The sequence below is a fragment of the Monodelphis domestica genome, chromosome 5 (assembly GCF_027887165.1).
Source record: "Monodelphis domestica isolate mMonDom1 chromosome 5, mMonDom1.pri, whole genome shotgun sequence".
NCBI lineage: Eukaryota > Metazoa > Chordata > Mammalia > Didelphimorphia > Didelphidae > Monodelphis > Monodelphis domestica.
In genome coordinates this window covers 228466927-228608557 of record NC_077231.1, presented here as the reverse complement: position 1 = coordinate 228608557, position 141631 = coordinate 228466927, and the positions used below count along the sequence as shown (strand labels likewise).

Below are 141631 nucleotides of genomic sequence, written 5' to 3'. Positions count from 1 at the left end.
CCCCATGGCTCTCCAGGATGGCAAACATGATTAAAAAGAGTTCAAAGCCCTTTGCAGACTTCGAATGCCACATCCAGTGGCTTCTTCTCTCCATAAAGTCCCGGAGGATGCTGGCTTGTCTTCCAATCCCCAGAAGTTCCCATGTTGAAGAGAGGTCACCCAACAAAACCAGCATTCCTTTTGTCCTGTTCTCTCTGACACACAGTGTGGTTAGTGCAACTTCATGGGCAATTTCATGTTCTTTGGAAGGGGCTCAGCATCTGTTCCATCTGGCCTCCTCAATTATCCTGGGCCCTTGGGCATTTCACAGAGGCCCGGAAACCAGGGCTATATTTTTAACAAAAATCATCAAATATGCATACAAACAATAGGATACCATCTTGTCTCAAATCCTGACCTTTAACAGGGCAAAAACAAAGTTTTTAAACTGACAAAGAAAGAAGGTAAACGCTTTAGCTCTTGGCAGCTTGGTAGGCCAGCAGATTGAATGTCAGGCTTGCAGTCAGGATGACCAGCATTTGTTCATCTCTTGTCTCAGCTAATTACTAACTGGGATCCTGGGCAAATCACCCAACCTTTCTCAGCCTTAGCCTGTTTCCTCAGCTATAAAATGAGGGAGTCGGCCTCCATGGCCCCTAAGACCTAAGGTTCCAACTTTAAAGTGATGATCCTTCCAGACCTGTAGAAAGTTCCTCCCTTTATTCTAAGGTTTAGCTGGTTTTTTTTTTGGTTTTTTTTTTTAAGAATTGTAAGGAGGAAAAATGACTTGTTCCAAGTTCCACTGTTAATAAAGACAGACTTCAACACCAGAACTTCTGATGTCCCCCAACAGCTCTTTCTTTTGTACCACACAACCCTGGCTATTTTGCTGCTGTGGCTCAAATGATGATCTGGACTTGATTCCAGGGCAGGAAACTATCATAGAGAAGCTGGGATGATGTTCAGTATTGCCCCATTAGACTCTAAGCTCCTTGAGGGCAGGAATTGTCTTTCTCTCTGCTTCTATTTGTCTTCCCAGTATTCAGCACGGTGCTATCAGTGCCTTAGAGCTAGGCAGTCTCACCCCCAAGTTTGGTAGGGATAGAGGCAGGAGGAGGGAATTCAGAGAGATGTGCTCCTGAGATCCCATAGTGTTTTACACAGTCAGCACAGTAGTCATTCGTGTTGTCCTATGCCTGAGGTACCTGATGAGTTAAACGAGACATTTACGGGCGAACAAGAGCTCTATTTATAACACTGTGGCTCTGGGGAATGTGTTCCCACCACCAACCAATTAAAAAACAAATTTGGGGAATACGACCTGTTCCTGAGCTCAGGAACTGCCTGTATTTGAAAATCTAGAAGACATAAATCAGGGGTTGATGAAGCAAAGGAATTCACCAAAGAATTCGCTCAAACAGCAAGCTTGTCTGGGACATTTCAAATTGGATTGCATTTGTAGAAATTCCACTTGCGTACAATTGGTTCCAAGCAGAGCTGTGGTCTAAAGGCAGGTTGCCCTGTCCTTCTGTACTCGATGTGCTATAATAATTCCTTTACAGTCCTGACCTTCATGTCATCTTTTGAGTTACCAGGTCAAAAAACAAACAACCCCCCCCAAAAAACCCTCTCTAAATTAAACACCATCAAGTCCAGTTCCCCCATTTTATAGATAAGGAAACTCAGATATGAGTTATGTGACTTGCCCAGGCTAATACAGTTTAGTAAGTATCTGTAGTAGAATTTGAATTCAAGTCTTCCTGATTTCAAATCTTATACTCTCTAATATGCCCAGCTAGTGGCGTGTCTTCTCGTTACTGGTCTGCTGCTGTGTTTCTTCCCTATTACTTGAGCTGAAGTCAGGAAACCTGGGTTCAAATACAGCCTATGAGACTGACTAGCTGTTTGACCTTGGAAAAGTCACTTAACCTGTGTTTGCCTTGGCTTTATCATCTGTAAAATTAGGAACTTGGCCTTTAAAATCCATTTCAGCTCTAAATCTCTGGTCCTAAGAACTTTCTGCCAAGAGGCAAAAGGTATGTGCATGTATATATATGTGTGTGTGTATATTTCTTTTTTTTTTTTTAACTCTTACCTTCTGTCTTGGAATCAGTACTGTGTATTGGTACCAAGGCAGAAGAGTGGTAAGGGCTAAACAGTGGGGGTTAAGTGACTTGCCCAGGGTCACACAGCTAGGAAGTGTCTGAGGCCAAATTTGAAGCTACTCAGCTGCCCCCTGTGTGTGTATTTCTTAAGAAACAAATCATACCTAACAGAAATGCACAATTTCTTATACGGTCTTTTTTTTCTTGTATTTCTTTGTATATTGGAATATACTTCCTCAAATCATCATGGCATAGCTCGGGGCACACAATGAAGAGAGCACTTCACCAGGAGTCATCAGACCTGGCTCTTCAGTTTGCTTTGTGTCCTTGAGGACACTGATATCCTCTCTAGGTCTGAAATGAAAGGGCTGAATTAGATGATCTCTAAAGTTCCTTCTAATTCTGACATTCCAGATTCTATCACAAAGCCATAACTAGAGTGGAGCAATTGGGGCTTTTTTCAGGGGTGCCAGATTTGGAAGGACACTACCAACTCTTCCTTTCTTGCTTGGGTGAGCTCTGCCCTGGACTTTGTGACTTCTCCAAAAACAACTGTGGGGTCTCTTCTCCACACAAGGTGGTACCTGCCTTCCAAGAGAAGATGTCTTTTGTGCTTCTTGTCTCAGCTATGGCTTCGTTCTAGTCTATGCTGAATCCCAGCCACGGGAGTAGGCTACCCCTTTTATATCTTGCAGAAAGCCAGTTCTGACTCTATGCCTTTTCAAGATGTTTCCCCCTGTTCTCTGTCCTTTGCTTCCATCCTGCTGTCCCATATTTGGCATTCAGCCCAAGAGAGAATGTTAGGGGGTGCTGTTGAATTCGGTGGGTGGAGAGAGGAGAAGAGAGTCTGATTGCTTCTTCATTTCGCTACTGTCTTTTCCTGGCATAATCCTGCTTCCTCTTTCTCTGGGGTGGAAAACCTCATTCTATTTCCCCTGCCTGTGGCTGCTGGGAACATTGCCCTAAAAGAACCTGCCCTTTTCTTTTCTTTTCTTTTCTTTTCTTTTCTTTTCTTTTCTTTTCTTTTCTTTTCTTTTCTGAGGCAGACTCATCTCTGCAGCCCAGAAGGCTCTGTTTGAAAATGAAGTCAGAGGTGTGACCCAGATAATAGACCCAAGGGCTCCCTCAGGGCTTTTCCTGATGCTGGCTAGTTCTGTGCGCCATAGATATTTCTTAATAGAAGCTTAGATGCCTGACTCTCCCAGGCCTATTTCCCTGAGTGCTCTTTAGTGGAGAGCAATCTGTGTTTCTAAACTGATGGAGTTTCTTAAACGAGGACAGCTGAGACAACCTGCCTTTCAAACAGTCTCCAGTTGACTGACCCACCTCCAAAGCAGGGAAAGTAGCCCGGGCCAAGTGGGAAAGGTCAGAGTCCCGATAAGGGGCTGCAAAAGCAGCAGGCTTGGCGATCATGCTCCCTGACGGCTTTCCAGGATCTCAGAGTTCCCCATAGGCTTGACGGAATCAAATCAGAAACCGGTATCCGTCTAGGAAAGACGCCGGAAGATCCAGTCAGGCCACTTCACTCGCGACTTCTCTAGAATGCCCTGGAGCGAGAATGGGGCTGCCTGCCTTCAGGGACTGGCCAGTGGTCGGTCACCGGATACAAAGTTCAAAGCCCAGCTTCCAAGAGAGCTGAGCACCAGTAGGAGACCGTCTGGATGCTTAAATGAGAAGTCACCTTTGCCGGGACACTCTCCACCACCACCCCCCGCCCCGCCCCCCAAATCAATCAAATAAAAAGCAGCACCGTCCTAGCTGGGAGTATTCAATGCTGAACTGAAGTCCGGAGTTCTGGTTCTTGCTCTGATGCTGAAGGAATGATTTGGAGCGAGTCAGCGCTTCTCTGGGGCTCGGCTTCATCATCTTCAGGAGAACAGCTCCCTGCCCTACCTCGCAAGGCAGCGTGAGTGTGAGGATGAGATGAAATAATGAATGGGAAAGCACGACCTCTTACTTCCAAGCTGTAGCCTAGTCCACCTTGAGACCGAAAGGTGTCAGCAACGTTTTTCAAGTGGGCATTTCTTCTTTCATTGGAAACCGATGAAGAATGATATGAACCCGCCCAGGAGAGCAAGTTAGAGGGTAACTACAGCAGTGTAAAATACCAACAACTTTGAGAGTCATGATAATAGGATCAACACAATAACTACCCCTGATTTCAGGGGACCAAAGATAAAATATGTTATCCATTACAGAGAGGTGATGGATTGGAAGTACAGAAGGACACATATTTATATACAGCCATTAAGGAATTTATTTTGCTTGACTATGCTTATTTGTTTCAAGAAATTTGTTTTTCTTTCCTTCTGCAATGGGGAATAGGAGTGAAAAAAGATAGCCGTTTTGTTTGTTTGAAATAGAGAGGCCTATGTATGGGGCAGGGCAGGGTACTGCCATATGAAATGTTGCAATGTTGTGTGTGTTTTCAGATGAGATCACCATATTCTTTTTTACTTAACTGTTTTGCTTTTTAAGTTTGAGACCTCTCACAAAGTGGGAGTAATCTTCAAATGTTTGTAATGTAAAAACAATACATCAATAAAACGTTTTTTAAATCACCTATTTTAAAAAATGTCATGTTTTATTTTCCCCTATTATGTGTAAAAACAATTTTAAACTTTTTTTTTTAAATTTTGAAGCCCAAATTCTCTATTTCCCTTCTCCTTCCTCCTCACTGAGATGGTAAGCAAGCTGATATAGATTTTACTTGTGAAATCTTGTAAAACATTTTCCCATATGAATCCTTTTGTTAAAGAAAACTTGAACAAAAAATAAAGAAGGAAAGTGAAATGTATTATACTTTGGTGTAGATTCAGACTCCATTGGTTCTTTTTCCAGAAGCGCTCACATTTTTCATTGAGTCCTTTGGGATTGTCTTAAATCATTGTATTGTTGAGAGTGTTGTTTATGGTTGTTCATCATACAATATTGCTATTACTGTGTGGAATGTTCTTCTAGTTCTTCTTACTTCATTCTGCATCAGTTCTTGTAAGTCGTTCCAGCTTTTTCCAAAGTCCTCTGCTCAAGTCATTTCTTATAGCACAATACTATTCCATTATAATCATATTCCACAATTTGTTCAGACATTCCCCAATTGATGGACATTTCCTCAACTTCTAATTCTTTGCCACCATAAAAAAAGAGCTGTTATAAATATTTTTGTACACATAGGTCTTTTTCCTGTTTTTTAACCTCTTTGGAATATAGACCTAGTAATGGTATTGCTGAGTCAAAGAGTATGTATGATTTTATAGCCCTTTGGGAATAGATTTCAAATTGCTCTCCAGAATGATTGAAATGTGTCACAACTCCTCCAACAATGCATTAGTGTCTCAGTTTTCCAGAATCCCCTCCAATTTTTGTCATTTTCTTTTTCTGTCATAATAGTCAATCTGGTAGGTGTGGGGTGTACCTCAAAGTTGTTTAATTTGCATTTCTCAAATCAATAGTAATCTGTAGCATTTTTTATGACCATAGATAGCTTTAATTATTTTGTCTGAGAACTTCCTGTTCATATCCTTTGATCATTTATCAATTGAGGAATGACATATTCTGATACATCTGATTCATTTTTCTATGTATTTGAGAAATTAGGCCTTTATTAGAGAGACTTGCAAAATTTTTCAACATTATGATTATTGTATATTACCCTCTATCTTATTTCTCCAATTATCCTATTCTCTCCCCTTTCATCCTTTCTATCCTTAAAAATATTTTGCTTCTGACCATTGCATCTCCTAATTTGTCCTCCCTTCTGCCATTCTCCCCTTTCCTTGTACCTCTCTCTTCCTACACAGGAAACTGTGAGGTAAGATAGATTTCTATACCCAACTGAGTGTGTATATTCATCTTTCCTACTATTGTCACTACTACTAATATTACTACTACCACTACTATTACTATTAGTGCTATCACCATTGCTGTTGCTATTACTATTACTATTGCTACTACTATTATTTTTTTAAAAATTAAATCCTTACCTTCCATCTTGAAATCATACCAAGTATTGGTTCCAGGGCATAAAAATGGTAAGGACTAGGCAGTTGAGGTTGAGTGACTTGCCCAGAGTCATTCAGTTAAGAAGTACCTGAGGCCACATTTGAACCCAGAACTTCCTGTCTCTAAGTCTGACTCTCAAACCACTGTAAAGATTAAAATTTAGGGGAGACTGAGGCAGGTAGAAATTAGTTTCTCTCTACAAGGAGTATTATATTTTTAGAGGTTTATTGAAGATTAAGGATTAAAGAAAAGACAGGATAAGAAGCACGTGCCTAGGCCAGAGTGGCCTAGACAAGATAATCTCACATCATGGAAGAGACGCCTCTGCTCCAAAACGGAAGTCCAAAAAGAGAGCACAAAAGCCTTTGCCATCAGCTTAAATCCTTCCTCGATCTCGGCCCACCTCAGAATTGCGTGAGATTACAAAGCATTTTGGGGAAGTGGAGCAAGGGCTTGTGGGGATTGAAGTCCAGAGTTCGAGTCTATTTTTTACACCACCCAGCTGCCCTTCACCACCACCACCACCACCACTACTACTACTTACTACCACCTCTACTCCTCTTTCTCCTTCTAATAGTAATAATAACAATAACATTTATAGAGCACTTTCCAAATATTACTTCATTTCAGCCTCATCAGAATCCTATGAGGTTGGTGCCATTATCGTCCCCATTTTACAGATGTGGAAACCAAGGTACCCTGTGACTCACATGAGATTACACACCTCAAAAGAATGGTTATATCTGAACTTAGACTCCCAGCCTCATGCTCTAGACATTTGATGTCCATAGTAAGGGAGCAAATTTAGAGGCACAGCTAAAGGTCATGATGTCCAAGAAAGACTCTCACCCTCACTTGGTGTGGTCATGGAATCCCTATAACTTCCACCTAGGTTGTGGATACCCATTCAACATCAGGACACACATGGGTTCTGCTGCCCACTTTATGAACTTTTGTTTCAAGGTGATAGACTCGGATACCAATGAGATGTAAGATATTCATGTTGCTAAATATTTTGAACATGCCTGGGGTTCAGATCCCCAGCTAGATTACCAGCCTCTTGAGGTCAAAGGCTATATCTTCTCTGTTCCTAACACTCCTGCCCCCTCATCCTCATATAATGCAGTGTACTTTGTATATTAGGGGATCAGTGACATCTTGGTAGCTGTGTGATGTTTGTAAAGTCATCTAATTGTTTTGTGCCTTGGTTTCCTCATGTGGAGAACAGCAGCAATAATACCTGTGGAAACAACCTCACAGGTTGGTTGTGAGACTCAAATGAAATCATGTAAATGTAAAGCATTTTGTCCACCTTTAGATGGTCTATTGCTGTTAGCATCATTGGTACTGAAGAACTGGTACCTTTCCAATAATAATCCTCTGTTTGGCTTGGAAAGGCTTTCCCAGCCCAACACCTTCCCACCTTACCCATCAGTCTTCTGTCACCTAACCCCGCTTCCATCCAGAGACACTGGTCTCCTTGGTGTGACTGGCCGAAGACATTATCTCCTGATTCCAAAAGCACATTTTCACTGACTGTACCCCATACCTAGAACTTGCTCTTCCTCTTCAACTCTGCCTTCTGATTTCCTTCAAATCTCAGCTCAAATCCTACCTTCTTCAAAAAGTCTTTCCTGCCCCCCCAGCCACTCCTCACCTCCCTATCTAGTACCTCACCTTACCAGATGACCTCTGATCTTCTTTGTATAGACCTCTTGTATATATCAAATGGTTTCTTTGTTTTCTCCAAGATTCCTTGAGCTCTTTGTATCCCCAGGAATGAGAATCATGTCCTTCATGCCTGCCTCTTGACTTGACTTGAATAGTAACAATTATGATAGATCCCCTTCCTTTCAGGGAGCTCCAATCTTTCCCAACCACATGACATCTTCAAAAGAGAGCACGGAAATAGATGAATGTGAACTATTGAATGGTTTTAAGTGAGTCGGAGAACTTCTGTTTCTTTGGTTGAACCCAATCATGAAGACCAGAGATTCCCTTAGTCAGTTTGTCATTATTGCTAAGATCAGATATTCTTTTGATGAGATCCAGCCTTGTCTGCCAATGTCTCATCCCTTTCCACTCATATTCAACAGTACTCGTATGGGGAGTTTGCCGAGGGCTGGCACAGGACCCACCTCTTCAATTGCCCCTCTGAAGATTAGAGGAAAACAGCAGAGTATAAAAAGGACATCCAAATTCCAGGCAATCTACCATTCTCTGGGAATAGCTGACTCTTCATGACCCCATTTCCTGGCAAAGATAAGGAGCATACTGTCATGTCCTACTTCAGCTCACTTTATAGATGAGGAAACTGAGGCTAGTAGGATTAAGTGACTTGACCAGGGTCACACAGCTAGTAAGTGTCTGAGGCCAGATTTGAACTGGGTGAAATGGATCTTCCTGATCCTGAACCCCATGTTCTGTCTACTATAACACTTGGCTATTTCCTTCTCCCTTAATACCCCACAATTAGTTCCTGGGAATAGATCCCTTAATGGTCTGTATGCTCTAGTTATTATTGGGATCCTGGCTCTGAACAGCCCTTTCCTATCCTGCCCAATTAGTGCAACCTGGCCATGGACTGACCAAGACCAATACCAGACATTGGGTAACTGCTTCTGGTCCACTCAATAACCATATGGTCAAGAAGAACCTTTTTGATTGGCAATAGATCTACAACAGAAGAGCATTCAAGAAGCAGGAAATAAACCCAAACCTGTACCCCTTGATCTAGGTTTTTGCTTGCCTGGCATGTTCAAGGGAAAAATACTGGAGGAAGTAATAGTGGGGAAGAGATGCCTCCAGCCTTTATCTCCCCAACAGAGGCACTATGATGTGGCCCATGAGTCCATGGACCAGCCATTCCTTCTGTTACTGTTGTGTCTGTTCCTCTTGCTTTTTAGTGAAGAGATTTGGAGCTGTCTTTGACCTTGTAAGCTTCAAAGCATTACAAGAACAAACCTCCAGAAAGTCCAGGAACAGAGTCCAGACTGGGTTTTGTGGACAGCCAGTCCGGCATTGAGACCCTAAAGACAGACTTTCAGGACCCAGGTATGCTCCATTCAGATGTTAACTTGGGACCAATGTTATGTAGGAACAGCAGGAAGCCTGAGTCCATTTTCCTCAAGGAGAGAAATAAGGGGGAAAGAGTGGCTCACATGTTACGGAGGAGAGAAAGAGTTCAACTCCATTCAACATAAAAATTATATATTCAATGAAAATACCCTTTGGTGAAAGCTAATCAATGTTAATGAAACTGGAAGTTTTACAACAGTGAGGGGACCACACTGGAATGGGGGTTTGTCATGACATCCAACCCCTTGGGAGTACCCTTGGAACCTTGAGAGGGAAGATTTAGTCAACTAAATGGTATTACAAAAGTCCTCTAAGAAAACTGGTTTTGAGAGACATCACTTTCAGCTGGAGGAATCAGGGAAAGCTTCAAGGAGGAAATGGCACTTAATCTGGGCCTTTAAGGAAGAGAAAGATTCAAACAAATATTAAAATATATTGAATAACAGAGAAGTGGAGAGATCATATTCCAACCTTGGGAGATGGCCTGCATGAATGCACGGAGGTGAGAGTTTGCAAGATGAGATAAAAAAAAAGGTGGTAATCTGGTTTGACTGAGATGCAGGCTGTATAGAGCAGTGATGGTGAAACTTTTAGAGGCTAAGTGCCCAAACTGCAACCCTCACACCAAATGGGAGCCCCCTGCCTTACCCCAGACAAGGAAGGGAGGAAATGCTCCCATTGGGCTGTTGGGCAGAGGGATGGGTAATGTGATAAATGTCCTCAGATGCATGTGGAGAGGGGAAGGGAAAAGCCCCCTCTGGCACACTCTGGCACACATGCCATAAGTTTGCCAGCACAGGTATATTTTGAAGTAAGGCTGGAGAAGTGGTTTGGGGTCAGTTGTAGAGTATCTTAAATGTCAGATTAAGAAGTTTGTCTTATAAGTGATTAGAAGCTACCAAAGTAAAATGAGGGGGATGCCCTTTCATTGGGGAAATGGCAAAACAAATTATAGTATCTGTTGGTGATGGAATACTATTGTGCTCAAAGGAAAAATGAACTGGAGGGATTCCATGTGAACTGGAAAGACCTCCAGGAATTGATGCAGAGCAAAAGGAGCAGAGCCAGGAGAACACTGTACACAAACACTGATACACTATGGTACAATCAAATGTAATGGACTTCTCCACTAGCAGCAATGCAATGATCCAGGACAATTTTGAGGGACTTATGAGAAAGAAAACTAAACTGAACTATGGGAGTAGAAACACAGAAGAAAAAAACAGCTCGATCACAAGGGTCAATGGGGATATGATTGGGGATGTAGACTCTAAACGATCACTCTAGTGCAAATATTAATAATATGAAAATAGGTCTTGATCAATGACACATGTAAAACCCAGTGGAATTGGTGGGGGGAAGGGTGAAGAGGGGAGGAGAAGAACATAAATCATGTAACCATGGGAAAATTCTCTTAATCAATTAAATAAGATTTTAAAAAGAAGCTACCAAATTTTTTTCTAATAGAAAAGTGTCAGGCAGGGGCAGCAAGGCTTGAATTTCTGCAATGCTTCCCATAATGCCTGGTTTCTTATTCAGTTGTGTGCTGTATTCTAGGGCTGACAGGAGTGTGTAGAAACCTGCCTGAACCAGCTCCCCTCGGAGTCAACAGTTACACTTTCACTGTGAACAATTATCCTTCAAAATTGACAAATGGAACAAATCAGGGCTTGATTTATTGTTCTGTCAATTGTCTAAACTTAAGAAAGTGATATAGGAAATGATTGTAGACGTGTGCCATGTTTTTCATTTACCATCACATTTCTGGTCATAGGACAAAGTACACAGGGCACAACTTCCAGGAAGAAATCTTCTCAGCATAGAGTTTCGCCTGGGAAATCTCTGCTTGCTTTGATGGGAGACACTGGTAATAGATGCAGGTCTTTCCTAGGCTGCCCTTCAATCCACTCCCACTCACTCCATCCCTCGACCAACTCTCTTATGAAGAGAAAAGGATGAGATTTGCTGGAAAGAAGGTGAGTCAAGTATCCAAGAGATTTGGGTTCTAGTCTTAGCCCTACCATTAACTACATGACTTTGGAAAAGTCACCACCCCTCTGAAGCTTAGTTTCCTCCTCTGTAAAATAGGACAAATACTTGCCTGTCCTACCTATCTCACAAAGATATTATGAAGGTTAGATGAGACCATGAGTGGAAAGATATTTTGAAATAGTATTAAAATGCTCTGTAAATAGAATCAGAAGGGTAGTGTTGGTGAAAACTTGGACATCATCTAATTTAGCCCCCCTCTTGAAGAAGAGGACAATAAGAGCCAGAAAAGAGAAGCAGCTTACCCAAGATTCTACAAGTAATTCTACAAGAAGAGCAGGACTTACAACCCAGGTCTCCTGTTCAGTGTGCTCCTTTTCTATCACACAGTCTCTCTATGCCTCAGTTTCTCCATCTGCTCTGTTGAGAGAACACTTCTCTTACTTATGTTATTGGAGTTTTGTGAGGCTAAAATGACAGAATAAATGTGAAATTGCTTTGGAAATGATTTTTTTTCAGTTGCTCTAATGAGTTAAAGGACCACCATCACAAGGAAGGGGATAAGAACTGAGAAAAGTGTATTGTGGGTGAGGGTCCTTCAGGTAATATCTTACACATTTAAATGTCATCCCTCGAGTGCACAAAATCTTTTTTTTTTTCTTCTCAAACACTTTTTTTTTGCCTTTCTTCAGTTCACTAGATCTAAAGGATTGGTAGAGGGGTTGAGGGTCTAGTTATTGATGATGACCACTAGGGGCCAGGCTTTGCATCTGTCAGATTACCAGCAAAGTGAGCTTGAACATGGAGAAAGTGTTGGAACCAGGTGCATCGAACAGGTAACTGCTTAAATTCCTAGGATTAGGATGGGCCACAGAAATCATCTTTCATCTTATAGATAAGGAAACTGAGGCATGGCCAAGTTAACTGACACCATATATAGGTAGTAAATTCCAAGGGGGAATTTGAATCCAGACCTTCTGGTTCCAGAGCCAATATTCTAGTGAGGCAAGCTTTGGAAGTCTCATGAGTATATCCCCATCACCCTTCATCACCCTTTTTTCACGTTCTCCCTGACTCCAAGACCACCTTGTCTCCTTTCTATCTTGGGGAGGTTTCATAAAGGTTGGATCTGAAAAGACCAGCAGAATCTGCATAGAAACCTGTGATTTTGTTGAATGTTTTTTTTTTTAATTGATTAATTTAGAGCATTTTTCTAGGATTACAAAAATCATGTTCTTTCCCTCCCTCCCCCAACCACCTCCCATATCTGACACACAATTCCACTGGGTTTTACATGTGTCTTTGGTCAAGAACTATTTCTACATTATTAATATTTGCACTAGGGTGATTGCTTAGAGTCTATATCCCCAATCATACCCTCCTTGATCCTTGTAATCAAGCAGTTGTTTTTCTTCTGTGTTTCTACTCCCACAGTTCTTCCTCTGGATGTGGATAGTGTTCTTTCTCATAAGTCCCTCAGAATTGTCCTGGATCTTTGCATTGCTGCTAGTAGAGAAGTTCATTACATTTGATTGTACCACAGTGTATCAGTCTCTGTGTACAATGTTCTCCTGGTTCTTCTCCTTTCACTCTGCGTCAATTCCTGGAGGTCCTTCCAGTTCACATGGAATTCCTCCAGTTCATTATTCCTTTGAGCACAATAGTATTCCATCCCCAACAGGTACCACAATTTGTTCAGCCACTCCCCAATCAAAGGGCATCCCCTCATTTTCCAATTTTTTTGCTATCACAAATAAGGCAGCTATGAATATTCTTGTACATGACTTTGTTGAATGTTTTGAGCACCCATTACCCAGGGCTCTCCCCAGGATACAGCAAATCCCAGGGTTTTGGTTTCCATGTCTCCAGCTATTGATGGTTGGGTGGTGATTTAGGGAAGCAGCTGGTGGAAGAGGAAAAGAAAGCTCCACCAGCTGGTGCTGAAAAAGACCCAAGATGATTAGCCCATAAATATCTCTCCTTCCCTCTGCTGTTATCAAGGCAATAAAGGTGAAACATTCCTTCTTTCAAAGCATGACTTTCCTTCCCTTTCAGAGAGTCTTTCCTTAACCTAATGTCATATGTTCTGGATGGAGCAGACAATATTATATACCCCAGGACACTCCCTCTCTCTCCTGATTCTGAGATTCTTCCCTTCTTCCTTCCCTCTCATTCAAAGAGAATGATCCCATTCAGTATTAAATCTCCTCCTGAGGACATTAAAAACTTACAAATTGCTCTTGTTCCCTTAGGTGTCACTGAGAAAAGCTTTATGGTAAATTAATTCACACTATGATGTTAGAGATGTAACATATGGTTCCTACAAGGAGTATTTGTATTTTTGAAAGACCAAGATATGCTTAGTACGAAAAGATAGCTAATGGTAGAATCTCTAGAGAGGAAGGAAGATAGGATGGTAAGGGTGCCATTTTTAAGCAATGGTGCTATCCTGGGACCAATATAGATAAACCTGGCTTTGGTCTGAGTTCTTGGCATTTCTGAGATTTCTTTGCTAAGTGGCTTGGGTATTTCACTTCTCCAATATCACCCACAATGCCAAGCCAGGAGACCAAAGTAGAAACTAAGAAAATAGCTTATATTTTGGTAACTGCCTGACTGAAATATTTGCTACAGTTGTGATTACATGCTTGGCCAGAAGGCAGTGCTCCCAGAACAGGGCTCTCCTTGAACTTTTCTGCCTCCTTCTCCCCACCCAAGATCCTAGGCCTGGGCAGCTCCACACAACCTAAAGAATGGCTGAATATAGAACCCCTGAGACCTTTTCCAGAAACTTCTGATAGACTAAATTGTTCAAGCATGTGGTCTCTTGTGATTCCCAAGGAAGAGACATTAGGGATCTTCTATTATGGCATTTTGGGAATGTTCTTTAAACAAAAACTCTGCACTAAAGCATTTGAAAATAATTTTAATGCCCACTGATGGAGCCAAAACATAAGGTTGATTTTTAAAAATTCTTATGAAGACATATCCTTACTGACCCATGGTCCATTGCTAAAAATGTGGGTTCATATGCTAATGAAGGCTTGAAGCTTCTTAACAATATCTATGGCTCTTGGGAATATCAGAATTTGTCCATTGATGTGGATGACCATTACTATTCTCTGTCATTCTTTCACTTGGGCTGTCCAGTCAATTTGGAATCCATCTGATTGTGCTATGATCTTGTCCACATCTTGACTTCCATTCCTCAAGATGTCCATCATCTTTATTGATGAAGATGAATGTGAGAGACAGGGCAAAATTGGTGAAAAGAAGAGTTCTAGTCTTCACCAGTCTCCCTTAATGACTCTTTGGGGCCAGTCTCCTTTCATGATTCTTCAGGGCAAGTTCTCTTTGGAGTTCTTTAAGCTTCAAGTTGTTCTGAGCACTTTTGGCTTCCAGCTTTCAGGCAGAAGATGGAAGAGGCCGATCTCTCTTCAGATTGCTGAAGGAAAGACACCAAAGGAGCTGGAATTCTCTATCACATCCCCATTCCAACCTTGCTAGTCTAGAAACTTTGGGGAGTTTCCCCTAGGGTGAGATCAGGGACACTCTTGGTTGAGCTTTTATCTCATTCCCAATAGGAAAGTTCCTTTACTCTTTACTGTTAGGTATATATTTTCCTATGTATACCCTTCTTTGATTTGTTTTGTTATGATTTGGATAAATTAATTTCTTTGTTATTTTCTATGAATGTCCATTGTGGAGTTGATATGAATTTTATTTTATTGAATTCAGCCCAATTTTCTAGTCTATTCAGATCTTTTTGAATCTTGACTCTACCATATCATATATTAGATATTCCTCCTATCTTTGAGTCATCTGCAAATTTTATAAGTATTTCATTCATGTGTTTATCCAAGTCATTGATAAAAATGTTAAACAATACCAAAGAAGTATAGATCTCTGGGACATGCCACTGGGGACTTCCTGTCATGTTGTCATTGAATCATTATTAGTATCCATCATAACTACCACTACTATTCTCTGTCATTCTTTCACTTGGGCTGTCCAGTCAATTTGGAATCCATCTGATTGTGCTATGATCTTGCCCACATCTTGTCTTCCATTCCACAAGAATAGATATTTTATCAAATACTTGGCTAAAATCAAGGTAAACTATATCTGAGATATTCTTTTGATCTATCAGTTGAATAAACTTATTAAAAATTGGGGGAGGGGAAATGAGGTTATTCTGGCATTGCATGTCCCTTTTTTTTAGTTTATTTTTTGAATGAATTAATTTAGAATATTTTTCCATGATTACATGAATCATGTTCTTTCCCTCCCCTCCTCCCACCCCCTCCCATAGCCAATGAGCAATTCCACTGGGTTTTACATGTGTCATTGATCAAGACCTATTTCCATATTATTGATAATTGCACTAGGGTGATCATTTAGAGTCTACATCCCCAATCATATCCCCATCAACTCATGTGATCAAGCAGCTGTTTTTCTTCTGTATTTCTATTCCCACAGTTCTTTCTCTGAATGTGGATAGTGTTCTTCCTCATATGTCCCTCAGAATTGTCCTGGATCATTACATTGCTACTAGTCTAGTAGGGAAGTCCATTACATTTAACTGTACCACAGTGTTATCAGTCTCTGTGTACAATGTTCTTCTGGTTCTGCTCCTTTCACTCTGCATCAATTTCTGGAGGTTGTTCCATTTTACATGGAATTCCTCCATTTCTTTATTCCTTTTAGCACAATAGTATTCCATCACCAATATATACCACAATTTGTTCAGCCATTCCCCAATTGATGGGCATCCCCTCATTTTCCAAGTTTTTTGCCACCACAAAGAGTATGGCTATAAATATTTTGGTACAAGTCTTTTTCCTCATTATCTCTTTGGGGTATACACCCAGTATGGCTGAATTAAAGAGCAGACATTCTTTTAAAGCCCTTTGGGCATAGTTCCAAATTGCTTTCCAGAATGGTTGGATCATTGCATATTCTTAATGAAACCATGCTGATTCTTAGTAAATCACTCTTTTTTCTCAATATCCAATGACCATTTCTAATGATTCACTAAAATTTCCCTGGGAAAACTATCAAGTTCAGTGGTCAGTAGTTTGCTGATCAATTCTCTTCCTTTTAGAAAATTAGAAAAACATTTGACTTTCTCCAGTCTTGTGCCTCTGTTCTCTACGATCTTCCAAATCTCACTGATAGTAGTTCATTAATCTCATCTTCCAGTTGTACCAGTACCCAAGAAGAAGGGTCATTTGGGCCAGGTGACTTCAATTTATCCAGGACAGCTGGGTACTCTCTTTACTACCTCTTTGTTTATCTCAGGTATCAACTTCCAGTTAGCAATTTTTTGTTTTGTCATTTCCAGTGCAAAGGTCATTCTCCTTGGCAAGAAAAATGGAAGCAAAATTGGAAGGGAGCAGCTCTGCCTTCTTTCTGTTGTCTGTTATTATCTTGTCTGTCCCAAGCAGTAGCACTATCCCTTCTTTGATCTTCCTCTTTTTTTCTCACTGTAGTTTAAAAAAAAATACCCAAAGATTTTCCTAAAATCTAGACTAGGCCTGGTTTTCCTTTATTTCTATCATAAACTTTTTGGAGAATGGTTTTTCACCTCAAAGCTCCCATCATTTCCTTTTCAGTACCAGTTCTTCCCTATTAATAAGAATCAAATCCAGAACTAGACTTCTCCTTTTTGGTTCTTCCAATTTTTTTAAAACCCTCACCTTCCGTCTGGGAATCAATAATGTGTATTGGTTCCAAGGCAGAAGACTGGTCAGGGCTAGGCAATGGGGGTTAAGTGACTTGCCCAGGGTCATACAGCTGGGAAGTATCTGAGGCCAGATTTGAACCTAAGACCTCCCACCTCTAGACCTGGCTCTCAATCTACTGAGCTACCCAGCGGCCCCTGGTTCCTCCAGTTTTTTAAAAATCCAGTCATCATTAAGGCAAGCCAAGAAGTAATTAACTGCTCTGTTTTTGGCAAAGAGAATTCATCTCTTTATTACTATATCATAGCCCTGTGCCAGGCTTCTGATCTTTTTCCTGATCTAATCTATTTTTTTTGCTTAGAAAGGACAAATGATGAAAAAATTGCTTTTATTACTTTCTTCATTAATCTTCACCCAAATGCTTCCAGTCTATACATCAAGGATTTCTTCATATGAATATACCATCTTAATATCTAGTACTAGACCACTGACTCCATATTCCTTTTACCTATCTTGCCTCTTTTGAATATGGTCCACTCATTCAGAGCCATATTGAGGTTGTTTCCTCATGCCTTGGTGATACCGATGAGTCAACTTTGCTTCCTTGCATTAGGAACTCTGCTTGTTGTCTAAATTTGGGGTGTTGGAGAATAAAATTTGAGGCCAGAAATTTTACCATCCATCCATTCTTTCTTTCTTGTATTTTCTCTTTCATATCTTCAAAGAAATTCACTACAACACAAAAGAAAATAGAAGTAACTTTCACCACCCACTTGAATGAAATAGAAGAAAAAAACCTATATCCCAGAATATGACATATTGAGTTAGCTTATCAGTATATGAAAACCTTAGACAGTTGCTACAAAGGGTCATTGGGACTGAGAAGCAAAAGGAGATTGGGTCTGATTTCCTTTGAAAAATTTCACGATGCTTCCAATGATCCCAATTTTTCATTTTCACAAACCCAACAATATTCTACTGGTCTGTATGTCATCAGAGAACACAATAGCCTAGAATAAAAATGTAGCATGTCTGCTCAAGACCCACTTGCATTGCCATGTCTACTCTAATGGAAGCCTTAAAGGCCAGGACTGTATCTTTCTAACTCTTTGTAGCTCAGAAGCTCCTGGCAGTGTGCTTCCTGCCTCGATTATCAGTCAGCTAGTCTTTTAGGGGAGGTATATACTAAGGGTATAGTAAAAACATTTGCTACAATTCCCAAGTGTATGGCACATTTTCCTACCACAAATAGAGTCCAAGGAAAAGCTGACTTTAACTTGGTACGTGTGGCAAAGGGTTCGTAGTGGCTAAATATTCTTTTCTTCCTTTCATGGGGAACTCATGAAATTCTCCTCAGTCATGGTGTAATCTATCTTTGGCCTTTCTTGTAGCATCTTAAGCCTGTCTTTCCTCATTGTATCTAGTTTATTCTTGGACCTTTATGCTAAAAATGCCACCAAACACTACTATTCTGGTCTTGCCAGCAAGCTTACAGAAAATCCAAATCTCTAACCTTTCAAAGTTCTTAAAGTCCTCCTCTGGTCAAATGAGGAGGAGGAGAATGGGGACAGAACTAGAGCTCTTCTCCCTCCAAATGATTCTGTCTCACAGGCTTAGATAGAAAGTTTCTTCCCTAAACTGTCAGATGTTTGAATCCCCAGGATCTAAACTGGTCATCTGTTTTATAGGTGGCCAGTGTTTCCTCACATACACTGCCTATGAAAGATCATTCCAGGTCATCCAGTGACTTTTAAGGGCATCTAAAGGACTTTTCACATTCATTTAAAAACCCACAATTGATTGATTGATTCAATTGAGAAGAGAACTCTACTGCTAAGTCAAGGCACTTACTTTGGGTGGGATGAGGTAAAAGGTTGATTGACTTAATCAAACTCCTCTGCCATTACAATTAAAAATTTTAAGCTCAAGGGACAATGAAAAGACACGTGTTGGAAGTGGTGTAAGTAATATGGTAAAAGTAAGCTCTAACAAGTTGCTAGTGATGATCTATGTGAAGATACAGCATATAATATTGCAAAAAAAGCCAAGGTACTAAGATCAGGGTTAGTAAATCCGAATTGGATCATTCCAGGCTCTTACTACTTTTTGGATATCTCTACCTAGATGTCCTGCCAGCACTTTAGACTCCACCTGACACTGATTGAATTCATCTTTACCCCCAAGCTTAACCTTCCCCCAGCTTCTCTCTTTTTGTTGATAGCTTGAAGTTATCCAAGATTAGGTCTAGAGAAAGGAGACTATTTCCCCCAAACTATCTCCATTTGTTTGTTCCTTATTTCCTTCAAGGTCCAACTTTTTTTTTTTAGGGTTTTCAAATTGATTTATTAAAATTACTTCCATATGTTAAACTATATTGTACTTTGGTTAAGTCCAGAAAAAGATAAAAACAACGATGAAATGTCTGGAAACCATACAACATAATTATTTGTGGTACCATCATCCTCTTAGCCAATCACATTCTTGGGTATTATCTTTGATTCTTCTGTCTCATCATCCACATTCAGTAAGTTGCCTGATCCTGCTGAGTCTCCCTCCTTTCCAGTTAGCTTCTCATTACCTCTTCCCAAGGTCATCATGATAATCTTCTCTTTTTTCAGTATTTTATTTTTCTCAATTACATGAAAAAGTGATATTTTACCCTTCATTTTTAAAAAGTTTTAGCCAAGTTCCCCCTCTTCTCCCTCCCAAGCAATCTAATATAGATTTTACATGTGTAATAATGTAAAACATCTTTTGTGAAAGACAACTCAAATAAACAAAAGAAAAGTGAAGTTCTGGTACCTACTATCTATATGGCTTTAGTCAAATGTTAACCAATCCAAGCCTCAGTTTCTACATATATAAAATGAGACAGTTGGACTAAATGATCACTAAAATCCCTTCCAACTCTAAATCTATGGCCCTGTGAACCTTCCTTTCTTTCCCCCTACACTTCTAGATAACAGTAACTTTTTCTTCCTCAGATTTCTCATAGAAATTTGTCTGGATCTCTACTTTACACTTATCTCACCATCCCTTGTATCATAGTTATTTCTGTATGTGTCTTCCCACCTTTCCCCTATTATAAACTGCTCGAGAGCAGGGTAGATATTAGTATCTCTATATCCCCACTGGTACACAATATCTTGCTTACTCTTATAAACAGTTTGTTCTTATAAAATGGTCACTAAAAAGATTTAAATTAGCATGAAGAGGGATGACAAAAAGAGAAAAGTCAATAAATAAAGCTGACACAACAAAGGAATTACAGAGATGGCAGGATTATTCATTCATTTATTTATTTAGTCCCATTGAGGCAAAGCTACTTCTCCAGGGGCCTGAAGTGGCAGAACTAGATTAATAACCAGATATTTTTACCCTGGTCCATTGCTTTTTCCACTACTACTCTTTCATGGATCTCATCCATAAGGATACTTATTCCCAGCAAAGGTTCAGAGCACAATTTGCCCACAACTTTTCATCTTGTTTGACTCTTGTTTTTGCCTTCTGAAAGAAATGGATTGTCTCACTTCTAATGCTGGTAAACTGTCAACAACCCATCTCTGGCTGTCTCAGACTGATAGATCAAAAATGGCGGCCTCAGACCTGGGTCTCTCCAGTAACGCAATCGGACTGCTGTATTTGTTTATCAAAAGGTTTAATAGGATAGAATAACCAAGGATTTGGTATGAGAAGGAGGGCCAAGGGAAATCCCTAGCTTTAATACCTCTCTACTCCATCCTCCAAGCTAAGGGACTCGTAGGAGTCTGCCTTCCATAACTTGCTACTCTCTGCATCCTCATCTCTCTGTCTGAAACCCACTCCCCAAACAGGCTTTGGAAAAGGCTTTACCATTCAGGTTTGCTGGAGGAAAAGGGCTGACTGGATGTCAGAGTCAACCAAGGCCCACAGCCTCAGGCTGCAGGGTTTCCTTGAACACACAGGTACAAGTATCTCTTTCTGGTTGGCTTTTCACACAAGTCACAAAAAGTATCTTCACTTATATAGAACAGGAACAAAATAGACAGGAACAGGGCCTCAACTGTCAGGTCCAAACCTCTCCTCTCAGGGAAGACAGTTCACTTGAATAGGAAGTTCACCTTCCAAATTCCAAAGCAAAAGAAACTCAGCTCCCTGCTCCAGGCTCGAAGTCCTATCTTTATTTTGTCCTGAGATTCCTTTTGGAACCCTTTCTCTTAACTTCCATCCTTGAGTTATCTAATTTTCAACCCCTCTCTTTTGCAACCTTACCTTCTTATTCCTCTCTTCTTATTCTTCCTATAAATTCTTCATATAGAGTCCACCCAATAAGATTGGGGACATTGTAGATTCTTTGATATTGCAAGGATATGCATGGACCACTGAGATATTAATTTGTCATCCTTCTGTTTCACTGTGTGAACACATGCCATATTTATCTTTGATGACACCTTGTTTAATGCTTCTCTTGCCCAGTGTTCCATGGCACACGCTACCCACCTCTCGATGAAGAGGGGATGTACTCAAAATAAAGAATGAGACATGTTTTGAGGCATAGCTAGTAGGGGCATTTGGTGGGGGAGGAGTGTTGACTACAAATATTTGTTCCAACAATTTTTTCACTGGCATGAAGAGGAAGGGAGAAAAGGGATGGTGAAAGGGTTGTTCCCACCACCACCACCACCAAAAAGTGTTGAGTCAACAAGAACTTTTTAAGTACTTACTATATTCCAAGCACTGTACTAAGCACGAGGAATGGAAACATTGACCTCAAGGAACTTATTCTGTAATAGGAGAAAATAATATGTAAAAGGAAGCTGAAAAGGGTGGGGTGGGACAGAGGAGGGACCCACCTGGGAGTTTCTGAGAGTCAGGAATAAAGCCTAGAGAAGAATAAAGGAGTGAATATAACTCCCTTAAAATGGAGGACCTAACCAATCAGAGGAAGGGGATTCAGGGGCAAAAGGATCTTTCAGATTGACAAGATCACAGGAAAGAAGGATCTTCTACCATCAGAAGGCTCCTGGGTAATGATAGAAGAAGTCTAGAAATCCAGGACAGAGTCCAAAAAGAAATGAAAGAGAAAAAGGAAAAAAGAAAATAAAGAAAAGAGAGTCATTGAAGCATTTATTTCATGCACAGGGAGGCCAGAAGGAAACATAGATAAGCAAGATCCTTTTGAAAATTGTGTTCACTTTGTTATATGTTTAAAAGACAAAACAAGCTACATATAATAGGAAGTTGTGTTTTCATATTTATCCCTCTGTTTAATGTACTGTTTTGTATATGGAAATGCTCATGTTAGTTGTTTGTTAAGTTCGGAGTTTCTAAAACAATGAAATGGAAAAAAAGAAATAAAGACAAGAAGTCCTGACTCCAAACACACATACCCCACCTTGCTGTGAATTTTCAAATTCTGAATGCTGAGCCCTTCTCCTTTTGTTGCTTATTCTTGGGTCAATCAACCTCTCTGGACTATGGCTTCTTTCAAGCATCTGTTCCTAGAGGAGACTTTGATAAAACCCTTCACTGAGTTGAATCCATTTCCCTATCCCCCAAATGGGGGAAATGTTGCCTCTTGCTCCTCTTCTTCCTCTTCCTCCTCCTCCTCCTTTTCTTCCCTCTAGAGGGCATCCACCCATTGCTCTCAGCCAGCTGTCTCAATTCTTCAAATCACCTTCCCTCTATTAACCAGGAACAGTTTCAGGGATCATTATTCCAAGAGATTATTAAATGAAAAAGTCTAGAAAACAACTCAAGAAAACAACACTTTCAAGAGAATGTTGAGTACCTAAATGGCCTATGTAGGGATGGGAGGAATCGGGGAGGGACTGGACCCTCCTGGAATCATTCTACCGTACCAGCTGCCTACGTAAGGCCACACCTGGGTCAGGAAGATGAGAACTTTGAATTGGGAAGGAGGAGAAAGAAAGGCAGTTTAAAAAATACTTGAGAGGAACCCAAGCCTGCCTTCTGTTTTAATAAGGAGAACTTTGATTCTGAATCCAAAAGAAAAGACTATTTATTCGTGCCAAGCCTCGGTCCTTGACTGGTCATTTTTGATGTTCACAAAAAACCAAACCAAAACAAACGACAAACAAAAAACACGTTCGATTCTGTTTTGAAATCTTCCTACTTGGCCAGCTCTTGTCCCCATAGCCAGACAAAATCTGCCAGGCTGCCTCTGCATAACCTGACAAAAATATGTTGTCTTTGGGAGGGGAGAACTCTTTCTATGATTGGCAACATTGCTTAGATTCAAGAGCTTCCCCTCCAAAAGAGGAATGATAATAATAGCTTCCTCCTCTAAAATCCTCTTCAGAAACCTCTTGGTGGCCTGGAGATCACCCTGGGTTCAAGGCACTGCTGACTCAGGCTGCTCTATTGGTCCAGGCTCAGGATCGGGACAAAATGGAACACTTAAAGTAGGATATATAAATGTAATGTGGGATGACCAGTGAGAGCCCAGTCTTTATGCTGACTGTTTTGTAGTATACTTTAAGCTACAGTCTTTTTTTCCCCCACTTTTTTTCATTATTTACTCTAAGATTCTTAACCTTTTGTTCCTCCAGAAGAATTTTGCTATTATTTTTAGTTCTTTAAAGTAAGTCTTTAGTAGTTTGATTGGCATGGCACTATTGAAATAAGTCAACTTGGGCAATATTGTCTTTTTAAAAAAATTATATTGACATGATCTGATCCTGAACAATTACTGTCTCTCCAAATAATTAAATTTATCTTCACTTCTGTGAAAAGTGTTTTGGAGTTGTATTTCTAGAATTCCTGCATGGCTCTTAGTAAGTAGACTCCCAGCTGTTTTATAGGTTTCTATAGTAATTTTGAATGGAATTTCTCTTTCTGCCTCTCCTTCTTTATTTTGGTAGTGATATCTGAATCATGGAACTCTAGAACCGGAAGGAACCTCAGGAGGCCATCAGTTTCAACTCTTTCATTTTACAGACGAGGAAATTGAGAACTAGGGAATTTAAGCAACTTGTGCAGGGTCACACAGGTAGTAAATGTTTTGAGGGTTTCTTTTATATCCTTCTGCTTTCCTGAAATTAGTTATTGTTTCAACTATTTTTAGCTTACCTTTTAGAGTTCTCTAAGTAAACTATCATTTCATTTGCAAAAATAATTTTATTTTTTCTTACCTATGTTTATTCCATCATTTTTTCTTGCCTTATTACTATGGGGGGTATTTCTAAAACTAAATCAAATAATAGTAGTGTGAGCATCTTTGCTTTCCCCTGATCTTACTGGAAAAACCTCTAACTCCATTACAGATGAGGCTACCTCTTGATTTTAGCTATAATTAGATATTATTTACCATATTAAAGAAAGGTCTACTCATTCTCAGCTTTTTAATATTGGGTTTTTTAAAACACTTAATGAGTGTTGTATTTTATTTTTAAAAATGTTTCTGCATCTCAAAAATGCTTTTGTTATTAATATAGTCCATTAAATTTATAGATTTCCTGATATTGAAAATTCTCTGAATTTCTCATATTAATCCAGTCTTGGCCATACTATATTATGTTTTAAATATGTTATTATAACATTTTTTTCCTAAAGTTATTTAGCTTTTAACTGTTTTTTAATAGTTTTCCGGTATTCCATTAGTTCAGTGAGGCTTTCTACTTCTAATTTATTTATTCTCTATCCAACTATTTCTTAAAAAAACAAACAAACCCTCACCTTTTATCTTACAATCAGTACTGTGTATTGGTTCCAAGGCAGAAGAGTGGTAAGAGCTAGGCAATGGGGGGTGGGATGGGGTGGTAAGTGGTTTGCCCAAGGTCACACAGCTAGGAAGTGTCTGAGGCTAGATTTGGACCCACGATCTTTTGTTTCTAGGCTTGGCTCTCAATCTACTGAGCCACCTAGCTACACCCTTTTCTCAACTATTTCTCAGTCCAGAGTTCTTATTTCAATTCTATTTTTAAAATCCGTTCCTTCCTTCCTTCCTTCCTTCCTTCCTTCCTTCCTTCCTTCCTTCCTTCCTTCCTCCTTCCTTCCTTCCTTCCTTCCTTCCTTCCTCCTTCCTTCCTTCCTTCCTTCCTTCCTTCCTTCCTTCCTCTCTCTTTTTCTTTCTTTCTTTTTTTCTTCCTTCCTTCCTTCCTTCCTTCCTTCCTTCCTTCCTTCCTTCCTTCCTCTCTCTTTTTCTTTCTTTCTTTTTTTCTTCCTTCCTTTTCCTTCTATCCTTCCATTAGGTGACTCTTCCTACCTTTCCCAGGCTGGAAGTGCCTCAGCAACTCAAGGGCTCAGTTTCACTATTGGTTTATATATAAGGTTTGAACTACTCCCTTCTGCCCCTTCTACTCCCTTGCCCTTTCTGATGTAGTCTAGTGGCCCCCTATTCATTCCAGACCTAGTGCAGACACCAGATCAGCTTCAGTCTGGTTGCAGCCCCCAACCTCCAGACTCAAGTGGCCCACTAGCCTTGGTATTCCCAATAGCAGGAATAACAAGCCTGTGCCATCTTTTAATCTTGATTCTTTTCTTCTAGCTATTCATCTAGTCCTTATGACCAAGTCATTTTTTTCCCTCTGGGGATTTGCTAATACTTATGGAGTCACTCTTTTTATTAAGGACTACCTCTTGGGTTTCTTTTAATCTGTAATAATTCTTCCTTGTTATTGGAGTTTTCCTTAATTTACAAATTTCTTCTCTGACATGACATTCCTTTCAGTATTCACAGGCTTTAAATCCATTTACCATGACTCATGGGGCTTTCATGGTGTGAACTGTCTCCCAGTTTCCACTGAATTCTGGCTATCTTTTTGTTCAATTCTTAACTGAGTATAAGAATTTACTTTGTTTTTTTTTCTTTTGCTAGATTATGTGTAGGACATCTGGGTTCCTCTACAACCTTCCCATTACCACCTAAACCATATATTTGAGATGAGTAGGAAGTGATTCAGAGTTAGTGGAGTTGAGGCATCAACAGGAAGTGGTCTGATCAGCCCCAGTCTTGTACAACTCCAACACCTCCTGAGGAGTGGAGGAAGAGAGCCAGGGAGAGAGGGACAGAGACAATGTAATATTTAACAGAAGCAACATTCAACAGCTTGGAAAGTGTACTCAATGAGGGTGCAGTGTTGATTCAGTAGACACAGTTCCATTTCTCTCACCCAGGAACTTTTCATGGGAGACAGAGAGAGACACAGACACAGACAGACAGACAGAGACAGAGATAGACACAGAGACAGAGACAGAGAGATTTTAGTTCATCCTAGAAGTATAGAGCATAGACTTGGAATCCAGCTTTTCTGTTTAGCATTCTGTTGCCATTATGGAACTCTGACTGTTGTTTTTGCTTATGGAAAGGGAGGTAGTGAACTCTACAGTGATCCCTAGAGAACAGAAGCCTGCCATTGCCATTCCACCCAGTTGTCCCTAACATAGATCTTCAGTTCAAATTTCTGATGCCCAAGAGACACCACATCCTCTCTGTCCCTCTGAGTTTTTGTCTGTGGAATTTCTCCTTTGCTGCTAGAGATCATCATTTCTGTTTTCCATTTCTTAATCCCCAGCAGTCAGCCAAGGCTATTACCTTGCATAGTCAGGGAGGGTAGAAGGGCAAGAAGTGCTGCTCATAAAGGCAAATGTTAGGACTGTACTTCTCCTCTTGATGTTAATTTTAACCAGGGGTCATATATTCATCAGCCACTTAATGAGAACCTACTATGTACAAGCAGTTTTCCATTCACTTAGTTTTTCCCTCTGTATTTTCCTCTTTTGAGGAATCATGGGTCTTATTAAGGAGACTGTAATGCTCAGGGGATTTCTGAAAACAGGGTGCTATGCCATTGGCAAGTCAGTCCATTGAGTTAATGCATCAGTTCATATTTATGGGACTGGCACTGATAATAGGAAATTGTAAGGGAAAAAGTGGATTAATTATAAAAAGTTTAGGCTAGATTATTCAAAATTAGAGTCACCAGAAATTTAATTAATTCCAAAGAGATTTGTTTACAATTTACTTACAAAATATAGACAGGGTAAAGTTAGAAAATCAGAGAGAGGATAAGGTAAGATATCTAGCCGAAGCACTAAGTATTTTGCTTTGACCTCTGGCTCAACCCAGGGAGGGGAGTTTAGTCCTTAACCAGAGAGGCCTGGGCCCTTGTAGCTGAGGGCCTAGGGATGCAGGGAACCTCTCTCAAGAGGATAGATCTCTCCTGAGGCTAGTCGCTTCAGAAAATCCAGGAAAGGAGTCAGCCTATTTCACTCACCACATGTCACTCCAAAGGGGAGAGATTCAAGGACAGTCTCACCACATATAGGGTCTCAGTTCCAGTCAGCAGATTCTTCACCAGCTTCCAATGCGAACTTAGAACTCCAGAAGAAGTCAGAAGTTCTCACTAAAGATCTCAGACAAAGATCTCAGGCGAATCTCTCATGAATTTCAGACCATTCTCCTGAAGATCTCTCTACAGGAAGTTGTAATTCCCTTTTAAAGACACTTTCTTTTGCATCACTTCCTGTGCCTTCCTCTAATTTTTACATCTACCAATTACTTTTGAAGCTTTAATTAGGTCTGCCCAGGAGGCAGTCAGTTTGATTCTGATTTGTCACCCACTATTGCACATGTGGTTCACAGACTTTCCCCTATTCAATGATTAAGTGGGATGTTTACACTTTTGGTGATTAAATCTAAAAATGGACAGGGGAGTTAATTTAATCTTCACAATCAGGGGAGAGTCAATTAATTTCATTTTCTCAATCAGGGGAGAGTTAAATTTAATCTTTACAAAATGAAATGGGTTCAAAACTGAATAGGAGAAAGGTGGCACACTGGATTGAATGTAGGAGGTGGGGCAGTGTTTTTAATGCTCCTAAGCTTCTCCCTAGCACTGAATAAAACAAGAACAACATCTGTTAAACAACAATATTCCTAGTGATGTTGGAGAGTTAGTTGCAAATCTTGGAATGCCAAAATCTTCAAAGACTCAAAGTTGTCAATAGCACAAATGCCAAATGAAGGGTAGGCATGACTGCAACATATTTCTAATTCTGGTCTATGTGTAAGAATAGGCAGAGTGCAAGGCAAAAAATTCTGATTGGAAAAGGAGATGGGCTGGTGAGACAATGAGAATGAGGGACAGCAAAGAGATAGCTGGTATGCTGGACTGGTACATATACAATGTTTAAAAAAACAATTTGAGAGACTTCTAGCATGCTAGGTAGGACATCTATGGAAGTCTTTGGAAGAGCATGAAAAGAAAGAGAAGGCACAAAAAGATTCCAATCTACACCTAGAAAGGAAATAGAGACATGGATGGATGACACCACATGTACTTTGAAGCCTTGAAGTATACTCTGAGCAAAGCACTGGGAAAGATACAAAGATAACTAAAACTCCATTCTCATTCTCACTGGTTTACAGACAATAATAACTAGATATCCATGTGATGGAGGGAATAGAAACCATTCTTTCTTTTATTTAACAGATATTCGTTAAGGCACCCACTATATTGGAGGAATTATGTTGGGGCCTGGGAATACAAAGATCTATGGCATAAACTTTGCTCTCAAGGCTTTTACAATTAAATATGAGAACAAGATCTGTAGAAATAACTGCTACCAAAAGGAGTGGAAAGGGGAAAAGAAGTTTGATATAATGGAAAGAACTGGATTTGAAATCAGAAGTCAGGTTTAAAACCTCCCTCTCTTATTTATAATCTGAGGGACCTCCAGCAAATCACTCAATGTCTTTTAGCTTTAGGTTCCTCTTCTGTAGAATGGAGGGATTGAAGTAATGATTTCTGAGGTCTCTTCTGGGCTTAGATCTAAGATTCTAAGCACCAAAGAGAGGCTAGACAATGTAACAGTCCTCTACACTAATACACATCATTGTTACTTCCTCTGGCAAGAACCCTTTCCCTTTCCTTTGCCCTGAAAGCAAGCTTCCCTCTGTTCAGCCTGGATGTAGGCTCTCAGAATTGACTCTTAGAGATGGTAGGGAAGGACCTTGGAAGTCATTTAATCCAACATCTTTATTTGAGAAATGATGGGTAGATTGGGAGGCAGGACCTGAAAAGGTCATACAGCTGTTCCTAGGGCAGAGACAGTATGAGAAGCCAGATCTTCTGACTTCTAGTTCAGTGGTTTCTCTGCTACTGCAAGGGCATTGCTGAAAGCCGGGTCAGTAGGGTAGCTCTGGGCCCTCAACAGTGAAAGACGTGCCCAGATGGCAGGAAAGCACTCATCGTCACTAATAGGTCGCGGTCCAGGCCAAGCAAATCTTTTGTCCTATTATCGATGTTCAATCAAACCCTGGCATCAGCAGGGCCCCAGCAGGGGCAGGCTGCCGACAAAGCACTAGCTCTAAAGCCCTGAGGGCTAGGTCATTGTCCGTAAGCTCCAAGCCCTGAGATGGCGCCTCCAGCCCCTCTATATATTGGGGCATCCAACTGCCCCCACGTCACAAGTCACGGTGGGTCCAGGGGCACATCTGGGACTCTATACATCTGTAGGTGGAACATGTCGCAGTATTCCGGGAAAGTGAGTACAGCCTGGGGAAAGCAGGCTCTGGGTGAGAGCCAAGGGTGGGAGGTCAGAAAAGCTAACCTAACTGGGTAGAGAGAGCATGGGGTTGAAGTCCATTGAGCAGAGAATAAGGATGAAGATTTGGTTACAAGCAGCTAATTGGTTCTTCTGTTGTCTGCTCTTGATGCAAATGGATGTGGGGGGAATGGAAGTGGGGGAAAAGTTGTGTGAAAATCAAATTCTTATAAATTATACTGTACTCTAAATGCTCTAGGGAAGTTTTCTTTTAAAAAAATGCTATAGTGAAGAATCCTTCCCTAAGGTGAACCACTCCCCCCCACTCAGTACATAATAGTTTCATAGACTCCTGGCAGACAGAGCACCTGATGTAGATCCCTCATATCAGTCTGTGACCTTACACAAGTCACTTCACATCCTTGAGCCTCACCTTCCTCATCTGTAAGATGAGGGGGATAGCCTAGATGACCCCGTGATATACAGTGATGTACAGCTTTGGTTCTAGGATACTATCTGTTTGGCTCATTCAGCTTGAACAGGTTTGCTTAAAAAGGGCTGCAGTGGAGAGAACAGATGGGTCTAGAATCAGGAGACCTGTAAGGCTTCCTGCTTGGGAAGTCATATCGTCCTCTGGGGGCTTCAGCATGTAAGTCACCATTTAATAAATGCTTGCCCACTTGACTTTTCTTGCACCTATCCCCAGGGCTTAGCACAGTGCCTGGTGCATAGCAGATTCTTAACAAATATTAGTTGATTGGCTTCATAATTTGTACTAGGAAGGGTTGAACTAGGACTAAGGTCCCTTTAACTTTTAGAAACATGGCCTGTGCTCATTTCTCTACCTTGTCTTTTTCTTCTTCTAACTTATACTTTTCTACTCCCCACCCCCCACCCCCATCCCACCCTTTCCTTTCCAAATCACTGATCACTATGCAGGCAACCTCAGGACACATACATTTTTAAAAGTATTTTTCTTATTTCCAATGAAATGTAGAAATCGTTTTTAACATTTGTTTTCTGACATTTTGCAATCCAAATTCTTTTTCTCTCCCTCCTTTCTTCCCTCCCCAGGCAGCAAGTAATCTGATATAGGTTATACAACACATTTTTTTTTTAATCAGTGCTGGAAAGGATCTCAGGGTTCATAGATTCAAAGATTTTAGAAAACTCAAAATTCATCTAGTCCAACTCTGGATCCCAATAGGAATTCGTCACCCCCACCCCCCCCACACACACACACAAACAATGTCCCCAAATATAGTTATATAGTCTTCTTGTAGAGGCCTCTAGTGAGAGGGAACTGCTTGCTTTCAAAAGCAGTCTACTCCACTTCTGGATAATTCTAATTGTCAGGAATTTTTTCTTTATATGAACTGATAGAGTAGTATATTCAGGCTTGAAAGGGTTTTCATCCCTTTAAAAAAAATTAAAATGGGGGCAGCTAGGTAGCTCAGTGGATTGAAAGCCAGGCCTAGAGGCAGGAGATTGAAGGCTCAAATCTGAACACAGATACTTCCTACCTGTGTGAGCCTGGGCAAGTCACTTAATCCCCATTACCTAGCTCTTACTACTCTTCTGTCTTGAAACCAATAGACAGTATTAATTCTAAGATGGAAGAGAAAGGTTTTAAATTAATAAATAAATACAAATTAAAACCCACAGAAGTATAGAATCCATGAAAATGACGGACCCGTTAAAGAAAAATAGTTTGGGGCTCACGAAAGAAGCCCCTTCTAAGTTGATACTTTTCATTACCATACAGTGGGGGAGCAGACCCATTTTAAATGTGTTCTTCCATGCATTAGCAATTATTTTCTTGTCAAATATCCATGTATTTTCATTAACTGCAAATTTACATTATGACTGACTCTATGACTTCAAGATAGACTACCATGCATCTATTGGAGAAGACAGGGCAGAATCTCAGAATGATAATAATCACCTCTCTTTCTACATAATGCTTTGCCATTTACAAAGCACATTCCTTACAACCCAGTAGAATGTAAATTCCTTGAGGGTAGGCACTATATCAGTTTTGACTCAATTCAACAAATATATATTAAGTGCCTACTATGGATAAGACACTGTGCTAGGGTTCGGCATATAAAGATTTTTAAAAATGAAGAAGAACAAGAACAAGAACAAGAAGAACAAGAACAAGAACAAGAACAAGAACAAGAACAAGAACAAGAACAAGAACAAGAACAAGAAAGAAGTCACTTCTCTCAAGGATCTTAACATTCTCTTGGGAGCATACATGTACAAAGATAAGTGAACATAAAGCAATACACAATAATTAGTACATAAGTATATGCTTAATAAGTCAAGTCACACCAATGGGTATTTATTAGGTACTTACTATGCACCAGGCACTGCACTCAGCACTGGAGATTGAAAAGAAAGGCAAAAACACCCCATGCCCTTAAAGAGTTCATATTCTTTTTTTTTTTTAAAACCCTTACCTTCCATCTTGGAATCAATAATGTGTATTGGTTCCAAGGCAGAAAAGTGGTAAGGTCTAGGCAATGGGGGTTAAGTGACTTGCCCAGGGTCACACAGCTGGGAAGTGTGTGAGGTCATATTTGAACCTAGGACCTCTCATCTCTAGGCCTGGCTCTCAATCTATTGAGCTAGTCAGCTGCCCCCAAGAGTTCATATTCTAATGAAGGAGAATATAGACAAACAATTATATGCATACTAGATATATTTTCAACTTTAAAATTGTTTTCAACTCCATGTAGAAACAATTTTCTAGAAATAATTATCTGACATTTAATGATTCATTTTAAAAAATTCATCTTGTTCATTTCTTAAGGCAAAATATATTCCATTACAACCAGTTATACCATAACTTATTCAGTTATGGAACTGATGAGGAATTCCCTCAGTTTCCAGTTCTCTGACACTACAAAAAGAGCAGCAAATTTTTTTTTGTATAAGTAGGTCCTTTTCCCTTATCTCTGATCTCTTTGGTATATAGACCCAGTAGATTTATTTTTTGCTGGGTCATATTTTGCTGAGTCAAAAGGTATATGCATAGTTTTATGGCCTTTTGAGCATGGTTCCATATTGTTCTCCAGAGCTCCATCAACAGTGTATTAGTGTCCCAGTTTTCCCACATCCCCTCCAACATTTCCCATCTTCCTTTTTGATCATATTAGCCAATCTGAAAGGTATGAGATGCATACCGGATATATAAAAAGAGGTAATCCCAGAAAGAAGACCCTAGTGGTGGTGGGAGAGGGATAAAAGGGAGAATTAGAGAGGGCTTCCTGTAGAAGGTGGGAATTTAGCTGAAATTTGAAGGAAACCAGGGAAATTAGGAGGCAGAGAATTTCAGGCATAGACAACAGCCAGTAGAAATTCAGTTGTGAAATGGAATGCCTTCTTTAAGGAAAACAAAGGAGGCCAGTGGCAATGGATGGAACTGTAGGGTAGAGCAAAGCTTACGCAGCCCAGGAGGCTAGAAAGGAGGTTGTTTCCAAAGAGTTTTTGAAATCAAAAAGAGGATTTTATTTCTAATCCTGGAAGTAGAAGGTGACAGAGTCATACTTGGACTTGGTGTAGATTGTTTTAGCAGTTGAATGGATGATAGACTAGAATTGGGAAGCAAGTCAGAAGAACCAACCAGTGGGTTATTGCAATAGACCAGGAGTGAGGTGATGAGGTGACAGTGTCAGAGGAGAGAGGAGCATCTATACAAGAGATTTTGTTAAGACAGAGAGAAAAGTGCTTGTCAATCAATCTTCCTAAAGCACAGATCTGATCATCTTCTTTCCCTATTCAATAAACTCCAGTGGCTCCCTATAACTTCCAAGATCAAATATAGCATCCTTCGTTTGGCATTCAAAGCCCTTTTAGGAGCATTGGTCCTTTCTGACTTCTCCAGTCTTCTTACATTTTACTCACCTCTTTCCACTATGCTCCATGTACTCAAATCCACTGACACTAACACTATCTTCCAATTCTGTGCATAAACCACTGGCCTTAGAGCTCTTCTCATACCCATTCCTACCTCTAGACTGAGAAAGGAAGGGGACTTGTCTGAAGACCCTCAATAAGTAGCACAGTTGCACCTCAAACCTGACTCCAGCCCTGTTTAACAATGGTATCCTGGCATGGCCAATAAGGATGGTATGGCCACACATACTATAGATACACACAGACATCCCTCCCATCTCCTCTCCCATAATTATCCTTATTTCTTTTCCCACCATAGTTATCATCATTCCTTCTTCCCAGGTCCTTTTGTTCATGATTGGAAAAAAAGCTTTTTTTGTTGTTGTTAATACCCCTACCCTTCCATCTTAGAATCAATGCTGTGTATCAGATCTAAAGCAGAAGAGTGGTAAGGTCTAGGGGGGTTAGATGACTTATGAAAGTGGTTAAGTGACTTATCCAGGGACACACAGTTAGGAAGTATCTGAGTCACTTTTTGAACCCAGGATCTCCTATCTCCAGGCTTGACTCTCAGTCCACTGAGACACCCCACTACTCCCAAGTAGCAAGATTCTTGGTGCATTACAACATACAGGCTTCCATTCCCAGGATATACCTATGTAGACTGTGTTTAGAACCCAGTAATTTCAAGATATGTCTTGGAAATGTGGCAGCTTGGTGACATAGTGGATAAAGTGCCAAGCCTGGAGTTAGGAAGATCTGAGTTCAAATATAGCCTCTAACACTAGCTGTGTAACCCTGGGCAAGTCACTAACCCTGTTTGCCTCAGTTTTCTTATCTGCAAAATGAACCAGAGAAGGAAATGGCAAACAATTTCTAGTATCTTTGCCAAGAAAATCCCAAATGGGGTTATGAGGAGTCAGAATGAAGTAACTGAACAACTTGGAAATGTGCCTTTGAGAGGTTTTTAAGTTAGGGGACAGAAGGCAGTGCTTAGAAAAGTGCCTGGCACAGAGTAGTCACTTAATACATGATTGATTATTAATCATGGGGGTGGGGACTTTTTATAAACTATCCCAAAGTCAAAAGAACATTTTTTTCCAAAAAGTTTTATGCCTTTTGGATTTTTAAAAAGAAACATGTATGTGTACGTGTATGTATATGTGTGAGTACATGCACATGTACACATATGTATATATGCACGGCCATCTAGGTGGCTCAGAAAATAGATTGCTAAGCCTGGAGTCAGGAAAATCTAAGTTCAAATTTGACCTTATATACTTATTAGCTGTGTGATCCCAATGACCTGAACTCTGTGGATCTCAGTTTCCTCAGCTGTAAAATGGGAATATTATTAGCACCTACCACCCAGGATTATTGTGAGGATATAATGAAATAATACTCATAAAACACAAAGCACAAGCCATGCTTGGCACATAGTAGGTGCTTATTAAATGTTCCCTTCTCCTCATTTTCTTTATCAATCTCTAGATATATAGAAGATACTGTGCTCCATCCTCCTAGTTGTTAGTGCCTTCCTCAATTACTTTGTATGTAATTTGTATACATTCATCTGTGAGCTGCCTGTTTATTTTTAAGGGAATGTAAATTCCTTGAAGGCAAGGAAGTTTTGTAGCACTGTTGCCTGGCACATAGTAGTCATTCACAGATTCTTATTGAATTGCATATGCCCCAATTTCTTACACTATTCCTCAACTGATGGCCATCCATTTGGCTTCTTTTTTTTTCTTGTACCACAAGAAATACTGCTATAAATATTTTGTTAGGTATGAGACTTCTGTCTTTGACTTTCTTGGGACATAAAGTAGTTTATCTGTGCCAAATATATGAACAGTTGAGTGGCTTTTCTCATATAATTTTAAATTGTTGGCATCAGAATACAGCAGAAAACTCATTCAGAGGATCAATGAGGATCTGGTTTCAAGTGCAAACTTTATTATTTACTATGTGATCTCTTGCAAGACGCTTCCTCTCTCTTGACCTCAGTTTCTTTATCTGTAAAATAATGGAGTTGGACTAGTCGATCTCTGAGGTCCCTTCTAGTTCTAAATCTATGCTTCTATGTTTTTTTAAACAATTGCAATAATACAATTATCTGAGACAATTCTGGAGACAAAGGACGCTATCCACCTCTAAAGAAAGAACTGTTGGAATCAGACACAGATCAAAGAATACTATCTCCCACATTCGGTTATTTATGATTCTATTTGGGGGATTTGATTTTATATAACTATTCTCTTACAACAACAATCAAGATGGAAGTATGCTTTGCATGATAATGCATGTATAAACCAGATCAAATTGTTTACCATCTCCAAGAAGGGGGAGGGAGAGAGATCATTTGGATCTTATAAATTTAGAAAATGTATGTTGAAAATTGTTATTACATGTAATCAGGAAAATAAAACATCTTTGAATAAAAAATAATAAATAAATGATTGTGATAATTCATAGTTCCACCAACAATGTATTCATTTGCCTGGCTTCCTGAAATTCCTCCAACATTGACTATTTCTATCTTTTATCATTCCTTCCTCCCCCCACCCCCCAATTTTCTAGGTATAAAGTAAAATCTTAAAGTTATTTTAATTTGTACTTCTATTATCATTAATTATTTGTATCAATCTTGCATTTATTTCTTGATATTTTATAGTCTTCTTTAAGAACATTTTGTTCATATTCTTTCATAAGTGATCTATGTGGAGAAAATTCTTTGCTTCCTCTCCCTAATCTGGCCCATTTCCCATCAAATCCTCAGATTATTTTCTATGAGGGCAAGTACTTCACTGGTCGGAAGCTGGAGGTCTGTGGGGACTGTGACAACTTCCAGGACCGAGGCTTCATGAACAGGGTCAATTCTATCCGAGTTGAGAGTGGTGCCTGGATTTGCTTTGACCACCCAGACTTCCGAGGACAGCAGTTCATCTTGGAACGTGGCGAATATCCTGACTTCTATCGTTGGAACGGCCACAACGACCACATGGGTTCCTGTCGACCAGTGGGAATGGTGAGTGCCCATCCTGGCTTTTGGACTAGGGCTCCCTAAACCAAAGGGTGTCAGAGCAGTACTCCCAGCGTGATTTCCTAGTCCTGTGGTGGAAAATGATAGCTAGCCTTGGTAGGGTCTCCTCATCACTGAAGTGAACCACCAGAGTGCATGCTGTCCAGCTGTGAGTCGTATATATCCTTGGAGTGGAAGCAAGAGGATTTGCCCAGATGAGTAACCTTGAACTTGCATTGCCTGACAAATATCTGGGGGTCGGGGACCATGCAAGCCCCTCCGTGGGTTGGATCCTATCTTGACGTGACATTGCTGCAAAGCCAGCTGAACTTTGGCAATTCAAATGGTTAAAAATGATTTCCCAGCATCTCAGCAAGGCCATGGCTGTTGGAGAAAGGAATTAAAATTGTTGGCACCAAAGTCTGCATAATGCTATTTATATGAAAAATATACTAGGTATTTTGTGAATGCTGTTTTCATAAAAAAATATCCTTGAGGCCAACTTGCATCACAGATTCATGTGCAGCCGAAGTCCAGAGCTTCCCAAAGGAATTTACTCACACTAACGCTGAAGGACCCGGAGGGCCAGGATGTTGGAACAATGTTCTCTCTTTTTCCTCTGGAAATGCACATTATTTTTACAAGGCTATGTATTTCCTGCTCCAAGTGAATGGTGATGCAAATCCCAGGAGTGGCTTCAGCAAAAATAGATGTTTCTTTATTGTCTATTTTATATTTCTGGCTTTGGGTTTGAAGAAAAGCTTTCTATTCCTTTTTAAAAATTTAAGCAATCCGAGCCCATTAGAGTGGGTAGCATGTAGCCTTCCTGGCAAGGTGGGAAGGGACATATGCTGGTTACAGCGATGATAATAATTCACATTTGACTTCATCCTGGTCTTTGCAAAACCCTTTCTTCACAAAAGCCCAGTGCGATCATGGTGACGATGCTGGGGATGAACTGGTGTGTCAAGGAAGTTCATTCCCGTCCGCTCCTGAGTAGTTTGACCTGCCCATCAAACATTCCTGACATAACACAGTTGTGCCAGGAGGAAGAGACTTGCACGTGGTCAGGTTCCTTAGAGGAATGATTGTCTACCCTTTTTAATAAACTTTGTAAAATGTATCTCTGGGTAGAAATATTATTCCAATTCTTACACTGGACAGAGAACATTTTTATATTCAAAGGAAAACAGGAAAAGATGATAGAAGTTAAACTCTTACATAGTACATTTCATTGTGACTTTGCCATTTAGACAGTAAGGATCTGAGTTGGGATTCAGACCTTGGTTTCTTGGACTCTACTGTACACTCTGCTACCCCTTGTATAATTGGGGTGGGGGTATGTGCATATGAGTACACATAATATAAACAGGTCTCTTCACTGGGAGTGGAGACCTGAGTTCTAGTCCTCTTTCAGGTACTGATTCAGTGTATGATAATGATGATGATGATGATGATGTTAGCTAACATTTATAAAGCACTTACTATGTGCCAGGCACTGTGCTAAGCAATTTATAATTATTATCTCCTTTGTTCCTCACAACAACCGTAGGAAGTAGGTGCTATCATTATTCATCCCCATTTTACAGAGAAGGAAGCTGAGATAAACAGAGGCTAAGTATGTAATCTTGGGTAAGTCACAGACTCTCTCTTGCCTTCAGTTTCTCTTCTCTGGAAGCACCAATGGGTACTATAAGGAATAAAGGAGATATTACATATGAAAACATTTTTTTTTAAAATATATTTTATTTGGTCATTTCCAAGCATTATTCGTTAAAGACATAGATCATTTTCTTTTCCTCCCCCCCACCCCCCATAGCCGACGCGTAAGTCCACTGGGCATTAGAATGAAAACATTTTGAAAGAGCAAAAAGACAGAACAAGGTAGTGATCATATCAGCGTAATGACTTCTTTTTTTATTTTTCATTTTTCATTTAATTCATTAATTTATAATTTTTTTCCCATGGTTACATGATTCATATTCTTTTCTTCCCTTCTTTTTTCCCACCTCCCAGAGCTGAAGAGTGATTCCACTGGGTTGTACATGTATCATTGTTCAAAATCTATTTCCATATTATGAATATTTGCAATAGAGTGATTATTTAGAGTCTACATCCCCAATCATATCCCCATCCAATCCTGCGCAATGACTTCTTAGTGGAAAGAGACTTCGATGGATGGACAACAGGTTCATATTCCCATCCCAGCTGTGTCACAGACAAGGTCTCTGTGTGACCCTGGACAAGTCGTCTCTCCTCTCTAGTCCTTATTTTCCCCATCTATTAAATGAAGAGGTTGAGTGAGACCTTCTCTAGGTCCCTTATAGCTCTAACCTTCCACACACTTATTGCTTAGGTTCTTGGTTAGGGAGGGAGACACAAAAATCAAACAAACGGACAAATGAAAACTCAGCTATTTCTTTCTTGTCCTCTTTTCTCCCACAAATCCTTCTGATCTCGGAGCAGCATGGGGAACACTATCGCCTGGAAATCTTTGAAGGCTGCAACTTCACAGGCCAGTGCCTGGAGTTTACGGAGGATTGCCCCTTCCTCCAGAGCCAGGGCTGGGCCAAGAACTGCGTCAATGCCATCAAGGTGTACGGAGATGGAGCGTGAGTAAACTAGAGGCTGAAAGGGAGATGGGAAGCCTGGTTATTGCTTTAGCAACAACTGCTGTGTTTGGGGGCAGATGCCGATCTTGATGGTAAGGGTTCCTCAGCTGAATAACGGGGCTGTTCTGCCCACAGAAGGAGTAGATATAGCTCGAAGGGTACTCCTGGCATGATTTTCCCTTGTTTGGATCGCTTGGGCCACTCTGCACAAAAATAGCCACCCAGACAGCCTTCCTGGTACAGTGCTTAAAATTCCACTATTAGAAAGTCCTGGGGCAGCTAGGTGGCTCAGTGGAGAGAGAGACACGCTCAGACAAGGGGTTTAAATTTGGCCTGAGACGTTTCTTAGCAATATGATCCTGGGCAAGTCATTTCACTCCAATTGCCTAGCCTTTACCGTCCTTCTGCCTTGGAAGTGGTATAGTATCAACTCTAAGACATAAGGTAAGGACTTAAAAACAAACAAACAAATAAAGTAATTCCTTCGGTTGAGACTTACCCTGTTAAAATGCACATCCTCTGGAGAGAAGAACACATTAAGCTAATAACAGTCTTCCATACCTCCCTAGGAGATGGTCTTTCCAAAGGGGTAGCTAATAGGGCGAGTCTTGATGAGGAGGAGAAAAGATGAGTCTAGAGCACAGGAGACTGTATAAAAAGGGCAATGTTGCAGAAGGATTTTGAACTGGAGAGGGGTCCAATGCCAGGCTAACACAGCAGGTCACTCACTGAAAGGGAAAATGGGAGGGCACTAGAGTACACTCCTACTTTATCCTTGGCCTCAAGGCTGACTGGAGAAGGCAGAAGATTCTTTGCAATTCTTTGGGGGTCTGAAATTTAAAGTGATGCCCCTGTTTCTGGAGGCTTCAGGACTTAGCAGGAATGGCTCTCACAGTTATGCATGAAGAATATTATCTTTGCAGAGCAGAAGTTCTTAAATGGAGGTCCATAGACCACGAGGAGTCCAGAGATGAATTTGGGAGGGAGAGTTCTATGAACTTGGAAGGGAAAAAATAACCTCTTAATTTTCACTAACCTCTCACGGAAATTTAGCATTCCTGTCAACTGTGAGTGTGGGTGACCGGCATTACTCTGCGAAGGCTTCACCAGGCAGCTCAAGGGTTTCATGAGATTAAAAAGAAAGCCAAGAACTCCTGTTTTAGGAGGAAGACCATATTCTGGATGCCGTATGCATCAGGTTGGGCGCGGAGGGGCACTGAGGGAGGCATCTCACCTCCTGGAAGCTCTCAATTCTTCCTTGTCCCAACTGACCAGGGTGGAACACATCAGAGGAATGTGGGCCCAGACATCTCTGTACGGTGGCTCAGTAGGGTGCCAATTTCTCTTGGGCCTCCTATATGGCAAAAGCTAATGGCAAGGGAGCCCTCTCCATACCCAGAGTTACAAAAAGAGAAAGTCCTGGTTATGGGGGTGGAGGGAGGAAGGGCCAGATACTATTGAGTGTGCTGAGTGCTCCATTGTTCCCTGGGGGATAAATAGATTATCTGACATGGCCTGGATGGACACATAGACAGATTAGGTAGATGAATGGACAGGCAAGAAAGATAGATAGACAGACAGACACAGAGACAGACAGACAGACAGACAGACAGAGTTATTAGAAATAGATGACAGAGTTTTTACTAAGTGCTTGCTCTGTGCCTAGCACTGTGCCAAATAATAAATACAAATACAAGCATTCAGGATCATCCCTCTCCTCAAGGAGCTGACTTTGTAACAGGGAAATACAACATGTAAATGGGAGGTAGAAAATGAGGAAAGTAATGAACACAGCACACAGAGAAGGCCAAGAGGTAGTAGAGCTCCCTGGTCCCTGGCAATTTAAAGAATAAGATAAACTAAGAATTTGGATAGGGAGAGGAGAAAGAGGGAAGAAAGAGAGCATTCTAGGCTTAATTCTAGACTGGGCACTGGCCTCAGTCAACATCTTGGAGACTTTGAGGGAACTAGGGTATTTTCTTCTGTACTTTAGCCTGAGCTCCAGCACCATTCCCAAATATGTAGCCACCCTGCTTAGAAAATATATACTCAACCAACCTGTGTGCCACAATGCCTAAAATTCCACCATTAGAAAACTATTCCTTTGGTTTAGATATTTCCTATAAAAATGCACATGCCCTTAAAATCAAAACATAAACTGATATCAATCATCAACCCCTTAGTGTAATTTGGCCTTTCTAATCCCATAAACGGAGCAACTGCAACTTGTAATACCTATGGAAGACCTGAGTCAGTTGCAGTCACATATTAAATAAGAAATGATGACATTCAGCAGGGACAAATGCAAAGTGTTACACTTGGGCTTAAAAAGCCAACAACTCTGAAAGTACAGGCTGTGGTTGCTACAAGGAGCTAGATAGCAGTTTCAAAGGAAAAATTGGGAATTTTAGGGACAATTCAGTGAGTCAGCAGCGTGATGTAACTACTCAAAAGCTAACATGATGTGAATGGAATGAAAGTATTCAGAACAAGGGATGGAATCATCCCTCTGCACTCAGCATGGGTCAGAGCACAAAGGGAGTATCTTGTCCAGGTCTTTATAGAAGAGGAATGGCCGAGGGAATCAGGGACATTTGGTTGGGTGAACAGAAGTTTTAGGAGGCTGGGACATGATAATTGCTTTGAGGAGGGATTAGACTTGTTCTGTGTAGCTCCAGAAGGTAGTACGAAGACCAATGGATGGCTGACGTAGAGAGGCAGATCTAGAGATAATATAAAGATGAACTTGCTATCAGTTAGGAGCCACTTGAAAATGGAACAAATCATATTGTTAGATAATGAGTTCCCCATCCCTGGAAATATTCAAGTAGAAGCCAGACATTCCTCTGTTAGGATGGAATGTGATCGCTGGACTAAGTGAGCTCTTAGATCCCTTCCATAAATAGATCTAATGATTCTAAGTCCCAAAATTACCATTTAATCAAGACAAGGCAAGGACGCCTCCACCCTATGCCCCCTCTCCCCTTTCGCATCCTTGCATCAAAGTTTGGAACAGTGTGCCCAGCAGGATACTCCCTCTTGCTGCACCCAAGTCAATTTAGATATCCCCAGGGTTTGACCCCATAAGAAGAGGCAGTTGGGAGGGAATCTGTTTTCTTAACATAAGATTTAGGGTCTAACCTTGTGCCAGCATCTTACCCCACCCTTACCAAAGAAACTGGACCCATTGTTCAAGTTAGCAGACTTGAGGGGCTCGAACGGCAGCAACAAGGAGGGGGGAGGGAGGATAGGGGCAAAGAAAAAGATTCTCCATTTGCTCGACTAGCCTTTGCACTTGGCCTTGGGTCAAACTGACTTCTTGCTGTGTGCCTTGTGCCGTGTCCCTGAATTCAGAGGGACTTGGAGGAATGCACCGTTCTGCCCCTCTCTTTGCCTTCCTTCCTCCCCCCCCCCCCACTCTAGCTCTGGCTTTGCTTTCCTCCATGTCCCTCAGCCTCGGTTTCTGGATCTCTGGATTCCTTTCTTTTTCTCTTTGGGTCCTTGTCTTTCTGAAGCTCTGCCTCTCTCCTCTCTTTCTTCTGCCTAGATTCAGCAGAATCTAGCTCTTCAGGTCTGGAATTGTTTCATGCTAGGGATAGTAATCAGCTGAGGGGTGTCTTTTAAAGGCCATCTCTACCACCTGGCCCCATACAGAAAGCAACCTGAGATTCCCCCATTGACTGGCCCGAGGAGCCACCAAGAAGTGGTTTAGAAATTCATGAATAGAAACGTATTCCAATAAAGAAAGCTCTCAAAAGCTGGCAGGGAAGGAGAGAGGGTCAATCTGGACAGAGATGTCTCCCGGGGCAAGTTCTGGGGGGAGGGGAGTTGCAGGGGGCTCTTGGATGCCAGGGATTTTTTCCCCTCTGGATCAACAGCAATGAATTCCTGGAATGACATCCCAGAAGGCTGGACTCCTGGGAGAGCGCAATAGGGGAAGTGCTTTGCTCTGGCAAACACTCTCCTAACCATTCTTTCCCGAAACGATCCCCGGGGATCGAGCCCTGGAAGAGTCTGTGCTGGTGGGTAACGGGGGGGGGGGGGGGGGGGGGGGGGGGAGGGAGGAGAGGAGAGATACCAAAATCAGAACTAGAAAATGGTCAGAACAGGACATGCCCAGAAGAGCTTCGCCTTCTCTGATGAAGCTGGTCCAATAGCTACTGGTTGGTGACCTGAGAGGGAAGTGAAGGAGCGGGCTAGGAGTGGGGGCTGCCCACCCTCTTCCCCGACACTGCCCCGCTTTAGGGGGGCTGAGTTTCCTTCCCCCCAAACCTTCTTTATCTTTTTCCAGTACCCCCTCTCCATCTGCCTTACTGCCTTCTCTTCTCTCACCCTTCCCCCAACGTCCCTCTCAAAATCGTAGCATTGTTCGTAGCTTTAGGGAGGGGGTGGGGATGGAATTTGGTGCCTTCAGGTTCCAGCCCTATTCTCATTGCACTTCATTTGGGTTCTATGGAAACCTGGAGTACCATGCTGTGTCTCTGGGCCCAGCTTCGGACATTCCCACACACTTAAGCCCCATTGGTTCATGGTGGAGGGGGAAGGGGATAAAACTGAGTCCTTTGGGGGTCACCCAAAGCCTGTGGTCGTGGGTGGACTTAGGACTTATGGAAATGAGATGATTGCTCTGGCTTTGGGCCTGGGAATGCAGCCAACTCAGCTTGAGCTTTCCCCACACTGGAGCCCTCTGGCTATTCCTTACTCTATTCCCTCTCTCTGTCTCTCTCTCTGTCTCTCTCTCTCTGTCTCTCCTCTTCCTCCCTCCCTCTCTCCTTCCACTACCTTCCCTCCTTCCTTCCTTTCTTCTCCCCCTCCCTCTCTCTCTGCCTGTCCCCTTCCTCCCTCTCTCTCTAACTTTCTTTCCTCCCCTTCCTCCTTTCCCTTCTTTCTTCTCCCTACTCTACTCTTCTTTCTTCCCCTTTTTCTTCCCTCCTCATATCTCTTCTCCTTACAGATGTCTAAGTTGAGGAAGACAATAATACCCAAGAGTGAAGGTAAGATGATGAGGGAAAATCTTCCATTATAGTTTTCTGTAGGACTGGCAGTTTCTTCAGGGCCAATATTCTTGTCTTCTTGTCTCTGGTGGTTTGGAGGATAAATTCTGTGAGACTGGAGGACTATTGTACAGAAGGAGTCAATATCAGGAAAGTTAAGGCAACCTAGATTAGGTTACCATTTTTCAATGATCATTCCAAATTCATCTCTCTAACCCTGGGTAGCCTAGCATAGAAAGGAAAGGAACCTGGGCTAAGAATGAGAAGACTGGGATTTTAGTCCAGGGTTAGACCATTTATTAGCTGTATGACCTTGGGCAAGTCATTTTCTGTTTCCTTAAGTGAAAATTAGAAGGTTGGGCTAGATAATCTCTAAGGTTATTTCCGACTCTAAGAGTCCATTTCCCATGGAGAATAAAAGATGGTACCTACTGTTTCACCAAGCTCCTAAGATATTTGGGAAGGGCCAGTGGGTGTGTGTAAGAGAGTGAGACATAGGAAGGTTGCAAAAACTTGAGAATTATACAGTGTGGTGACTGGGAAGAACTTTAGAAATCATCTATTCCTAATTTATCCGTTATAGGCACATTTTACAGGAAAGAACGCTGAAGTACAGAGAAAGTAAGTGGCATGTCCCAGGAAGTGGATGTTAGGGACAGAATTGGCTCTAGAGAAATTCGTGAAGTAAGCAAGATCAGTGTTCATTGCACCAACCCATCCTCTTCTGGTACCACACCAAGATCCCTAATACCATCATTGTCACTCTGGTGGCTGCTCGGGGCTTCCCTCACTCAGTTGCCCTGGTCTAGTGACCCATACAGTGCATTTTGCACCAGACCTTCTCTTTTCTCTCCTCCATCAAAGCTTATTGTGCCCCCTCAACTCAAGGCACTCATGTCTACACTGGGCTATAATGCCTTAGTCACAGAAAATGATTCTTTGCTCTTGTTAGCTAATGCTCCTCCAGAAAACCAAGGAAAGGTGGTGAGAATTTGGAACAGCTCAGTAGAATAATATCAGAATCACCCCACAGGTTTGATCCCACCCCCCAATGTGTAGGGTTGGATCTAAGTAAGTCTGTATGGAGAGAACATGATAAAAGTGAGAAGAATGTGAGCCTGGGGCCCTGTCAGGCATCCAGTTAAATGTTAAAAGTCACTACCAAGAACCTATTGGCTTGGAGCAGGTAGGTGGTTCGGTGGATAGAGTGCCAGACCTGGAGATGGGAGGTCCTAGGCTCAAATCTGATCTCAGACATTTTCTAGATGTGTGACCTTGGGCAAATTGCTTAGCCCTAATTGCCTGGTCCTTCCTCCTGCTCTTCTGCTTTGAAACTAATACTAAGTATCAATTCTAAGACAGAAAATAAGGTTTGTTGTTGTTGTTGTTGTTTTTGTTTTTAAAAGAACCCATTGGCCTCCCCAATATTCTAGCTATATCCATGTGGGGAACTACTTAGCCTCCCAGAAGCCTAATTCTCTTAAGACTTGCCTACTAAGGTGGAGGACTTCTCACACCTAACAAAATCCTGGATTTTTCATAGATTATTACTCCACACCTACTATGCCATTTCTAGTTCTTAGATGTTTTGCTAGAGACTAGAGAAGCGATGGCAAACCTTTTAGAGACTAAGGGCCCAAACTGCAACCCTCATGCTGCATGTGAGCTCCACTCCTTACCCCAGACAGAGGAAAGAGGAAGCATTCCCAACGGGCTGCTGGGCAGAGGGGCAGGCAATGGGAGAAATGTCCTCAAGCACATATGGAGAGAGGGAGAGGAGCAGCTCCCTTTGGCATGCTCCAGCAGGCGTGCCATAGGTTTGCCAATACAAGACTAGAAGAGAAGGCATAGTACCTGTCTTTGCAATTTTATAACTAATTGGAGAAAAGATTTCTACACTGACAAAATAATTTAAAAATGAAAAGTGGATAATTAGATGCCTAAATATGAGGTATAGGTCTAACTGGCATCGAAATTCAGGAAGGAAGCAAATTAAAGGAAGGCTAGAGAAATCAAAGATGAGTAAATGAAAATCCCCTGAGTAGGGAGTAACAGACTCTTTTTTGAGTCTTGAATGGCTTGGGGGACAAGAGGGACAGTGTGCCCAAATTGGCAACCTTTTGGTTTGCTCAGTAGTGATCCCAGAAGGAATAAGAACTGAGGCATCCTGATACAGTGAAAAGAACAATGGATTTGGAATCAGAGGTACTCAGGTTCAAATCTCACCTCTGTCATTTATCACCAGTGACTTTGAGCAAGTAATTTAACTTCCCTAGGTTCCAGGTACTTCATTTGTCAAATAAGAGGGTGGACTTAATGACCCCAATATCTTTTTCAGCTTGAAATCTAGGATCTTAATATGGCATCTTTCCCAATCCTGGCCTGGGTCCTCTTAGTCTATGACTTTTCAGTTGGTACTGCACAGAGTCACAAAAGGGGAACCAAGTAGGACAAAAGAATGTAGAGGAATGATTCTCAGGCTAAACAACCCTATTGCCTGTACCCTTCTGTGCCCTGATCCTTCTACCCCAGTGTACTCTACTAGAGCTTTTTCCCCATTAAGGGTGACACTCTGCCTTGAGGCTGTTTCTCAACCTTCCCTCTTTCTCAAAATTTTCAGCTTCTATAACCCATACCTGTTTCCTTTGTCCTAGGTGGGTGCTCTATGAGGAACCAAATTACCGGGGTCACATGTATGTGGTGGAGAGGGGAGATTACCGGAGCTTCAACGACTGGCAGGCCCACAGTGCCAATGTTCAATCCCTTCGAAAAGTTGTCAACTTCTTCTAACTTGGCCCAAAGCTTCTGCTACCATCTTGGATGGATGGATCTCCAAGGGAACACTGAAGAAGTATTCTGGCCTCCCCAAGCCAATACTCTCAGGCAACAATGGGGAATAAAGGCTAAAGAGTTGACTGGGGTTTCTGAGTTTTTTTCTCTTCTGGGAAATGGAATCCTTCTGTGGGGTAGGGAAGGTATAACCTTGCTCATAGATAGGCTCTATTGTCTCATCTTTGACAACTGCAGACTCCTTTCTTCTCATCTTCCCACCAGTTCTCCTCCCTTGGGAGTGGTCAGTTTGAGGCATCTTCTATAAAAATCCAGTCTCTTCTATAATATTTAGTTCTGGCCTGTGTCCTTTGTGCTGCTGAGAATCACCCTTGGAGAAGAAAAGGCTTAATCCTTAGTTCCCAGTCCTGCTAGGAGATGCAGAATCAGCAATCAATGAATAAGTATTTATTTAGTGCCTACTGAGTGCTGGGCAATGGGGATATAAAGACAATGAAAGAACCACTCTTTACTCTCAAGAGACATTCTAATGGGGAGACAAGAACACATATAAATATAAAAAGAATAAACAGAGAAATAAAAAAGCCATTAAGTCCAAGATATATGCAAGCTTAAGAAGGAAGGCACTAGAAATCAAAGGGATCTACTCCACAGAGAAGGTAGCCCTGAAGGAAAGAGGATTTCCCTTAAAGATCATCTAACTCTAGACAGAAGTAGAACATACAAAGATTATTGAATTTAGAATCAAAAGACCTGAGTTCAAATCCCTGCTCTTACTAGTTACTATTTTGCAGGCAAGTCATTAAATCTTTCTGGGACTCAGTATTCACATCTATAAAATAAAGGGGTTAAACCAGGTAAAGAATTCTTAATTTGGGGTGTGTCAGGGGCCCCTTTGGCAGTTTCATGCTATATAATTTACATTATATTTTTAAATACATGTATAACACTGATTACTCCAGTATGTCACATTTAACCCCTCTTCTCAGGTTCTCTGATATCTATAAAGGGAATTTAGGGGTGTCTACACCGTTGGCTCAAGCCCCAACCAATTGTGTTCTTCCCATTCAGGGGACCCTTGCACTGCCGTTCCATCTGACCACTTAATAGTTAGATTCACTTTTGTAAAGGAATATTTCCTTCAAGAATATAGCAAGAACAAACACAAGCCATCTCTCCCTCCCTCGCCCCAACACCTGGGGCAGGTCTCTGGGAAAGAGATGGAGAGTATGTTCACAGTGTAGCTCCGTCCCTACCAAGTGCCAAGTCCTGTTCTGGTTTGCCCCTGCAGTGGATGAACTATGTCTTCACCCTCTGGATGCTGCCAGAAAGAGAGGGACAGAGACATCGTCCCAGCCTGGTAGTTTTAAAGACACAATCTGTTCAGGCTGTCCAGCCAATGGAAAGAGGCTCTTCCTACTGACATGGGAGGAGGATGCAGAATGTCTATTCCCAGAAGCAGGTCTCTGGCTTTTTCCCCATGGAGGCCTCCATTGTAAGTGATTTGAGCAAGCCCATTACACATGACTAAAATGCATGGGATTAAAAAGGAAACAACCTATTAAAAGACAGATATATTGGGGCAGCCAAGTGGCTCTGTGGATAGAGCCAGACCTGAAGGTGGAAGGTCCTGGTTTCTAATTTGACCTCAGATACTTCCTAGCTGTGTGACCCAGGGTAAGTCCCTTAACCCCAATTGCCTAGCCTTTATTTTTCCTTTGCCTTGGAACTGATATTTAATATCAATTCTAAGGCAGAAGGTACATGTTTATTTTTTTACAACATATTAAAGAAATAGTTATCACAATTTAAAAAAAAAACAAGTTCACCAACCTTCAGGGTAAGAACCCCTAGACTAGATGATCTCTAAGGTTCCTTCTGTCCTAGATCCATGAATCACCTCATTTTACAGAGGAGGACACTGAGGTCTAGAGAATCAACTGGCCCAACATCACAAAACTGGTTAGTGTCCGGGCCAGGGCAAGAGTAGATGTCCCGACTCCCTGTATACTGCAGAGTTTTCCCAATAGATCATAGAATTTTCCCTATACCTCTGGGTGATTATTGAGCTGAGAACCGGGAATCTTCACTGCAAGTGTGTCCTGGGGATGAGATGAGGAGGGGCTGTGGTGATGAAGCTGAGACGGAGGAAAGGGGACTGGGCGGCGCTTTAAAAAAATGTAAGCTAAGATTTAAAGCAGGAGAAGCTTCCAGGATGTGTCAAAGCCCTGAGTCAGCAGGGCCAGATGTGCCTCTCCAGCTCAGCCAAAGGCCTGACTAAGGGTTTTCTGTAGGCTGGGTTTTTATCAGCTTGGTTTATCTTCATTTCAGTGTTTATGAAGGAGGCCCCTCCGAAAGGCTGGAAGAAAGCCCCAGCTCATTGTTCAGAGTAAAGCTTTAGGGGGGGAATGAATCAAGTATGAAAGATCAAGCAAATGCTGGGCAGAGAGAAAGAATGACAGAGAGTTGGGGGTGCGAGTTTACTGGCAATGAAGGGCGATGTGAGGGGCATCAAGGTGGTGGGAGGACAGAGGAAGATGCTGGCAGGGAACAATGCAGAGAACGTTAGCATGGCCCCTGCACAAGGATGACACAGACGTTCATGAAGAATTCCATGTTGCCCCCCAAAAAAAGAGCTGGAGGACTGGAAAAGGTCTCCTAGAGGAAGTACAATCTGACTTGAGTCTTGAAGGAAATTAAAGACACTAAGAGGTGGAGATGAGGGGCCAGAACAATCCAAGAATAGGGGACCATCGGGTACAAATACAAAGAGAACAGGGGAGTCAAGTATCAGAGGAATCTGTATCAAAGAACATGTGCAGTTTGGACACTCGGTCTCTAAAAGGTTCACCATCACTGGACTAGCCGATCTCTAAGGTTTCTTCCAGTTCTAACATTCCATGATTCCAAGATCCCTCTTTCTGCTTGGGTGGGGAAGAAGAGAGATTCTGTATCAGAGGAATCAGTATCAAAGAACATGTGGAAGGGAGTAAAATATAAGAAGACCAAAAAGGTAGGAAGAGGCCAAGGTGTAAAGTTTTAAATGACAAAAAGAGGACTTCCTATGTGATTCTGAAGATGAATGGAAGAAAGTCACTGGAGCTCACAGAGCTGAAGGAGGGTGGCATAATCTGGTCAGAGCTACACTATAGAAATATAACCTGGGCAGCTGAATGGAGAATAGATTGGACCTGAGGGAGACTAGAGATAGAAAGACCAGTTAGAAGACCAGATTAGGTTGGATGAGAGGGAATGAACTAAACATTGGTACTCTTTGAATGAAAAGAATTAGATTCCAGTGTCTTGGGATCTCTCTACAGTCCACTGCCTACCAGCCAATCTGTTACCTCAACCAACTATTGTTTTATTATTGTTGTTGTTGTTTTTGGTCCAGACTTGTGATTTCTTTAGTGTGGGGAGTTGTTCCATCAATGTAGCTACAGTCTTAAAGAGCTGCCTCAGTCTCTGAGAAGGAGAAATGATTTGCCTGGGGTATATTTCAGAACCTGGACTTGATCAAACCTAGGTCTTTTGGATACCAGATGGGCTCTTCTATCTGCTAAGCCATAAAGATGCTTGTTTTTATTGTTTTCTTTCATGTACTATATATGGGATAAAACAACCATATAGTAGGCAATGGAGTCCTGACCTTGAATTCAGGTTCCATCTCTGATATATACTGGCCAGGTGACCCTGAAAATAATTTAACCTCTAGGCAATTCTCTAAGACTCTAAGTTACTAAAAACAAATATTACTCCTCATTGGTAGGGGTAGTTTTCTTGCTAGGAGGTCTTTATTTATACCAATGAAATATCATTTCTCATCCAAAAAACACTGTCCTTGGTATGGACATCTGGTCAGCAAATAACAGACATAAACCTTGTTTGGGGCATCCCTGTCCAATGTGTGGAAGAGCCCCTGAAAAGACATTTCATTCCTTGAGGCTAAAGAAGACTTCAAGAGGCCAAAGTTGTGCCCTGGTGCCTTTTTTTTTTTAAAACCCTTACCTGCCATCTTGGAATCAATACTGTGTATTGGTTCCAAGGCAAAAGAGTGGTAAGGGCTATGCATTGGGGGTTAAGTGACTTGCCCAGGGTCATACAGCTGGGAAGTGTCTGAGGCCAGATTTGAACCTAGGACCTCCCATCTCTAGGCCTGGCTCTCAATCCACTGAGCTACCCAGCTTCCCCCTCCCCCCAGTGCCCATTTTTTAAAAAAAGTATATTTTAATGGGGATGGGACCTTTCTGTCCTAATAAGATTTAAAGTGAAGATACTCCTAGGAAAAGTAACACACAGACAGTAAGTGGTTAAGTTGTTATTCCTTGCCTCAGGCTATCCAGGAAGACCATTGCGTCAATGCTAAGATGAGGGTATCCAATATCCTTCAGAATGAGATTTCATAGGGCCAACATAAACTGACCAGAACTGTATGGACAAAGATAGATTGAGCTCTTTTGGTCACTGCAATAGTGAAGGAATTGCTGAATAGCTAAAGATACATTGTGTTCCTCCAGAAGAAAAGGGTTTAGTAATTAAGGGAGGATTATTTCATGGGATGAGAAGTCAGTTAAGTAGAAAAGAGGTTTAACATTAGTTATAGAGGAAGAATCTTGAGTTTTTGCAGAAAAGATGAACTTACAGATTAGCAATGGGTTATTTCTTACCCTCTTAAACAGAAGACTCACAGGCTAGTGTTCCATGTTCTTCATCGTTTCTTTATGAGGTGGTTGGACCAGCTCTGTGTTGGCAAACCTATGGCATATGTGCAAGAGCTTACCAGAGGGAGCTGCTCCCCTCCCCCTCTCCACGCTTGCCAGAGGACATTTCCCCCAACACATTTCCCCCTCTGCCCAGCAGTTCAATGGGAACTCTTCCTCCTTCCCCTGTCTGGGAGTGAGTGAGGGTTGGAGTTTAGGCACTCAGTCTCTAAAAGGTTCACCATCACTGAACTAGCTAATCTCTAAGGTCTCTTCCAGTTCTAACAATCCATGATTCCATGGTCCCTCTTTCTCCTTGGGTGGGGAAGAAGAGAAATTCTGTATGCACTAGAGCTGAGCCCTTCTCCTATTAAATAAGAATCTACAGCCTTTGAACATTGGTAGAACCTTCCAGAGCCTACATGCTTTTGCTTGCCCAGCTGGTGACTCAGGCAAGGTTACCTCCACAACCCAATGAGCATAAGAGGATGACTTGATTGAAGCTTGGCCTAGTTTTTAATAGGATGAGACAAGCAGGTCAGATTTTATTTGGAAAATAGCAAGTGTTTTCAAAGACTCTCAACTGATCCTTGTCATAAAATCATCTTTAAAAATGTATTATTGACTTTTTCCTGCTGTATTGAGGCATTTCTGTAAATATTTACTTTCTTCTCCTCTTTTGATTGATTGAACTCCCTTATTAAAAGAAAAAACTGCTCAAAAACACCTGATCCAGCAACTCCATCCAAATGAGGTTTCTTTATTAAAGAAGCAGACTTTTCTCCATCTGTTGCTACATCTTGTCTGCAAGAGTGAAGATGAAAATGGGACACCCTTGATTCTTAGGCTCCCCCCCAAATCCTAACAGGTTTCCCCAAATGTGCAGGGTCATAATCATTTCAGGTAAGTTTATTTTCTGACCCAAGCTTTAAAAAAAACCAACTCAACAACTCCTATCACCTGATGAACCACCAGTGTCTGACCCTCTTCATAGCATTAACTCAGTTCATAAATAGTGATGATCTCTAGAACTTTATTCACTCAAGTTATAATATCAGAACTGTAACTAGCCCAGGGTAGTTGGGGCTTTCCTTCAGGATGCTTAAGGGGTGTAAACTCAAAATTTCTCAGACATTATGAATGTTAGGGGTTTCCCCCATTGGGGAATCTTCTACTTAAAAAAATTCCCTAGCAGATAGTGAGAATTCTACTTGAATGTGAGGGCTCCTTGCCTTGGGAATATCCCTACTCCACCCTACTTAGGACTGCTTTAGGACAGAGAGCTCCTTGAGAACAATGAAAGTGCTTTGATCCATGCTTATGGAAGGGACAGGAAGTTCTTTGAGTCATGACTGTTTTAGAATTGATACAATGGGATACTAAGTACCTATAAAGGTGGGGCAACTTGTAAACTACTTAAACCTAAAAGGGTGATAACTTATTCAGAGGTTTTTTCTTAATGAAATTTGTCGACATAGCAGCATTTTTTCCTGACTTACTAAAGAGATTAAAACTACTCAGCTGTGAATTCAAAATGGGCGGTCCTTTAGAAACATCTCCAGTGATTGGTAGATGTAAGGACTTAGGGGAGGTGACAGAGGAGATTTTGCCCTTAAAAATAAGAGCTCAGAGAAGAGCAAGAGATCTCGATTTCTGACTCTCATTCTGAAGGAGAGCTCCTTGAGGAGCTTCTCTGAGAGGCTCCGTCCCTCAGGGGTAGGAGCTCTGGAGGCTCTTGAGAGAGGCCCTTTGAAACAATCTCTGGCTGGAAGACTTTTTGAGGAAGGATGCTGGCCTGGTATTACTAGAATCCTTGTTTAGTCAGACCTTGTGGTGAGTGTTAAAAAACTGACTGATTTCTAGACTCAGGTCTAGGCCATATTGGCTTGAGGCCCTTCATACTTATTCCTTTCTTACTCTCTCTCTCTTTCTTTGATTACTCATTGTATTGTTAATTAAAATCTCTATAAAACCAATTGACTTGGGTATTTGAATAATTGGGAATATTTCCCTGGCGACCACCTTATATTAGATTTTAAAACCCAAGACACTGTAGTGAAACATATTTCTGCGGTCAAATTTACTCACCCTCTCTTATATCTATCACAATTTATATCTTCCACTATTTTAATCACTACAGTTTAAGAACTCAACCATTTTAAATCTCACAGGGGGAAATTATTTCACATGTCTGTGCCTTGTCTTCAGTTCTCCATTAGCCTTCATGCAGGATGATTGTTCATGGTGGGAGGATTCTTCTAAGCCTCTAACCAAAGAGTGCCATCTTGGTCTTGGTCCTGGTCCTTCTCTCTCAGGACCTTTTTCTCTACTACAAAGAGGCCCCAGTCTTTGTACACTTGGGAACAGTCTATCCCCAATCTTAGCATGACTCTAACCCTAGATGGACTCTCCTCCATGCCACCATGCTCATGATATGCTTTCCTCCCACCCCCACAGCTAAATTCATCCCAGGATACAATCATTCCTAGTTATAGCTCTCTGTAGTGGAGATGTTTTAAATTTCTAAAGCATTTTCAGCTTTCCAATCAGTTAACTGAAATCACTTTCACATCTATTGAAAACCTTAGCCTAGGAGGCAAGAGATCCATTGGATTCTAGTTCCAGGATGCCCATAAAGTAGTGGTATGACCCGAGTTAAGTCACTTTGTCTTTTAGGAACCCAGTTTCCTCTTATATACTTGGATGGGTTAGTCCTAAAATTCTTTCCAACTTTTAATAGTATGAGATTCTATGATCTTAGTTGACCCTAAGCATAGCCCTCTGCAGTAGATATGGCAAATGTCACTTTGTCTATATTATAAATGAGGAAACTGAGTCACAGAAAAATAAAGTGACTTGTCAAGATCCCCCAGAATGTGGTTATCAGAGATGGGCCTGGAACCTAGGCCTCTTGAGTCCAGGACTTTTCTAAGCCTGTGATCTCATGGTTTCGTCCAAACTTTTCATCAGTGCTTAGGTGCCAAGGAATTGAGATGACTTATTAAACATTAATATTTCATGAATATATATTAGGTTCCTCCCTGACCTCCTTCTCTCCCCTGTCCCCAGCTCCTGTAATCTGTCTGCAAATCAGCATTTGTCTGGAAGGAAGAAAAATAAGATTCCCGGCAGAGCGTGGAAAGTGTTTTGCAGACTGGGTTATAATTTATCTGTAGTCAGTCCAGGGGGTCGGTGTACTGGGGCCAGGGCAGTGAACGCCTTCGGACATGAGTGGCCATACCCACAGATGTTTCAAATAGCTCTGCTGAGGGCTCTGTGGTTTGGGAAATTGGGAATTTTGCAAACTTCGTTTCATTGGCATTCTCAGTACATCTATCTCCCCATCCTTAGAGGCCCCCCTCCCCATTACACACACACACACACACACACACACCACTGTCACTCCTTCCTCTGTCTTCTCCCTCCAACTGCCTTGAAAAAGGCTTTTTTGAGGGTTGGGGTTCAGGAGCAAACTGACCACGGGAAAAGCATTCCCTTTGTTATCTCTTTCAATTATTCCTCCCTTCTGACAATAAATACCATGATCAGAAACAGAGAAGGCCAGAGCAAAGTGTACAATCCAAGGGACCATAAGGAGGAGTTCACACTAATTTCCCTTCTTAGGATGCCAACTACCTTTCCCATTCAGTCAACAATCATTTATTAAACATTTTCTGTGTTGTGTATGAGACATTGGTGAACATACACACATATGCATACTTATGTGTGTATAAGTATATGTGTGTGGAGAAAGGGAGAGAGGGGAGAGAGAGGGAAGGAAAGGGAGAGAGAGACAAAGAAAGAGAGAGAGAGAGAAGAAAAGGGAGAGAGAGGAAGAGAGAGAGAGAGGGAGGGAGGGGAAGGGAGGAGGGGGAGAAAAAGAGAGGTAGAGAGAAAGGAGGAGAGAGAGAGAAGAAAAGGGAGAGAGAGGAAAAAAGAAGGAGGGAAAGAGAGGAAGGGAGAAGGAGGGGGAGAAAAAGAGAGGGAAAGAGAAAGGAGGAGGAGACGGTGGAGGAGGAGGAGAGAGAGAGAGGAGACAGAAAGAAAGAGAGAGAAGAAAAGGGATAGAGAGGGAAGGAGAGAAGGGAAGGGAGAAGGAGGGGGAGAAAAAGAGAGGTAGAGAGAAAGGAGGAGGAGGAAAGAGAGAGAGAGAGAGAGAGAGAGAGAGAGAGAGAGAGAGAGAGAGAGAGAGAGAAAGAGAGAGAGAGAGAGAAGAATAGCCCATACTAAATGGCTTGAGAAAATTTCAAAAGAAGCTTTCACTTTCACTGAGTGGGGGGAAGGAGACTTTAGGAAGGCTTCTTGAAAGAAGTGGTGCCTGAGCATCTCCAGAAAGGTAAGGACGTATAGTACTAGAAAAAATGATAACAAAACTCATCTGGAAGAACAAAAGGTCAAGAATATCAAGGGAACTAATGGAAAAAATGTGAAGAAAGGTGACCTGGCAATACCAAATCCTAAACTGTACTCTAAAGCAGTGATCATCCAAACAATCTGCTACTGGCTAAGAGACAGAAGATCAATGGAAGAGACTAGGGGTAAATGGCCTTAGCAATCTGGTGTTTGATAAACCCCGAAATTCCAGCTTTGGGGACAAGAACTCACTATTTGGCAAAAACTGTTGGGAAAATTGGGAAAGAGTATGGGAGAGATTAGGTTTAGATCAACATCTCATACCCTACACCAAGATAAGGTCAAAATGAGTATATGGTTTAAATATAAAGAGTGATATCTAAATACATTAGGGCAACATAGAATGACAGATCTATGGAAAAGGGAAGCATTTATGATCAAGCAAGAGATAGAAAATATTCCAAGATATACAATAAATAATTTGGATTATTTTAAAGTTTTTGTACAAACAAAACCAATGCAACCAACGTTAAAAGGGAAGCAACAAAGTACACACAAAAAAATACTTATAACAAATTTCTCTTTCCCCTGCACCACAGATGCCTCTTTTTCTTTTTTAATCAATAAACAAAAGTCATAAAATAATTAGATTGGCTGGTCTCAAACCCTGTAAGGAATGGTGCTGAGTTCATGTACAATCCCTATTCTTGTAGCACTGTGTTGGAGTTGGCTGTAAAGCCCATGCTTAAAGGAGTGACTGCACCATTTTGGGGGGCATCTGGAAAGTTTCTAGAATGAGTGAAAACAGATGTTGCCAGGTCAAACTCCATGATCCTCTCTCCTAATGGCAAAGAAAAACATCTCCAACCAAGTTGTCTTAGTCAGATATGGCCAGAAGCCTTTGATGGGGGAAGGGGTGTGCATTTGTGTGACTGCACAACACTTACTGAGATGCTGGGGAGGGAAGAGAGTTCTGTGACTTTCTAAGCACTAATGGCCATCAATTTGTTTTCACCGTCTCTGGTCAGGGTCAGGTATAGAATCAGTGGTCCAATCTCTCTAGTCCTTTGTCTAGAGGATGGGTTTTAGAATGTTCCATGAGGCAATATTGAGAGGGCTAGCACCTACCTAGCTACCTAGCTGTCCTAACACATTACTTTTATGACTTTGGACACTTTTCTCTGGGTCTGAATTTCCTATTTGCAGAAAGAGGTTAAACAAGATGATATCCAAGAGCCTTTCTGGGTAGCTAGGTGGTGCACAGGGTAGAATGTCAGGTCTGGAGTCAAGAAGACCTGAGTTCAAATCTAGCCTCAGGCACTTACTAGCCGTGTGACCCTGGACAAGTCACTTAACCCTATTTGCCTCAGTTTCCTCATCTGTCAAATGAACTGGAGAAGGAAATGGCAAGCTATTCAGTATCATCATCATGACCAAATGGGGTCATGAAGAATTGGACACAACTAAACAACAAGAAGACCCTTTCCAGTGCCTAATTTTATGAGCCTATGAAAATACACGTACTCCTGGGAGAGGGAGGGCAGGGACTCATGGTCACCCTGAGAGTTATGAATTAATTTTTTAATAGAGCAGTAAGAGTGCCTGGAGTAAGCAGCATGAAATGGGGCACAGGACAAGTAGAATAAAAGATGCCCTTCGTTGCTATTGGGGAGGCCACTTCCCAAGGGGTAGCGGAATATTGGGCAGCTTCCCATTTTAACTAATTAATCTTGTTAACTAGGCACTGAGCCAGCTAGGTGATAACCTGGATAAAACACTCGGGAAAATCTGAGTTCAAATCCAACCTCAGACACTAGCTGCATGACCCTGCATAAGTCACTGTACCTCTGTTTCCTCAATTTCCACATCTATAAAATGGGGATGATAATAGCACCTACCTCTCAGGGTTGTTGTGAGGATCGAAGGAGCTAAAAATTGTCATGTGCTTAGCACGATGCCAGAAACATTGTAAGTGCTATAAAATAAGGGTAGCTATTATTTTTGTTATCTAGGCACTGAGTTCAGTTCATTTGATGCTGCAGAAACTCAAGTGTAGGTTACACAATGGGACAAAGCTCTCGTCACCCAGGGCTAGTTATGGCTCAGCTTTCCCCAGAGGGGAGCAAAGCCTTTCTCTAAGCAAGTTTTTTTGGGGGGGAAAAGGCAAGTTCACTGACCCATGATGTCCCCAAGGCCAAGAGTCAAGTTAGAGTCTGGAAGGGGAGGAAAAGGGGCAGAAAGAGGAGGCAGGGGCTGTTGGGATCCAAATCTGCTTAACTTCACAGTTTTGCAGAAGCCTAGCCCTCCACATGAACTCCAGTGGAGGAATCCTCCTTTGATGTGTGGTGGGGCATTGTTTCCCCTTTGGGTTTGGAACTTCCCAGTCCTGGGGCAGGAACAGAAGCATCCCAGCTAGAAGCAGTGGCACTGAATACATCTTCAAGGAAGAGTGGTTTGGGGGCTATTTTGGGAGGCAGGGGGATAGGATGTCACTGGCTGTGGAGGAGGTGCCAGGTCAGGATAATGGGAGCAAAGTTTTAGACCCATTTTGAAAGTTGCTTAAGAAACTGGACTCCTTTTGCCCAATTAATTCCTCGACATTTCTCTGGGGCTGCCGGGAAAAGCCTGTGGGGAGGTGAAGAGGAAATTCCAGGTGATGGGATGATCTCCAGCTGGATTCCATCCTCTGCTGACATGGCCACAGTGAGACACCAACTCCAAGAGAGATCAGGACCATTTGGGACCGATGGATGCCAATCAGGGGCTGCCAGCCCTTTGGCCATTCCCCATCCCTCAACCCTAGACCGGGTTGTAAGTGTGTCATGACTTTTGACCTCTAAGCTGAGCTCCCAAGCCAGAACCCCTTGGCGTCTCTGTGGCTTGGAAGGGAAATAGTTTCCAAGGGGAAGAGGAGGCCAGCGTTCCAAGACGGTTGCCAAGAGTGGCCAGTTCAAAGGGGATTTTCTTGGCATGAGGCTGTGGTTTCCGGCTTCTGAACCCAGCTTGCTGTTGATCCTGAGTGTGATTAGAGAGGACGGTGCCCACTGGGACCCCAAGCGAGAAGCTGATGATACAGAGGAGAAGAGGAAGAGGAGAATGCATCAAGAGCTTTTCATCTTCCCGTCCTCATGGCTTGTGGTGAGTATTCCATCCCCCAGTTAACCCCCTAGGAAGATGTCTGTTCCTTCCTCCCTCTTCTGGATGGCTACAGTACTTAGAGCTGGACTGTATAAGCTGAATTTTATTATATGCTTCACCTCTCTATTATGATAGGGATGATAGAAAGAATTAAAAATGCTAAAATTCACCCTCCAGAGGCAGTGTGGCATGGTGGGTGGAGAACTGCTTTTTGACCCAGTATGGTTGGAATTCCAGTTCCACCTGTGACACAGTGACTATGTGACTTGTGGCCTGTCATGTAACTTCTCAATGTTCTAGAGAATCTATTATAGAGTCTAAGTTGCAGAGAGGATGCTGACCTGCATTGGTAAAATTGGTGAATTTGCTCACTGGGGAGTTCCCAATGCCAGTGAAATCATAGGTCCACTCCTGTTCCTATTCTTACCCTTAAAAATAATATGGAGCCAGGGCAGCTGGGTGGCTTGGTGGATTGAGAGGCAGACTGAGAGACAAGGTAATCCTGGGTTCAAATCTAGCCTCAGATTCTTCCTAGCTGCATGACCCTGGTCAAATCACTTAATCCCTATTGTGTAGCTCTTACTGCTCTTCTGCCTTGGAACCAATATACAGTATTGATTCTAAGATGGAAGGTAAGAGATTAAATATTAATAATAATAGGGGGCAGCTGGGTTGCTCAGTGGAGTAAGAGCCAGGTCCAGAGAAAGAAGGTCCTGGGTTCAAATCTGGCCTCAGACACTACCTGACTATGTGATCCTAGGCAAGTCACTTAACCTCCATTGCCTAGCCTTTACTGTTCTTCTGCCTTGGAACCAATTTATTTTAAGATGGAAGGTAAGGGTATAAAAAAAAATAATAGCATAGAGTCTTCATGGAACCTTAGAAATGTTAGTTGGAAAGGACCTTAAAGACCATCTAGTCCCTAATTTTGCAAACAAGGATACTGAGGCTCAGAGAACAGAAGTTCTGTTCAAAGTCACACAGCCAATGAGCAGCAGAGGCAGGACTAGAATATGGGTGTCCTGACCCCCATGCCTGGTATGTTTCCAACTACACCATCACCTTTCTTAGGAAGGCATTGTAAATCTTGAAATTTCTCAGACTTGTGAATGTTAAAAATTTCCACATTGAGGAATCCTCCATTGGAACAAATTCCCTACTGGGAAACATTCCCCATTTTGATGTGAGAACTCGCCAGGATCAGAAATGGGAGGACCTCTACTCCACCCGTACTTAAGACTGCTTTAGGGGAGAAAACTCCTTGCTAAGCAATGAAAGTACTTGGACCCATGCTTATAATAAGGCAAGGAGTTCTTTGAGCCATGCCTGTTTTTTAGAATTGATACAATGAGATGCTAGGTACCTAAAAGGGTCAGGCAAGTTTTCTCTTAATGAGATTAGTTGACTCAGCTGTGTTTTCACTGGTTCAGACTTACTGAGGAGATTAGTCGACTTAGCAGGAATTCAGATGGGCAGTCCTTTGGAAACCATCTACAGTGATTGGTAGATGTAAGGACTTAGGGGAGGTGACATAGGAGAAAAACCCCTATATAAGAAAAAGCAGAATCTCTTGAGAAAAAAATCCTTTTGGAGGATCTTGGATGAGGATCGCTTGGGAAGAATCTCTTGAGAGAGGCTCTGGAGAAGGGAAGCTCTTGGAGGACAATCTCTAAGGAGGTCTTGCTGGAGCTCCTCTGAGGGGACTCTGTCCCTCTGGAGGCTCTGGAGAGAGGCCCTTTGGAACAGTCTCTGGCAGGAAGGCTCTTTAAGGAGGACTCTGGCTGGAACTCTCTCTGGTGAAATCAGCTGAGATGGAGCTGGCCTGGTGTCACTAGAATCCTTGCTTAGACATACCTTGTGGTGAGTATTAAAAGTCTGACTGACTGATCTCTCTCTCTTAAGACTCAGGTCTAGGCCATGTTGGCTTAAGGCCCTTCATACTTATTTCCTTTTTCTCTCTTTCTCTCTTTTCTTTAATTCCACATTTGTATTAATTAAAATCTCTATAAAACCCAGTTGACTTGGGTATTTGAATAATTGGGAATATTTCCCTGGCGACCACCTTATATTTGATTTAAAAACCAAGACACTGTAGTGAAACATATTTTCTGCAGTCAAATTTACTCACCCTCTCTTATATCTATCACAATTTATATTTTCCACCATTTTAACTCACTACAGTTTACAACATCACTCTTTTAACTGTTACAGTTTAAGGCCTTCAACCATTTTAAATCTAACAGCATCATATAATTGTTTTGGTTACCATTAAAAATATGTTTCACATAACATAGCATGTAACTTAACAATAATATAATACAGATGAGTTGTTTTGAATGTATACTGTTATAATAAATATGCTTATCCAAGAGAAACAAATCTTCACATTAGTAATTTCCCCCAATCCTTTTCCCCCGCCCTCTCCCAGAAAGCAGGTAATAAGACATGAGTTGTACATATATTATCATGTAGCACATATTTCCCTAGAATTTTTAAACTTTGGGGGTTTTACTTTGGGCTCTTTAATAACTTAAGCTGTAGAAATGATTAAAAATGGATTGGAATAATTGATAGAAGAGCAAAGATTTTGTTTTTTTTTTTTCTTAGCCAATACATATGACAGGAGCAGGGGAAGTTGGTCAAGGCAATCCTTACTCAGTTTGGGAGTTCAAGCATCACCATGTTCTTGGTGCTCTCCTTTAGCAACGCAGAGAACTCTTGACAGTGAGCTGCTTGGGACTCAGAAGAACAAATTCTTGTTGGAAAACTGTCCCCGGTCCATGGTCTCCAAAACCAAACAGAGATTTCTTTGGTTTCCTTTTGTGGCCTTCACAAAACAGTCAAGAATTCAGCACATCAATCTAGATTCTGGGAGAAAGAAAACTCTCTTCAGAGCCTGAAATAGCTACGGTGGGTCAGAAACACACAAGAGCTCTCTATATGCCAGCTCCCAGTGTCTGAGGTCTGGAGACTAGATTTCCTTGTTTCTGAGAGTTAATTTTGCCAGCCTAAGTGATGGCAGCAGTCAAGGCACTGACAGAGTTCCTGTAGAAGCACACAGCTTACATATCTTCATACTCAACTTTGGAGGAGAGATCCTAAAAATGGACTTTCCTTGTTAAAGAGATGGTAGCAGCAGGGGCAGCCAGGTAGCACAGTGGATAGAACACCAGGACTGGAGTTGGGAGGACCTGGGTTCAAATTTGACCTCAGATACTTTTTCACTGTGTGATTCAGGGCAAGTCACTTAGCCCCAGTTGCCTAGACTTTGTCTTCCTTCCATCTTAAAACTGATACTAAGGGTTTGAGAGAAAGGAAGGTTTGAAGAGACAGAGACAGAAACAGAGAGACAGAGACAGAGACAAAGAGAGACAGAGAAAGAGGGAGAGGGAGAAGAGAGAGAGAGAGAGAGAGAGAGAGAGAGAGAGAGAGAGAGAGAGAGAGAGAGAGAGAGAGAGAGAGAGAGAGAGAAGCACAGCCTAGGCACTGAGAGATCTTGGAAGCATGTTATATCAGAAATGGACAAGTGAATGCATGCTTAGTCTGAGATGGAGTTTCCATTTAGGGGTTTACCTTATAGAGAATCCAAGGTCTGAGAATTTGGAAAGTGGATCTTGCAGAGAGAGCAGAGGCTTTCTTCATGCAGCCTGCCTCTTGGAGAAAGAAGAATGTTATCAACATAGTTCCTGAGCAGTAACCCATTTGAAGAGCAAAGCCAATGCATTCTTCCAATGTACAGTTTTGAGAGGAAGAGGATTATTTGTTCAGCAGCCTCTAAAGCATTGTTTACTTCTGAGAGAGAGTCTAAACCAGTGGATGGCAATAGGAGTCTGGGGGGGACTGGTTTGGATGCTGTGGGAAAAGGAAACTCAGAGGGATGTGACAGGGTTGCCCTGAAAGCAATCCCAACTTTCATTCTATTCTGGGGGGAGCTGGCGATGCCCTTTCATTACCCTGTTTTTGTATTCTTTTATGAATGCTGCTAGTCCTTTCCATTTTTTCTGTGGGAAAAATAAAGACAGCCCATAGCTAATTTACATTTGCCCCTTTGGGTTCCTGTAAAAGAACTAGAGACCCTTATACACATATTTGAGGAAACTTAGATATGAGCTATTCCATGAGTAAATTAAGAAATTTTCTTGGAATAACTCCAGGTAGGGACAAGCCAAGAAGAGAAAAATGACCCTCTTGGGGTTAGCCTTCAGGATTGAACTTGTTTTGTGTGAACCCAAAGGTTTCATGGGGGAATCCTAAGGCATGTTGGGGTCTCATCTAAGATGTGAGGCATTGACTTCCAATTAACTCCAATCCCTTTTTACCTAATCCCTTTTTTAAAAACTTAGCTTCTGGAAACAACAAATTGGGAAAAAATCTTCATAGAAACCTCTGACAAAGGTTTAATTACTCAAATTTATAAAGAGCTAAATCAATTGTACAAAAAATCAAGCCATTCTCCAATTGATAAATGGGCAAGAGACATGAACAGGCAGTTCTCAGATAAAGAAATCAAAACTATTAATAAGCACATGAAAACGTGTTCTAAATCTCTTATAATCAGAGAGATACAAATCAACGCAACTCTGAGGTATCACCTCACACCTAGCAGATTGGCTAACATGACAGCTATGGAAAGTAACGAATGCTGGAGGGGATGTGACAAAGTCGGGACATTAATGCATTGCTGGTGGAGTTGTGAATTGATCCAACCATTCTGGAGGGCAATTTGGAACTATGCCCAAAGGGCGACAAAAGAATATCTACCCTTTGATCCAGCCATAGCTCTGCTGGGTTTGTACCCCAAAGAGATAATGGACAAAAAGACTTGTACAAAAATATTCATAGCTGCGCTCTTTGTGATGGCCAAAAATTGGAAAACGAGGGGATGCCCATCAATTGGGGAATGGCTGAACAAATTGTGGTATCTGTTGGTGATGGAATACTATTGTGCTAAAAGGAATAATAAAGTGGAGGAGTTCCATGGAGACTGGAACAACCTCCAGGAAGTGATGCAGAGCGACAGGAGCAGAACCAGGAGAACATTGTACACAGAGACTAATACACTGTGGTGTAATCGAACGTAATGGACTTCTCCATTAGTGGCAATGCAATGTCCCTGAACAATCTGCAGGGATCTAGGAGAAAAAACACTATTCATAACCAGAGGACAAACTGTGTGAGTAGAAACACTGAGGAAAAGCAATTGCCTGACTACAGCGGTTGAGGGGACATGACAGAGGAGAGACTCTAAACGAAACTCTAATGCAAATATTAACAACATGGAAATGGGTTCGAATCAAGAACACATGTGACACCCAGTGGAATCATGCATCGGCTATGGGGCGTGGGAGCGAGAAAAAGAAAATGATCTTTGTCTTTAATGAATAATGCTTGGAAATGACAAATAAAATATTATTTAAAAAAAATAAAATAAAATAAAAAAACTTACCTTCTGTCTTGGAATCAATATTATATATTAGTTTCAAGGCAGAAGAGAAGTAAGGGCTAAGCAATAGGAGTTAAGTGGCTTACCAAGGTCACACAAATAGGAAGTATCGGAGGCCAGGTTTGAACCCAGGACCTCCTGTCTCTAGGTCTAGCTCTATATCCAGTAAGCAACTTAATTGTCCCTCTTTTTCTTTTATAAAAAATTTGGTATTGTCAGTTGTTCGTTTTGCTTTTTTCTTCTTTTCATTTTTTTTTGAGTTGGGACAGACCCTTATACACAAGGAGTTTACCTGTTATCAGAACCAAAAGAAACCTCAGTGATCACTTACTCCCTTTCATTTTATAGATCAGGAAACTAAGGTCCTAAGTGGGAATAGCTTGCCCAAAGTCAGACATCCTAAAATGGAAATAAGTATGTTAACCTAGCTACATTTTGTCTTAAGCCTCCATGTTGTGATTAATTAGTTGTTATGTGAGGGTTTTTTTTGGTAATAATATTTGTGAATAGCCTGGAAATGATATGTGTATTCTAAAAATCTGACAAATAACCACTAATAACATGTATGTTTCTTTTTTTAACTCTTACTTGCCATCTTAGAATCAATACTATGTATTCATTCAAAGACACAAGAGAAGTAAGAGCTAGGCATTGGAGGTTAAGTGACTTGCCCAGGGTCACACTGCTAGGAAGTGTCTGAGATCAGATTTGAACCCAGGACCTCCCCTCTCTTGGCCTGACTCTCAATCCACTACCTTGCTGCCTCCAACATATATATTTCCCAAATCTGGTAAATAATTCCTTGGCCAGAAACAAAAACCCACCAGAAATCCCAGCCATCACTCAGAGATTAGAGCATCTCATGTTCTTTCAAAAGCAATGTGATCACGGGAATGCCACCTCAGAGAGTGATCCACAGCCCTAGCTGGACAGTGGTATCAGACTGGCATACCAGGACCTTTAGGAAGCTAGTTGGCTGTTTCTTCCTGGAGGGCTTGATGTTTATATTATTCAATAGATAATTATGATTGTTGATGAATAAAGAATGGCTGCATGCACTGATGAGTGTGCACCTAATTTAGTGTTTCTTTACACTCACTGATATATGCAATGACAAATCAGTTTGGCATCCATGCAACATTTCACACCCTGTAAATGGTGAAACCAGGACTCAAATCTAAATCTAAATCTCTGCCTTTAAGTTCAGAGTTCTTCTCTCGACAATGTAAGTTAAGAAGCAAGGTGGTAAGGGTAAGAACATGGGAGCAAAAGTAAGAAAAACTGGGTACCTGGGTCCCCATGTCTTTTTTCTGTAAAATGAAGGCATTAGACTAGAATCCTGAGCTTCAAGGCTTAACTCATAGATCCCTGGTTGGCTTGGAAAAGGGTTCTACCCAATTTAACAAACATTGTTAAGTGCCTATGAGCAGAGGATGCTTAATCCTTTCTCTTTCTCCATCCTTCCCTGTTCTTCCCACAGTGAAGACTGTTCACTTTTCTAGAGTTCAATGAAGGAAGGGCATACAATACTAGCATACATTGTTATAAGGCTTTGGGCTGTGTCTAACAGCACCTTGAAAACCCTCCTCAAATTCAGAGAAACATGAGCAGACTTATATGAACGGATACAGAGTGAAGAAAGCAGATCCATGGGAAGTGTTCCACACAATCACTATAACAATGTAACCGAAAAGGTAAATAAAATTAAATTGAATATTATGGAACATAACCAAGATTTGATCTAGAGAATAGTTGAGCAAAATGAAACTCTCTTCCTTGATAACATAGGCATGAGATTATGGGCATGGAATATTAGACACATTGTCAAATGCAGATGATTTGTCGATTTTTACTGAACTGCCTTTTTGAAAATTTAAAAACACCTTCCTTTTTAATCATTGTTATAAGGGAGTGCTCAATATAAAATATTCAGAAATGAATGATGTAAAATTTCCCTGCTGTTGTCTGAAATGGAACCATTAGAGTATTATTTGTAGATTCAATCCAGGATGCATGAATCTATAATTGAATGCCTATTGGGTTCAGATAGCTCGAGATATGAATCCCCAAACAAAAACAATTCCTTCCCTCGAGGACCTTGTTTCCCAGGAAGAGGATGCAATATACACACAAATAACTTACAAGACAAGCAAGTTCAAAGTCTTGAAGTTTCAGGATTTGAGCAATCTCAGATGATTCAGGAGTGTCTGTACTTGAAGCAGTTTCAAGCCTCTCTCTGTCTCTGACTCTGTCTCTGGTTCTCTGCTCTCTGTGTCTGTGTCTCTCTGTCTCTGTCTGTCTGTCTGTCTGTCTGTGTGTCTCTGACTCTGTCTCTGTCTCTGTCTCTATCTCTGTGTGTCTCTCTCTCTTTCTTTCCCTCTCTCTCTCTCTGTCTCTGTCTGTCTCTGTCTCTCTGTCTCTGTGTCTCTCTCTGTCTCTGTGTCTCTGTGTCTCTCTCTGTGTCTCTGTGTCTCTCTCTCTGTCTCTCTCTGTCTCTGTCTCTCTCTGTCTCTCTCTGTCTCTCTCTGTCTCTCTGTCTCTCTGTCTCTGTCTCTCTCTGTCTCTCTCTGTCTCTCTGTCTCTGTCTTTGTCTCTGTCTCTGTCTCTCTCTCTCTCTCTCTCTCTCCTGAGTTCCAAAGCTTTCTTGAGATAGCTCCAGGTGACACAGAAGGTCCAAAAGGAAGATGGGGATTAGAAGAAAGAAAAAAAAGAAAGAGGGTAAAAGAACCATTTTAATCTCTGAAATTTGGTGAAATATACTGAAGGAAGCTGTCTGTAGGCAAGGAAGAAAAGTAGTTTACCCTCATTCAGACCAAGTAAAAGTGGAGCATGGGAGGTGGCACAGAGAGGTTCTACTGTCACTGGTATTATTTATACTTTGGTCTGAATTTAAGTTGAGGTCTTCTCTTTCTCAGGTACAAATGAATTTTAATCCCTTTTTCTGGTTGTAGAATAAAAGATTTTGTTCCCTATTCAGGCATCAAGGGTCAGGAGAAGAGAAAGCCTAGGAGAGAGAGTAGAGAAACCTTGCAGACCCTGAGACAAAAGCACAAAAGTGACCAATCACTGCCATGGGTCATCCTGCCCCTCTACCTAAGGGACTTATACTTGAAACCCTCCTTGGCTGAGTTGGCATGAGAGAGTCCTCCAAGTCAGCTTTCTGGGGGTGCTCACACCCTGTTCTCTACATAGAACACTGTCTGGAATGTTTGCCAGCTATTGTGGGAATTCATTTCTATTTCTTTTGTTCTCTGAAAGCCCATCCCTTCCCATCTTGTAACATTTCCCAGATCTAGACAAACCACAAGTTGACCTATTCCTGGGATGAGAGGCTGTGGGCAGGGCCAGGTCCCTGAAGGAATAAGACAATGGAAGTACCATGTGGAAGTCAGCAAACTAAGGGCAATGAAGCCTCTTAAATCAGGAAAGAGAGTTTGAGGGAGAGAGAGAATATACAGAAGGAGGTCAGCATCAATTTATATGGTACATTAAGGTTTATAAAACACAAAGGCAACAACTCTAATAGTGCAAATATTATTATTCCCATTCCTCAGATGATGATAATAGAGACTCAGCCAACTTTCTCATTATTACACAGTTAGTTATAACATTACAATAACTTGAACTCAGGCCTCCAGTTTAAACACCAGACTCTTTCCCCCACACCAGCACACTCCATTATGAGTAGTAGCAAATGCTGCAGAGAGATCAGAAAGGAAAAAGACTTGAAATGACCATTTAATTTGGCTATTAGGATTGCACATGAGTTTCACTGGAATGGAAACTGGCAAGAAAACTAAGGAGAAAATAAGTCGTAAGACAGTATACATCCTTAGTGGCTTTCAGGTGAGAGAAAAGCCTTATGGGTATTCCAAAGGAGAGGAGATGGATAGATGTTCCAACTGAGGAATGTTCTCAAATAGTAAGAGGTTGTGTCCTTAAACTCCAGGTTAACTTTTAATTTCTAGAAAATTTCTTGAAGGTACTATTAAAGGGCTTGTTTGTAAACATTTTGGGAGTGAGGAGAGGGGCAGCTAGGTGACTCTGTGGATAGAGAGCCATGCCTGAAGATGGGAGGTCCTGGATTCAGATTTGACCTCAGATACTTCCTAGGCAATGTGACTCTGGGCAAGTCACTTAACACCCCCCTCAACTCTACAATTGCCTAACTCTGATTAATATTCTGCTTTGGGAATACTTGGTATCCATTCTAAGACAGAAGGTAAGAGTTTTGTAAAAAAAAGAATGAGGAAAGATTTAATTAATAGAATCATGCCGGACTAAGGCATTTCCCACCTTTTTTTTTTTTAACCCTTATCATCTGTCTTAGAATCAATACTATGTATTGGTTCCAAGGCAGATGAGTGGTAAGGGATAGGCAATGGGGGTTAAGTGACTTTGCCCACGGTCACACATCTGGGAAGTGTTTGAGACCAAATTTGAACCCAGGACCTCCAGTCTCTAGACTCTCAAACCACTGAGCTACCTAACTGCTCACTAATGTCATTTCCTTTTGCTGACAGTGTTACTAAATTGAGAGGTCAGAGAAAACTTCTTTGCATGTATCAGTTGTAGATACAGATACATAGATTCATAGACAGAACTATGAATATATATCCATATATACCTCAAAGAGGTAGTGTACCTTGATTTAAGCATGACATTTGGCAAGGTATCTCATACTTTTTTGAGTCCTTTTTTCAGTCATGTGTGACTCTTCATGGCCCCATTTGGGGTTTTCTTGGAAGAGATACTGGAGTGGTTTTGCTATTTCATTCTCTAGCTCATTTTACAGATGAAGAAACTGAGACCAACATGGTTAAGCAACTTGTCCAGGCTCACACAGCTAGTATCTGAGGCCACATTTGCTCTGATGCCTTCCTGACTCCATTTCTAAGTAAAAAATACAATTGAACCCAGGTAGTGTTAATATGTGGTTTTCCAAGTCAATATGCTGTCTGTAGGGCTCCTTAAGGAATGGTTTAGTGACCCCATTTCTATTTGAGTTTGACACCCCTGCACCCTACCACGCTGCCTCTATCTACTGCATCACTTAGCTGCCTACGTGTCTGTATCTCTTCTGTCCGTCCTGTTCTCTCTACTCACACTCTAACTTTGAAAGCAGTGAGAACTATGATCAAACCAACGGCAATTCCATTCATAATTCCTGAGCACTGATGAGGAAACATACTATTCATTAAAGAGAAATGATGTCTTTAGGTGCCGAGGTTTATATGTATGTGTATATATACACATATGTGTGTGTGCATACAGGTGTGTGTAAAATTACGATTGGATTGTAATCATTTTTATGTGAAGCCTTTCTTGAACTTTGGGGTTTGAGGGTCAGCTAGCTTCCAAATAATTTACTCCCAAGCCTCAAGACATCTCTTTGAGCTGACTTTTATTACAGATGGGGTGGAGACCCACTCCTTATTTATCTGTAAACAGATATCTCCTGTCTCCTAGGTAATGAAGTCAGCAGGCTACAGACACCATTTGGGGCTTCCAGGACCCAGCGACCTGTAAAGGAGGAAGGGGATATGTTGACTTCCTCTAAGACCCATCTCTTCCTCTGGCAAAGTAATGAAGGAGAAGCTGTGGGTCTCTAAGTCCACTTCCTTCATGGCTATTTGCCAATCAGGATGTCTTGGAAGGGGAGGGAACTGGATGATGAGGTCATAAGGGATATATAAGATGGGCATCAGAGTTCAGTCTTTTTCTTTTACTCTCTCTCTCTTTGGTTGTGCTTGCTTTTCTGCCTCAGTTGATCTTGTTGCCCATTTGATTTATGGTAGGAGTTCACTGGCTACTTTAGATTTTCTTGGGTGATCAGTTAATAAATAATTCTAAAATTAAGAAATATTGCCTCCCAAGAATTTCAGTAGTTATATACACACACACAATTTATATAGTCACTGAGGATGGCTATATATATATATATTGCCTTATTATACATATTTGTTAAACTCGTTTTATAGATGAGTAAATTGAGGGAAGAAAAGGAGGAAAAGAATGAGAAAGGAAGGGAAGGAAAAAATAAAATATTTATTAAATATCTATTATGTGCCAAGCACTGTGTTAAACATGTAATAAATATTATCTCTGAGGTAGAAGTAGGCTTAGAACCCTCTCTAAGACCCTTTCTTTGACACCATAAGCAGACCACTTTTAGAAGTGGAAGGGATTCTAAACATCCTCTAGTTTCTAGTCCAATCTTATTTTACAAGTGGGGAAACTAACATAAAGAGAGAAGTGATTTGCTTCTGGTCATGAAGCTAACATAGACATGAACACAGGACTAAGAAAACTTTCTGACTCCCCCTTTTTTTTCTATCATGCCATTGTTTTTTATCCTTCCTTTCCCCTCAAGTCCTTGTCAATTGATACAAACATTTGCTCCTCTGAAGTATCCTTAAATTCCTGTTCTAGTGTTAATTCAATTCAGTTCAACATTTATTAATCACTAGAACTAAAATATAGTATAAAGATGAAACAAAAGAAACTTCTATCTGTCTTGGAGTTTACAATTTAGTGAAGTTAGGGTAGGAATAAGACAAATATGCAGCTGACTATATAAGTGAAAAGAAGGCCAAACAGTGTTTGGTATGAGAATGTGCGTTTATATATTTATATAATACATATTTAATATATATAACATACATATATGTATATACATATACATATATATACATATATATATATATAGAGAGAGAGAGAGAGAGAGAGAGAGAGAGAGAGAGAGACACTTATATCTGGAGGAATCAGGAAAGAATTTATGGAGACTGTGGCACCTGACCTATCCTTGAAGGAAGGGAGAAGGATTCACCAGGGATACCATTTAAGGCATAATAGGGGGAGGTTAGGGGGGGAAGGGAGAGACATAGTATGGGAAAGGATAGAATGAAATCAGGGAAAGTGAATGAAATCCAGGAAGGTGAATGAAATCTGGGAGGACTTCAAAAGGCTGCAAATATAGACTGGGGCAAGATTATGGATTTTAGACCAAGGAGTTTGCATTTTAACAATAAACTACAGAGGACCTTGAAAACCCCATTTTAAAAAATTAGGTTAGTAATACACAATCAGATTTGTGCATTTGGAAGTTTTCTTTAGCAAATGTGTGAAGGATGGATTGGAAAGAGGAAAAGCTAAAAGCAAAGAGAGACTATCAGATTAGAGGGCCTTGGTCTAGACAAGAAGTAAATAAGGTCCTCTATTAGAGTGATGGCAGTATGGATGGCAAAAATGGAAAGGGGGATTATATATTATTATATAAAAGATATGGTGGAGGGTTAATCTTATCTCATCAACAATATTGTAAACTCCCACAAGATCGAGATCATGCCCTTTGTTTGCCCATTGCACTTAGCAAGGGATAGGCACATTTTTTTTTAACCTTTACCTTCTGTCTTAGAATCAATACTGTTCATTGGTACCAAGGCAGAAGAAAGGTAAGGACTGGCCATTGGGGCTAAATGACTTGCCCAGGGTCACACAGCTGGGAAGTACCTGAGATCACATTTGAACCCAGGTCCTCTTGTCTCTAGGTCTGGATCTCTGTCCATTAGCCACCTAGATGCCCCACAGGTGCCTTTTAATAAAGACTTGTTGAGTAATTCCTCTTCCCTTTTAAGTTCCTTATGTGCCAGGTAAACTTCAGTAACCAATAGGACCTTGACGTAAGAGGTCTGGGCATCTTCTTTAGGGGAGAGAGGTTAGCTTAGTCATTTGATGGAATCATCAAAGGCTCTTCTCTACTTTATAGACTTTGGAGAAAGACTAAAAAGGATTTGGGGAAATCTTGCTACCTTTAGGACCTAGAGGGATCCTAAAGCGAATGGGTCAATTCCTCCCCACCTATCCCCTCCCCCTTCCTTCATCCTCCCCTGCCTGCGGGATTGATGGACTGAGGCTCTGAGCTCCCGTACCGCTCCTCTAATGAGAAACTGGGGAAAGAAGCTCTGGGAGAGGGTTCAAGTGCCCGGATTTGGGGATTCCTGCAGAGACCTCAGCGGGCAGATCAAATTGAGCTTAAAGACTTGGGGGATGGGGGTAGTAAAGGGAGAGGGGAAAGAGGGGAGGAGGAGGAGCAGCCGCGGGGGGTGGGGTGTGGGGTGGGGGAAGGTCTAACAAAGGACCTGGGTGCCAGGAGCTCCTTCTTGATTGCTGCTTTCTAGACAAGCCTGTATGCCGACCAGTCTTAGGCACTGCTCTGCTGGTCCTGTGGCTAAAGTAAGCGCCCCAAATCCTCCCTGGAAAGGAGAAACTTAACAGTCAATCTGGGCTAGGGGTGGGAAGGCCAGTGGAGATCATCAGGTCCTGGGGTTCCCAACGTGTGGTTTAGGAACCCCGGGAGGGGGGGGGTCCGAGAGCCTTTCAAAGGGTCAGCGAAGTCAAAGTTTTTCATAACAATACTAAAACGTTTTCTTTTAGAATGCAGCAAACATAAAACTATATAACCCATAAAAACTATGGGGGGTGGGGAGGGCGCCTCAACATTTTTAGAGTAGACCCTAAAGTTGTCTTAGAGACGAGATTCAGAAATATGCTTGCAGTGACATCCCCAAGGTCACAGCGACGAGTGGTTCCCTCCCTCCATCGCAATCTCCCCCCCCGCCCCCCGCAAGTGGAGAGTTCAAATTGTATGAATCCCCAAACTGTCTCGGGGCACCTCACCATTCGGGACTTAAGTCTCATTTTAGGGAAGGTAAAGAGGGGATCAGTTTCTCTCTGGAAGCAAGTCTAAGTCTAAGGACAAGCTTTTTCTCTGCTGTTCCCCACCTTCCCAGTAAGAGCCCCGGGTCTGGTTAGGGTAAACGTAGGTGTACAGATATATGTGCGAACATGGGTGTCTGTTGCTCGATCTCAGGCTGACCGGCCCCCTCCACCGGCTCCCCTGGGGAGGAGGGGGTGTGGTTAGGTTTGAGTCAGTTTAGAAGCCTAAGGAGGGGTGGCTTTCTCCCCCTCCCCCGGGACGGGAGAACTGACCACCCCCTTCCGCCTTCCTCTCCCCTCCCCTCCGGGCCTTTGGGGAAGGTGAGGGGGTTGGGGCTCTGCGTGGAGTCCGGGCTGGAGTGGCCTGGAGAGGGTCGGGGCGGTTGGGGAAAGTTTCCACGTGGAGCCTTCCTTAGGCGAGGGGCGGGGAGAGAAGGCTAGAGCGTAGAAAGGAGCGGTGGCGGAGGGGGTGATTGGGGGTAGGGGCAAAGGTGAGTTAAGGCCAGCGCCGGGCGAAGAGGAAGGCGTGGGGGGGCGGGGAGGAATTAGGTCCCCAGTGGAGGCTGAGAACAGCGAGAGGGAGGAAGCTGGAAGTAGGGGTTAGGGGTGGAGAAGCAGTCCCGAAAGTGGGAGGGGACAGGTTGAGGGGTGGTCTCCTAGGAGGAGCCAGTCTGCACTTTATTGTTCTAAGTCATCCACTAAGAGGGACTGAGTTGAGCGTGGAGTAGGGGTTTAGGGGCGTGTAAGAGAAAAGCCCCCCATCCGTCGTGGGCTCTAGGCAGGTCTGTGAGTTGCTGCACCTTGGGATGTGGCTGGAGGCTTTCTCTTTGGTTTTGGTTGTAGGTGTACCTTGGGGCGGACTCTGGGGCTGGAAGACTTGGGGGGAGATGGGAAGTTGGATCAATCACCCCTCACAGTATTTTTTAGGGTCCTGGGGTGGAAACCCTCTAGGTGAAGGGTGAGACCACAAGGGTTTTGGTATTGTTAAAAGGGGGGACAGACTGTGGGTTCAGCTAAAATGGGGGAGGCGGGGCATCCCCAACGAGGTATAAGTCTTGTAGAGGGAATTCCTCCTGGGTAAGAAGGAGGGAGAAATCTCAGGAGCTGGGGTGGGAGGAGGGGATTTGGTTAATCTCCAGACAATGAATTCCAGTCCTAAACCTGGGCACTGGTGAGAGGGGCAGAGGAGGAGGAGGAGGAGGAGGAGGAGGAGGAGGAGGAGGAGGAGTTGAAATCTCACTTCTGTGGCTAGTTTTGATGGATGTATTCAATTATTTGGGTTGACTTTTTCTCTTGAGTTGTCTTTTGAGGGGATGAGAAGTGAGGGACTAGATGATGGGTATGTTCTTGTTAGGAACAGGGGGTGCTTCTTCAAGGTTAGGAATGCATTGTTCGTGCCCTCTTGTACCCATGAATACCTTTTGCAGGCTTTATACTGGGAGTGTAATTCCAAGGTGATGTCCGAAGGCAGTTGCTGGAGGAACCTGCTTTCCTTTGGCTGGGGAGCCCCTCCTTAGAGGGAGTTCCCTCGTGGGACTCCTTCCTTAGTGTGGCAGAATGGGGGGCAATGGCTCGGCCCTGAGGGTCTGCACAGATCACAGAGGAGGTATCAACTGGCTCAGTCTGAGCCCCGACGGCCGGCGGCTGCTGACAGGCAGCGAGGATGGTACTGCTCGCCTGTGGAGCACCGATGACAGCCAGTGTCATGGACACTTACAAGGTAGAGAGCACATTTCACCCTGTCTTCTTGCTCCTCCCCTGTCTAGGACCCTTCTGGCCTCCTAGAAAGTGCCACATGGCCACTTAACCTATCTTTCCCGTCCTCCTCTGGCCTCTTCCCTCCAGCCTCCAGGGCACCTTAGATTATGTCTTTTTGAGGACTGGGATAATAATGGGTTCTTCCAGCTTTTGAATCCTACAAGGAGTTTTAAAAATGGGGCCACAACTATATGAACACACACAGTAGTGGATGCAGCCATTTTGGACAGGAAGCCAAGATTCCATTTCTTCTGGGAGGTAAGGAAGGGTTCATGGAATGGATATGCTTGACCAAAGAAGGAGGCTAGGTAATTGGGAGGGAGGCCCATGTAGAACATTTGCCAGCAAACTGGAGTTTGATCATCACTGGACTAGGAGTCAGGAAACCCAAATTCTAGTCCTGGCCCTACTACTAACTAGCTATGTGACTCTGGGCAAGTCATTTCCAGCCTTGTTATCCCTGGTTTTTGTGATTTTAAGCCAAGCAAGTAAGATCAGGGTGTGCCCTTATTTGTTTTGTGGCTTTTCTATTTTGTGACTTTAAAAAACAAAACAAAACATTTTCCATGTGGGGAGCTCCAGGTTAGGAACTCTTTCTACCAATTCATATTTATTGAACCTGTTATTCAACTTACTATCTCCCTTCTGCCCCCTTTTGGAAACTTTCAGCTCCAAAGGTTATCTAGGAAATTTGGAGTTTTTTGGTTCTGTGCTATCTTACCATCTCAAATCCTACCCTCCTCCCCCACCAAATTTACAGATATTATGAAGAAGAATCATTAGATCATATATTTAGAGCTTGAAGAGACCCCAGGGGCCATTTAAGCCAACCCTGCCCTTTTACATATGAGAAAACTGAAGCCCCTGGATGATAAATGACTTGCCAAAGGATAATGTACTCTTTTTTATTGCATCCTGACATCTCTTTGTTTTGTTAAAGAGAAAAGATATTTTAATCAATGCACAGCCAAGGAGAAATTAACTTTGACTTATCTGATACTTGCTAATATTCATACTGAGATCGAGACTTTGCTACAGATGAAAAAAAAAAACAAAAAACAGCTGCTTGTCTGTGGCCAAAAGAGAACTGTGATTTACTGTAAGCTGTAGATACCAGAAGGTCCTGATTTGAGCAGAGCCCAGTCTCTTTCCTTAAAGTCGAAATGTTTTCCAGATTCAGCACCAGTTTTAAGACCCTGTTGTGATTCTGCACCCACTTTTGTATCTATATTCTCATAAAAGCAAATGGTAACATTTTATAGGTGATGTCCTTTGAGCTCAGCCCAATCTGGTATTTCCATACCACAAAGGGCCCCTTTGGAGACTCCAATGCACTGCTCCTCAAACTGAGCCCATTTTATCTCCCTCTTTTGCCCACAGCCATCCTTTGTCCTCTCTTTATCACCCTCTGCTTCCTGTTCACAACTGCTGCTACTTCTACTTGGTTCCCTCAGTTTTATTCTACTTAAACCTGATTCTCAGGAAGGCATCACTGCTCCTGAGCCCTTTAAAGCCCTAGATTTTAGTGATGATTCCTACAGAAAAGTTTCATGTTTAAGAGTGGAAAATGGCTACTCTTTCCTGCTCAAATTTTTCCTCTTAGTGGTTGGGGTTTCAAGGGGATCTTGTTCAGTTGTTTTTCAGTCATGTCTGACTTGATGATCCCATTTGGGGGTTTTTTGGCAGAGATACTGGAGTGGTTTACCATTTCTTTATCCAGCTCATTTTATAGGTGAGGAAACTGAGGCAAACAGGATTAAATGACTTACTAGCATCACAACTAGTAAGTGTCTGAGGCTGTATATGAACCCAGGAAGATAAGTTTTCTGACTCCAGGCCTGGCACTGTGTTCATTGAGCCTTCTAGCTTCCTCATTTCTAACATAAAGGGATGTTAAATGTTCAATGGGGGATAAATACTAAATTTTCATTAACTTGGGAGGGTGGGTGTGAATCAATGCATTCTTGCTGAGAATAAAAATTAATCTTTTTTCTTAAAAGAACATACCTCCTTGAAATAAGGACAAGGTGCTCTGCTACTTTTGCAGCTATTCACTATGGAGAGTCAGTAGTCAGAAAGAAGTTGCCTTCAGGTGTCACCATTGGTGGACAACCACCAATGATGGATACATCAGATCCCTACAGAATGGGGATTGGGGCTGCCCCATCAGCCTTCAGGGCACATAGTGAGCACTCATTAAATACCGATTAATTATCTGTGATTCTCAATATAGGATCAATAACATCTGATACCTTTTCTTTGGGTATTTAAATTAGTGAAATCCTTACCATTCTAGAATACAGAGGCTCCTTTTACACACTACGTATAGCGAAAAATAAAAAGTGTTGGAACCAGCTATGAGTCATTCAGATAACAGCCCCTGAAAATGTGATTCTCCAATGTTAGCAGCAGCTTCTAGTGGGAGAGGAGGGGACTCTCGGAGAATGGAGAAGGCAATAAAGAGGTGAGAGGATTGAGTGGGAAATTCTTGGCTTTATGGGTCTAGAATTCAAGAATGGGGACAGACTAGGAAGAGTTTCTATTGACCTTGGAACTCTTTGGGAGAACATGGTTATAAAAACAAAGTATACAGGTGGATTTTACCTTATTACAATCCTGTTACTGAGGTGTTACAGCACAGAAATCAGATATATATTTTTTGCAAGTTAAATATTCCAAATGTATCCAGGGAATTCTCAATGGAAAGAAGTTCATATTTGAGAATTCTTTTGCAAATTAAGCAATTAATCAAGAAGCCTTCAAGTACCTACTATGTGCCTAATACTATATTAAGCATGGGAGCTTTTTTTAAAAAGACAAAATAAAAGTATCTTCTCTCATTCTCTTGGGGGAAAATGTTAGCCATAAGTATAAAAATCAGAACCTCTGCTCTCCCAACCTTTGTTTTCAACCCATGTATGGGGACCAGGTTCAAACTTTGGGGAACTTTGGTTCTAATGAGAAGGGTTAGGAACCTTTTCTCACATTTTTTGGCTCTTTATACCCCCTCTCCAGTCCCCCACAAGAAATTACTTGAAGTTTATGTTTGGCTCATACCCTGCGTTTCTCAAAAGAGGGCAGTAGAAAGGTCGTCTTTGTACAATGTGAATGAGATATGGGACAGTAATGTATGTCCTCTGTTAAAAAAGAAATATTAAATACAAAGATTCATAAGCACACATTGACAGACTCAGAATAGGATACAGTAATATAGAACTACTGTTATAATTTCCCAGGAGGTTGATATTTAAAACAAGACACATTGTAGTCTGCAGCCCCCCTTAATAAGCATTTTACACTTCACCTTGACCCTGTACTATCCAAATAATTCCTTCCAGATCTATGTCTTTTGGCAAGGCAGGTGAGGAGTTAATCTCCTCTCTCTCTTGGCAGTTATCCTCCCTGATGGTTATAAACTCCCAGTTATAAAAAGGATATATATACAGCTGTGCCTCACCTTATTAGAGTTATGCTTCTGAGAAGCTTTATAAAAATCAGATTTGTTTTAGAAATTGGCTGTATTTCAAATGAAAAAGCATAAGCAAAGCACTTGCAAACCTTATGAAGTATTAGATCCGTGTTAGCTATTATGTGCTCAGAAGATTTACTGTGAAAAGGACTGAATACTTCTGTAAATTGAGCCATCAATCAAGAAACATTAAATACTTACTATGTGCCAAGTACTGGTGATACAAAGACACAGATGAAACTGTCCCATTGGGGGGATATTATCTCCTTGGATACATTCTTCTAAAGGAGATGATAGGTACTTATAGATAACTTCAAAATAATAAAACCTTAGGAAGCAGTCTAACTGACTGCCAGTCAGTTCTGACCAAAGAACCCAGGATCTCTCATAACATTACTCACAAAATCCATCTTGGGATCACTATTCATTCACCTAGGATCAAAGAAATACAAAGCAGAAGAGGCAGCCAGAGGTCTGGGCTAAAGGTTACTGGACTGAACCCCAATTCTGACTTCACACAGCCTGTGGCTCATAAGTTGTTTGGGTTGGAGAGGGGGCATTCTCCCATCCCCCTTAATCTTTAGGAAGAGTTTTGAATATCTTGACATGAATCTGCCCTGGGAAAGAGAGTCAGAAGGTGGGTTACTCCCCTTTAAAATCCCTTGAGTCAGCAGCTCTTCTTTCTCAAGAGGCCAATAAGGATTTTGTGTTTTCATTCCAAAGTACCCAAGTCCTTCAACCATGACCAGTCTCACCAGAAGTGTCCTGGGCACAGGTGATCCAAGGTGTATACTCCAGTCCACCCCCTGCTACATAAATAAATGCAAAGTATACACAATATGCATGCCAAGTAATTTCAGAGGTGGAGCACTAACAACTGGGGAGATCAGGAAAAGATTTCTAAAGCAGATGGGCTCTTGGGTTCTGCTTTGAAGGAAAAAGGAAGGTAGAATTCTAAAGGAATAGAAGGGATCAGAGGAGTTATTTTACCAAAGAAAAAAAGGGGGAAGGAGTACACCCAAGAAGATGAAAGCATCTTCTAAGTTCCATATGTATTTCTCATCTCTATAATAACTAATAGTCCATCTGTATGCATTGAGGTTGATGAAAAGGGATGATGAGAAGGGAGCCTGCAAGTCTTTCTCAGATAAAACAAATGATTTGTTTTAATATTTCAGAGTGAACAATTATCACTCGATTGATCCAGTTTGTTGGTTTGAGGGTGGCATGTTGAATTGTCACAGAGTGGGGCACACTCATGTGGAGTCAGCAATAAGGAGTAAGCAGAAAGGGATATTTGCCAAAAGGCTCTCTTCCTTCCCCATCCCAAAAGAGTTCATCCTTCAGTTAATGTCATTCTCTAACTTAAAATGTGGGAGAATTTTACTCTATTAAAATTCATATGTATCAACCTAATGTAGTGATTTAGTCAGTGCAGACTATATATAAAAAGGAAGGTGAGTGATTTGTGTGAATGAGATTCCTATAACTCATTACCTCATTGATTTGAGGGCTCTCTCCACTGACAGGGTTGCAATGACCCTAGACATACCATTTGAGTCTATTTCAAAAAGCCAGGAGGGCTGAGCAACAGATTGCAGTGTGGTGGAATAGAAAGAGAACTGGATTTAGAAGATGTATGTTCAAATCCTGTCTTTGTTACTTAGTATATGTGTGACCTTGAGTAATTCACTTTATTGTTTTAGACTCAGTTTTCTTATCTGTAAATAAGGTAATTTAGACTAGGTGATCATCGAATGTTCCTCCCAAATCTAAATCTATTATCCTGTGTGCCTGTCAATTGAGCAGTCTAATTTTTCTTTTTTTAAAACTGGTTCTTCTCCTCTCACCCTTGCTGAAATTATAGGGACTATTCACAGACCTGATTTCCCTCTGCTCTACATAGAAACTTTGACTTGCTCCATTTCCAACCTGGGACCAGTTTGCCCCAACTTGAACAACTTAGTGCACAATTCTCCCCACCCCCCATTTCTGGAGCTCACCATATTGGTGCCACATGTAGTGTAGACACCTAATCAGAATGAATTGCAGTTCAGAACTCCTGAGCTCGAGAGATTCACTGGCCTCCACCTCCTCAGTAACTGGGATGACAGGTGTGTGCCTTTGTGCCCAGCTGAGCTACATTTAGAGAGCCTTCTCGAAAATTAGAGTTCTTGACCTTTTCTGGGTCATGGGCTCCTTTGGTAATCTGGTGAAGCCTCCCTTCTCAAAATAGTGCTTTTAAGAACATAAAGCTAAATTCTTGGATTACAAAGGAAACCAACTGAAATAGTTTTGAGGCTAGATTCCACTCAGAGTTCAGAGATTCCAGTTGCCAGGACATTCTTTCTTTGGTGCCCAGCTCGGGTACCTTTCTGTGGCCAACACTACAGTATTCCAATGGTAATCCAGGTCCCTGGTGTCTGGGAGCTGATGCTGAGGCATTCCACCATCTGAAGAAGAGTTGTTAGAACCTGAGGAGAGACAACTTGGACATTGGGAGGAGAAAGAGGATGATTCTGGGGGTGAGGAAGATGGCAAAGAAGAAGAAGAGACAATAACAACGGAGCAAGAAAGCATTTAGGCTCAGAGTGTTTCTCCCACCAGTTCATTTTTCAATGCCTTATCAACATTTATCAAGCCCTGTTTGTGCAGCACTGAAGAATGCAGCATATGTGATAACTTTTGTTGTAGAATTTCCTAGTCAATCAATTCATACACAAATGAAAGGATTTAACACTCAAAATGAAAATTTAACAAGAGCCAAATAATATTGAAGCCCAATAGAAGGCAGGCAAGGTGAAAAAATAGAGTGGAAGAGTGGATAATGGCACAGTCGATTTCAACAGTGAAGGCTATTTGCTGATGTTGTCATGGCAATGTCCAATGTTGGTCTAGATGACCACTTGGGCTATTTCCAGCTCTCCTGGGATTCAGTGAGTTAAGTTCTAAAATAGGTATAATATGACAGATGAACTGTGATAGTCTGCTTTCAGGAATACCCATGCTCTTCTTCCTGAAATTTTTCAATCATCAACAGATTGCTATTGAACACATACTACATGTGGTCGTACGGGGAACAAAAAGTACAAACATGGTGGGTGACCTCAAGAAACTTCCACTCCTTTGAACTGACTGTCCCCCAAGCCTGAAAGACAGCCCCACTTTACCTCCATCTCATCAGATCCTTTGTTACCATCAAAACTCTACTCAAGTTCTAATTGGCTCAAACATGAAGGATTTCCTGATCTTTCCTCCCATAAATTTACATTGTAGGTATTTTGTACGTTTCCATGTATTTTGTCTCTTCTGATAGACTGGAAGCTCTTTGAGGACAGGGATTGTTCCATCTTAGCCTTTGTATCCCCAAGGCTTAGCAATTCACTGTTGGTCACACACAGTAGGTACCTAATAAATGCTTGCTGATTGAGGCCAATGGGCTCTGACCAAAAAAAGAGCTTCAACCTTTTTTGGACAATTGGTAACATCATTGGGCTAAATAATAATGATGATAATGTTTACAGAGTGCCTGGTAGGTGCTGGACACTGTGTTAAGCATTTTACAAATAATATCTCATTTGATCTGCAAAACAACCCTAGGAGGGAGATACTATTATTGTTCTCATTGTACAGTTGGGGAAAGTGAGGCAAATAGAAATTAAGTGATTTGCTCAAATTCATGTTCTTTTAAAATAAAGTAGTTACTTTATATTTGATAAATACATCTCACAGATATGGCTTCAGCAGATCCTACAACCTCAAAGACCCACAGAATATAGAATCTCCTCCATCCCTCCCCAGTCTGATGACTGATTTTTCTGCCCCCTATTAGGGGAAAAAAAAAAAAGGCAGCTAGGTGACACCAGAGAATAGAGAGTGCTGGATCTGGAGCCAGAAAGACTCATCTCCCTGGGTTCAAATCTGACTTCAAATACTTAATAGCTTTTTGACCCTGGACAAGACCCTTAACCCTGTTTGCCTCAGTTTCCTCACCTATAAAATGACCTAGAAAAGGAAATGGCAAGCCATTCTAGTATCTTTATCAAGAAAACCTCAAATGGGGTCATGACGGAACAACAACAAATAGAAAAAAAGTTGCTTTTGGCAAAACATTTTCTTAAAACAGTCTAAAGCAAACAAAATCTCAAAAAATCTCCCTTGTGATACTGAAGCAATACTTTCACTTAAAAGTAGTTTAAATTTAAGGAATCAATTATCACATCATATCAATTTGACTTCCTCCACCAACTTATTTACCAAGCAGCTGAGAAAAAGGATTAATTTGTACTTAATCAGTCCTACCTTTAAGCCAATTGCTGAGCCATGATGTCATCAGACACTATCTTTTATATGCATTCTCCAAACCTTCAAAACCATTTTTTAGTTTTTTTTTTTTGGTTTGGCATTTATGGATTTATAGGCCTCTAAAGACATAAGACCTGCCTTCCTGGCCTCTGTCTTGGTCTAATAAAAAGAATACTGGGCTTGGAAGATCTGACTCTGAGTCCTTGCTCCACAATTTGCTCTGAGTGCCCTTGGACAATCATCTCAATCCCCCTTCTCCCAGCCTCAGTTTCTTTTTTGTGTAAAATGAGATTGGATTAGCCTCTTCCAGCTTGAAATGTTATAGTCCCCCCCCCATATCTAGGGGGCACACCATTTCCTATTGGGTAGTCACTTGCTTTCTCCCGTCTCTTGTTGAATATCCCCATTCTTAGGATGTGATCATCATTACGTTAGGACTGCAGCAGATTAGCACTCAGGGCTTGGATCCTGATGGATGCTACTATTCCAGATGTTATTCTGTTAAGCCCTGGCACAGCCACAGGTCCTGCTGAAAAGCTTCCCCAGTGTGTTTCCTAGTTCTTCCTAATCACTGTGGGCTTTGCTTATTGTTGATGAACCCCTCAAAACCATGAGTCATTGCTGGTTCTGTTTTCAGATGTGGGGTGGGTGGCTTTGTCAAAGAAAATAAGCCACAGGGTTCAGCTCCAGATGGTCAGACGATGGCTAAAAAGAAGTGGGTCTGGGGGTGGGGAGGAAGGCAGCTCTTTTCTTTACAGCCTGCAGAGTTTGCTGACCTGGGAGGAAGGGAGAGAGGAAGGAGAGAGTGAGGAGGGGAGGGGAGCCCCCAATTAAAGTGAATTCAAGCAGAGCTGAGTAGATTCCAAGAAAGGTAAAATGGGATCTTGGAAAATCAAGGACAGCCAGCCTATGAGAGGAGGACGTGGGGGGGGGGGGGGGTCTTTCTCCTCCAGTAATCAGGACACATTCTGTAGTTCACATTTAGAACGACTACCTTAAACCTTTTACTTTGGAGATCAGGAAACTCAAAGAGGCAGTGAGACTTGCCCAAGACCTATAGGTTGTAACAGAGGTAGGGTTTGAACTCAGACCTCTGGTTCCAAATCAGCAATGACCAATGCACCATGGGGAGGTAGCCTTTATATGCTCTGCGATCCAACTCCCTCATTCTATTGTTGAAGAAGTTGAGATCCAGACAGGGGACATGCCCAGGGTCACTTAGGCTGTAAGCGGCAGAGCTGGGACTTGATTCCCCTGCACCCCACCATGTCCTTCACCCCAGATTGCAAATTTGTTCCTTCCAGGTCTTTCTCAATCAGTGTTTCCTGTGAAGCAGTTAATGAGAAGCACCATTACGGTGTTAAAAAGTTGTTGCTGCTGCCTTCTCTGTGGGTATTCTGGGACCGTTTGATCACAGAGCTGGGGTGGGGGGTGGGGGTGCAGGGAGAGGAGCATGGGGACAGATCCGGTCTCAGGAAGGGTTTATTGACAGTCTTGAAGTATTTTGCAAATGCGCTGAGGCCGGTAGGAAAAAACACACACACACACACAAAATCTGAACTGCATTTTGCCAAACACATTTTGCCCTTAGCTTTTAAATCCTGTGTGTATTTTAAGGGAAACTTAATCTTTAGGGTTTCCTCACATGTTTACTTAGTCCCTGCAAACACTGTTTTCTTAGAGGCCTGGTATCTGCTGTCCAAGAAGATTTGAGCATTTCTTTATAAAAAATGTATTTTTAAGTTTTCTTCTCCCTGAACCCAGGAAGTTGAGAGCTTCCAAGGACAACTGAGCTCAAACCCAGGGAAAACGTGTCAGGTAGCTTAAAACTGGACCCTGGAGGTTCTAAGACTCTGCCTGGGTGATGTCAGGCATCCAGATGAATAGGGGGAAATTCAGTAAAATAATAGAAATGTTTCATCGACATACTGTTAAACAGCTGTATGTGTAGACATACTCTGATCCCCAGAAGTTATTGAATCTGGTGGAAAAACACCCTGAAGGAGAATCAGGAGATTCTGCCTCTGTTACAAATTGTCTTGGACTACCAAGTGACTTTGGTCAAGTCACATCACTTATTTAGGCTTCAATGTCCTCCTTTATAAAGTCAACTGAATAAGATGGTCCTTTCTAACTATTAAGTTGATCCAGTGACCCATGAACCCACCTTTACCTGGTAAGGCAATATTCAGCAATCTCTCGTCAAGAGTGCTACCAGTGGGTGTTGACAAATGTCTGGGTGCTTTTGACTTAGGGGATGAGAGAAAAAAATGGGGAGAAAGCAGGGAGACACAGAGAGAGAGAAAGGGAGGGAGGGAGAGAGAGAGAGGGAGAGAGAGAGGGAGAGGGAGGAAGGGAGGGAGAAAGAGAGAATAGCAGGGGGAAGAGAGATTGCCAGTGTGAAGGCTCAGGGAGAGAGAGGAAAAGACATCTGCCCCAAAGGGGGGAATAGAGGGCCACCACTAGTTTTTTGGGGAACAGGAGTTCCTCTGAGGGATCAATCATAAGCCCCTGGGTTAAGGGAGCAACAACTGTATTGTTTTCTCAATCACTTATATAATGTCGCTCCCTTTACCAGCCCTTTTCTGATGGTTGCTTTTCCACTTTTCTTTTTAAAAATAAATAATGGTCCACATCTCTCACCCCTCTCACCCTATTCTCCCTTTTCTCTACAGGCCATGAAAGCTATATCACTTTCTGCCAGTTGGAAAATGAAGCCGCCTTCACCTGTAGTGCGGATCACACCATCAGAAAGTGGGATGTGGTCACTGGGCAATGTTTGGCTGTTTACCGAGGACATACATCAATTGTAAACAGGTTCGTACAACCAGTACTCTCAGCCATTGAACAACTAAGAACTGGTGTCCCAAAAGGCACCTTCAGTTGTTCACTCCTTTTTTCAGTCATGTCTGACTCTCATGGCCCCATTTGGGGTTTTCTTGGCAGAGATGCTGGAGTGGTTTTGCTATTTCCTTCTCTAGCTCATTTTATAGATAAGAAACTGAGGCAAATAAGATTAAATGGCATGTACAGTGTCACGATTACTAGCTAGTAAGTGTCTGAGGCCAGATTTGAACTTGGGAAGTTGTCTTCCTGAGATTCCAGACCTGATGCTCAATCCACTAAAGGACACCTACCATGTGGCACTGTGGGGAATACCAACTCAATTCGAATAAACATGGTATGTGCAAGGCACTGTGTATTGGACAGCAGACAAACAAAACCCAAATAGTCTCTGCTCTTAGTAAGTGTATCTTCTTTTATACAAAGAAGGGGAAGACAAGCTACTTTTAAAGAAAGTAAAGCCTCATGGAAAGAGGCTTTAGAATTGGAGGATCTGAGTCTGAAGCTCAGCTTTGCTACTTATTACTTGTTTGAGTTTGGAATTCTTCTTTTAGGACCTCAGTTACCTCATCTGTAAAATGAGAGGATAGATAACATGATTTCTAAAGGATTTTTTTCCAGCTGCAAATTCCATGAGCCCACCACCCTTCCATTTAGTTGGAGAGATATCATAATCATAAAGTTTGCTGTGATATAGTGCTGGAGCAGGAGTCAAGAGATCCAAGTTTAAATAACAGTTCTAGTACTTGTGTCACCAGGGCAAAGTCATAGCTACTCCTTTGAACCTCAGTTTCCCCATCTAGAAAATGAGGATAATAATACATGTACTACTCGCCTCCTATAATAGTTGTGAAGGGCTTTATAACCCTTAAAGCACTATTGGATACGAGGCATTATTTTTAGGATTGGATTAACGATGAAGGACATAACAATGAGGAAGACATCACCAGGCTGAGCATCAGTCAAATACCTGGGGCAGACAGACTGCCCATGCTGGGGCAGGTCAGAGAAGAGGAAGGTGCACAGAGGGATGGAGTGGGCAGAATGCCACTCCCTGCCAGTCTGTCTTGTTGAGTGGCTCATGTAGCTGTCTGAATGAAAGCAGATGCCCTCCTTCTGTCCCATGTGCTCCTTGATGTCTGCCTTAGCCATTCGAGCAGCAAGAGTCTGCCTCTAGCTGATGGAAGAGGAACCCAAAGCCCAGCCCTCCCACTGGTGGGAACAGAATTCCAGAGGAAATGGCTTAATGGATAACTGATGCTTAGCTGGGGGTGGGGGAGAGGAGCAGGAGTTGTCTGTTCTAAAGATGGAACTAAGAATTAAAAAAAAAAGGGAGGAAAAAAACCCTTTTTCTAGTTAATTGTTGAAAATATCCCCCAGCCCAAGATGTTCGAAGTTTTCTTTTCCCAGCGGAGTGGGGCCAACTGTTTTTCAGGGTAGTCCACAAGGGCTTTGCCCTTCAAAGTACCAAGTCAACAGGTGTTTACTGCTTGTCAAGTAGCTGCCTGGTTCTGTGCTGGGTGCTGTGAGGAAGTTATGAAAATGGTAAGGTTGGATTTTTGCTTTCCAAAGCTTAGAGCATAGAATATAAAATCAGGGCACTTGGATCCAGGTCCCATCTCAGACACCTACTAGCTATGCAATCTTTTTTCTTTTTTTTCCAAACCCTTAACTTCAGTCTTCTTATCAATTCTTAAGACAGAAGAATGGGGAAAAGGCTAGGCAATCAGAGTTAAGTGACTTGCCCAGGGTCACACAGCTAGCAAGAATCTATGACTAGACTTTCATCCAGATATTCCTGATTCCAGACCCTGACTCTCTATCCACTGTGCTACCTAATTGTCCCAGCTATGTGATCTTAAGCAAGTCACTTAACCTCCCTTGGCCTTAGTTTCCTCATTTGTGAAATGAAGGGGTTGGACTAGATGGTCTCTAAGGTCCCTTCCAGCACCAGAGCTAAGATCCTACTATCCTAAAAGCTTCAATCATCTGTAAATCCCTTAAATTCTTAGAGCCAGAGTATTCTTATCTGTGAAATGGGGACAACATCTCTTGTACCATCTTCTTCACAGGGTTGCTGTAAGGAGAATGCTTTATATAAGCTCCATATAAGCATGAGATATTCTTGCAAAACATTTATGATTCAATGACAAAATGAAAGGTAGCTGCTAAGAGAAGGCTGGGAGAATCATTTGACTTCCTCAGTAGAACTTCCAGTGGCCATTGAAGGTGGAAAATTTTGTTTTTTAAAGTTAGGAATGAATGTAGGCTTTTGGTAGGACAGTGAACAGAGCAGCCCAACTGAAAAAGAGAGTTTAGATAGGGAAAATGGATAGCTCACGGAAAGTAACGATGCCATGTACCCAGTGTACCTCGGAGGCCATTGAAGCCACCCCATTTGTTGCAAAATCACAACTCTGAAAAGTGACTATTTAGCTTTCACTTGAAGACTCCCTCCCTCCTGCAAGAGGGAAGTCACTGCCCTTTCTCCTTTTGAACACCTCTCATTGTTAAGGCACAGAATTAAGACTAGTTCCCTCACTATAATCTAAGAAAAAAAAATGTGAAACATATAGTAAGGAGCACAGCTGGGTGGCTCCAAGCCTGGAGACAAGAGGTCCTGGGTTCAAATCTGACCTCAGATACTTTCTACCTGTGGGAACCTGGGCAAGTCACTTGTCACTTAACCCTCATAGCCTAGTCCTTACTGCTCTTCTGCCTTAGAACCAACACAGTGTTGATTCTAAGATGGAAGATGAGGGCTTTAAAAAATAGTGAAGAGGATGAATGTGCTTTCAAGAGACAGATGAGCCGCAGTAGAGGATGGGATTTGGGGTTGTTCTTACCAATCATGGTCCCAGATCCTTAGCTCCTCTCCCAGCTGGCAGCCAGGTGCAGCATCCTGTTGCTTGGACCAATAAGTCAGACACTGAGAGACCCTCATGGCCAGTGGCCTGAGGATTCAGCATTTGTGACTCAGGTAGAATTTCTGTCTGCAAAGTAAGAACCTTATTTCTACTCAATGCAGTTTTGGAAGACCATGCCTAAATTGGGGCAGGATGGGAAGTCAGAGGACTAGGCTTTAAATCTCAGCTCTTCTATCTCACCTCTTTAAACCAGTTTCTTCACCTTTAAAAATGGGGAGGTTTAACATGAATCTTGTAACCATGGAAAAATATTCTAAATTAACTAATTAAATAAAATTTTAAACATAAATAAATAAAATGAATTGAATTGGAAAAAAATGAGGGGGTTAGACTAAATGAAATCCAAGATCCTTTCCTGCTTGAATTCTTCCCATGATCCTATTAGAGGCACTCCTTTGAATGTAGACAACTGAATGAGGCAAAGAGAGAGCTCTGAATCCAAAGTTTAGGTACAGAAACCAGACCTGGGAACTCTCAGTTGAGGAAACTCCTTTACTAGCTTACAAGTGCTGCCAAGAACATTGAAAGGTTAAGTGACTTGCCTAGGGTGACACAATCAGGTTGTGTTAGGTAGAACTTGTACCCAGGACTAGAGCTATGTAAGTGGCTCCAGCTCTGACATTCTGTAGTTCTTTGGAGATGTGTTAAGATCAGGAATCAGAAAAGAGACTTGCTTTGAGGCTGACTCTCTAAATCATAAACTGAGGTTGAGAACTCATTCAACTAGCTTTCTGCCTAAGCAAATACGGTAGTATTACCTGTTTGCAAATGAGACAACTTCCAGTCTTTTCACACCTTTCATACCTGTTTGCCAATCCTCTTCAGAGACAATCTGTCCCTGATGCCAGGCATTTTCACTAGTTGTCCCTTATGCCTGGAACATTCTCCCTCTATCTCCTAGTTTTCCTGGCTTTCTTCAAGTCAGAGCTATACTTCCCATCCTCCCCAACACTAGCAACTTCCTTCTATTAATTATTTCTAATTTGTCCTGCTGTTATCGTGTTCCTCCATAGTTGTTGGTGCATTTTCTCCCCAACTAGACTGAGCTCCTTGAGAGCAGAGACTGTCTTTTGCCTTTCTTCTCCCCCCTGCCAATTACCTAACACAGTGTCTGGCACGTAGTAAATTCTGAAAAAACTTGTTTTGCCTGACAGAGAGATTAAATAACTTCCTCTCAGATACACAGAGCTAGATGGCCATGAGAAACTAGCAGGACCCAGGGCTCCTAGTCCAGGACTTCTCTTCTGTAGATATTATGACATTGCCTCTTGAGGAATTAACAATAAGTAAATGAACAAATAAATAGACTTCCTTTGTGGAAGAGACACAAGAAAGTGTCAGATATGTGGAAATTAGAAAAACTCGTTTGGACAGAATTTAAGAAAGTCACATTCTCAGCTGACCAACATTAAAAATGCTGGTTTTCATTTAATATGTCACAGTGTGCCAACTGTTGGCCCTCTGAAAAGCCAAGCAGATAATTAGTCTTAGAAGTCATCAGTTGTCATTTTTAAATTCTTGGAAATGGAATTTTCTTCTTTTTTTAAATCAAGTTATTATGGACTAATACTTCTGGGCTGACATTTGAACAATTGTATAACCAGATCTCAAATGGCCAGGATAAAGTTGTGGAATTAATAAAATATGTGTACTTTAGAGCTATTCTAAGAACTCTTGAGGCTCATGGTATTGGGAGATTACGGTCCTATGAAACTACAGGGAAGTCGGATATTTATGGGGAAATAGCTAGCATATTGTTATTCAGTTGTGCCTGACTCTTTGTGACCCTGTTGGATTTTTCTTGGCAATTATACTGGAATGGTTTGCAGTTTCCTTCTCCAGCTCATTTTGCAAATGAAGAAACTGAAGTTAGGAGTGGTTAAGTGACTTGCCCAGGGTCATACAGCTAGGTATGACTGAGACCAGGTTTAAGTTCAGGTCTTCTTGATTTCAGGTTCAGGGCTTTATCCTTTGTGCTTCCCTATCCTTTGTTATCCTTCAGACAGCTAGACAGGAGCGTGAGCTATTTGTAACCTGCCAGAAAGAATTTAAAGCTATCAGGAAGTAAGCAAAGGGTAAGTGTACAAAGGAAGGAGTGGGAACAGTTAGGCAGTAGGTAGAGCACCAGACTTGGAATCAAGAAGATTCATCTTCTTGAGTTCAAATCCAGTCTCAGACACTTACTAGTGTGACCCTGGGCAAATTGCCTAACCCTGTTTGCCTATTTTTTTTTTTAATAAAAGAAGGAATAAGCCAGTTTAAGCTGGCTATGGCATTGAAAGGGAGGCAGAGGTCTTGGTGAGTTATGTGTGTATTAGATTGAGTATATGAGGGTATCCCAGCATGATGGGGTTCCAGAAGAGGTTTCTTCCCCTCCCCACTGCCATTATGGCCAACATGGCCATTATGTTTGGGGTTGGGAGAATGGTTCCCACATAGGAGATGCCAGTATGAAATGATGAGAGAACTGTGATATCAGATTCTGTCTGCCACAGAATATCTGAATCAGAAGTATCTGAGGTTGCCTCTGGGCACACTCAGAAGGACTGTGTCGAATGGCGATGGGAGTTTTGGGCAACTGACTCCTTGATCAGTCTTGATTCTCGATGGGTCTGATTTTCCCCCCAATCCTCACTTCCAGAGAGCCTAGCTTCCCCATTTGTCGCCTCTCAGAACACCAGAGTGGAATCACTGGGTATTCAAACACCCTTAATATAGGCAGTTTCATTTGACAACTGACACACAGTACAACCTCTTTAATTCCAATGACTTTTGGAGAAGGTCAACTGAGTGAGAGGTCTGAATTAGAGAGTATTTTTAAAAGAAATGACATTTTGTTATTTACATGAGAACCTCACATCTAGAACTGGAAAGGATTTCAGAGATCAGTCAGTCAACAAACATTTATTAAACATGTATTCTGGGCTAGACGCTAGGAATCAGTCATTTCCAACTGTTTGTGACCCCATTTGGGGTTTTCTTGTCAGACGTACTGGAGTGATTTGCCATTTCTCTAGCTCATTTTATGGATGAGGAAACTGAGGCAAACTGGGTTAAGGGACTTGTCCAGAGTCGCACAGTTATTGATTACCCACTCAAATGGGACATGAGAAGAACCAAAAATACTCATCAGGTGCTTGAAAGTTTTAGTCTATTGAAGGGTAAGGACAAGTCATGGCATGATGGGGAAAGACTCCTGCTCAAGACTAACCCCAGATGTCAAGATAATGCCTTAATACATTTAGTTGTGATAAAACAAAATATAACTAACAGTGCTAAGGTTTGCTTAGTGACAGAACAAAGTTTGTTGAGCATCAAAGGATCTATTCTTAGGGTTTGTTCAGCAGCAAAGAGGACAATCAGTTTTGTTTGGTGATTGAAAGTCTATTCATAAAAGAGCCATGTTGGCCGGGATGTGGTTCCTGCAGGTGTTTTCCATTACTCAGAGCTGACATGGCTGGTCTGAGTTGACCCCTGGTTCTGGTCTGTGGTTTTAACAGTAACAAATTGATAGCAACAGAGCTCACCCTGAATGTACACTCGCAATGGACTGTTGTCGTGCCAAGCTCACAGGACACCTTAATTGGATGAGATATAGTACTCAGCAGCTAGGTCTGGGCCTGGGGAACATGATCACTCAGGAAATTGAGAAGCATTAGTGAGGGCTTAATTTGGGGGTTTTGACACAGTTAATAAGTATCTGATTCCAGATTTGAACTCAGGAATTTGAGTCTTCCTGACTCCAGACCTAGCAGTCTGTCCACTGTGCCACTTTGCTGTAGGAATACAAATACAAGCAGAAAGATAGTTCCTGCAATCAAGGAGTTTTCTAATGGGGAAAATTACATCTAAAAGGAAGCTGGCAGGGTGGAAGGTAGACAGAGGTACCCAACAGAGGAATATCATAGAGGAAGTCCAGAGCAGCCAGAGAAGAATGAGACTTCACTGGCCTGGGCATTCTCTTTAAATGGAGATTCTGGGAGTAGCCATCCAACGAGAGACAGACAGACAGAAAGACGGAGAGAGAGAGGGAGAGAGAGGGAGAGGGAGAGGGAGAAGGAGAGAGAGGGGGGAATGAGAGGGAGAGAGAGAGAAGAGAGGGAAGGAGGGAGAGAGAAAGAGAGAGAAGAGGGAGGGAGGGAGGGAGGGAGAGAGAGAAGAGAGGGAGAGAGAGGGAAGGAGAGATAGGGAGGGAGGGAGAGACAGAGAGAGAGAGAGAAAGAGGGAGGGAGAGAGGGAGAGAGAGAGAGAGACATAGAGACAGAGAGACAGAGACAGAGACAGAGAGACACAGAGAGAGACAGAGACACAGAGAGAGGGGAAGGGAGAGATGGAGAGATAATAGGGGTAGAGGATATGCCCAATGTGTGAATCCCAAGAATGGAATAGAGTTTCAAGATGAAGGACTAGGGCATGATAGAAGAGGTCTGGAGTGCAGCCTCAATTCCTACATAGCCCTGATCCCACTAATGCCATGTCAGAATGTGGCATCTCTGCCAGGTGAATCCTCATTTCAGCTTTTGCTGGCATGGGTCACTCCCAAAGAGAGTCAATAAGCATCTGTTCTGTGCTAGGCACTATGCAAAGTGCTAAGCTGGGGATGCACTTAAAGTTCACAGCATACAGGACAAAACTGAAAGGGTGGGAGGAGGTACCCAGTCTGGGTGATTGGGAAGAAGTCAAAAGAAATACAAAAATGAACATAGTCCAATAAGTCTATTGGATGCAACTGGCTGGGAAATGAGATGTCTGAGGAAATGTCCACCCTGCCTCCCCTCCTTACATGGAAGTTGAGTTCATGGTTCCATCTTCCTATCATTGGGGCAGAGGGTGCTGATTGGATCTTTCAGGATAATATTTCCCAATAATGAGTTTATTGGGGCCGTGGTCATCTAGTCCACAGGTGTCAAACTTGGAGGCTTGGAGGCCAAACGTGGCCCCCAGCATTCCCAAGTGTAGCTCAAACCAGATTAAATTGTAATTAGGAAATAATTGACAGAAGAATACCATATAGATATTACATTTTAAAACTAAGTTAGTATGAAGTCTTCAGGGATGCTTATGTACTTTTTTTTAAACCCTTGCCTTCTGTCTTTAGAATTGGTACTAAATATGGACTCCCAGGAGTTAAGTGACTTGCCCAACTAAAAAATATCTTAGGTCAAATTTGAACCCAGGAGCTCCCATCTCCAAGCCTGGCTGTCTATCCACTGAGCCATCTAGCAGCCTCCCTTATGTACTGTTTAGGGATCTCCTTATCTCTTTGGGTGCGACACCACTGATCTAATTATCTAGTCAAAGTCCCTTATTTTATAAGCAAAGAAACTGAGGTCCAAATAGGCATTGTCAGTAATGGTGACTGGCCTATGTTATTGACTGGATAAGAATGATTGTAATCAGTACCTGGTTTGTACATAAAATTGTAAGATAATGTGTGATAGAGGGCAGTTAGATCTCTGGAGAGGGTCAAGCATCATCTCACAAACTGATTCCTGCTTTTGGTTAGATTAAAATGCATTTTCCATAATCAGTCAATCAACCAACATTTATCACGCACCCTCTATGCGCCAGGCTTAAGACTGGGGATAGAGAAAGATAAAAGACAATGAGTTTGCCATCTAATAATGGCTAACTAGTGCAAGGGCTAATTTTAGCTCACAGGCACAGATTACAAATTAGTGGGGCTCAATAAATGGGATTTTAATGACTTGAAATTGACCTCTGTGGAAGTCTAGAAGACCTGAGCTCTGATAAAGCCTCATGCACTTATTTGCCACCTTGACCAAGTCACTTACCTTTAGCTTGCTTCAATTTCCTCAGCTGTAAAATGGATATAATAATAGTATCTACCCTTCAGGGTTGTAGTGAGGATTTAATGAGGTAATCATTGTAAAGCACTTTGCAAACCTTAGAGCACTAAATAAATGCTAGTTATTATGATTATTCTTATATTACATATTATAGTTACCTGTTCTTGCACCTTAGCCCCCTAGTAGCCTGTAAGCTCTGTGAGCACAGGGATCATGTTTATTTCAACTTTGTACCTTCCACAGAACCAAGCAGGATATTCTGCACATGGCCACTTAATGATTAATTAAATCAGAATAAGTAAGTGAAATTTATAGGGAGGCAGCTCAGAGGATTGAGAGACAGGCCTAGAGATGGGAGGTCCTAGGTTCAAATCTGGCTTCAGACACTTCTCAGGTGTGTGACCCTGGGTGAGTCCCTTAACCCTTACTGCTCTTCTGCCTTGGTAGAAGGTGAAGGTTTAAAAATAATTTAATACTTAAAATAAAATTTATAATATAAAATGATAAATAAATTAATCTAAAATTAATTAAATTTAAAAACATTTTGTCAAAATGTATTGAATTAATTGACAGGAGGCTGAAACACTTCATAGATTATATATACCACTACAACTCTTATTGTTAACTGATCTGTGCCTCAGTTCCTTATCTGTAAAGAGGAGGTAATAATCCTTGTATTCATATCATGACTTGCCATGAGGATAGTGTATGTAAAACATTTGGAAACCCTAAAACACTCTGTAAATATTACTTATCTTGATCATGATCATTATTCTTATTCTCACTCCTCTAACCTGCTTGAGGGCTTGGCTTTTCCTTCTCTGTTTCCAGCCTTGGGAAAGAATTCACTGAGTCCATCGTCCCCTGCCCTTCTAGTAAGTTGTCTTGATAATCATCCTCTCCAGAATACCTTGAACATAATAGGAAGCATGTCATTGGACACGAGAATTCCCAGTAATCCAGAGTGATCCAACAGCAGGCAAGGGAGAGGTCACCAGTGCCTCGGCTGTGTTCGATCCAACAGGGGTGTTTTTTCTATACCTACTATTTTGTCAACCCTCTAAGAAAGGCATAGAGACATAGAAATGAAAGTAGAAAAATCTCTTGCCCTCAACAACGTGGCAGTCTAATGGTGGAATAATATATTTACACATTCAAGAATGATTCAAAGCAGATGATAGAATCTGGTGCAGTGGAAAAAAAAATCCCACTGGATTTGGCATGTAAGGATTAAGATTTGGAACCTGGCTCTCCATCTACTACTCGTTTGACTTTGGATAAGTTAGTTGACCCCTTTAATCCTTACTTTCCCCATCTGTAAAATGAGAGGGTTGGATTAGACAACCTCAGAGCTTCCTTCCAGCTCTCAATCTATGGTCCTAAGAGCAAAAGAGCCATCTCAATGAAGTGTTTGAAAATTTCAAGGAGGGAGAGATCACTTGATGCTTTCTTACTTCCAAATCACTTACTCTTGGCCCAGCTGAGCTCATTCTATAATGAGCCCAAGTTTCTCCTGCATTGTGTCTTCATCAGGATGTCTGGCTTCCAAATAATCCATTTGGTTAAACAAAAAACTGTTGTGGCTCCAGGGGTGTAGAGGAAGGAAATTGTTTTCAATTACTCACTAACACTTAATCGTTGATAATTATAAAATTTATTTAACCTAAAGTCTTACGAGGTCTAACCTTCAGCATATGCAGTGCCATTGGGGGAGGTAGGAATGGGAGAGGAGAAAGGTCTCAGTTTGCCAGACTCAGTGAGAGGCTTGAGACTCGTTATTGCCTGGTTGGGGGAGATTCACTTTGAGCCAGTCTTTGACTCCAGATTTGTCACCAATAGGATCCTAGTTGCCAAAGACTACCTCTTCAGTGGCTCCTATGACCGAACAGCCCGCTGTTGGAGTGTGGACAAGGAACGGCAAATCCAGGAGTTTCGGGGTCACCGGAATTGTGTCCTGACCTTAGCTCACTACTCGTCCAAGGACATCCCAGATGCATCCTCAGAGCAGGGGGAGAAGGCCAGTGGAGACTTCCTGGTGACGGGCAGTACAGATGGCACAGCCAAAGTTTGGTGGGTGTCCAGTGGGTGTTGCTACCAGACCTTGAGGGGCCACACAGGGGCTGTCTTGTGCCTTGCTCTGGATGAACTCAACCAGGAGCTGTTCACAGGCAGCACCGACTCCACCATCCGCACTTGGAACCTTGTGACTGGAGAGCCACTGAAAGTGTTTAAAGAGCATCAGGGATCAGTGATCTGCCTGGAGGTAAGAATCAGGTAACTTGCTAATGGAACTTGTAGAAAGGTTCTGAGATAATCTTATCCCCTACTGGAGGCCACTTTAGACAGCACTTGTGCTCCATTGGGACAAAATGTGCTTTTTAGTACAAAGTGCCGTAAAAGTGGAGAAAAAAAAAACACACAGTCCCTTCTAGAAACTCTGCTTGGATCTGGGTTCTGATTTCTCTGTGTAACCTGGGTGAGCCATTTCTCAGAATCATAGACTCCTAGACTGGAAGACACATCAGAGGTCCACTCCTCAAATACAGGCATACCTCAAAGATACATTGTGGGTTTGGCTCCAGACCACCACAATAAAGCAAATATTGCAAAAAAAAAAACAAGTCACTAGATTCTGGGGTGTCTCAGTGCATATCAAAGTTATGTTTACATTTTATATTGTAGTCTATGAAGTGTGAGATAATATTTTGTCTAAAAAACCTAATATACTTATAGATATCTCATTTTTAAAAATACTTTATTTCTAAAAAATTCCATCATCTGAACCTTAGTAAATCATCATCTTTTTGCTGGTGAAGGGTCTTGCTTTGATGTTGGTGGCTGCAGATTAGTGGGGGTGGGGGTTGCTGAAGGTGGGGGGGGGTGACTGGAAATGTCCAAAAATAAGACCACAATGATGTTTGCTGCATTGATGGACTCTTCCTTTCACTTGAACACTCAGAAGCTATTGTAGGATTATTGGCCTAAATTTGTTGTTTCTCAGGGAGAGGGAGAGAGGTGGGGAATGGCCGGTTAGTGGTATTGTCAGAGCACACACAGCATTTATCATTTAAGTTCAACGTCTTACATTGTCATTTGTGAAGGATCTCACTCAAAGAATTGACAACTCGGGCACTCTTCATAGTGAAGGGACAAGCTTTATTAAGGGAGGGAGCATGACAACGGAATGGCCCAGGGGTTTTCAACAATGCTTTCTATCTTGCTTGGTTGTCCAGGAAAGGGCCAATTGTTTGGGTGGCTGCAGCTCCGCCATAACCGAAGGACCAATTTTACCCATGATTCATCTTGTTCTCCCTGCCATGGAGTGGAAACTCTAATGCAAATAGGATGCTAGCAATATGCTAAATTCCCTGGGCTGACTCTAAGTCATTTCTTGGCTAGTTCTGCCCAGGCTCCAAGGAGGGAAGGACAATCCCTGGCTCACTGTGCCTGTGCCAATTGGCCTTTGTTGTAGAACTTCCCTCTCCAGAGTTGCCCACATCCTCATGGGAACCCATGCTCATGGCAACCCACATCAATATGGGCATGATTTAATGGCACCCCAAAACAATGGCAATGGTAACATCAAAGATCACTGTTCACAGATCACCGTAACAGATATAATAAAAATGAAAAAGTTTGAGATATTGTAAGAATGACCAAAATTTGACACAGAGACTCAATATGAGCACATGCTGTTGGGAAAAAGGACAGGAAGGAGGAGAAGGTGAGGATGGTCATGAGGGAGCCCCCGCTTCAAGGCTACCTATCCATGAAAGCTATGGTATATGGTTGTCATGGAATACTATTGCACCATAAAAAAAATGGACAGGATAAATTCAGAAAAACCAACAAAGACTTATACGAACTGAGGCAAAGTGAAGTGAGCAGAGCTGCTATATACACTGACAGAAATGTTAGACAATTATCAACTTTGAAGGCTTAAACTACTGTTAACAAAGCAAGTTCCCAAGACAACCACACAAGGAAAATGCTCTCCATAGCCAAAAAATGAACTGTTGGTTCTGAGGCAGATCAAAGCCTGCCATTTTCCACTTTATTTCCTTCATAAGTTTTTTATTGTATGTGCGATATGTGCCTTCTGTCATGTCATGATCAATGTGGACATATGTATTACATGAAAGCACTGATATTACCTATATCATTTACTACCTGGGGAGAAAGGGAGTGAGAAAATCTGAATCCTAAAATATCAAAAAAACAATTGTCAAAAATTGTTCTGTGTGACCCTGGGCAAGTCACTTAACCCCCATTGCCTAACCCTTACCACTCTTCTGCCTTGGAGCCAATATACAATATTGACTCCAAGACGGAAGGTAAGGGTTTAAAAAAAATTGTTTTGGCATATAACTGGAAACAGTTATTTTTTTAGAGTACATAAAGGGACAGCCTTGGAGACCATCTATTTTTGCTAGAGGAGTCCCTCTTTGTGGAGGGGCTATCTTTCAAGTATATCTCAAAGCCATTCTTTGAAGCTAGATGCTGCCCTTCTAGTGAAGGGGGTAAAGATGGGGCTGGGTTATTTTCTGGGCAGAAAACAGGAGAAAGTCAAGGCCAGGGCAGAGAGAAAGGCAGTGTCAGCAGAGATGGTAGAAGAAGAAGACAGACCCAAAAAAAAGACTGACACACACATGAATCAGAGGTGAAACATGGGATGACCCAAAACAGGAAGGACAGAGGCTATGATTATGGGGTTTGTTTTGGTTTTCATTCCTTTCGAAACTGAAAAAACAAGCAAGTAACTCAAAGGGCACATCTCAAGGAGAGATGCAAAGAGTAAAAATGGTTTGAAGAGACCCTGAATAATAGGATTGGGAAGTGGAGATAACCAGCATCTCTTGGGGGAATAGACTTTGGAGTAATCATGGTGTAGAGGGAGGGGTAGGGGGCGACAAGGAGCTACAGATTCCAATTAGATCAGATGACAGGAGAGAAATTATAGTTGGGGTAGAGGAGATTGAGCTATTCTGGGTATGGCCTGAAGGATACACAGTAGAATAACAAATTGATGCAGAAGGAAACTTGGAATCATAACAAATTTGAGTGAATTCCATTTAATAAATATATATTATACGCTTGCCTTGTACAGGGCATGAATAAGAATTTCAGAGGAGATTGAACATATGAATGGATCATGCCCCTCACTAATGGAGGGAATATCCCACATAAAATGATGGATTTATAGGGGCAGCTAGGTGACTGAGTGGATAGAACCAGATCTAGAGACAGGGGGTCCTGGGTTCAACTGGGGACCTCAGCCACTTCCTAGCTGTGTGACCCCTGGGCACGTCATTTAAATACAATTGCCCAGCCCTTACTGTTCTTTTGCCTTGGAATAAATACTGATTCTAAGACAGAAAGTAAGAATCTTAAAAAATATTAATAATTTATAATAGTATAACATATTATTTTTATAGCTAGCATTCATATAGTGCTTTAAGGTTTACAAAGTACTTTACAGATATTATCTCCTGTGTATCCTTACAACAACCCTAGGAGGTAGATGCTGTATTATACTCATTTTACAAATGAGGAAACTGAAGCATAGAGGTTAAATGACTTGCTCAGGGTCTTGTACATAGCTAGTAAGTATCTGTAGGTGGATTCAAACTCGGAGCTTATTGCCTCCCAAGCCCAATAGTTACTTTTCCACCTAGTTGCTCACATCATGACATCACAAATCCTTTCAAGTACTGAAGTATGCTGAGCAGAGAGCTAAGTGCTCAGGTAGGTACAAAATTTAGATTATTCATCATCCACATACTTATGGAGTTTCTGATTTCCCAAGTGTTTGAGTAGGACATAACAGCCCCCTAACAGTACTCTCTACAGTGTCTGGAAAAGAATACAACTAATAGGAAGAGACCATAACACAGATTCCCATTTACCCTGAATATTTGAGAAGTAGAGAGTATCTCGTTAATCTAATATTGTGATTTAAGAGATGGCTGCTCTTTCACTCAGCTAACAAGCATTTATTAAATGCTTCCTAGATACTAGGCACTTGTGCTAAAGCAAGGCAAAAAACAAGGTTCTTGCATCCATATCATACTTGGATGACCGATTTTTTCAAAGAGTCAGGATACATTCCAGGACACAACACTAAAACTCTTCTAAATGGAAGCAGGCTTTTGCTGACTCAGAAGACATCACCAGCTCTTTTGCTGTCCAAAGGACCATCATAAGGAATAGCACTGCTAGTGTGCTACTGAGCTAGATCCTGCAGGAGAAAGAAGAGAAATCAATGGCTTACCTAGGGACCCCCCATCCTAGGTACAAGGGCATCTAATGGAGGAGGCAAGGTTAATACCTATGAATGAATTATGGAAGGATATGAAGCCATGTGGATTTGATACTAAATTGCCATGTGGTACTAACCATGTACTTCATAAGTTTGGAGAGATGAGACATCCTGAAACAGGCTGATGAATATGTGAAAGTTTCTGGGCGATGATGCTGGAGCAGTATGTCTAGAGATAGGGAGCCAGGCGACAAACTAGGAAGCCTTGTTCAGTTGAGCTCAACAGATGTTTGGATTTCATGGAAATCAGATATTTTGTTTCTTATCTTCTCTTTAGTAACAAAGTTAAATCCCTAATTTTACCTCCAGTCCAGTCTTGGAGTTAAAATTCTATTCTTAACCTCCCATACCTGACCTTGAAGAGAGATTATGGAAAAGTTGGGTACCATTGTGAGGATGCCATTTCTTCCCATCTATTTAACTCACTCTGAAAGTCCTTGATAAATATTGGCTCTTATGGAAAAAGGAATATGGTATGAAAGATAAAGAAGATGGAAGTGATTTCAGTTGCAACTGTTAGGCTTGCTGCCTGATTTCTTTTCAAGTTCCTGATCTGAGAAGCTGGCAACCAAACTGCTGAGGGGGAGTAATTACTCAGAAGTGTGACTTCCTTCTCTTCTTATTTCATTCATGTAGCATCTGTGCTGGCTTCAGATTATGAGGACTTCTAGGGGACTTGAAGCTCTAACTATTCTGAAAATTTTTTATTTTATTTTTTCCAATTATATATGAAAGCAGTTTTAACATTCATTTAAAAAATTTTAGTTTCAAATTCTCTCCTTCCCTCCTTCCTCTCTCCCCTCATTGAAAAGGCAAGCAATTTGATTCAAGTTATACATATGCGATCATGCAAAACATTTCCATATTAGTCATGTTGTGAAAAAATACAGAATCAAAAATAAATAAGTAAATAATGTCAAAAATAGTATGCTTTGATCTGCATTCAGACTTCCCTAGTTCTTTCTCTGGAGGTGGATAGCATTTTTCATCATAAATCCTGAAGAATTGTCTTTTATCATTATATTGCTGAGAATAGCTATCATTCACAGTTGATCATACAATATTCTGGTTCTGCTCACTTCACTTTGTATCAGTTCATGTAAATCTTTCCATGTTTTTTGTCTTGTTTTAATCCCTTACCTTCTGTCTTAGAATCAATACTCTGTATTGGTTTTAACGCAGAAGAGCAGTATGGGTAGTCAATGGGGGTTAGATGACTTGCCCAGGGTCACACAGCTAGGAAGTGTCCAATGCCAGATTTGAACCCAGGACCTCCTGTCTCCAGGCCTGGATCTGTCCATTGAGTCACCCAGCTGCCCCTTCTCATGTTTTTCTGAAAGTAACCTGATCATAATTTCCTATAGCACAATAATATTCCATCACAATCATATACTACAACTTGTTCTGCCATTCCCCAATTGATGGACATCGCTTCAGTTTACAGTTCTTCACCACCACCAAAAAAAAAAAAAAGCTGCTATAAATGTTTTTGTATATATAGGTCCTTTTCCTTTTTTTTTTTATCACTTTGTGGTACAGACAGTACTGGTATTATTGGGTCAAAGGATATGTACAGTATTTTAGCCCTTTGGGAATTGTTCCAAATTGCCCTCCAGAATGATTGAATCAGTTTGCAACTCCACCAACAGTGCATTAGTGTCCCAGTATTCCCACATCCCCTCCAGTATTTATCATTTTCCTTTACTATAGCCAATCTGATAGATGTAAGATAGTTCCTCAGAGTTGTTTTAATTTACATTTCTCTAGTGAATGGTGATTTAGTTCTAACTATTCTTTTTTTTTTTTTAAGCTCTTTCTGTCTTAGTAAGAAATATAAGACAGAAGGGGAAGTGTAGCATACCAGGCATCTTAGCATCTTGGAAGTATGGTTGATGTATTGATATTGTATCCTGTATATTCATTTACCAGACACATGGTCAGATCACTTAATGTTCATTGTCTGGAAAGGGACAATTCAAAGGACTAGTGCAAAGGACAAGCAAATTCTTGGGCTGGGCGTTGACAGCCACAGTGCCCTGGCTCAGACTACATTCATTTACAAAGCGCCAGCTGGATTAATCTCCTCCTCCTTGATTCCGTCCTTGTCAATTCTACCAATGTAAAAACCTATATCATGTCACGTATTCATTAATCACCTCCCACTTGACATTCCTAAGGTCCCCAATAACGGCTGGGGAATATGTGTGAGCCTCCTCTTCTCTTACACCTCTTACTCTCACAGTGTTTGCTCTCCCTCTTGCCTCTTACAATCTTGATCTTGCTGTAGTCTATTATGTTCCTCACGTCTGACTGACTTAGGCAGCACAGCTGCCCAGCACATCTCCCATTAATCTCTTGACCACCTGGTCCATGGGGAATGTCCCGGAGTCCTCTGCTCCATGCAGGTTCTCTTGGTCCTCATACTTATAATTTCTCCACTCTGTTACCTTTCACTAGAGAGGTATCTACGGAGGAGCTCGCAAATCCCCAGGTGTTTTAACTTGTGGTCTCTGAGTCTTTATTCCTGACTATATTCCTATAGTCTCTTGCCCTGACTGCCTTATCTATCTCACATCCATATACCTCTAGCCTCCCTTCTTCTTCTCAGGTCACCACCCACAGATAAATTATATAGGAACTGCAGGTCCCTAGGGTTAAATGACTTATCTAAGGTCACACAACTAGGAAGTATCTCCTGACTCTCTATCCACTGAACCACCCAGTTGCCCCCTAGCTATTCTAAGAAGAAAATGACTCCACTACTTTCTTAGAGGAGGTAGATGTGGTACTACTAATTATTACTACTAATAATTACAGACTAGCACTCATATAATCCTTTCAGTTTTGCAAAACATTTTACATTTGTTCTCTCATTTGATCTTCACAATGGGGACAGTTGGATGGCTCAGTGGATTGAGATCCAGGCCCAGAGACAGGAGGTCCTGGGTTCAAATGTGGCCTCAGACACTTCCCAGCTAGGTGACCCTGGGCAAGTCACTTAACCCCCATTGCCTAGCTCTTACCACTCTTCTGCCTTAGAACCAATACCTAGTATTAATTCTAAGATGGAAGGTAAGGGTTTATAAAAAAAAATGGGGCAGCTGGGTGGCTCAGTGGATGATACTAATACCCACATTTTACATTTAAGGAAACTGAGGCAGAGATATATTGAGTTACTTGCCCAAGGCCATACAGTAAGGCTAGTAAGATTAGTAATAAGGCCAGTAATCTGAGGCAGAATTTGGACTCAGATCTTCACAACTTCCAACTCCAACAGTCCTGATAGAGTTATCTGCTGGGTTACCCAGTGGTTACTACTAGAAGTGAAGTCATTTATCTGAAGCAACCTACAGTGTCATTAGGATAATATTCCAACACAAAGCCCTTGAATCCCTAATCTTTGGCTTAGACTCAAGAAACCCATGAGCTAATGGAATTTGAAGTGCTATAGAAATGTTAGCTGTTGTCATTATTCACATTTATCATTTCTCACCATGCAGGAATAATCTTCCATTAGATTCATTTGCCACAGTTAGTTTTATTATTCCCTTAATGGATGAGCATGCACTTTGACTCCAGTTCTTTATTACTACAGAAAGTGACGTTAGAAATATTTTAGTGTATTTATATAGGGTTTTTCTTTTTATCATTGACCACCTTAGTATAAATGTGCCCAGCAGTAAGATTTCTGGGTCAAAGGATAAGGCCATTTTCAGACACAATTTTTTTTTAATTGTTCTTTTTGTTCTTAACTTAAACACACAAAGAGGAAGTATTTCTATACACACTGAAGTACACTGATAGAGTTGTCTGCTGGGTTAGGATTCTATATGAAAACATGAATCTCCACTTTTTGTCACTTGCTTTTTAATATATATAAAATAAATTTTTTAAAAATAAATTGTACATAATACTTTCAGAACTGTTGCTTCTCTTTGCTTCTTTTGGGGCTTCCTTCTGCTCTCTACTATGTGCTTTAAAAATGCTTTTTTTGACATAATTTTTAAAACCCTCATCTTCTGTCTTAGAATCAATACTAAGTATCAGTTCCAAGAAAGAAGAGTGGTAAAAGCTAGGGGTGATTGGGGTTAAGTGACTTGTGCAGGGTCACCTAGCTGGGAAGTTTCTGAGGCCATATTTGAACCCAGATCTTCCCAACTCCAGGCTTGGCCCACTATTCATTGAGCCACCAACCTGCCCTGGTCATCATTTGTTAATCCCCCTTCCCTTTCAAATCTTCCCCCACATTAACTGAGAAACATAAAATGTTCATAGTTAAGCAAAATGAATCTAATTGTTACCATGCCCCAAACTGTATTTCTTTACACCTTGTTTCCATTTTCTCTTTGTCAGGAAGTAACATGCTTCATCAGAGGTGTCCTCTGGAGATTTGGTTGCTTATTGCTTTGAACAGAGCACTACTTAAGTCCTTTAAGGTTGTTTTCCTGTAAAGTTGTTCTCCTTTTCTAAATTATTCTGGTTTTGTTCACTTTACTATGTGTCAACTCATAACACCTACAATTCTTTGAAATAACCTCCTTCAAAGTCAGTTATGTCAATAATATTAATACTGGTGAATAGTATTAATACAATGATTATTAACTTATGGTTAACAGTAATAGAATTTACATCATGCTTACATGCCAGGTACTGTGCAAGGTTCTCTATGAATATTATCTCATTGAGCCTCACAGCAACCCAACAAGATAGATGCTATTATATCCATTTTACATATTAAGAAATTGAGGCTAAATGACTTATTCAAGATCACACAGCTGCTAAGTATGTGAGGACAAATTTTAACTCGGGTCTTTTGATTCCAGGCTAGCACGCTATACATTGGGTCACCTCTCATTCCTATGCCACAATTTGTTTAGCCATTTCTAAAAGGCAATAATAAAACAAGCCTCTTTGTTTTTTAATTCTTTAATGTCTTTTTAATCCCTCCCCTTAATCATTTTTGTTCATGTTTTTGCTTGTGGCTATCCTCTCCATGGTATGTCCTCCCTCTTCCACCCTCTACATTTTTCTTTGTTGAGTGATGTATTTTTACACTAATCTGTGTGTGTGTTTTTATGTATTCAGTCATTCTTCATTCACTTCCAGTAAATGAAGTTCTTCTGAAGCCCCTTTCTTTCATGCTTGTATGTTCTTATAAGAAGAATTCCAGTTTTGGAGATAGAGCCAAGATGGCAGAATAGAGGCACTAAAATCTAAATCTCTCCTCCAACTCCAAATCCAACCTCCCCTCCAACCAACCTTAAAATAAAGCTTAAAAACAAATACTAGCATGACAGAACCAACAAATGGACGGGTTGCGGCAAAATTCCTGCAGAAGACAACTTAGAAGGTAGGGAGAAAATGTCTGTTTCACCTTCACAAGAAGGGAGCAATTCTGCAGCTGCTTTAATGAGCCTAGCACAGGCCAGCAACACAGCCCTTCTTGCACATACCTCCCCACCCATTGCTCAAAGTTCTTAACCCAGACCAGCAGCAAGGTCTTGAGACCTGGCCTAAACCAATGCCAGAGCACCCCCATATCTGCCCCTAGAAGTTCCAAGCCCAGGTGCAATTTCCTATTGAGGTCCAAGCCCCAGCACAAAGCAGCACAAAGTGTGCCTGGCCCTAGTGAGGCCCCAGAAGTGCACCTGGCCATGCAAGCCAACAGTAGACCCTGAGGGAAACTGAATACATAGTTGGAGAGGGCTTTCAGACCTCTCAGTACCACCCTGGAAGAATTGAAACTTACAGGCACCCAGAACTAGATCTTAGGTAGCAGCAAGAAAATACTAAAAGTTTAAGAGCATGCCCTCTCTTCCCTGGGAACAGAGCTCACCTTTAAAATAAAAAATTAAGAGATAGGCTTGGAAAAATGAACAAATATTAAAAAAAAAACCCACAACCTAACTATAGAAAATGATTATGGAGACAAGGCAGAACAAGACACAAACTCAGAAGGGGATGATGAGATCAAAGCAGCTATATGCAAAACTTCAGAGAAAAATGGGAATTGGTCTCAGGCTCTGGATCAAAAGGGATTTCAAAAGTCAAATAAGAAAAGCAGAAGAAAAAAGGGGGTGGGGTGGGGCAGAAATGAAAATGATGTAAGAAGAAAATAACATCTTAAAAAAGCAGAATTGACCAATTAGTAAAAGTGTCACAAAAATCTACTGAAGAAAAGAATTTCTAAAAAAGTAGAATTGGCCAAATGGAAAAGGAGGCTCAAAAGCTCACTGAAGAAAATTATTTCTAAAAAAAAAAAAGAAAGTCCAGTTTTGACAGCAAGATTCACCCCTTCCTCTCACTAATGTGGTCTTTTTTTTATTCTCTTTTTCCCCCTCTTAAAACTCTCAGAAGAGAGCTAATCCCTACTGCCTACTTCTATTTTTCTTATCAAACTTTCTCAATTCCTTTTGAAAACATTATGGTTCTGAAAGGACATTTGTTTATTCTCTTGTTGTTATAATGTTAGCATTATATCATTTTATAACTCATCCAATTGCTCAAATAAATTTGCCTTTTAAAATTTATATGGACTCTTGTGTTAATATTTCACAGTTCCTATTCAGCTATATCTTTGCATCAAAAAACTCTTAGAAGTCCTTTATTCTTTGAAGATCCACATTTTCCCCTAGGATTAAATTCAGTCTTGTGGGGTAAATTATTCTTGTTTTCAGCCTATATTTTTGGCATCTTGTATTCCAAAGTCCTCTTCATTTTTTGGCAAAAACTGCCATGTCTTGTGTAATCCTGACTATAGTTCCTTAGTATTTAAATTTCTTCTTTCTAGATGCTTGAAGCATTTTTTATTTGATGTGAAAGCTCTAGATTTTGACTTTTCCTTTTGATATTCCTTGGGGAGAGGGAGGGAAGAGAGAGAAGAGAAGGGGATAAATAGGGAGGAAGGAAAGAAAATGAAAGAAAGGAAGGAAGAAAGAAACAAAGAAACAAAGGAAGAAAGAAAGAGAAAGAAAGAAAGGGAAGAAGGGAAGACGTTGAGAGGAAGAGGGAATATTCTTGATATGGGAAGCAGAGGTGAGGGATAGAGTATGGCTGTGGGGAAAAACTGGAATCAGACTGTTTTAAGCAAAATAAACTGCACGAACCTAGGATTAACTAGTGGGAAAAAGTAATGTAATAGAGGGAAACACAAAATAAATAACTATAAACTTAAATGTTAATGGGGGAAGAATGAAATAGAAAACATAATCCAACCACTTTATTTTTTTAAAGAATGATTTTCTTCCATGGCCTTTTGATCATACTTTTCTGTTTGGTCAATTCTACTTTTCATGGAAGTCTTTTTCTCCATTAGGTTTCTTTACCTCTTTTTCCAGTAGGTCAATGCTGTTTTTTAAGAAACTTTTCTTAATTGTATTTTTATGCCTCTTCATCCAGTTGACCAATTTTGCTTTTCAGACTTATTTTCTTCTTTCATTACTTTCTTTTCCCCATTTTTCTTCCATCCCTCTTATTTGATATTTTAATTCCTTTTTGGGCTCTTCCAGTGCCTAAGACCAATTCCCTTTTTTCTTTGAAGTTTTGCATGTGGCTGCTTTGATCTCACTGTTCCCTACCAAATCTGTGCCTTGCTTTTTGTCTCTATAGAAATTTTCTATGGTTAGGTGTTTCTTTTGCTGTTCACTTATTTTCCAAGCCTTTTTTTTTTTGGACTGGGAGTTCTGATTCAGCCTCCTCTGCTGATGGCTTGCAGGACTAAGAGCACTGTGAGCAATTTTGCCTGAGGCTAGGGGCTTTACAGAAGTCTTGAAAGGGCCAAGTGCTATGGATTTCCAGGGACCTCCCTGTGGACCAGTGCCTGAATGTGGGACTTCAAGGGTTGGGTGCTGTTGGCTTAGGCAAGGTCCTGAGTCTTGAAGTTGGCTAGTGCTAAGGTTTGGAACCTGCGTGCAATTTTACTTCCAATTTCCCCTTATTTCATGAAAATAGGCTCTCTATGCACATTTTTCAAGTTCTTTTCCACAGGAGAGCCACCTCACTCCATCTCCTCCTTGGTTCTGTGACTCCAATCATTTTGAAGCCCTATTTTAATGTTGATTTGAGAGGATTCTCAAAGCAGTTCCAGCTTTTGCTGCTACTAAGCCACCATCTTGGCTCCACCCCCTCAATCCAACCACTTTATAGAAACACAATTTAACATAAATATACACCCAGTTAAAATGAGGGCTGGAAGAATATTTATCATCTTTAGGAAAATCCAAAATGCTTATCAGCTACATTAGAGAAGGCAAGAAACTGATTTTTTCATTATGGTTAATTAGCAATTGCTGCTGCTTTCCTTCCCAACAAATCAGTTGCACTACCTTCCTACATCTTCACTTTGCTCCTCCATGAACCTGAGTCTTCTTTAACCAAACTGAACAATTCTCTGCCCCTAAAAAACACTCTTAAGTTCTCTAACTTCTGCATTTTTGCTTAAGCTGTTCCTCCCAGCCCTACTTTCTACTCAAATAATATTCCTCCTTCAAGATAAGATGTTATCTTCTCCATGAAGCTTTTCTTGACCATACCACCTGGAAACAATCTCTTGGTGTTCTAAACACTCTTGGTATGTGTAGCACTCTTAGATATGAGTCTGTGGACTAACTTAGGATCTGTTCTGGTCTGGGCTCAGGATCCATGCTAACAAACCTTCAACCCAACATAAAGGAGGGTAGCAATCAGAAACTAAAAGGAACTCTGCGCTCTTGGGGACACAAAAGATAAAAGGTTTTGTGTGTCTTGAATCCAGGCTGCTGACTCTGAAGGAAATACAAAGACTCATGATACAGGAGAGTGGGAGCATAGGATTCTTCAGGAGCAGATAGGGTGCCACGGGAAAAGAAATCTAAACAGGAGCCTCTCACAGAGGGAGTGATTATTAAATAACTTTCCAACAGTGGGGGCTTTTGTGCTGGTCTTTATCAGATGTGGGGAGTTGACCTGCGTGATCCCAAATGTCTGACTCACATAGGTGATCCCTTCCAAGCTTCCATGGAAGTGCTTCTCTTCCATGGTGACATTGAGATTAAAGGGCAACAGGAATAACATCTTCATAGGCTCATAAATTAAGATCTCAAAGAGATTGCAAAGATCATTTAATTTAAGCCTTTCATTTTACAACTAGGCAAAATGAAGCCTAGAGTAGTAATGCCACCTTGCCCAAGGCCATATTCTATAGGTACTAAGTGGCAACATCATGATTCAAACCTTAGACTCCAAATCTGAGATTGTTTCTACTATACCATACTGCCTCGGGATGTTCTTTGGGGGCAACTATTTGGCTCAGTGGTTAGACTACTAGGTCTGGACTCTGGAAAATCTGAGTTCAAGTTTGACATTAGAAATTTGCTACATATAGTCCCTGGACAAGTCACTTAACCTCTGTTTGCCTCAGTTTCTTCATATGTAAAATGGAAATAATAATAGCACCTACCTCCCAAAGTGGTTATGAGGATCAAATGAGATAATAATAAAGTACTGAACACAGTGCCTGGCACATAATAGGCTATTTAAAAAAAAAAAACTTTAATCAATATCAATTCTAAAGCAGAAGAGCAGTAAGGGCTAGGCAATTGGAGTTAAGTGCTTTACTCATGGTCACTAGTGTTCCATCCACTGTCCTCCTTCCACAACTCATCATTATCTCTTGCCCTTGTTTTAGTGTTTAATAATGTACCAAGAAGAAAATCTGATTTTGCTCCATTTAGAAAAAGATATTGGTGAGGCAGCGAAGAGGCTCAGTGGATAGAACTAGGTGTGGAGTTGGGAGGACCTGGGTTCAAATGTGACCTCAGATACTTCCTACCAGTGTGACTCTGTGCAAGTCACTTAACCCCAATTACCTAGCCCTTCCTGCTCTTCTGCTTTGGAACCAATACTCAGTATCATTCTGAGACAGAAGGTAATGGTCTTTAATTAAAGAAAAAAGAAAAATATATATCAAATGCCTAATATTTCCTAAGAAGCACAGAGGAGGTGGGTCCAGGTCAGTCTGGTGCTGTTATTATTATTATCATCCTCCTCATCAGTGTGTGCCCTGGCAAACATTTACACTGAAATATAAACTAGAAACTCTTTGCTTTGTGAAAAGACTCCAGGCCCCTTAGGGCATTTGAAATAAATTTAATTAACACAAATTTGATTGGCACATCATTTTTTTTTAGAAAAGTTTCAATGGCAAAAAGCAAGGTCTATTTGGAATGAAGCAAAGCACATATAAAAAGCCTAGGCTGGCCATGTGTTCACTCGGGGCTGTTTTCTTTTAGCTTCTCCCATGGCACCCACTCATCCAGCTTGGAGACAAAAGAGAGTGCCTGCAGACTCGGGGGCTGAAGGAGAAACAGCTGTTTGTCTGCGGTTTTCCATTCACATCTACTGGGGGTGTTTGTTGGAATCCAAGATTGCATATTTAGATAAAGGGACCACTATATTGGGGTTGTTTTTTCCTGGAGAAGTTATATTAACACCATGTTAAGGTCATGACAGTCCAGTTGGAACTGGACAATTCTTTTTTGTCTCTTGTGCCACCCCCCAACACTTTGCGTGTACAAAGCTGCTTCATACATCGAATTCCCTGAGAGAGAAAAATGGAATGTTTTGGTGGAAGGCAAGAATGAAAAGCAACCGTGCAGATAGCCACCCGGCCAGGGCCCCCCACTGAAACGGTCACCATTCCTCCTCAGCTAGCAGCAGCTCCCTCTGGTATTCGGGGTTGGGATAAGGGAAGAGCTCAAGACCACAGATAATCCACAAAGCCTAGACAATTTAGGTAATTGAATGTGCAAATTGTATGGAATGGGTCCATTCCTATTCTCCAGACCCCAAATTAGAGGAGCTTTGCTGTGCAACTTGTGAAAGCCTTCAGAACTGCTCAAGACTTCAGGGAAAGCTAGTGAGCATCAGGCTTGTCATCATTGAAGCCTTTCTGAAAAAACCTAATCTTTTTTTTTTATTATGTTCTATAGAAACTAAAACCAACTAAACAGTTGGGCTCTGCTACATAAACATTTCATGGGTTTTCAAATTGTCAGATTTCCATTTCCCCACCCCAGACTCATGTTTATTCTGATCATTAATGTGAATGATTATTAACACTCATTTATATCGTAAACATTTTTAAACTTCTTTTTGAAGCTTAGGAAAACCCAGCTTAATAAACATTATTAAACCATTTCCCATATGCACAAATTCTAGGATAAAAAGTTAGAAATATAGATGAACATTAAATTTGTATACATGTGTAGAGTCATTTGCAACAAAAGAAATTCATTATTCTATTAGTTTTAACACAGAAAATGTATTTACCATGATTTCTGGTAGCACTTATTTCCCCTAAAACTGCTACCTCCTTTGAATGTCTCAGGGAAATCTCCAGAGGTTCATTTGGTCAGCTCCATTTATTAGAAAGTTTGTCCTTTTACGTGAAGCCAACCTTTGCCTTTACAACTTTGACATATGGTTCCTGGTTCTTCCCACAATGCTGATCTCTCTTCTACCTGGTGGCCCTTTAAGTTCTTAAACTGTACAGAGGTAGATTGACATTGAAATCCCAACAAAGAAATTGGTAGAGGGGACCAGGGCAGTCCTGAGAGCTGTGGGATAAAAGATGAATGTGCTATTCTCCTTCTTGGCTTCATTGGCACTGGGCTCTGTTGAACACTATGGAGGAGATACGGTATTGCTTCCCAAGGGTAGCCTAAATCACCTTTGGCTGCGGAGTCATATTTATGTTTCAGATAGCACGTCCAGAAACTCAGATGTCCAACTGAGGATTATTATGCAGAGACTTCAGCAGAGCTGGCTTTTTCCCCATATCTGGGAGTCTGGGTTTGAGAGGCTAATCCCAAAGAGTGAGTGGGCATGATGAGACTCTCCTGCCTAATCTCCAACATGGGCTCTCTAAATACCATAAACTTTATCCCTGAGTCACTATAAAGTGAAAGTAAAACCCACCGCATAATTCTCAAACATTCTGCTGAGATTTATGGAAGCGTATGAGTTATGCAGGTGAATTATTCATTATTAACTGCATGGGGTAAAAGTGCTGACCAAATAAACAAACCTGGAGTCAGAAGGTGGGAATAAAAACAAAACAAAACAGCTTATTCCCTTCATGAAAGGGGGCACTTCAGTGATGGGCTAAGAAGTGCCAACTGACTAGGCAGCAAACAGGCAATATATACACAAGGCTCCTCAATCTAAAACACCTGTGACTGGGTTGTAGATTCTTTCAACCCAGTTCAGGCAAGGTGAGGGGAGCACCTGAGCTGTTCATTGCCCTCTCTGCCTTCCATCAGTCTCCCTCCTAAGTTTGTCCTGGAGTCCTCAGTCAACAAAAGGAAACAAACTAGCCTTTGTGAACTGAAAGCTCATCCTGAAAATAGCACACTCAATTCTATCTCGTTCATTAATGAATTATTAATTATGAATGTAAAGATGAATTAGAGCTGGCCAGATCTTGGATAGCTAATGAAGGCAGAGAATGGGAGAGCTGGCAATAACATCCTTCCGGTGCTTTTAGAGGAAGGACACTCTTCTAGATTTGCAAAGTTTCTTCTGTTTGTTTTGGGGTTTCTTTGCCAGCATCTTTCTTGCTACGCCAAGTTAACAGTATCTTTGTGAGGGTCTCAGGATGTCGTTGACAGCAATCAATTTGAGACGTGGTTGTTACTGCAGATGTAAGATAAAAACCTCTCCTGATATTAGTCCTTATTAATAGTGACCCGACTCTTCAGATATTCTCAAAGATTTAACAGCACTCATTGGTCAAGCTTGAGCTGCTACACAGTCTTTTTGAAGATTTGACAACAGCATATATCCCTAATTTTTCCATGCTGATGCTTGGTCCTGGAACCAACTAGGTCTTGGTTCCTATTTAAAACTCTCAAAAGTCTTAGTTGTCTGCACCTATTGTCTGAAAAGATGCCTCTGGTGAATTGGTTCACTTAATTAGGCAAGGATATGGCATAGAACAGCACTGGTGAATGTTTTCAAAACTGGGTGCCCAAAATGCAACTTCAATCTGCCTATGAGCCCTCCACATTACCCCACACAGTGGAAGGATCAAGTGCTCTCCTTGGACAGACAGACAGAGGGGCAAGATTATGCAAAAAATGTCCTTGAATGCTATGGAGAGGGGGAATGGAGCAGCCCCCTCTGTGCCACCCTGGCACCCATGCCACAGCTTTGCCAACACAGGTATAGGACATTAGCAGTTATCTTAGAAGGTCAGTTCGGTCAGCTTAAATACTAATGATATCCTGAGAACAACCTGGTAGAAGCTAGTTGTCTTAGAGAAGGGGGACAATAGTCCTGGATTTCCATAACAGCCTCCCTTCTACAGGTTTGAAATTTATAAATGTGTAGCATCTCAAAACACTGAGTAGGTCACTGCAGTCAAAATAAGACACTAAGAAGGCCATGACTAGCTCTCTACATGTCAAAAACTAATGTCTGGATAAGCCTGTCCTCTGACTAATCAGAAAAGAAAGGGTTAGGGCTATGTGACTTGCCCATTTATTGGGGTGCTCAGGGAGGGGTAGTATCTCTGGTATGGAGGGCTTGTCGTGCCCTCCTAGGGCAGCTCTCCAGCCTCTGACCCCCACCTGACACCCAGCTCTCACTTGTGGCTCCCAGTAGCTGCTAGCATGCGGCAGCAGCCACACCCCAGGCAATGGCTTCGACAGGCCGGCCAAACCTTGTGAGGGTAGCCATCAGGTCATCGTGGACCCCTGGTGAACCAGGGCTTTGCTCACCCAGCATGTGAAGACTGCTTCAGCTGAACAGATGGAAGAAACCAACAAGAAGGTTCAACGGCTGAGAGGGCGACGCAGCAAAGCACTGTGGAGTGCTCAGGGCGTGTTAGAGCACAAAAGACAACACGGCCATCCAATGTAGCTGAGGAAGTCTCCGGGTGTAACGACTTTTCGTGCCACTGGACCCAGGCTTCCAACGCTGAGAGGGTGGGACTGTCTCTGTGCATCGACTTTTCCTCTTAAATCTCCTTCACGCACAAGTATCTTTGTGCACACTCATCTATCCTAACCCCGTCCACCTTCTTCAAGACCTGCAGCGATGGGGGAGTGACGACGCAACAGGTGTAGGTGACCACTGGCAGTTGTAGTCACGATCCTGCACGTAGGCAGCCCATGGACCAGTGGTCACTCGGCCCTGTGGGCAGCAGGGACGTTCGGCAGCATCCTGGGTGACTGAGCAGTCCTCTCTAGGACAGCACTGCTCACCCTAATCAAGGGAGGGGACTAGAAAAGGTGTCCCAAACATTGCCTGCCCTACAAACACCCAGTCAGCACACCGTGGCTGGCGGGTCATCCCCTTTAAGCAGTCAAAATCAAAGAAAAAATACAAAGAAACTCCTACTAGGAACATGGAACATCAGGACATTACTTGATAGAGAGAATACCCCAAAACCTGAGAGAAGAACAGCTCTAATCGGTAAAGAACTGGCTCAATATAACATCGACATCGCAGCCTTAAGCAAAACACGCTTACCAGAAGAGGGATCACTCAGCGAACCCACCACTGGATACACCTTCTTCTGGAAAGGTAGAGCCTCAAATGAAAACAGAATCCATGATGTTGGCCTGGCTATCAAGACCAGTTTGCTCAAACAGCTGCCAGACTTGCCTGTGGGCATCAGCAAGAGGCTCATGAAGATTCATTTGCCTCTCAGCAAAGACCAGTATGCCACAATCATCAGCGCATATGCCCCAACACTGACCAGCACAGAGGAGACCATCGAGCAGTTCTACTCTGACCTGAGTGCCATCCTGCACTCAGTGCCCACAAATGACAAGCTGATACTACTGGGAGACTTCAACGCCCGCGTTGGCCAGGACCATGAAAGATGGAAAGGAGTGCTCGGCAAACACGGCGTGGGCAAAATGAACAACAACGGCCTACTGCTACTCAGCAAATGCTCAGAGTTTGAACTCACCATCACGAACACTGTGTTCAGAATGGCGAACAATGTGGATGCACCCAAGATCAAAACAGTGGCATCTCATTGACTACATCATTGTACGCCGGCGAGACATCCAGGATGTAAAGATCATCAGAGCCATGAGAGGAGCTGAATGCTGGACAGACCACTGATTGGTTAGAGCGACTCTTCAAATGCGCATTGCGCCTCGCCATCCAAAACACGACCAGACAGTTTGCACATTTTACAACATGAGTCGTCTTAGAGATCCATCTTATTTGCAAACATTCCAGTCCTGCCTGGACAACAAGCTGTCTGCCAAGGGACCACTCACTGGAAGCTCAACCGAGAAATGGAACCAGTTCAGAAATGCAATGAAGGAAACATCAAAGGCAGTCCTAGGCCCAAAACAATGCAACCACCAGGACTGGTTCGACGAGAACAACACTGCTATCGAAGACCTATTGCGCAAGAAGAACAAAGCCTTTATGGAATGGCAAAATAACCCAAACTCTGCTCCTAAAAAGGACAGATTCAAGTCTCTCCAAGCCACGGCGCAGCATGAGATCAGGAAGATGCAAGACCGATGGTGGGGAAAAAAGGCAGAAGAAATCCAGCGGTTTGCTGATATGAAAAACTACAATTTTTCAGTGCCCTCAAGACTATCTATGGGCCATTAAAACCCAGCACCACTCCCTTGTTATCCTATGACGGTGACACTCTCATAAAAGATAAAAAAGGCATCAACAACAGGTGGAAAGAACACTTCAGTCAGCTTCTCAACCGACCCTCTTCAGTCGACCAAAGCACCCTTGACCAGATCCCCAAAAACCGCTCCATTGAACAACTTGACGTCCCTCCTTCAATAGAGGAAGTCCAAAAAGCCATTAAACAAATGAGTGCAGGCAAGGCACCCGGTAAAGACGGGATCCCAACTGAGGTGTACAAGGCCTTAAATGGAAAGGTGCTCCAGGCATTCCACATAGTGCTGACCAGCATATGGGAAGAGGAAGACATGCCCCCAGAACTCAGAGATGCCTCCATCGTAGCCCTATACAAGAACAAAGGCTCACGAGCAGCCTGTGACAACTACAGAGGCATCTCACTACTCTCCACTGCCAGAAAGATCCTCGCCCGTGTTATACTCAACAGACTCCTGTCATCGGTTTCAGAGCAGAACCTGCCTGAATCACAATTTGACTTCCGACCAGATCGCAGCACCATCGACATGGTCTTCACAGTGAGGCAAATGCAGGAAAAATGCCTTGAGCAGAACCTGAGTCTCTACATTGTCTTCATAGACCTGACAAAGGCGTTCGACATAGTGAACAGGGACGCATTGTGGATGATCCTCAGCAAGCTCAGTTGCCCAGCAAAATTTGTCAAACTGATCCAGCTCTTTCATGTCGACATGACAGGGGAAGTCCTATCTGGTGGAGAGACTTCCAATCGCTTCAACATCTCCAATGGCGTGAAACAAGGCTGTGTCCTCGCTCCAGTGCTATTCAACCTATACTTCACCCAAGTATTACGACATGCTGTGATGGATCTAGACCTGGGCGTCTACATCAAATACCGACTGGATGGCTCACTATTTGACCTTCTCCGCCTGACTGCAAAAACAAAGACAACAGAGAGACTCATCCTGGAAGCTCTCTTTGCAGATGACTGTGCTCTCATGGCCCACCAAGAAAATCATCTTCAAATCATTGTGGACAGGTTCTCCACTGCAACAAAACTGTTTGGCCTGACTATCAGCCTCAGCAAAACAGAGGTGCTGTTCCAACCTGCACCAGGGAGGCCAACGAATCAGCCGTGCATTACAATCGACGGCACACAGCTTTCTAACATCAACACTTTCAAGTACCTGGGCAGCACCATCGCCAACGACGGGTCCCTAGACCACGAGATTAATGCCAGGATCCAAAAGGCTAGCCAGGCACTCGGGCGGCTGCGCTGCAAAGTCCTCCAACACAGCAGTGTAAGCACTGCGACGAAGCTCAAAGTGTACAACGCAGTGGTCCTCAGCTTGGTCCTGTATGGTTGTGAGACATGGACACTGTACCGGAAGCCCATGAAACAGCTGGAGCAATTCCACCAACGCTCCCTCCAGTCAATCATGAGGATCCAATGGCAGGACCGAATCACCAACCAGGAAGTCCTCAACAGAGCCAACTCCACCAGCATCGAAGTCATGGTCCTCTAAGCCCAGCTACGATGGTCTGGACACGTCATCCGCATGGACCCACAGCGAATACCAAGACAGGTATTCTATGGTGAACTGTCAGCTGGACTCAGGAAACAAGGTCGACCAAAGAAAAGGTTCAAGGATCAGCTAAAGTCCAACTTGAAGTGGGCTGGCATGACACCAAAGCAACTAGAACTCGCTGCCTCTGACAGAAGCAGCTGGCGAACCCACATTCACCATGCCGCCTCCACCTTTGAAGATGAGCGACGTCGACGTCTTGCCGCTGCGCGTGAACGCCGACACCAGGCCACAACCGCACCTCCCATTACAACTGGAGTCCCAGGCCCCACGTGCCACAAACTCTGCGCCTCAGCCTTTGGACTCCAAAGCCACATGAGGGTACACCGTAGATGAAACTGCACAAAGACAATAGTCATACTTGATCACCGAGAGACTACCACTATATACTATACTATGGATTTAAAGTTGGAAGGTATCTTAGGGATTATTTTGTATAATCCATTCCTTTTTATAGATAAACAGATGTCCAGAAAGATTAATTAGTAAGAAATGGAGGCAGGATTCAAAAACCTTTGACTCCAAATCCAATATCTTTTCCATTTTGCAATGTTGCCTTTTTATAGTATTTCGAGAGGGAATGTCTATGGATTGTGAAACTATGGGCAGGAAACTTGGAAGACTGAAGGACTCACTTGATATGTGAGTTACTGCTGAAAATGGAAGGTAGAGAGAGGCTTTACAACAGAAATGAGTTTGTTGGAAAATTATTGTCTAGCTAAGATGTTATTGTAAGAAATTGAGATTTTGTTTTCTGGGCCATAGTTTAAGATACAAGAGTGGTTTTTGGCCAGGACTAGGCTCTTGGCCAGGAATGGAGTGCATCTAATGAAGATCAGGAAAAAAAGGATTTGCCTGGAGACTTATTGATCAGATTCAAAGGACTTTAAAGAAATGGAGGATGAAAAATTGCTCAGATTCCCCTGCCAAACCATAAAGTAAAGGGAACAAGAATATGACAATGGAAGAAAAATAGCAGTTGAGGCTTCTAGTAAGATATAATGATAATTATAAATGAGAAAGAGGAGACAGAAGCAGTAATCATGGCCTTGGAGATATCTGTAAATTAAGATACACAAAACCAGAAATTTTAACATCAAGAGGAAAATGTGAATTTTCAGATATCCCAGAGAGTCATCAGGTTGTGATGGATTACTATAATGTCGCTGGAAAGGTAGGCCCTCTTTAAAAGGATTAAGGTGGATAGAAAGGGATTTAATGAAGTAGAAATGTATATTTAAAAAAAATAATAGTCTTATGCCTTCTGATTTTTTTAAAAAACAGGGGCATTTATTTTGTTGTTGGTGTTTGTTAAGTTGGATTCTTTGTGACCCTATTTGGGGTTTTCTTGGCAAAGATACTAGACTAGTTTATCACTTACTTATCCATCTCATTTGATAGATGAAGAAACTGAGACAAACAGTTAAGTGACTTGCCAAGCAAGAGTCACACAACTAATAAGTTGTGGTCCAATTTGATTTGGAAAATCTGATTTGAAAAACTGAAGTCCAATTTGAACTTAAGTCTTCCTGACTCTAAGCCTGGTGCTCTATCCACTTTACCACTTATGCAATGCACAGGGAGCTAGCTGGCTTAGGGAACTAGAAAGACCAAGGTTCAAATCCTGCTTCTGACACATCCTGCCTATGTAATCCTGGACAAGTCATTTAACTTCTTATTACTGCAGGAAACACTCTTACTCTAAGATGCAGAGAAATTGGTAGAGGAAGCTTCCTCTTCTGGGAGTTCTCTAAGCTCTAGCCTAGTACCTATCCTTCTTCTATTGCCTCCTCATGGTTTAGCAATGATCTTGGCTTCCCAAAAGCTGTGCCATCACAGTGAAAGCTCTCCTGGTACTTCCAAGCTGGAAAAGGTTTGAGATGTATGATAGATTTTATACTGACTGCCTAGAGACCCACTGAATTAAGTTCAGAGAGGTTTATTACCAGGTTGTCTCTGAAGATTAAGTCCTGATAACTCCAACCAGCAATGAGCTCTTCACTTCCTGACCACCTATCATCCTTATTATTGTATTCATTATACATAAAATAACAATCCATCAAAAGTGGAATCTTATGTTCCATTACATTACACTATACTACATTATATTAATTATATCCAGCAAATAGTTCTACTTAGATGTTTCATTATGGCGTAGAAGTGATCCCAAGTTCTTTTTTTTTAATTATTTTTATTAACTAATTTGTTTGTTGGTTATATTAAAATTCCCAAGTATCTCCCTTCCTCCCTTCACTCCCCATACTAAGAAAGGCATCATTTGACAAAAATATATGTATGCAAGGGCAGCTAGATGGATTGAGCACCAGACCTAGAAATGGGAGGTCTGGGGTTCAAATTTTGCCTCAGACACCTCCTAACTGTATGACCCTGGGCAAGTCACTTACCCTCCCCTCCAAGCCTAGCCCTTACCACATTTCTGCTTTGGAACCAATACACAATATTGATTCTAATGTGGAAGATAAGGGTTTAAATAAATATACACATACACATAGCTATGGATTTCATGCTTCTGTTTATCAGTTCTTCCTCTGGAAGTGTTTCTTCACAAGTTATTCTTCAAACATCATTTCTGTCACTCCAGGTTCCAATCATTTAGCTTTTCAAAATTTCATGTAAGTCTTTCCATGAAAAAAAAAAATTGACGTGCTCATCAGTTCTCATGGTGCAGTAGGACTCCAGATCCTGAATTCTTGAAGGTCATCCCAATGGAGTGTAAGATCTAATAAGTACTCCCAGCCTGGGAAGACTTTGTTCAAGTTTGATAATGGATTATCATATAGATACCACCATGGCTAAGTTTGGAGGGGGTTTTCATTGGGTTAACTCAGGCTGATAAATTCTTAGCCCCAGAGACGCCTAAAGATCATTTACTAAGTTGTTTAAGGGCTTGTGATCAGTATCAATCGAAGTCTTAAAACAATATGGTACTGGGTGGGTATGGACAAACCTAGAGGAAAGAAGGAGCATGATATGAGTAAGGATAAAAAGAGGGAAAAACATAAATGATATCATGGCAGGAGCCTGTTATAAACATCATCTAGGTCAGGAGTAAGACATGGGTAGGGAATGCTTGGCATATTGCCCACCCCTCACTCCTGAGGTGCAGAAGCAAATATGGCATTGTCAGGAAAATTCAGTGATCTAGACATCTGCTAGAGAATTTTTTAATTTGTTTGTTTTTGAGGAAAAAAATCTGATAAACATTAAAAAAATTTTTAATCCTTACCTTCTATTTTAGTATAAGATAGAAAGATGGCAAGGGCTAAGTGTTAACTGATTTGTCCAGAGTTACACAGCTAGGAAGGATCTAAAGTCAAATTTGAACTCAAGCCTTTTTGACTCTAGGCCTGGCATTCTGTGCATTGTGCTACCTAGCTACCCCTTCTGATAAGTCTTTGAATTGCCCTGCTGGGAGACAGAGTCAAGATGGCGGCATAGAGGCAGCAAAAGTTCAGACCTCTGAAAACCCTTCCTCACCAATTAAAAACAAAATGCTCCTAGAGGACTGAAAATCAAATCTAACAACAGGACAGAGCTAAAGAACCCTCCTACTGGACTCAACTTACAAGGTATGCCCCCCAAAAGCCTGAATTTGAGAACACTCGGATTTAAGGGGAAGGAAGAAGGAAAGTTCCAGGACCCCTTCCCCACCTACATTACTGAGCCTCCAGCAGTGGCTGGAATCTCTGGGCAGGCAAGGGCTCTAGTCTGGAGGGAATACCTTGTGGGCAAAGCTGTGCCAAGCTCAGGGCTTTGAACACAGGTGACAGGGAGGCATCTGGAGAATGAAGCTCAGAGAAGGCAGCCCAGTCACAGCTGAGACACTCCATATTGCCCACCCCTCACTCCTGAGGTTTGGGCCTCAGGGCACATCCAGCTCTGCAAGATCAACTCCACCCTGGGCTTAATCTTATCAAGCCTTCAGAAGGCAGGGAAGCTCAAACTCCAACACCTGCTCTGAGACTGCTCTGAGAGCCTTGCTGACTAAGCTCCAAGGGTGAAGGCTGACAGAAAAGCCCAAACCCACAGATCCAGCACATAATGAGAGGATTGAGAGTACAGGCAACTACATGGGGGAGAGAAGGGGGAAATGTGAGCAAACAACAGAAAAAGAAAAAAAGAAATTACAATCAACAGCTTCTATCCAGGCAATGAATAGAGAAAATGCAACAGAGGAGGATCAAGGAACAACAAGCAAAATCACAAAAACTCCAGCGAATTGGACACAGACTTTGGAAGAACTCAAAACACAATTAAGAGAGGCTGAAGACAACTGGAGAAAGAACTTAAGAAGCAAGATAAGTCATCTGGAAACAGAGGCACTTGAACTAAAAGAAGAAATTAGTGTCTTGAAAGGCAAAATTAATCAGCTTAAAAATGAGGCAATGGAGGTGAAAGATGACCTCCAAAGAAAATCAGACCAGAAGGAGAAGGATGACCAAAAAGTCGGGGATGAAATTCACTCTTTAAATAACAGAACACAACAATTAGAAGCAAGCAACTTCACAAGGCAGCAGGAAACTATAAAACAAAATCAAAAGAATGAAAAAATTGAGGAAAATATGAAACACCTCATTCACAAAACAGAAGATTTAGAAAATAGGTCCAGGAGAGCTATTGGTCTACTGGAAGATCATCCTACAGGAAATTATCCAAGAAAACTGCCCCAATATTCTAGAACAAGAAAGAAAAGTGGAGATTGAAAGAATCTACAAATTGCCTCCTGTACTTAATCCCCAACTGACAACACCCAGGAATGTCATAGCCAAATTCAATAACTACCAGACCAAGGAAAAAATATTACAAGCTGCTAAGAAGAAGTCATTCAGATACCATGGAACTACAGTGAGGATAACACAGAATCTGGCTGCATCTACACTGGACTGAAAGGCATGGAATATTATATTCCAGAAAGCAAAGTAACTAGGTATACAATCAAGAATCAACTACCCAGAAAAACTGACTATATTCTTATAGGGGAAAGTATGGTCATTTAATAAAATAGAAGAATTCCAAGCATTTGTAAAGAAAAGACCAGACCTGAACAGAAAATTTGATGCCTAAACACAGAATTCAAGAGATTCATCAAAAGGTAATTAAGAAAGGGGGGGGACAAACAAAAGAAAACAAAAAACTTTTTTTAAGGGATCCAATAAGTAAAAATGATATGTATCCTTACAAGAAAAGAGGATATTGGTAACTCTTAAAAATTGTTATTATCACCTGGCTACCTAGAAGAATTATACTTAGAGGGAATAGTGACAAACTGTATAGGATGAAATTCCAAGACATAAATATGTATATAGATATATGTATTCATAAATATATATGTATAATATGTATAAATATATATATATATACACACAACTAGAGTTTTAAAAAAGAGAATAATACCAAGAGAAATGGGAAAAGAAACAAAATGGGGTAAATTTATGTCACGAAGAAGTACATGGCATGGGGGGGAGAACACTTGGAAGGGTAACGAGGTTGGAGATAGGAAATATTCAATTCTTATGTGAATTGCCCTGCTGATCCCTTTATCTTTCAAAATGTAGAGTCTATTTTTTATCTGATTCTAACCAACTAGACTTGATTGAACTGGACATTTCAGGAACATTGAGGGAAGTAATGATAACTTCTTAGCATTCATAGTAGAGAGGACAGATTTCAGTCAGAGAAAATATAAGCAAAATTTCATGATCCAGCGCCAACCACTAAAAGGGAAGTCATCTAAATAGGGATCAATGACTCTCGTGCACAATATTTCAATGATATTCTCCTAAACAATTCCATTAAGAAGGTAAAAGAGAAGAGGCCTAAATGATGTGGCTACATAGGGAGCTCATTGCCATCATCATATTTTTTTAAAAACTAAATAACAAGAGACAAAATCAAGGACAGTTAATTGGGAATGAATACAAAAGTACTGTTGGAATATTATGAAGACTAAATCCAAGAATGAGCTGAGGCTTGGGATAAGTGCCAAGGACAAATGAAAATGGCATTTTTGCTGATGTTGGCAGTAAATAGGACAATGATAATGGAAAACCAAATATAGAGTTTTTCTACTTCTCTTTTCTGCACTAAGACAAATAATCTTCACATTGGGAAAGATGGAGCAAAATTGGCAGGTTGGGAAAGTGAATGATCCTTACGTACAGCTTTGGAATCTAGGGAAGGCAGATTTTAACACCCTAATTTTAGAGAGGAAACTGAAGTCCAGAGAAGTTGCAGTTTGCTCAAGGCCACACAGATAGTTATTAGCAGGAGCAATGTGAAAACCTCTCTCTCTTGAATTAGTCTCCTTTATATTGTACCCAAGAGAAGTAGAAATAGCAAAAGATCACCTAGCTGCCCAGAGCTGAGGTTGACTCAAACAAATTTCATCATACTGAAAAATATGATTGCTAAATTATTGATAGTGATCTTTGAGAAACTATGAAAAACTAGAAGAGTATTCTGAGCCTGGTGATTGCCATGGGTTTGAGCCTGGTTGGACAATTTGATCCAGAGAGTATTGGTTACCATATTGGTATTTGCCAGTAGTGGAGTACCTAGTAGAGTTCCAGCAGGGTATGGACTTGTTCTGCTCAAAACTTGAATATTGACTTGAATGAAGTCAGTAATGACATGCTTATTAAATTTGTGGATGACTCAAAGCTAGAAGGGATTGATTGGCTGGTGATATTCTGAAGGATGGAATCAGGAATCAAAAAGACATTCACAGATTAGAATATTGGGCTGAATCTAAGGAGATGAAATTTAAAGGCTAAGAATATAAAGTATTGTGCTTGGGTTTAAAAAGAAACTACAAAAGTAGAGGATAAAGGAGTATCAGCTAAGGGACAATTCATTTTATTATTATTATTTTTTTAATTTTAGGAACAATTCTCAAGAAAAAGGACCTGTATGTTTTAATAGTTTACAAGCTTCATATGAGTCTGCAAAGTAACATGGCAGCCAAAAAGCTAATTTGTTTTCAGCTTTTATTAATGGAATTGTAGTAAAGTAGCTTCACTCTGCCCAGATGAGATCCCCTCTGGATCATTGTGCTTGGATCTAGGTATCATATTTGGGGAGAAGACAAAGCATGATCAGGGATAGTAATAATCAGGATGTTGAGTTGACTAAAAACCACACTGTTAGAGACATAATTGAAAGAATTTTGGTATAATAGGAATAGCACTGAATTTGAAACCAGAAGTCATGGGTTTGAATTCTGGATTTCTTATTTGATACTTGTATAACTGGATAAGTCACTTAGATTCTGAGTGTCTCTGTTTTCTCATCTATAGAAGGAGGAGTTTGGAGTAGCTAATTTTGAAGGGCCTTTTCAGCACTAAAATCCTATAATCTTTCTGGTCTTAATTGAATATGTTTAGCACAAGGGAGTGGAGACTTAGGGGAAATATGATAGCTGTCTACAAATATTTGAAGGGTTGTTATGTGGAAGAAGGATTAGACTTGTTTTCCTTGGCTTCAGAGGGCAGAAATAGAACCCAGGGGGTGATGTTACAAAGAAGCAGGTTTCAACTCTGTGGAAGGAACAACTTCCTGAGATTCAAAGCTCTCTAAGAGTCTAGTGTGCTGCAACATCAGATAGGAAATGTGTCTGCGTTGGAGGTAGGAATTGACCTAGATGGCCTCTGAGGTCCCTTTTTATGCATAGTTCTGGGACACAAGTAAGGCAGAAACTATTGTTCTCATTTTATAGAAGAGGAAACAGAGGCTTGGAGAAGTTATGGTTTGTCTAAGGTCACATAGATAGTTATTAGCCAACTCTAGTATTAGTCTCCTGGAACCCATTAAGTCCATTTTGCACTGGACCACCCTGCTTACTGATAGTCATCAAGCTCCTGCTACCCATACCCCAAAAGAAGCCCCTTTGAAGAATTATACTTGAGGACGCAGCGTTTAATTTTTCGGAAGTGTTGGAGATAACCTCTAGTCTCCATGATCCTTCACTTCCTGGGTCAACTAATTCTCATTTTTCATTTCACGAGGGATGGTTTCTACAGAATATAAAGTGAGGTGGTACCTGCTGTGTATTCAAGGAAGTGTTTGGGAAGATTAGTGGACTTGGAGAGGGTGAAGAGGATACCACAAGATGATTTGTGGATTTGTATCTAATGGAAATGCATTGCCTTTCCATCCTCCTTAGTCATGGAGTTCTGGCAGGCTTCTTATGCTGTGTGAAGGAGAGGGACTGGTATTCTATTCCATACTTCCTTTCCTCATCTCTCAGGCTCCCTTGGGCCACTGTCAACTAAATAGGAGATCAGCCAAAATGAACAAAGATGAACCCAAGTTAGCCAAGGAAAATATTTCACTGAGCCTCTCTTACTGAGCTCCAGATCCTGGTGGATCAGAATTTGTCATTGTTACTTCCCCATTATTTTCAAACAAGAAAATTGAGATAGGGTAATTTGGAAGTGCTGTAGAGGGCACCAGAGGGTTTTCCCGTTATATTCAACAAACATTTCTTGAGTATTTGTTCTATTCAGAGCCCTGTTTTAGAGGTCAAGGCTTGTGCTCTTGATTAGAGTCTAATGGGGAAACAAGACATATTTACAAGAACAAAAGGTAGCAAGTATTAGTTGGCAAATAAACAAGAGACAATAATGCTACGGGTTAGAGGAAGAAGAGACCTCTGAGTGATAGGATGCAGAGGAGGGACAATTAGAACTGGGCCCTGAGAGATGAAGAGGCCTTAGGCAAGTAGAGAATAGGGAGCATATTCTAGGGAGAGTGAATAGTACATTGAAAGAATCAGTAACAATGATGTATTTGGTGAATAGTGAGCAGACTGATCTAGCCAGAGTTGAAGGTTCATGTAGGATGGTAGGAGACAAAGCTGGAATGATGGGTTGGGTCAAAGTTGTTGAAGGCGTTGGAAGACAAGCTCAGGAATTTGGTATTTAAATGGTAGGAAATGAGGAGCCATCAGTTTCAGCATATATGGAATAAATATGTTTCTGTCCACCCAGCACTGTCAGCCAGAGGGGCATAGGCTCCTTCCCATTTTTTCCCTGTGACTCATTTCAAAGTCCTTTGGTGGCATAGCCCAACTGCTTTTGGCTTGAACTCTGAAGCTCCTCTCACTATAACAGCTTGCTTCTGGGGTCCCCTTCTTCCCAATCCTGGAGGGGATGCCAGTCACCTACTTTAGATCATGACATGGCCCCTGGGATGGGACTGTCCTGTACATTGTGGCCCCACAGTGTCCTCCACCCCAAGAGATTTTGCTCTCCGTACAGTTGTGGTTTATTATGGCCCTAGAAGCAATTGAAGGGTTGTTTTTTAAAATCATAAAAGTATGGGAAGCACTATTTTAGGAAGATTAACCTCATTGCAGATTAATTGTCCTTAAATAAAGTCACGAGAAAAGGATTTGTACCTTGGATGGTAACCAAGTTATCAAGAATAGCATTGAAGGTTTTTCCTAAATGGAAATGTGGAAACGAGAAATAGTAATAACAGCACCAAATTTGGGAGTCAGAAAATCCAAGTTCATATCTGGACTCCCCCCTTGCCTTTGTGTCTTGGGCCAGTTATTTCAATCTCTTCTTTTACTCTGTTTCCTTTTCAGGGCACATAATGCAAGGATGGCCAAATGGTATTTTGGGAAGGACATTATTTGTCAGACCTGTTCTATGCATCTGTTAAACGAGGAGGTTGGACTAGATAGTCTCTAAGATTCCTTTTGATTCTAGATCTATGTGCTTATGCCCAAATGACTTCTAAGATCTGCCAGCTCTTTTCCAAGATCCTTTTAAAATATTTATTAGCACCTACTATGAGCTCAAACCAGTGGTAGGCATCTGGGGAGATATTGACTGAACTACCATAATGCACACATGGTCCATGGAATCTTGGCACTGAAAGGACTATAGAAGTCATCCAATCTAGAGGAAGAAACTCAAGCTAGAGAAATGACTCTCCCAAAGTCATGACATTAGTAGTAAGAAGAGTCAGGATTTGAATCCAGGTCCTCCCATTCCATAGCCAGTGTTTACATACCAGGTTTTCTTTGTCCTCAAAGAACTTAAAATCCAATTAGAATAATATAATACATTTATCCAAAAGCACAGCAGAAGAGAAGAACAAGGATGGAAAGGTGAGGTTTGAGATGGATCTGGAAAGGATTTACATGAGTAAAAGGACTGGGGAGTGGGGGCAGGACAGGAGAGGGAGCAATTAAGGAATTCTGAATTAGGGATAAAAAATGAGTGGAGGGACTGACTAAAAGGACAGCTGGGGCTTCCTTCTTCAGATAAGACCAATGTATGAATTTATCACATAGGGAAAAGGGCTTTCATTTCTGGAGGGAGGGGTTTGAGCACAGAAGGAAGTAGTAATAGTGATGCCATTAAAAAAAAGAAAGTGTTGATGCCACATTTCTTAAACACCCAGGAGGAGACACAGATATGCAGAGACAAATTGGAAATGCTGTGTTCAGTGTAATATATACTCTTTTAAAAAATGAGATTTATGTGATGGAGAATTTTTAAAGGCTGACTGTAAACAATTTGGACAAATGTTAGCCTGGATTTTCTAATATACATGACCTGGAAACCATATGGCTACCTCCATGCTGTAACGGTTTTGAGTACACAACCCTCTAAAAGGACTCCAATTCTTTAAGTGGCCACGGGCAAACAATGTCCCAGCTCCCCAAAGCCAGACCCCTCATGCAGACAGATGATGTTTCCTCAACGTTTCCTCCCTTAGGGAGCATGGGGGAACGGCACCAGAGAGTGCCCTGCCCTGGCTTCCAAGGCATCCCATTACCAGTGTTCCTTCTGAATGGTTTCTTTAATTGGGGCTCCTGCTTGACTTGGAGATGTTTAGTCTAGGGATGTTTTCAAGAATTATTTTCACAGTCTCAGTATTTCTCCTCCTGGGCACTTACACTGGGTCTTGCACAGGGCAATGAGTCTCAAGGGTCCAAAGAACTGTGCCCAGAAAGCAGAGGAAAAACTCAATTCCCATACCTTATACCCCTAATCTTTTCAACTCTCTTCCCTGTATCCCAAAGTCCCTCTGTTTTGGAGTTCATCAGTCTTTTTGTCAAGAAAAACTGGGATTTGGACAAAGATTCCTTTGGATGCCTCTCTCCTCCAAGTGGCCTCCTTTCCCACCCATCAGCCCTTCAGTTTTCACCCCCTGCCATGGTGCCCAAGAGTTTCAGGCCACCACCCCTGACTGTCCAGATTTCTGTTAGCCCCGCTCTCTTCTCTCATCCGCCTTCCTGTTCCTTCTCTCCTTTTCCCCCTCTATGTAAACCCATCTCTAAGCTGTGTTCCCGTTCTTCTCCTTCCTTGTCTTCTTCTTGACCCAGAAGGTGTTAACCTCTCTTATTCCATGGACCCCTTTGGCAGGTTGATGAAAACGATGGGCTCCTTCTCAAAAGAAAGTGTTTAAGTACATCAGATAAAATAGGATTGGTCAACAGTCAGGAGACATTTATGAAGCACCAGCTATGTGCCAGGCACTATGCTAAGTGAGGAGGATACAAATACAAGACGGTCCCTGCCCTCAAAGAGCATATACTCAATAGGGAAGACAACACAAGAATCGAAAAAGAGGATGAGAGGGAACCACCGGAGGCACTTGGCATAAGCAGAGGGAGATGATATTCTAGAGTCAAAACCAAGCAGAGTCTCAGAGAGGAAATGAAGTTTCCCATAAAAGTATGTTTGGGGAATATCTGATACTAGTATAGCAGTATGTGTATGATCATTTATAAATAGATGCATATATGAATTGAGAAAAATAAAAAATATACATATGTTGGTGATTTGGACCCCCCCCCCCAATTCCTTAGTGATGGCGTGTATAATCAAAGAGAATGCTGGGAGCTGGGTTCCAGGGGCTGCTGACTTCTCTCCCTCTTCCTCCTCTCTTGCAGTTGGTGAATCGTCACTTGTACTCAGGAAGTGCAGACAGGACCGTGAAGTGCTGGCTGGCAGACACAGGGGAGAGTGTGCGCACGTTCAGGGCTCACAAGCACAGCGTGAGTGCCCTCAAGTACCACGCTGGCACCCGTAAGTGGCCCCTTTCCCCTGCCCCCCTCCTCTAAGCAGCCAGGCTGATTGGCTGCCTCTCAGACTGCACTGCCACTTTGTAATTAGGAAAGGGAAGCATGATGTGTAGTTTCAGAACAATTCTAATTATTTATAATAGCATGGTGGGGAAAGAATAACTGGACTTTGAATCAGGAACCCTTGGTCCAAATCCTGCCTCTGATAACTTAAGGGCTGTGGGACTCTAGGCACATCACTTCACCCCCTCTGAGCCTCAGTTTCTTCATCTGTAAAATGGTGCAATTTATCTCACAGGATCATTTGTGAGGAAACCAGCCTAGTAAACCTTAAAGTTCTATAAAATATAAGTTGTTATAATTAACTAGTCTTTTTCCATTTACTCCTTGGAAGAGGACTATATCAGAGGGTTCTCTTATTCTCCTCTACCCTACAGATTTGAATCCAGAACCTCTGACTCCAAGTTCATCACCTTCTTCCCTTCCTCACAGGCTGTCATCTCAATTTTCCCATAATAGAGTATAATTGGGATTTCGGAATATTCTGAGCTCCCAAGCTGAAAAGCAGTAAACAAGGATAGAATTCTCACCATCCAAGATCAGAGAGAGAGGGGACAGTATCCTTAGGGTCCCACCACCCACCCTTTTGGAATTCTTATACAGGAAGAAAGGAAATGAGCTACTATGAAGCACCCCTGTGTGAGGCATGGTGCTGAGTGCTTTACAAATGCTGTCTCATTTGATCTTGACAACAACTACAGGAAGCAGGCATTATTACCAGATCTGTTTTATAGATGAGGAAACTGAGGCAGAGAACTGGGAAGTGGCTTGTGCAAGGTCAATAGGTAATATTTGAAATTGTATTTGGACTTAGGTCTTTCTGATTCCAAGTCCAGCGCTCTTTCCACTGTGCCTCTAGCAAACACAGACATATATACCATGTTTGGTTATTCATGAGCATCTACTGTGGATCCAAGCTTGTGCTAAGTGGAGTGAAGGGAGGGGAGAAAGATGATAAGGTCTATAACCGTGAAGATTTACAAGGCACTTTGATAGCTATGTTTCAAGCTAGGTAATCCAAGTGCTGTTCCCCCACCCCCATTTTACAAAGGAGTAAACTGAGTCCAAGAAGCTGAGTGCCCATTATCTCATGCCCATTATGTCTCAAAGTCCACGTGGCAGTCCGGGTTTCTGACTTCAAGTCTGACAATGTCCCCACTGTCTAGAGTTTTCAGAGCTTGCCTCTGATGCCCTGTCAAACCAAACTAGACATGTCACACACTCAACTTTGGTTCTGCCATTCCTTGGTCTGAACCCCTCCTCCATCCCCATCACTCTCACTTCTCATCTTGTCACACCCTCCTCAATGACCCTCCGAGCACCCCTGTAAGAGTCTGCCTCCCTCCCCTCCTTTCTGCTCCGACAGAGAGGGCTGGGGTGAGGAACAAGGAGGAAGCTGATGACTAGGTGACAGGATCAGGCTCCCCAAGAGCCAGAAATTCCACTTTCACAGTCAGTCACACAAGTGTCAGATGGGGATGGCACTAAGTGTCTGAGAATAGAACCCAGGACACTCTCAAGAGGCTGGGGGCAGCGGGGGAGCGTCTGACACAGAAACAGAGACATTGATCTTTTCGGCAGCCTCTGTCACAGCCAGGGAGTGTGACTGAGATTCTGCTCCCAAACTCGAGTTGAAAAATCAAGGAACTGACTGACTTAACAGCTCTAAATCAGTCCCTATTTGGCTGCTTCACATGGCACCATTTCCCATCAACAATACCAACGCCAACATCCCATCTCTGGTCCTCGTGGCTCAGAGCAAACCTCACTGCCTTCCTCCATGATGGTCATGGATAAAGAGCCTGTGCTATCGATGTTCTTTTTGATAAGGACTCAAATATAGGCAGCCTCTTTTTTTTTCTTTTAAACCCTTACCTTCTTCTGCCTTTGAATCAATACTAAGGATAGGTTTCAAGGCAGAGGAAGCATAGAATCCTTCGTTCAGCATCCTGTCTCTGTGCTTTCAAGGTGGCTTTTTCTGGGGGCGAGAGGCAGGAGGAGTGAAGGGCATTTGACAAGCACACTTTTCTCTTTGCCTGTTAAAATGCTTCCTTTCTTTCAAGACTCCATTCGAGTGAATGGGGACAGAAGGAGCCAGCTCTTCCATCTGTGGGTGGAACCTCCCCCATTATAGGAAGATCTCGTGTGTCAGAGAGCCCTGTCAGGTTTGCAGCAGAGGATTCTCCCCATAAAAGTCTGGGGGTGGGGGGGAGCTTGTTCTAGGTGGAAGTAAGGAGGACTTGGAGACAAAGGAGATCCTGACTTTTCCAATACTACTCCCACCTCATTCATACTTTGGACCGAAGATTCCTTGTCTGTGAGATGAAGGTGCCAGACTAGATGGTTTCCAAGGTCCCTTTCTTCTTTGAACCCTATGATTCTGGCTAGGTGGAGGGGGTGTGGGGAACATGGTAAGCCTGGGGGGACCAAATATCTCCATTGTGCACATGAAGAAGACTTTTTTCTTTTAATTTGTGCTGTTTAACTACGCTTTGCAGCCCATTCTTAGATGTCCTTCTGGCACCATTGTTAGGAGGGTAGGCTAACAGCAGGAGGAGACAGGGATGCCATACAATCCAAACCACAAGAATTATTAACCCCCTGCTTTGGGCAAAGCGCTGGGGACTCAGATGCTAGGGTGATTTTTCTAAAGCAAAGGTCTGATCATGTCATCCCCAGCTCGCTAAGCTCCAGTGCCTCCCTGTTCCCTCCAGGATCAAGTATAAAGTTCTCTGTTGGGCTGTACAGCTAGCTCCTCATAGCCTGGCCTTTTCTTACCTTTTCCCACTGTAGGCCCCTCCACAACTCAACAACTCAGCAACATTGGCCCATTTCCAAAATCTCGAACATGACAACCCGTCAGCAGATTTATGCATTCCTACCTGCTATTTTCCACACATGGAATGCTCTCCCTTGATTTCCCTGGCTTCCTTCAACATTCAACTTAAATACCATTTTCTGCTGAAAGACCTTTCCTGATCTTCTGAGCTGCTAAGACCTTTCTCTCTCTGATTGCTTCCCATCTCTTCCATATCTTTATTAAACTTTTTTCCCCGTTTGCATAGAAAAACAATTTTGGACAATTATTTTATGATATTTTGCAAAGTTTGCATTTTATCATCGAGGTAATAGGAAACCAGTGAGAGATAATGATCCCTATTTTATTTTTAAAATACATTTATTATTTTTAACATTCTTTTTTAAGTTTTGAGTTCCAAATTCTCTCCTTTCCCCCATTGAGAAGGCATGCAAAATGATTTCAGTTATACTTGTGAAATCATGCAAAACCTATTTCTATATTAGCCATATTGCAAAAACAAAAAAAGGCAAGAAAAATAAGGTATGCATCAAGCAATTTGCAGTAATAGTTCATCGGTTCTCTCTTTGGAAGGGGATAGCATTTTTCATCATAAGTTCTTCAGAACGGTCTTGGATCACTGTATTGTTGAGCATAACTCATTCACAGTTGATCATCAGACATTATTGCTGTTACTGTATACAGTGTTCTCCTGGTTCTGCTCATTTCACTCTGCATCAATTCATGTAAATCTTCCCAGATTTTTTCTGATATTATTCTGATCATTTCCTACAGCACAATAATATTCTGTCATAATCATATACCACAGGTTGCTCAGCCATTCCCCAGTTGATGGACACCCTCTTGATTTCCAATTCTTTGCCACCACAAAAAAATTGCTATGAATATTTTTGTACATACAGGTTCTTTTCCTTTTCCTCTGGTCTTGTTGAGTTACAGATCTAGTATTGATTGGGGTTGATGGATCAGAGGGTGTGCACAACTTTATAGTCCTTTGAACATAGTTCCAAATTGCTCTCCACAATAGTTAGAACAGCTCCCAACTCCACCAGCAGGACATTCGTGTCCCAATTTTTCCACATCCTTTCCAGTATTTGTCATTTTCTTTTTCTATCTTGTCAGAATTGTTTTGATTTGTATTTCTCTAATCAGTAGTGATTTAAAGCACTTTTTAAATATGATTATTGATAGCATTGGCATCTTCTGAAAACTGCCTATTCATATCCTATCATTATTTATCAAGTGGGGAATGGTTCTTATTTTTATGTACCTGTTTTATTGGTGGAGAAACTGAGACCCAGAGAGGGGCAGATGCTTTCTTGTCACCCAACATCTACCTCTGTTTCTTTTCTTAGTGTTTACAGGCAGTGGAGATGCCTGTGCCCGAGCCTTTAATACTGAGTCTGGTGTGCTACAAAGAGTATTCCGGGGCCACACCTTCATCATCAACTGCATCCAGGTAGGGCCAAGAGACCTGGAGATTTGGAGCTTATTGATATGATTATGGGAGGATAGAAAAAGCTGAGTTTGGGGCTTACTTCAGCCTTAGAAATGTATCGCGTTCTCCCTTTAGCTCCATAATCTCTCACAGACCCTTTCTCAGTCATTTATTTGACCCCTTAGTGTATGCACTGCGGGCCAGGCACGTTCCCTTCTGAGGCGGTGGCTTTCTTTTAGGGGTACGTTGGGGGGTTTTATCAAGAGCTCGAGGGAGTCGGGAGTGGGAACAAATGGATGTGGAGACGGCTTTAGGGATTACCATCAGTTTTATGGCTCCTGCCTCCTGGTATACAACTCAGAACTTCTCTTTCTTTCCTTTTGTTGGGAAATAGTAAAAGGTTCCTTCACCCCTAGTGCCCCTGGGATTTTATATGTATGGTATTATTATAGTAATAAATATTATAATTTGTATTATGGAATTGTCACAACTAATAATATAATGTATTTCTATGGGGGGAAGCGTAGGCAGATTGGCGTTAGGGAGGACTAAACCAAGGATGGAAACTAATATACAATGTCTGCACACCCTTAGTAGATCTCAGGATCAGAGATGTAGACCTTTATATTGCACATAAGGAAACTGAGGCCAGGGGAGGCGCAGGGTCTACCCAAGGTTGCATAGAAGGTCCCCCAGGTAGATTGTACAGTTGAATGGAAATGAATTGAGACAGGAATAGCCATGACCCCTTTGGAGCATGTAACATTCTTCTCTGCGAGGAGAAATACTCGAATCAGTCCCTTTGTACGTTTCCTGGGGCACCAGCTCTCGGAGGACTGAGTTCAAATCCCATCTCCTCCCCTTACGATATTGTGACCATTGAGTCTTACTGCTCCTCGGTGTCTCCATCTGACACCTAACGTGGTCGCACCAGATGTTCTCCAGGGTCCCTTCCAGCTCTACATCTATGATCCTCTTCTCCCCAGTTGCCTTCTGCAGATCCTACTGGCTCTGGTTGAGAGTGGTTGGCCCAACGGGCAATGTGAAAACTCAGCAGATTGTTGTTCTTCCAAAATTCCCTATTAAAATACAAATATCAGGAAGGGCTTACATCTCAAGCCATCATCCCCTCCTCTCTTTGTTCATAGCCAGCGTGAAATCTTGTCTTAAGGTTTTCTCAGATAATACTTCAGCGGTTCACTGATTCCTTATTTTTTAGTTAACGGTTTCATTCCTAGCTAACAACTTAGTTAGCAGTGAATCTCTTAGCCTAGGGCTGATTGTCTGTCAGCAAGCTGTGAATAAGCATGGGACGTGGTAAAGTTAGTCCCCAACCAGCATTTATTAAGCCCTGACAATGTAAAAAAGGCCAAAATAAAACAATACAAACAGAAAGAGCCACAGGAGGCTCAGGTCTGGGGTCAGGGTCCGGGTCCCAAGAAAGAGGCTGTGATGGGAAGGTGGGAGGCCGCAGCAGATTTGTTTTCTTCTTCACAGTTTTGTTAAGAGCTTTGTGGAGCAGCTCAGAATCTTCTGACATCTTTGGCCTCCTATTCCCCTGAGGGTCATTCAAAAGACGGGTTCCCTGCCCTCAAGGAGCTTTCAGAATGTCAGTGTGCCCTGTGCCAGGGAGCGCCCACGTCGATGAAGTCCCAGACATCGAAGTAGGATCACAGACTTAAAAACAGCAAAGAAGCAAAGTGGACTGGCCAGAAATGTTACGGGGCTCCCTATTACTTTTGAGACAAAAATACATTTTATTGACGTTGAAGGTCCTCCACATTCTGACTCCAGTCCACTTTTCTGGCTATTTTTCATCTTGCCCGCCTGCCTCCATGTATCCCCTAAACAGGGAAGGCGCTGCTTCCTAAATCCCTCCCCTTGCTGGAATTCTCTTCTTCAAGAACCAGCCCAAGAGCCAAGAACTGCACAAAGCCTCCCCGGAGGCCTTCAGCTGAAAGCAGTCTCTTCCCATCTCCTGCTCCCCTGCAGGGCTTTGTGGGAAACTCTCTTTGTGGCGCTCTGCCTTAGAGGACGGGTCTCTGGATGCTCAGTGTGTCCTCTCTGCCTCACTTAAGCCTTAACTAGGTCAGGGCAGCAGCTTTTCCTAGGATACTCACATTTAGCAGGGACAAATATTTTTAAAGATTGTGCCATTTAAAAATGTGTTGGGTGTCTATTTTGACGTGTGTGCTTCAGAAATTTGGAAATTTAGTGCCTCGTTAGCAGGAATAATGAAGAGTAGCTGGCCTTCGCGTAGCAATTTAAGGCTTTCAAAGAGTTGTGTTCTCTTATTTCATCCTCATAATGATCCTGGAAAATAGGCGCCATTATTATCCTCCTTTTAAAGAGGAAACGGGGCTTGAGGGAGGTTAAATGATTTGCCCGCAGTGAATAGTTAAAACAGGAAGCTGGGTGGTCTTATCTCTGCTCCTCTAAGCACGGTTTCTGCCCCAGCCCCCAGCAGGGTCACAGATAAGGAGCCTAGTGAGGGTAGGTTTGTGTGATCTGAACGGGATGGACAGCACTGGCTTCCTTCACGGGGTCTGTCGGTCATTGGGAGTTTGCCCCAGAAGCGTTGGCGGAGCAAGATGAAAAATACCGTCTTCATTTCAGGTTCACAACGAGCTGCTCTACACGGCCTCCCACGACGGCACCCTGAGGATCTGGGACATTCACGGAGTCTGCAAGCAGAATCTGCGCAGCCGCCCCAAGAGGGAGGTGCTGGCCCAGAGCCGCAGCACCCCCAAGAGGAGCCTCTCCCAGCTCTTCAACAACAAGGTCGGCTGCACAGCGAGCCCCCCTCAGGGTGGGGAGTGTGAGACCATCGAGCTGCTCTGACCGTGAGGCACAGAAGGGACCTCGGTTACCACCGGCTGCCAAAAGCAAGCTGTCCTCAGGTACTCGGCAGAAGGGAAGACGACGGGGTCCCGGGCTTTTCAGTGGCTGAGCGGAGGTTTGAAAATCCACGTCCTGGGTGGGCGCAGAAACTGGAGGCCTGATGGCACAAAAGCCCCCTCCGCTTCCGGGACTTCCGGCCGGGCCTGGCGGAGGAGCTGAAGGACTAGATGAGCTCCCTGTGTGCCGATGATCTTATAGCTGTCATTGTAAACTATTTTTAAAAATTCCTCTCTGCAACCAGCGGCTGCCCGGCCCCGTTCTCAAGGAAACGAGAAATGAAAAGATTCTGCTTTCATTTCATTACTTGGCAAGGGATGAACGGACCCCAGTTACCCTTTTACTTAGCGATTTTCTGGCTCCCTTTTTCTCTTCTCCCCCGGCTGTCTTCCTCCCACCTTCTCTCCCCATTTTTCTCACTCCACACGTTTCTCCCACTTCTCTCCTACTTTTGCCTCTCGTTTCCTCCCCGTATGGTCAGCATTCACCTCCCACTTCCGCCTTCCCATGTGTCTCCCCCTCTTCTCTTCCCTCCCTGGCCTTCCCCCAATGCCCATCTCCACGCTGCTCCACGGTAGATGACCAAGTGAAAGGTCGCAGAGAATACAAGGCGGAGCCTCTCGTAGGGCGACAATGGCTGCCGTTCCTGGGACACTGACTGAGCCAAGCCCAGCTTCTTTCTCTGTCCTGGATCGACAGATCAGACACCAGCCCCTCCACGCCTGGCGTCCTCCCGTGAGGCCAGAGCCTTGACTCCAGAGCTGGATGAAGAGGCTGGGCACGTGGCACACTTTTTCAAAACATTTCCAAAGGGAACCATTTTTGAGCCGTGGATGTGGATGGATCGTTGTCATTTTTTCTTTTGGTCAGTGTCCTATGATTGAGGGGACTCGATAGAAAACTGAAATACATGTTGTTTGCTTTCTTGGTGTGCTTTTCTTGACTTCATTTGGTGGAACCTGTGTTTGTGCAGAGGAGTTGCATGGTAAATCCAGGGGGTGGGTGGTCCGGGGGCCTTGGAGTTCAGGAGGCCCATTTCATAGTCTCACCTCTCACTGATTTTCTGAGCCATAGGCTCCCAGATTGTAAAATTAGGTGGTTCAGTCAGACCATCTGGAATCACAGCCTTTTGACTAACAGACTCCAATTGAAATGAGGGCCACTGAACTACACATAAGAATCCCTGTGGGCTGCACGTCAACTTAGAAAACTACCCATTACGTTTATCCTATTTTTGTATGTTTTGTTAAATATTTCCCAGTTACAGTTTAAGCTCCTTTGGGTTGTATTAGAGTATTGTGGGCCAGGGGTCTGACACCTCTGCTTTAAGCTAACCTTTTCATTTAACACATGGGGAAATAGAGGCCTGGAAGAAAGTCACAGGTCACATAATTCAAGTGGCAGGGTTAGGATTAAAAACCCAATTTTCTTCTGACTTTCCTTCCCACCATTCTACAGCTCCTAATAATTCTTCTAGCTCTAAAATTCTATTTCATAAAACCTTCTTCTCAAACTCCTGTTTGCAGCCACAGTGGCTGTCTGTACTTCCTTAAAAGAGAATCTTATTTATGATGCTCTAGCTACACAATCAGGCCCGCCATCAGCTTGATGCCCATCAGGTTCTCCCAGGGGCACCCAGACTATAAGAAGGATTAGATATGGGAATCTGGAGTGACTACCTAATTCCTCTGTGTACTATCCACACAACCATGTTCCTCTCTTCAGGACTTGGAGGAACACTAAATCCAGGAGAAAATGAAGGGCTGTAAAAAAACAAGGGGTAAGTCCCGCAGCTTCCTGGTTGGGGAGAAGTCCCTTTGTTTTGTGTATGCAGTGGAGAAATAAAGAAGTGCTCTCAGGGTTTTTGGCTTCTCTGCACTTTATAGAAATTTACCTAGGCTGGCCCAGGCTCTCCTCCAGAGTCCTCAATCAATAATTTTAATAGAAAAACAATTTGGCAAAGGGAGAAGAACATAAAGAACAACATAATTCCAACCTTCAAGGAATTTTGAACCTAATTGAAAAGGTTCAATGTACATTTCAGTCCATTTAAATCACACAAAATAAGATGAACAATAAATGTGGCAGTTCAAGGCAGAAAGATATCTGAGGGTCAGAATAATTAAATAAGGCTTCAGGGAAGAACTGGGTCTTGAGGAGTTGGAAGGTGGCTCAGTAGATAGAGTGAGCCAGGCCTGGAGACAGGAGATCCAAGTTCAAATCTAGCCTCAGACATTAATCACTTAATCCCAACTACCTAGCCCTTACTGTCCTGCTTTGGAATCAACACTCTGTATTGGTATGTTACCTTCTCTTAGAATTAATACTGAGTATATCAGAAGAGAAGAGTTTAAAGAAAAGAACTGGGTCTTGAAGAATGGCTAGGATTTGGAGAGGTGGAAAGGAGGGGAATGAGTGCCTGACTGGGTCCACCGTATTTTGAGAACTGCTGTGCACAGTTCTATGCCAGGCACCTTGGAGGATATGTAAAAGAAGACTACTCTCAAAAAGTTTACAAGCTTGTTGAGATGTTTCATTCCAATCAACAAGTCCAACAACTTTTATTAAGTGCCTACTCTGTAGAGTTCAAAGTTGGCTCGCTCTCTGGGATGCGTGTGGCATTGCAGCTCAGGGTCTAGGTGCACAAGATGGCTATCAATGGATATCTGCATTTCCTGATGGAAGCATCAAGATGCTATCTGCTGTGCCATGGGAGGGAAGAGAAGGGTATACGATTTACCATGCCTCCAACCACCCAGGTCCCAGGCTCATCAGAAAAGCTCACCAGATCAGGGTTGTCAGGGGCCCTCTAGGTATAAAACAAATCTCTGTGACATAGAACATGATGCTGTTTGGTGCTAAGGAACAAGTCAAAAAGTCAAGGGTTATAAGCTTGGTAAAGCAGGATCGCACACAATACACCATTTTTATCATCTCGGTTCCTCAGAAATAGCCATGTGAACTTGCTTCATCTTTTTTTTTTTAAACGCTTACCTTTTGTCTTAAAATTGACACTTAAGTATTGGTTCCAAGGCAAAAGAGCAATAAGGGCTAGGCAAGTGTCTGAGGGTCACCTTTGAACTCAGGACCTCCTATCTCTAGGCCTGGCTGTCTATCCACTGAGCCACCTAGCTGCCCTAGGGCCTGCTGCATCTTGAATAAGGAAGTACTAGGAAAAAGCTTAAAAACAACACAGTAACCCAATGAAGTGGCTGCTGAGTGGCTTACCAAAAGAATAAAACAGGAATTCAAGTGGTAAACTTTAGAACTACCAGGCTGACACCTCAGCATCTGTGACTTCATGCAAGGCTCCCCCCACCACTTCCATCCTTTTTGAGGATTTATCCTAGCCTCTTCAGTGTTTTAGGCAAACACCATGTTCATGCTCACAATCCTAAAATCAAAGAATGTTAGCAATTAAAGGAAACTTGGGAGTTCAGCTAGTCTAACTCCTTTTGTAGGTGACCAAACTAAGGCCTGTGGCACAAAATGGCTTGTCAAGATCACACAGTCATGTCTTTGCCCAGATTGGTCCCCTTGTCCATCTTTAACCCTAAATCAAAATTCGACCTTTCCTTCAAGGCCAAGGTAACAACCTATTTTATTCAAAAGATCTACCCAGTTGGGCCCTCAATCTCTTTCTCTCTTCTTAATTAAAGCATTACTTATGGATCAGAGGTCTTGTCTTATGACTCTTCTAAAGCTTTAATACTGAGTGCTAAGTATATAAAGGGAGCTCAAAAGACATCTGATCTTGGGGGCAGCTGAGTAGCTCAGTGGATTGAGAGCTAGGCCTAGAGACGGGAGGTCCTAGGTTCAAATCTGGCCTCAGACACTTCCCAGTTGTGTGACCCTGGGCAAGTCACTTGACCCCCACTGCCTAGCCCTTACCACTCTTCTACCTTGGAGCCAATATACAGGGCCATGGCTGGAGGAACCAAAATGCTTTTTTCCTTACAGTGCGCTACAGAGGATGAATTAATCTACTCAGCTCCCCACCTATTGAGCCTGCTTCTACCACTGCTTATTTTCTTTGAACCAGGAACTAAAAACGCACTTCCCAGTGGTCTACAATGTCCTAAAATTTCTTCCTGACCCATTCTTGCAACTTGAGTGGGTCAGCCTATTCCTTCTTCACCTTTTATATATACATATACATATATATATATATATATATATATATATATATATATATATATATATATATATATATATATATATATATATATAAAATAAGCAAAACTTGCCCAAAAGAGGAACTCCCAAATTTTGAGCCAAGTTCTTATTCTGTTATTTCCTTCAAAGAATGGGCATTTTTTAATGTTTTGTACTCTGTCTAAACCTTTTATGGGGCAATGTAGCAAGGACAGGAACATGCTAGTACAATACAGTAGCTCCTTTCCTTTAAAATTACAGCAGCATCTGTGAATTTCCTATCTATGCCATTTTCCAGCCTTAAGAGAAGAGGGTAACTAATATTGAAGGAGCTTATAAGCCAAAAACCTTGAAATAACTCAAAACAATCCTTTTAGGATCTATGACAATGCTGTGGAAAAAAGGAGTGTTAAACATGCCCATTTCACAAATGGTTATAACACAGACTCAGTTCCACAGCCAGCTCTGAAGCTGCAACACAACAAAATCTGAAAAACTTCTAATTTTCTTTTTGGCTTGAAATTATGTGAACTCCAAGTCTACAATGAAGTATAACACTA

At 41.9% G+C, this 141631-nt stretch overlaps 2 protein-coding genes, 1 long non-coding RNA gene and 1 pseudogene across 9 annotated transcripts; 3 read left to right on the top strand and 1 right to left on the bottom strand.

Annotated features, from left to right (window-relative positions):
- The first annotated feature begins 29230 nt into the window (after positions 1-29230).
- CRYGN (crystallin gamma N) lies at positions 29231-47065 on the top strand. The gene is made up of 4 exons (XM_007504630.3): positions 29231-29326; positions 36009-36257; positions 38718-38863; positions 46512-47065. The coding sequence occupies exons 1-4, from the start codon at positions 29306-29308 to the stop codon at positions 46645-46647; spliced, it is 552 nt and encodes a 183-aa protein (XP_007504692.2). The 5' UTR covers positions 29231-29305; the 3' UTR covers positions 46648-47065.
- Positions 47066-49192: 2127 nt separating this feature from the next.
- On the top strand, positions 49193-49269 carry LOC130454808 (U6 spliceosomal RNA; annotated as a pseudogene).
- A 10653-nt stretch (positions 49270-59922) lies between these two features.
- On the bottom strand, positions 59923-73480 carry LOC103106462 (uncharacterized). 2 transcript variants are annotated; one of them, XR_473198.3, is made up of 4 exons: positions 73066-73480; positions 72423-72536; positions 62412-62491; positions 59923-61706 (listed from the first exon to the last, which is right to left on the bottom strand). It is a non-coding gene; the product is annotated as an uncharacterized LOC103106462 (long non-coding RNA). The 2 variants fall into 2 exon arrangements; XR_008912352.1 differs by having other exon boundaries at positions 62412-62485; positions 73066-73478.
- On the top strand, positions 72411-137840 carry WDR86 (WD repeat domain 86). 6 transcript variants are annotated; one of them, XM_016426249.2, is made up of 7 exons: positions 72411-72516; positions 74427-74719; positions 85207-85348; positions 95952-96375; positions 129571-129706; positions 133936-134039; positions 136635-137840. In XM_016426249.2, exons 2-7 carry the CDS (start codon positions 74557-74559, stop codon positions 136857-136859), a joined length of 1194 nt encoding a protein of 397 aa, XP_016281735.1. In that variant the 5' UTR covers positions 72411-72516; positions 74427-74556; the 3' UTR covers positions 136860-137840. The 6 variants fall into 6 exon arrangements, with proteins under 6 accessions (XP_016281735.1, XP_016281736.1, XP_016281738.1 ...); XM_016426250.2 differs by lacking the exon at positions 72411-72516 and adding an exon at positions 73053-73072; XM_016426252.2 differs by lacking the exon at positions 72411-72516 and adding an exon at positions 73469-73490.
- Positions 137841-141631: the final 3791 nt, after the last annotated feature.

Excerpts from the sequence above, each read along its gene's own strand:
- CRYGN (XM_007504630.3), top strand. The coding sequence starts at position 29,306 with ATGTCGCAGTATTCCGGGAAA. Across the intron at positions 36,258-38,717 it reads CCTGTCGACCAGTGGGAATG|CATGGGGAACACTATCGCCT; the intron begins GTGAGTGCCCAT and ends ATCTCGGAGCAG. Across the intron at positions 38,864-46,511 it reads AAGGTGTACGGAGATGGAGC|GTGGGTGCTCTATGAGGAAC; the intron begins GTGAGTAAACTA and ends CCTTTGTCCTAG.
- WDR86 (XM_016426249.2), top strand. The coding sequence starts at position 74,557 with ATGGGGGGCAATGGCTCGGCCCTGAGGGTCTGCACAGATCACAGAGGA. Across the intron at positions 96,376-129,570 it reads GATCAGTGATCTGCCTGGAG|TTGGTGAATCGTCACTTGTA; the intron begins GTAAGAATCAGG and ends CCTCTCTTGCAG. Across the intron at positions 129,707-133,935 it reads CAAGTACCACGCTGGCACCC|TGTTTACAGGCAGTGGAGAT; the intron begins GTAAGTGGCCCC and ends TTCTTTTCTTAG.